General features: G+C 39.7%; 1 protein-coding gene and 2 long non-coding RNA genes across 6 annotated transcripts; 2 read left to right on the top strand and 1 right to left on the bottom strand.

Moving 5' to 3' along the window:
* Positions 1–34062: 34062 nt before the first annotated feature.
* On the bottom strand, positions 34063–35124 carry LOC122821096. The gene is made up of 3 exons (XR_006368905.1): positions 34720–35124; positions 34367–34624; positions 34063–34292 (listed from the first exon to the last, which is right to left on the bottom strand). It is a non-coding gene; the product is annotated as an uncharacterized LOC122821096 (long non-coding RNA).
* Positions 35125–68233: 33109 nt separating this feature from the next.
* On the top strand, positions 68234–121101 carry npy2rl (neuropeptide Y receptor Y2, like). 3 transcript variants are annotated; one of them, XM_044098813.1, is made up of 6 exons: positions 68234–68616; positions 94988–95232; positions 95363–95495; positions 110036–110201; positions 115295–115448; positions 116941–121101. In XM_044098813.1, exons 2-6 carry the CDS (start codon positions 95044–95046, stop codon positions 117514–117516), a joined length of 1218 nt encoding a protein of 405 aa, XP_043954748.1. In that variant the 5' UTR covers positions 68234–68616; positions 94988–95043; the 3' UTR covers positions 117517–121101. The 3 variants fall into 3 exon arrangements, with proteins under 3 accessions (XP_043954748.1, XP_043954749.1, XP_043954750.1); XM_044098814.1 differs by lacking the exon at positions 68234–68616 and adding an exon at positions 84939–85003; XM_044098815.1 differs by lacking the exon at positions 68234–68616 and adding an exon at positions 85988–86314.
* An 8058-nt stretch (positions 121102–129159) lies between these two features.
* LOC122821100 lies at positions 129160–143949 on the top strand. 2 transcript variants are annotated; one of them, XR_006368910.1, is made up of 3 exons: positions 129160–129232; positions 143280–143438; positions 143651–143949. It is a non-coding gene; the product is annotated as an uncharacterized LOC122821100 (long non-coding RNA). The 2 variants fall into 2 exon arrangements; XR_006368909.1 differs by lacking the exon at positions 129160–129232 and adding an exon at positions 142846–142936.
* The last annotated feature ends 230 nt before the right edge of the window (positions 143950–144179 follow it).

Below are 144179 nucleotides of genomic sequence, written 5' to 3'. Positions count from 1 at the left end.
ATGAGCAACAACCAGCCACAAATGACTGGCTTTTTGGGAAAACAGATCAGACAAGAAAGAAACCGAAGAATCAGTGAAGGAAACAACAAACTGAGAGTTTCAGGGTTCAAAACATTTAACAGTTTGTACAAAGGTTACATCAATTTCTCCTCAACCAGGAAGATTTTCTGTAACTAGAGAGAATCAGCTGGTGAACCAGTTGATTAGATTGTTTATTTATTTATTCCAATCTGGTTTTTAAAAACAGGAAAACAGGCAACCAGTAGGACAGAGAAAAGATGTGCACACAGAACCAAGAACAAAATAACTTGTTCTCTGTTTGAGAAGGAAGAAGTGAACATTTATTTAATCCGACATTTTTTTATTTTTAATCTGGTGGACTTTTGTTTTAGTTCCATATTCAGTTTTTTCCCCTGTTTGACTCCAGTTACAGTGAAATCTTTTCATAGTTGTTCAGATGCAGTTTATTGTGAAGTTTAGTGTTAAATTCAAGCATCCGTTTTATATTTCCTGGAGATGTTCAGGTAACAGATTCTAACAGATTTTATTCATAAACAGTTTTTCACAATGTCCTCCGTTTTAATTAAGTTAGACTTGACAAATAAAGGATTTGTAAAACGAGCATGTTGTATTACTCTGATGGCTCTTTCTTGCGTTACGGTTAGTGGTTGTCATGTTGAGCAATGCACAGCTACATATTGACATAACCAGTATAAATAATAAAACCTGCAGTGATAAAGAAATGTCAGGTATTTTAAATAACAATGTAACGCTCCGGACCACTTTTCCTCTGGATTGCTCTCCTCTGGGTATTTACATGCCGTCTTTGAGTCCTGACAGTAATTCTTATGTAAATAGTTCATAAAGTAAAAGGTCACGCTGCTCTGAATGTCAGATTGCGGCTCGTTGTTTGTTCAGGATGACAGTCGGGTTTCACGTCAGCAGGAAGGTGACATGAGGGCAGAACCCTCAACAAGCCGGCGGGTCGCTGGAGGTCAGCGCCGCCTCTTAAGTCTGAAGCATATTAATCAGCTTAATGAATACAGATGAGGCTCTTAAAGCTCGTGTAAATTCATGGCAGTGATTGTAGTCGCTCTCAACAGGTCAAGAGATCTGGTTGTGCAACAATGCTCTGATGAACCTTTCAGCGCTGGAAACAACGGCTGCCAACCCTAAACCAGACAAACAGCGAGAAATTTCAAGGGTTTATTTAATCAAACATGGATTTTATTTGCTCATGTAAAAGACCGACTTTTGTTTGCAGTGGGAGAAAATCTTTAGACACGAAGAAAATAACGGCTAACTGACGTGGAGCTTCAGACCAGAGGCTTAAAAACTCGTATTTGTCAGGTGGGATTTAAAGTGATTCATGGTGAAGCTTTCAATACCAACTGGAGGCGAATCAGGAGAGCAACGATCAATACACTCACAGGCAGCAGACAAGGGTTTAAGGTCCAATGACAGTTTAATTACAATAAGAGATTTGAACAAATTCCTGGATAGAAATACTGAAAACTCAACGGACCGTTTCACATTTCCCTCCAAATATCTTAATGAACTCAAGAGTTTAATGAATTCAAAGCACATCTGAAAGTTTATATCTGAATGACTGAAACAAAAGGTTTTAAAGCTGATCATTCAGGATTTAAACCCCTTCAGAATGATATAATTAAAACAATCCTGCAAAGAAAAGTGGGTGAAATCCTGAAAAAGTCACGTCTCACATCTACACCATGTTCAGCCACTTCTACACAGCAACCCAATAATAAAATTAATCTCATTCTATTTGAATAAAGAGCTTCACTGATGAAGATCCACTCGCCTCTGCATGCTGAATGCTTAAAACTCACAGTGAAACTGACGGCTTGAGATACTTTCTGATGATTTTCTGATTGTCCAGCCTCTAAAAAATGAAACATGTTAAATAAAAACACTGTGAACTGAAAGCTAAATCAGAACAGCAAATAATGAAAAAGAAAAGTGAATTCCACACCCTTGATCCCAGTAACATTCACTATTCAGAAAGTAAGTACATTAAAAATTAAACGCTAAATTAAAGAGACAAACCTTCATGTTTTAAAACATCCAATTATTTTACCAACATTTGGACTTGTGTAACATGTTTAATTTTTCATTACATCCACAAATATTCTTGGAAATGTTTGAAAAAACAATTTTAAAAACGATTTGTTTAAATCCTGACGGTTTGAAGTAACATCTGGGGAACCTGAAGGTCCAGAAACAGGTTTTCTCAGCAGAACTTTCTCACCTTTCCTCCTGGTTTCGTGTTTCTCCACAGTCAGTTTGAAGCGATGTATCAGCACATCTGGGTGGTTCTTATCTTTGTGTTCTAACCTGTGGAAACAGGAATATTACACAATATCTAATGTTTAAGATGAATGCTTATACTCTGGCAGAAGTTGGTCAAGTCGTTATGATTCCCCATTTAACTCGTATAAAACCTGAGATATGAAACTTTTCTCACTTCAGAGCCTGTTATGCTGCCTTTATGGTTATGAGAACAATCAGTAGAGCTGATGTCTTCCTGCTCATGTCTAATGGAAATCAACTTCCAGTGGCTTTAACATCGACGCAGCGTTCCGAAAAACCAAATGAACAGAGAAAACTAACAGCCAGACACAACAGGTGTTTTGTATCATCGCCTGTTTCTCCCTGAGAGGCAGTGAAAAGCTGATCGAGTCTCTAAAAGGAGCATCATAGAGCAGCTCATTGATTTTACTGCTCTTAACCGTCGTTATCAACACCCCGGCGTGGAGTCCATACCTGCGGCCCTCCCTCCAGTAACAGCCGTTAATGAGCGCCGTCGTCAGACCCTTCACTCACGTTGCTGCCATCGACGGAGACGTTGATGGACACTGGAGCAAGCTGACGCCGCGCCTCATCAACGCTTTCTGAATCCTGATTCCTCTTTGTTCCTTCAGGAGACAAACACACTGCAGGAAGTCTCCCCAGCGCTAAGCTGCTTTTAACCCATGGATCAAGTCCAGAACCTCCAAACGCTCCACTGGGCCGACGCATTACAGCCTCTGCTCAATGAGTGAAAACAGACCAGGAGGGGGAAGTTTAAAGAGCTGCCAAGGTGATGGAGTCTCATGTGATAAATCAAGACACGGGCAGATTAAGTGGACTGCTGACTTTGACTTTTCAGTGCAAGTCCCGTTAGCAGAGGCTAATACATCATGTTTATTTCATCATGATCGTCCAGTGGATTTTATCTCATAAAACCTGTAATTAACTGTCAAGAGGTGCTAAAGGCCTCAGCCTTGATCAGCCTGTAATTCATCCCATAAAACATGCATTTATCTGTCACCTCATTAACTTTGGGTCATTACTGATTTTAATCCCTGGTCCTTCATTTAACCATCAGCTGCAACTTTAGCAGTGACCCCTGGATATTTATCACCAGCCTGAATGGGTGCAGAAAATCTCTGCTACACGTCTAACAATAATCACCTGGATGCATTTAAATACGTTCAGGAGACGCCAAACTGGTGCAACACCTGCTAACCCTCTGTACCATTATTCAGACTTTTCTACACTAAAGAAGGGAAACAAAATAAATATTGTTGCCATGTCCAGTTGTACAAACTGTAAGTATTCTTAAAGTTAGCTATAGTGACTGTAACTGGTACTGATATAAATATCTACCTAATAAAAGCAATATTTAAAATTAGACAACCGGTTTCTCTGCCAGCCAAACTCTTCAGACTGTAATGGAGAGACTTTGGTCAGCTTCGTTTGGCTCTTTGAGGTTAAATTCATGGAAAGTTGAAAAGCTGATGAGTGTTTCCGTTTCACACGTTGTGGTTTTGTACATGCAGATCAAATCCAGCTCCGTTACGGCTGGACTGCATTTCTCTCCCTGGAGGATTCCCTCACCGCCTCCATCAACATCCCAGCCTGCAATTCTCCTGTTCCTCCAATATCAGGTTGCTGATCGGGGGCTAATGAACGACCTAATGAGCAGCTAGATGTGTGTGATTACGACCTGCCTGAAGCCAGCCTCCATCATGTCTGAACCAGCTTTTCTTCTGCTGGATATTTATGACTTTAATCATTTAGACTCAATATTTTTCTACCTTCAGGCCTGAAAACAAACTTTTTTTCTCATCATAACCTCGTGATGCTGCCTGTCCCCAGCTCTTACATCTCAAACAGTGATGGCTGTCTACTTATTTTCTTGCATCTTGCAAAACAAATTATTGGTGACATTTACAGGAAAATTACTGTTTTTCTCATTTCTATTCAAATTACATTCTGAAAATGTGAAAATAAGAAATAATTAAAGCTGCAAGCAGCCTCGTGCGGCCCTCGCAGCAAGCGCTGCTCCGGCTCGCCGGCCACCGCGGAGTTACAGCAGCCGCGGAAGCTCTCGCACCGTTTCCAGAGCCGGCGCCCGCTCGCCGCAGCGGGAGCCGTCGCGAACCCTTCCCGCCCGATCGCCCGCCACACGACACACGCGAATGCGTTCGGCAGCGCTTCCCGACGACTCACAAAAAATCTGGCGCAGATCGGTCCATTTACGGCGGAGATATAGCGGATGGATTGACCTAGGGGGCGCAGTGGAGTCAAATTACATTTCAAAACATTTGAGCTCTTTAAAGGTTACCACAGGTCTTACATTTCAAGTTTGGTTCCAATCGGATCATCCATGTGTGATTTAAAGACAATCGTATGAATATGGCGAGGGTCTGACATTCGCCATCTGGCCACGCCCACACTGTTCAGCCAGCATTGACAGATGTCATCACCTTATCATTTTAAGTGGGTTTGCACTGGATTAAATCCATATAAAAAACAGAGAAAAGTTAGACATACTGCAGGAAAAAATGGTGACTTTCTGTGGGTAGTGGGTGGGGCTAATGAACTAATCATTCTATCCAGGCAGCAGCGCACATCTAAAGTCACCAGGTTACTCAGAACCCATCCAAACACAGAACAGATGCTTAGAACAGATAATGTGCCAAACTTTCTCCAGCTGAACAGAAACAAAACTGAAGTTATTATCTTTGGACCTAAAGAGGAACAATCTAGAGTCAGTGCAAAGCTTCAGTTATTACAACTAAAAATCAGCAATCAGGCCCGAATCCTGGGAGTAGTGATGGACACTGACCTGAACATTCATAGCCACATAAAGACTGTCACAAAGATGGCCTACTATAACCTGAAGAACATTTCCAGGATTAAAGGACTAATGTCTCAGCCAGATCTAGAGAAACTCATCCATGCGTTTATCTTCAGCCACATTGATTATTACAACTGCGTCTTCACAGGTCTGTCCAACCAATCAAACAGCTGCAGCTGATCCATAATGCTGCTGCTCGTGTTCTCACTAAAACCAGGAAGATAGAGCACATAACACCAGTTTTAAAGTCCCTCCACTGGCTCCCTGTAGCTCAAACAATAGACTTTAAAATACTGTTGTTAGTTTATAAATCACTGAATGGTTTAGCACCACAATACATTAAAGATTTGCTGCTGTTGTATCAACCTTCCAGACCTCTCAGGTCTTCTGGTTCTGGTCTGCTCTACATCCCCAGAACCAAATGAGGAGAAGCAGCATTTAGCATCTATGCACCACAAATCTGGAACAAACTTCCAGAAAATTGTAAAAGAGCTGAAACACTGACTTCCTTTAAATCTAAATTAAAACCCACTTGTTTAGAGTTGTATTTGAAATGTAATAAATTGCAAATGTATTGACAAAACCTGACTTGATGTTTTGTTTTGATTGTTGATTCTATGTTGCATTGTGTTTTTGTCTTTGATTTGGTGTAAAGCACTTTTAAATGCCTTGCTGCTGAAATGTGCTGTCTTTAACTAGGAAGAAAGTAAACAGATCTCAAAGCAAAAATTAATCCCTTAAAGCTCACATAAATACTGAAGAGCCATGGCATTAAAATTAAAATTAATTTAAACTCTAATTTAAACTCTAAGAATGAGTTTAAAGTTCATTCAAATCATTGATTTTTATTTGATTTGATCAAAATCAAAACAAATTTTGTTTTGATTTCAAACAAAATCCGATTTGAAAAAATAAATTAAAATTCACTGTGAAAATGTCAAATATTTACAAAAATATTTTTATAATTTAGAATTACAATATATACTGTAAATTTCTTAAACTGATGTAAAAATATTGCAAACAACAGTTTTACAACATTATTAGCATGAAAATTAAGGCAATTCTTCATTCGTTTCTATGCAATTTTTGAAAAAAACATCATAAGTCAAAACAAGGGAGCTGCGTTAGCTTGACTGTCAACCGTCATATTCAACCCTTCGAGGGTGGGGGGATGGAGGCGTGCGTGCGTGTGTGCTAAAGATCGAGCCAGAACCGCACACAGTAAAAATCTCTGCTGGGATCCAAACCGCTCTTAGAACTACCGGAGGTTCAAATTCTGCTTATTCATTTTTAGCTTACAGAAAAAGCACCAAATAAACAAAACCGAACTGAGAAATAAGATTTAAGCTTTGGCGTGCGCTACGTACAAGATGTTTTCGCTGGGATGCAAACCGCTCTTAGAAGTACCGGAGGTTCAAATAAAAAAAGCGAACTGAGAAATAAGATTTAAGCTTTGGCGTGCGCTACGTACAACATGTTGACAGAGAATCTTTTTTTCTCCACAATTTTGTTAATTATAAAGATGATTCAATAATAAAAATATCAGAAATTCTTCTTTTCTTACTTCAGGGAAAATTAATAAGCAGAGTGCAGCTGCAGTCGCTGCTCTCTCCGATAAAATCCTGCATGCTTCTGTGCACGTAGATAGCTTAGCTGCGTTAGCTTGACTGTGAACCGTCATATTCATATTCTGTTCTCTAGTGCTAATAAGTGATATAAACGCAAATATAGGAGATGGAAATGTATACTTACATAATAAAAACGCACATGCAGACGGGATTAAGGAAGGATTGATCGTTAATGTTATCCGTGGAGGCTATTTTTATCCCAACGAGCCAGCAGAAGTATCGAAAACAACGTAACTGTGGAACTACAAAATACACAGATGCATCTTTGGGAATTGCAGTGGTAAAAATGTACACATAGTCATGTATGGCGTGATAGTGACACCAAGTGGTTAATATCGCCATTACAGCACCTCTCTCATACTGTGTAATTCTCGCCTTATTCATGTGTGGAGTAACAGTGACACCAAGAGGACTTAATGGGAATAACATTTTTTTTCTAAAAATCTAAAATTACAGAAAATCCGTTGAATTTAGAATATGGCTCCAGAGTCTTTTTTGTTCGTCATTAAATGATACACATATGTACCAAGTTTGGTAATTCTAGGTTAAAGCATGACTTGGGTTGATCATTTAAAATTTTCTAGCCAGCCATAAATACATTAGGCCACGCCCACCAAATTTTATTATGGATTTCTTTCAGGAGGTGGATAAAGATCCATCCTAGAGAGTTTGGAGAAGTTTGGCCCAAAACTGTGGAATTCAGAGCCAAACGAATGACAGCGGCGTTAGAGGTCACTTCGGCACGCCGCCACGCCCACCTGCTCCATCAAAGCCAGTCGGGCTGGAATCCAAAATACACCAGCATGTCTTCTGTTTCTGGAAAAACTTTCAAGTTGATTAGGTCAAAGGTGTAAGATAGCAGCTCCCAGTAAAACATGACACTTCCTGTTCTCAGGGGGCGTGGCTTGAGTGATGTCATCATTTGACCACAGGGTCTTTTATGTCAAACTATGATGATCAATCACTGAAAGTTTGGTTCCTCTGAGAGTTTTAGTGTAGGAGTTATAAGAGTTTTATGTTTCATTAATAGTCAAAGTTTGACACATAGCCACGCCCACATACTTTGAAGTACGACAATTCCTTTGATAACTTTTCACCTTTGATGCCTCAAGTGTGTGCTGAGCGATTTTGAAGTCTGTATCTGAAAAACTGTAGGAGGAGTTCGATCAAATACGAAGGCTGTAAACATCAAAAATGGGGTCAATTTTGGAACTTTATTCCAAAATGGCCGACTTCCTGTTGGGTTGAGACCATGGCTCCAAGAGACTTTTTTGTACGTCCTGACAAGATACAAATGTGTGCCAAGTTTCATAATTCTAGGTTAAACCATAGCTTGGGGCTGATCATTTAAAATTTTCTAGGGGGCGCTATAGAGAAATTAGGCCACGCCCACCAAATTTTATTATGGATTCCTGTCTTGGGGTGGATAAAGATCCATCCTAATGAGTTTGGAGCAGCTCGCCCCAAAATTGTGGAATTCAGAGCCAAACGTATGACAGCGGCGTTAGAGGTCACTTCGCCACGCCGCCACGCCCACCTGCTCCATCAAAGCCGGTCGGGGCTGGAATCTTCAATACAGCAACATGTTTCCTGTCTATTAACACAGTTTCATGTTGATTAGGTCAAAGGTGTAATATAGGGACCGTTCCCAGTAAAATATGACACTTCCTGTTCTCAGGGGGCGTGGCCTTAGTGATGTCATCATTTGACCCCAGGGTATTTTAGGTCAACCCATGATGCTCAATCACTGAAAGTTTGGTTCCTCTGAGACTTTTAGTGTAGGAGTTATAACTGTTTAGAGTTTCGTGGCGAGTTGGTGAACTTTGACCCCTGCTAGCCCCCTTTCAGCATACTCAAAAAGTCACCGTTTTGATAACTTTTAATCGGCCATGCCTTATGATCAGACTGACCGAGTTTGAAGCCGATCAATCGAAATCCCTAGGAGGAGTTCGATCAAATACGAAGGGTGTAAACGGCAAAAATCGGGTCAAAATGTGACCTTCGATCCAAAATGGCTGACTTCCTGTGATACTTGGACTATGACAATAATTGTAAATTCTGAGCGTCTTGGGGAGCTCTACAACTGTACCAAATTTCAAGTCTCTACGACAAAGTAAGTGAATAGCAAAGGGTCTTTTGAAAATTGCTAGGTGGCGCTGTTGAGCCATTTTTGTTGCGATTTTTGCAACGACCTTAAAATACGTAAATTTTAAACAGTCTCTATGCGTCCGCCAAATTTGGTGAGTTTTTGAATATGATAAAGCCTCCAAAAAGGCAATTCATTTGGGTGGAAGAATAATAAAGAATAATAATAAGAAACAGTACAGATACAATAGGCCTTCGCAGCGCTTTGCTGCTCGGGCCTAATGAAGTTGTTGTTGTTTATCTATGTGCAGGAAAAACTCCCTGGCTTCAGTTCAGATGTAGATAAAACAACATAGATGTTCTGAACATGAGTTATGGACTGTCCTGAGTTTAGACCAGGCTGCAATGGGCTCTAGCTCAGGGCGCCAAGTGTTGGGTAAGATTTCGGTTGTTCTTTTAGTTAAAGCATGTTTTGAAAACATTGCACTGTATTTAAAACTTATGTCAGTTGCATTTTATTTCTATGAATTTAAACAATAATCAAGTGTTGATGGGTTATTATTAATATTACTATTACTAATATTATTATTATTAAAAACACCAAGATTTAAGTGTAAACTCCACATTCTGGGCGCTAAAAGAGATTTTACACATAGACGTTTGATTATTTTCACTTTGGGGAACATATTTTATGGAACAACACAGTTTAAAACTCAGATAGGAAAATATGCAGAAAAAAACAATAAGGAGTAAAGATTTACTTTGTTCTCTTCATTAGTCTGTGGTTTATTTGTCTAACATGCTACCAGTTGTCAGATTTGTTTGGCCAGAGGTTTGTGCAGTAAACAATGAATTTATTGTTAAATTTATTTACACATTTTTATCAGAGACTCCATATTTATGACTGTACCAATGGCATAGCTAGCTTCCTGAATGCTAACAGTTCAGTTGTTGGAGTGAAGCAGCCAGATAACCTGACAGATTATTCCTGAATGTTAAATCCCAGTGGTCCCAGTGCTGGGAGCGTGCGCCACAGGCTTTGAACTGGAAACAACAGAGGAAGCTGTAACTCGGGGGAACCAAGGCGAGAAGAGGAAGGAAGTCCTGGAGTTGTTCTGCTGAGGTCACATTTTGACTGCACAATAGAAACCAGTTAAACTTTTCTTCTCTAATTATTTCTTACATTAAGTCAGCGGTAAACATGCAAACAGTTATTTGTACTTGTGGTTAAAACAGGAGGCAGTTTGGTAAAAACGGTCCAGTTCTTCTGTGTTGCTTAGCAGATATTAGCGTCCTGACAACACGGCGTCACGCTCACTGAACTCTGACCCTGTAAATAAAGGTTGGAGAGAAACGAACTCAGCGCTCTGTGTGCAGACGGATCACTGCGCGGCGCTGATATCAGGATCGAGCAGCAGAACCTGGACTCTCTCTCGGACTTCAGCAGGAGGAAGATGACAGGCCTGCAGATCATCCTGACGTGAAACCTGGTTGTAGAGATGAAGGTTAATCCTGCAGAACGTTTTCTGGCTTCCAGCTGGAGGCAAAAAGAAAAACATAAAGCTGCAGTTTGTTTCTGTAAAGGGCATCTAAATACAGACATGAATAATCCATCTTGATAGTCTGCAGGATTTATAGTTTACTGGGGAAACAAAGGAGAAACCAAGGAGCTTCGGAGCAGCAGATGCTCTTACTGATAGCTGCAGAGGCTGGCTCCTTTTATAAGGGTTTGTTTTTACGCCTCTGGTAGATAATCTGGAGCTGGTGTTTTAAACAACCAGCATCTCTGCTGAGAAACACTTCATACAGAAAATACTGTCATTGGTAACCTCAGTACACCTGACTACTGACTGCAGCTGTGCAGAACATTTCAATCAAGTTTGTTTATGTACCACATTTCAGAAACAAGGCAGTTCAAAGAGCTTTATATCAAAAAATACAAAGTCAGAGAAACACAGTCAATATTTAAATCATTGCATTTTGCCTGGTGGTGTCATTAAACATCAGATTATTGATCAATGTTTCATTGAATATTAATCTAACCAGCTGGGTTTTAGTCTGGATTTAAAGGAACTCTGTGTTTCGGCTGTTTTGCTGTTTTCTGGAAGTTTGTTCCAGATTTGTGGTGCATAGAAGCTGAATGCTTCTTCTCCATTTTTGGTTCTGGTTCTGTGTGTAGCTCAGAACCAGAACCAGAACCAGAAAGGTCTGGAAGGTTGATAGAACATCAGCAGATCTTTAATCCGTTCAGTAATTTATGAACTACCAGCAGCATTTAAAGTCTCTTCTCTCAGTGAAGGACTGTAGAACTAGATTGTGTAGAACTAGATGGTGTAGAACTAGATTGTGTAGAACTAGGTGGTGTCTCCATCCTCCTGGTTCTAGTCAGAACTCCAGCAGCAGCGTTCTGGACTGTCGGTTGTCAATCAGACCTGTGAAGACGCTGCTGGAGTCAAAGCCACTAAAGGGAAACTAAAGCCTGGATGAGTTTCTCTGATCTGGTTCTGGAAATGTTCTGCTAACGCACCAATTTCATTTGGTACTTTAGCATTTTAGCTAATTTTGAAAATGTTTAGCCCTAACTTAGCTTTTCTGTAAAATTATAAAGCGCTAATTTACTTGACTGCTTTGTAAACTTTCAGCTAAATAAATTTTGATGTCTGTGTTGAAGTTTTGGTCATCTTGCTTTTATTTTGAAGTGGGAGAAGACTGTTTCCTTTCCTCACATTCTCAATGATGAGACTGAAAATCTGCTAATTTAGCTTTTATAGGTTTGCAGCACTTTTCTTTGCACTTTGTGATTTTCTCTGAAAATACAAAGTACAACATAAATAAAAAGCATTATTTGTAAAAAAGAAAGAAAAGAGGTGATTATAGGCTTTGGGATTTAGGAGCAATGAAAACAAAAGCTGAGTTTTAAAAATATTTTTCAATATTAATGATAAAAAAAACTAACCGGTAGAAAGAAAATTAACTGATCTTTATCCTCCTTTTATGCTTTTGCAGAAACTCGTCCAAGTTCAGAGAAAAATATTTTTATACTCAATAAAAAATGTAAACTAGTTTTTCATAAAATATTCTACAGTATTGTTTAAAAAGCAGAAAGATTCTCTGTAAAGTTGCTGCCATCTTGAAGATAAAACAGTTATTTGAAAGTGTGAAGTCCTAGAAGGTGCACTGACTCCCTCTAAAGATAGCAGCTTTCTAGTTCCTCCAAGCAGCAACACAGAGGGAACGATGTTTAAAAATACAGCTGCTGCCTTTTATTTTGGATAATTATCATAAGAAGAGCGCCGCAGAGCGCCGCGTCCCCGGATCAAAGGGAACATTCCTGATCCGTCAGATGCAGAACTTTGTTTTATACTGACGTTTCCAGCCGAGGACGACGCTGTCAGAGGAGCGTCTCTGTGTGTGTGAGTTCAGTTCGCTCAGATAATGAGTCAAAAGTCACAAACAAGCATAAAGTTCTGACGGGTCCCTCCTTTCTTCTAATTACCCTCTAAAAATCCAAACTTTAATCTTTAAGCTTGTCTTGATCAATTATTCTCCAGGCTTTTTGGCTCTATTTGATCCTAAACTCCAGGTTTAAACCAGGGTCATGTTTACACCATCAAAGAACCAACATCTCTCGCTGCATGCTAATAGTTAGCATAAATGGATATGTATAGAAAAATAATCTATAAAAAATGATCTCTTAAAGTTATCTACTGTCATTCCTCAGAGTTTGTCCCAAGGACAAAGGGAGGCTGGTGTCTCCACATCTACATCAGGTGGGAATAATCTCTTATTCTGCTGATAAGGACGGATGTGGAGGAAAGAGAACTATAAACTGTTTCCTTTCCTCTTAGCGCCAATGAGCTGGTCATCAGGTTAAGCAGAACTTTTGACTCCATTTGTAGCTCAGATTGTCCTTGGAAATAAATAACAGTGCTTTAGTATTTTCTAAATCTATAAATCTTTACATAGAAAATCAAAAGATTTATGTAAGATCAACAAATATGTGACTGATTTATTTATCAGTTCTGCAGTAGCAGGTTGTAATGTGCTGCTAATATCAGCTGTGTGTCTGTGAACCAGAACCAGTGGGTGTAGAAAGTGTCAGAATGGACTGGATAATTATCTACAAACCTTCCAGTCTGTGAGAAAGACACATTTATTGAAGTTGAACCTGAAAAATACCAGAGATAACAGTTTGAAAGTGAAATTAGCTCTGACAAGGTGATTCCCATTTAAAACTCGACACCCAGCAGGTGATCAGATGACAGGCGGAGAACGTTTCTGGATCTGGGTGAGATCTCTGCTGGATTTCATTCCTGATCCTGACAGATGGAAACGAGTTTGAAACTTCAACTCAAGTTGCATTTCAAAAATGAAAGACTTCAGACTCGACTTTGAATTTTGACCTAAAGACTTTTGACTTGAAGTGGATTTGAAGCTCAAAAATTTAAAACTGGACTCTGAATTAGGAAAAAAAACTTGAAACTTTACTTAGATTTCCCTTCAAAGACTTGGACTTGAAAAATAGCTTGTGAACATCTCTGATTCTTGAAGACATCAGATACTGTTTGTGTACTGAAACTCTTTTGTTCGTCTTCCAACTGGCCACATTTTGAAATTTGGGAAGAAATAAGTGAAAAAGTGCCAAACTCAAAAACCCTGAACAGACAGACAGTAGAAAAGATCCTGGTTGCTTGAAATAAAAATATAAACTACTGGTTTGTGACTAAATGCATCATAGAGTACCATATTTGACAAATTGATAAATGTAATGCTGTCCAAAAGGATTTGTCGGAAGTGTTTAAGTAACTCGCAGATGAAACCTTCTGACAATCTAAATATAAAACGACTCAAAGTTTGAGCTTTTGTTCCTAAACTTCTTCTAAATCTAATTTTCTTCCCTCTCCAGTTCGTCTTCATCCTAACTAGTCATCCCGATTATTTTCGTGGTCCTGGCCTGAAATGCCTGATTTACTTCCTCAGTCGGCACGTGTTGAAGACCATCACTCTTGTCACCCTCTCTGCGTTGTCAGAGTGCTGGGGCGATCGATACAAAGGGCTAATCTATTGGATAATCAATAGCAGAGCTCATTATGGAGAGAGGGCTCCTGTCTGTTAATGTGGGCTTTAGTAGAGCGTCAGACAGTAATAGAGGAAAACAGAGCTGCAGTTTTCATGGGAGGTTTGATTAAAGGACGATTAGAGGTTAGAGGTGTCCTGGAAGTGCCACAGGTGCTTGTTGTAAGGATTAATGATGGTGGGGTGTTTTTGCTCCACCTAGCCTGCTAATAAACCAGCTGATGACAGTGTTTCCAGCAGACTCCCTGATCTGTAGTGGTGTCAGACCTCTGAGATCAAACAACAGCCCCTTTCCTCCTCCAGAGATCAATGAGAATATTTGAATCAGTGGCAAACAAACGTGGAGGTTTCTCTTGTTGGCAGGTGCTTTTAATCAAATCTGATCAAACTATGCAGGTTCTTTTTGGACAGAAGAAGATTTTTCCTTCAACCGTTCCAAACAAGCCAGACTAACCGAGGCCCGTAGTTTTCTACGTTTAAGGGAAATGTTTCCTGGGACCCTCACTGTTCAGAAGAAAGCATACTTAATGTTTTCTAACTCTTCTCAGAGGCAGCAACATTTTATCCTATCATGTTACTGATAATGTTTTATCAATGTGGCATTGTAGAGCCATTGCTGTTGAGCCAGTCTGTATCAAGTGGGGGCTCGTCCGGGATAAGCGCAGTTTAAGATTGTTACCTTTTAACTTTAGAGGTGAGATGTGGCTGACTTTTAGAACACGCATTCTTTAAAATGGAAAAAAAACACAACTCACACACACTTTAGCACACAACAGACACACACTTAAGCAAATATATATAGTATTATGGAGGAAAGCAAAGGAGCACACTGGACAAAATGGACATAAAGTGTTCAACTTAAATCTGGGAGAATCTGTCTGAGCAAGATGAGCCAAAAATGGTTGACATAAACAAAACAAAGAAAATCTCAACTGATTATTGTGGAGCTGGATTCATTATAGTTATCAAATCCCTTTTTGATTCTTTGTGGTACAGCTGGTTGGACTGATGCCTTGCAGCAGGAACATCCAGAGTTCATATTCCAGCCTTTGGAGTCAACATGTTCGTCCCCCCTAGACGTGTATTCTAGCTTCCTCCCAAAGCATAAACACACTGTTAAGATAGTTTGTCTCTTTAGGTTGCTTTCAGCCATGAGTGTGATTTTATTATTTGTCCAACCTTTCGTCCAATGGACGCTGAAGGTATAGGCTATGGAGGGATGGAAAATCCCTCTTTTTATTCTCTAAATTAAATAGATGCTGATCTTTGGTGCTGTAGTAAAGGGGCAGTCCAACACACTGCAGTAGTTGTTTGGCTCCTGATTCCATCTGACTTCAGAGTCAGATGGAATAATGAGTCGCCGGGTCGGACTCTGTATCATCAGTTTTCTTATAGAACATCTTTCCGTTGCTCATTACTGAGAAAAATGCACAGGCAGTATGTAAATGAAGTAGTTGGCAATTTTGTAATGTATTCCTGATGTACGGAGTAAATGACTGCATGGAAGTGAACCGCACATCAGAAACATAATGGGCTCAACATTATGATGATGCAAGTGCAAGAAGATGTGAGAAGCATTCCTGTCTTTGCTCTTTTGTCAAACTGCTCAAACTGTGCTTGACCTTCCTTATGGCTGAGAGGACGTTCTGGGTTTCTACTCAAACACTCTCATTTCATCAGTCACTCTCACTTAAAACCCACATTCATGTGTAACTACTTCCCAACATTTCAACCTTAAAGATTGTCTCCATATTACGGATTTATACGGCCAACCGTTCGATCACAAAGACTGAAGAATCGTGGGTCGCCTTGGGGAACACCCAACATGGAGACGTTGATAAAGGGACAGTTAGAGGATGAATGGATGGAAGAATCAATGGAGGCATCGATCGAGGAAGAATGATCTGTCATTGGAGGATGGACAGACCGGTAGAAGGATTGATGGAGGTGTTGACAGATGGACCAACGGACAGGAATCAGTTGCTACTTCCTCTGTTTCATTTATCTGAATTTATTTAGTTGAAAGATTGAAGGAATCATTAAAATCTTGAATTCAGGAAACCGGAGCTCATTGAAATTCTTTGTTTCCTCACAAACAGTCCCTGTTTTCAATTGTTCTATGCATTTATTCACATGAAGATGATCCCAAATATTGGATCTTATTCATGGTTTATGTGAGAAAACACATTTTCCTCCACCTACAGTCTCCTTCCTGAATATTGCCCAAATGCTGTATACATGTAACATTAATCTCAGCGAGTCTGTGTCTGTGTCACTGACAGATGGAGATGAGAGTGGAGGGAACGTAAAAAGCAATCACACACCCTGACAGACGTTTGGTTTCACAGCCGTTGCTCCGGCTTCGTCTCCTCGTCACAGTTTAACAGACAAGATGTTTTGCTGTTCCATCTCCACGTCTCTCTGTTATTCCTTTATTTTCTGCCTCCGTCTTCCAGCGGCGCAGTCATCTTCATCCGTGCTGCGTCTTGTTTCCTCACAGCAGGTTGGAGCCGAAACGCCGGACTCTCGTGTTTCTGTCAATGAGCTTCCATCCATGGAGAATCTGTTGTTCTCAACCGATTCACAACGGGAGTCGGGTTTACCTTCTGACAGTCATCATCATCATCATCATCACCATCATCATCATCATCATCATCATCATCATCATCATCATCACCATCATCATCATCATTATCATCACTGTTATCATCATCATCATCATCATCATCATCACCATCATCATCATCATTATCATCACTGTTATCATCATCATCATCATCATCATCATCATCATCATCACTGTTATCATCATTGTCATCTACTTTGTCTTCTTTTGGAATCTTATCTCATTTAAGACTATCAGGTTAAATTATTTTTTGTTTGGATGCTTTTCAGTTTCTTCGACTAGATTTCTGCCATCCATCCATCCATCCATCCATCCATCCATCCATCCATCCATCCATCCATCCATCCATCCATCCATCCATCCATCCATCCATCCATCCATCCATCCACCCATCCATCCATCCATCCATCCATCCATCCATCCATCCATCATCCATCCATCCATCCATCCATCCATCCATCCATCCATCCATCCATCCATCCATCCATCCATCCATCCATCCATCCATCCATCCATCCATCATCCATCCATCCATCCATCCATCCATCCATCCATCCATCCATCCATCCATCCATCCATCCATCCATCCATCAATTTTTCCACTTTATTATCATATATTTTCATGTGTTTTAAAATAAAACAATGAGACATTAAATCAACCAAAATCAGAGCAGAGTTGTGAAGTGGGACATAAGAGGTAGAACAATCTTAAAAGTGTGGCAGTTATTGAACTCTGTTTACTCTGTAAAGAGGATTAATTGGTCTTCACATGTAAATGTAACAGAGTTTGTGTTCAGTGGAGAACTTCCTCATTAAACTCTGCCAGCTCCATGTGACATTGATGCATAAAACTGATGCAGTGTAAATACATGTAACACAGCTGGTTCTAAACAGAACCGGGCTTTGTTTGTGCAGAATGATGTGAAGAATGGAACCATCAGCGTGAAAGGCTGGACTCTGGATGAATGACGGCGCTAATAAGAGAGGTCAAAGCTCAGAGTGGCTGGAGCCGACTGAAAGGCTTAATTACAGCCACTCACAGCCAACCACACCATCAACCCTGAAGAGCTGCGTAATGACTGCTGGGCGCTGCACCATCAGCTCGCTCCTGTTTACAGTCGGGCAGGGCGAGGGGAAGCCCTGATTGGCTCCCAGTCCAGCTCATTGCAGACACACACGGCTTCGATCTGCCCTGTTTTAGCCTCGCTGGCCTCCTGTCTGCATACGCCGCTCCGCGTTTATCTTGATTGCTGTCATTAGAGAGGACTGAGTGTATCCATTTGCTCTTCAGCAGTTCAGCATGTTCTTAACTGCATCTTCCCTCTGCACACTGGGAGCAAATAAAAACCCGACAAACTGCGACTCGTCCCCTTCCTCCCAACATGACCTCTCCTCTCCTAATTGGGTTTTCTTCTCGGCGCTGCAGCGGGCGTTTTACTTTAGGAGAAATGATGCCAGGCGTTGGGTATGCGCTGATGAATAAATGCTAAACGCTGTCCTCACTGAATGATGTTTATTTTATGGAGATAACTGGAAATCGGTTTAAGCAAATCAGAGTAAACAGAGGCGACCTTTTCAAACGCCGACATGCGGAAGATAAGAAACATAAAAAGGTTTTATTCTGAGGAAAACGCTGACAGTTAAACCACTTTACATGCTCTGCTTTTTCCAAATGGAAATAATTATTTATGCTCAATATTAACTGTGTACTGATTGGATTTATGTATAATTATACCAACAACTCATTATTTTTACTTTATATTCAGGTACACAGGATCCCTGGTATTCACTGGGATTGTGGATTTTACCTGCCTATGAATAAAATTGCTTATAATTTCCTGTTTTAATAGTTTAAACACCAAATATAACTTAATATACATTAATACACACATTGGAAACCATGTTAGCGTTACAGAAGAAGCTAACATCCAAAGTCTTCCTTATCTTTTCTCTACGGCCAATCAGTGCAAAGGAGAAATGAATGCTGCTCCTTGATTGGCTACTTTACAAACACCAGCCAATAGCATGTCGTTGTTCGGTTGTCAGCTTCCGCATTTTTTTGAATATTTTAGATTTGCCCCAAACAACAAGGCAAACTTTACACAAGTAATTTAAAGTTATGTTCCACAGTAAAATCCACAAATATTGAACCATAAATAGGCGTAAATTAAGTTCTTAATTTTAATATGGCACATACGACACAATATTTTGGTATTTAGTATTCAATCTAACCTCTAGAGGGCAGCAAATAGCTTTTAAATTGATCCTTGGTATGTGAAAAATATATCTTCCAGATGTGTTGGTGTAAGTAAGGCTGGACATTGTTTTATGGGGGAGAATTAATTTGGGAAACTGACTTTAAATCAAAATCTAGATTTGGAGAAAATCTTGCTTATAGTTTGTCTAGATTAATTAAAACTAAACTAAACACAAAGCATTGATCCAATAGTTAAAACCTTTAAAAAAAGACCGATTGGGAAAAGGATTTGTTCTGAAAATGTTTTGATCTAAACCACAGATATTTATATGTTTAGTTTTTTTCTTTCTGCTTCAACGCGCCTGAATCAAATAAGTTCAGTATTAAATCTCTGGAGGACTAGCAACATGTTAGTTAGCTGTTTGTCTCAGGTGAGTCGGACCATAGAAACATGGAATTTGACACTCCTGATCAATTTTATTCCAATAAAATGCATTGACATTTGTGGTTCCAGCAGGACAAGATGTGTAAAAGTTTTACAGGTGTTAACAAAGTTACTTTCCTGTCTAATTTTATTGTTATCAAGAAGCTCAATAAATCACAAAAAGCCCAGGAGAAAGAAACGTAACCAAACACAAACTCACGCCTCAGCAATCAGCTTCATGTTTACATCTCGTAGCTGCACTTTATAATAACAGGCAGGAAGCTCAGGGGATCGAACTCTTTAATTTGTGTACATTGTTGTTTTATCTGCAGGAGAGAGAGGTGGATTATGTATATGTATGCATTTTAGAGTGTGTGTGTTTAGATGCTGTATATCCGCTCCAACAGCAGAGTCAACCCTGCTGCAATTTAAAAGGTCATGCACCTTAAAAACGAAGCCGCGCACACACACACACACACACACACACACCCACCCACACACACACACGCAGCGGGAAGCCTGACATTATTACTGCAGACGTGAAGAAAGCCGTCGCCTTCCTGAATGCTAACTAGTCCTAATCCTTTCCCCCTTCGGGACCCATAAGTGAGCGTGTCACAGCTTCAGAAGGAAACATACGTCGCTGTTGGTTTTTTTCCTTAGGATTTAATTTTCCAGACTGTTTCTGTTCCTGAGGAAAGTAAATTAAATTTTAACGCTCTGTGCTGCAGACTTAATGGAATCCTGTGTTTTCAACAGGAGGAGAAATTAACATTTATAGTGTAAGTATTGATTAACTGGCAGCTTTGATTGATTCGTGTTTGCTCTTTAGATTCATGGTGTAATATTAAAAAAAATAATGGAACCAAACAGTCGTCGTACCTCAGGTTCAGAGTTTCTGGGTGAAAATAATTCGATCTCGGCTGGTTGGAGGAGAATCTCCCAGAATCTCTTTCTGTTGCCTTTCCAGGATGTTCTGGTAAATCGGGTCCCAGCAGAACCTTTCAGAGTCCTGATCAGGTAATCAAACTACGGTAGTTTGGTTCAGGACAGCAGCTCTGTTTGGTGCTCTTTACCCAATATCTGGTCACGTCTAGAAGTGATTTTATCTTGTTTGTTTGGTGATAAATTCAAACTGAAACTAAATAAAAAACTTCAAATGGTTTCTGAAACTTGCATTAAAATTCAGAAGTGAAAGATAAATAAAAGCAGAACAGACAGAAAAAGTAGTTCTAGTTTGTTTCTACACAACAAGACACAGCACTTTTATTCTGCATGTAAATTAATTCTGTAGTACAATGTCTCCTTCCTTCCAATTAGCTAAAGATCCACAGTGGCATTATGTGAACTTCCTTCAGGGACTGAGCTCAGATTCCAGCAGAGACAGAGGAGCATCAAACTCCTGATCTAATGCAACATGTGGTTTTCCTCCAGGAAACACAAAGAGAACAAAGATGTGCTGCTTCTCCGCTGGTGGTAAAGCTCTTTATGCAGTGACAGACGAACTCATGAGAGGAGACAGCTGCTGGGTCTCTGACTGTGTGGGCAGGGATAGAAAATACTCCTGCAGCTGATGAAGACGTCGTTTTGTCATGAAAGACCATCTGATCTCTTCAGCTTGGACAGAATGTCTCCGTGTTGTTAATAATCCTGTTTCCTCGGGTTTCCTCCCCTCCACAGACGCCCCATCAGGCTTTTCATCTTCTGCTTATTCATGTTGGGAATCAATAAGACTCAAACAGGAAACAACTGGAGACTTTGTCCTGATTTTCATTTACTAATCTAACTTGGATAAAATTAAATGTTTGTGACACCTTTACATTTTTGTCACATTTGGTTATGTATGTTTCCTTATTTTGGTTGATTTTACACTCCTTTTGTAGATAATAAACTAAATACTTTCAATTTCCCAGTGGGAAACGTAGAACATTAATGGCGGTGTAATACCACTAGAGCCACTAGGGGGCAACACGCCCGTGGGCTTGAAGCCGCCTTCCCTCAAACCGGCAGAGAAGAAGCAGGAAACGCATCACTTTTTGTCGATTTCTTAATTTTATAATTTACAAATTAGCGGATTATTTAACCTGAAAATATTTCATATTCACAGCTGCCGTGTAAACTTAAAGTGCCTACTATCCCATGGTTTGTTTGTAAAATGGCATTTTTCGGGGTTTTGTTGCCCTTGAATGTATAATGAATGCTATTGTTTTGAGTGTGTATGCTAGCGTAGCTAACCACGTGCACTATAGGTGCGTAACGTTTTAGTTCACCTTGATTTCTTTTATCGTTCACCTGATAAGTGGTTTGTTTGTACGGATCACTTTGTGTTTAATCTGCCTCAGGCCTGTCACATCTTCAGAATAAATTAGGAACATTTTTAAAAAAATTTCAGTTATGTGTCGTTTTACCTCCATGACTGAAGAGTTGACCAGATACTGTTAGCACACAGCAGGATTATCTTTTAGGATTTAGAACCATTCCGATAATCTGGGTATCTTTAAGACTGACGGACAGTGATAATCTGGTCAAAAGTTGATAAAATGATCTTGTCATGTGAACCAGGCTTTAGTTTGACCCAAAATAATCAGAGAACCAGGAGGTCCAAGTGCCTCCTGGATCCCAGACATCTGTTCATCTGGTGCAAAGATAATTATCTTAAGTTTAGTCTTTATTTAACAGAAGAAAACTGTCTGTCATCCACCATTAAACAACATCTAAGCATCCTAGATGCTGTAAAATGATGTTTAGACATTTTATTTGGATAAAACCGTATATATGTGAATTAAAATGATTTGATACTCTAAGCAGACAGAGCTGCTTCTGCTCAACGGGAAACATGAAAATCTGACAGCAGATGCATTTATACTGAGTCACAAAGGTAGACTGTTTATTGGTGACATCTTTTTAAAACAAATACGTGGCATAAAATCCCTAAGTTGAAAAATGTATTGACCTACTTAAAGCCTGCTTGTGTTCACATTCCTGCTGCAAATTGAAGATTTAAAATAATCTGCTGGTTTTCTTTGAATAGAAAACTGTTTTCCAGGTTTGAATTTACAGATGGCTGCTGTGACTGGATATTAGGCTGTAGTTGTACCTGCTGTTTTAAAGTGAAGTGCCCTCCATGTGTCCGTTCTGCTGCTCTGGTTCTGTAAACAGAACCGGGCTGAGTTGGATCTATATGATGAAACCTGCAGATGGAATGTAATTGACCTGATAGAAAATGACGTTTGGGTTCATGAATACAGAAATGAAAACCTGAGCTCCCTGTTTGTGGGGAACCTTGTCATCATGTTGGAACCTAATCACCATGTTTACCTGGAGCCTTCGGCCCGGAAACATTCACACACCTTTAATTTCCCTGGAAACTCCCAGAAACTCTGGTTTTCTTCATGTTGATAAACTCACCTCTGCATTCGTTCGGAGAAGTAATGTTCTCTTTTCATGAAAGGAGGCGTTATTTTTTCATCGGAGACGTTGTGGAGCATAAATCAAAGCAGTGTGGGTTTGTTTGGGCCCAACAAAAACAACACAGGAAGGAGAAACACAAAGTAAAGATTGATTCTGGTTTTTGTTTTGGACCCAAGCAGAATTCATTTTTCACTTTCACTGCAAAAACAAAATCCTTACCAAGTATGTTTGGAATGAGACAAAACTAAAACATGTGTTCCATTAAAACACAGGGAAACGTTTTGTTATAATCTGGAACCAGAACCTTTTCATCAATATTAAAGAATTTTTGACTTAAAGCGATAATATTTTATTTTTTGCAGAAAAGTTACTTGTAATTTAATTTAGTCTCTTTTCAAGTGAACTGAGATATTTAGAAACTAAACCAAAATACTTGGTAATATGTTGTTTTTTTGCAGTTTTAACAATAAAACTTTAAACTTTTTAAAAGTTTTATTGTCCTAAATTTGTGATTCACTGAATCTGTGTCCCTTCATCCTGAGGCTTAGTGTTTCCAGTAAAATGGTAAAAACATAATTGTTCTTCAGATCTTTGCTGTTAGTGTAATTTATTGATGAAAACTAGACCTTATTAGTGATGTACGGCCTGTTCTGGTTGGTTCTCTAATGAAGAAGAATGAACTCATCGTGAAAACCACAGACACACACGGACGCTTCCAGGAAGCCGTTGAGTTTTCCCTCTTGGTTTCTGGTTCTGGTCCATTTAAAACGAGCAGAAACTCTTTCAGTTCAGAGCGAATGGATCCATGATGATGATCTTCATGCTCTCTCTGTTTCAGCTCCATGTTTGTTTGGTTTCCACCTGGTTTCATCGCTGCTGTTTCCAGGTAAACTGAAAGCATCACTATTAGTTCTCTACAAAGGGCCCTGTGTATTGTGGTCTCTGTTCAGTGGTTGCCATGTCAACCATCAAGATAGTGGTCTTTTAAAGGAGACCATTAGATTGTGCATTGTCTTGTTGAAGACAGCTAATGTCTCTGAGAGCACAAGTTTCTTTTGGTCTTCTTGGTTTTTGAATGAGGTGTAAACCTGGAAAAGGATCATTAAATCCCTGAATAAAATAAATTACAGGTGAAACATCTTTTGAGGTCCCTACTGGCTCGAAGGTTCCTGCAGAGAAATCTAATAAGATAATAATAAAAACCTTCAGGGTCGTTGTAGGGGAACTATATCTACAGGTTAACTAACCAACCTTACCGGTTGGTAAACCTCAAGTTGCCATAGAGTTTCTGCAGGTTGATACATAAGAGGATCTTTACAGAGGTTTCTCCAGGGTTCTGGTTTCTCCAGGGTTCTGGTATCTCCAGGGTTCTGGTACCTCCAGGGTTCTGGTTTCTCCAGGGTTCTGGTACCTCCAGGGTTCTGGTTTCTCCAGGGTTCTGGTACCTCCAGGGTTCTGGTTTCTCCAGGGTTCTGGTTTCTCCAGGGTTCTGGTACCTCCAGGGTTCTGACAGACCTCCTGTACGGTACCTGCTGGTTTACCATCCCAGAGCTTCATGATGTTCTTTCAGGGTAACGGAGGAAAATCTCCAGAGTTCAGTTAAAGTTTTCCTGGTTCCATCATGTCAGTTTGTTCTGTCTGCTCTGGTTTGATTCCTTTAATTTGATGAACCCATTTCTCTGTAATAGAAATCATCTCTTGTCCTAATTTCTCCTCCTCCCTCCTAGTTATTAAACTCACCTTTGTCCATCCTCTCTTCAGGATTTAAACCGTCACCTCCTCTCCGTTTCCACACTGTCCTCCTCCTTCCCTCTTTCTGATCAACCACTTCTTATCTTCCTATTATCCTCTTCCCCCGCGTCTCCGTCTTCTGCCAACTTCTGCACTCTCCTTCTCCTTCTTTTCCTCCTCCTCCTCCTCCTCCTCCTCATCCTCCTCCTCCTCCTCCTCCTCCTCCTCCTCCTCCTCCTATTCCTCTTCCTCCTCCTCCTCCTCCTCCTCCTCCTCCTCCTCCTCCTCTTCCTCTCGCCTGCCTGCTCTGGATCTGTTACTGAAGTGCTAATGCAGACTGAAGTCATGTTTGAAACAAATGTGTGAATGATTTGAAGGAACAAGAAGCAGCGTCTCTGCAAGACAAGATGCCAAATTCCTGTTGATTGATTGATTGTGTAAAGTGCAGATTTATGTAAATCTGTTCTTCCTGATGGAAAGCAGAGATGGATTTTGTGTTTTTGTTTTCAGCTCTCTGCAGCCGGTTGTCTTGATTTTCCCAGAAACAAATGAAATATTGCAACAGGCTGGTTTCTGGGCACTCAAAGTGCTGGTCCTCCCTCCTACAGACAGAAAAATTAGCTTGTTAAACCCTTTCTTTCTTTCTAACCTTCCTACAAACCATAATTTCCTGCATAATCAAGGTCGTTTGTCTGGAAAAAATGCCGTAAAAGCTTTAAAAAGTGCAAATTTAGTTGCATATTTACAATTTTGGAAATAATGACTCAAAATATGGGTCAAATTAATCAAAAAGAACATACTGAGGATAAATAAATTACATAAACCCTGAACAAATCTACATTCATTTGTGAAAAGCCGAGCAGGGCGAAGAACATCCGATGCAACAAAAGAACATTCCTACAGCAGGATAACAGAGGGTCTCTGCCAGCAGTGTCACAAAATGACTAATATGAATAATGTATGGATTAAACACACCAGCAGGCCAACACTAACTAGAAATGCATTTATCCAAAATCCTTACTGCAGGAAAACAGCAGGAAAAAACAAACATTGACTCAGAGAAGCTTTTTCTCTTTCTGTAATTCTATGAAAACGGTTTAAAAAGAACCGGGCAAAAGTTCAAGACGACCAGCTTTTGTACAAACGGGAATATTGTGTCAAAGTTCCTCAGTGGGAAACAAATCAGGTGATTAACTCAGGAAACCTGGAAACGTTTACATTGCAACAGACACTAGACTGGTAACTGAGTCAGTTCACTCTGAAAGTTGAGTGGAAGGAAAAAGTATGTTTCCAAAAACATCCACTCAGGAATTTGTGGAAGTTTTGCAAGGAATGGATCATCATCTGGGCTGAGGAGAACCAGAACCAGATTATTGTTCAGTGGTTCTCTGTTCAGATTAAATTAAAGATTACCTCTTATTTGGAAATCCCAGAATCTGAAGGATGACGAAGGACGACGTCACGCCTGTTCTGTTAAGGCTGCTTCAGTCCAACTCCGGTCCGTTTGTTTAGAAACTCCAGTCCGTTTGTTTAGAAACTCCGGTCCGTTTGTTTAGAAACTCCGGTTCTTTGGTTTGGTAATATTTCAATACATAATCAACCAAAAAAACAAACCCGAGTCCGTCTACAAACGGTTCTGTTGAAGTGAACTCTGGTGCAGTTCAAATCCATATGTGAACGCTCTAACCGGGATTCATCATTAGCTCAGACGTTTTCCGTTATCCGCTGTGAAATGATGAAATGTCTTAATCCGGAGGAACTCTTCTTCCCCGAAGATCAAGAAAATCTGGAAGTGCAATTTTCACAGCAGGAGTCCGGATTTAAATGAAGTTCTTGTCGGCTGATCTCACAGGGAATCTGTGCAAAGAGCCGTTTTCTCGCCATCAGCCTGCATGCTGGAGCTTTAAATTGATTTTTCCTGAATCATTTCGAGCCGTAAAGCCATTTGAAAACACAGAAGGAAGAAGGATCTCTGTGCTGTTCATGTTTTCTCCTCAGAGGTTGGAAACGTTTCCTCTGATTTCACATCATTACGTTTTGTTTAGATCTGGAGATCTGTCACATGTTTACCACCGGCTGAAGAATCAGTTTTTATAGCCGTTTCATTTCCACAAGTTGTTGGGTTGCATTTGAGAAAATCAATTTTCTCAGTTTTTACTTTGAACTTTGACTAGACCATTCTGAGTGATCAATTAAAGAATATGCGACAGACTGGTGACCTGTCCAGGGTGACCCCGCCTCCCGCCTGGAACGCAGCTGGAGAGGAACCAGCAACCCTCCCGACCCCATTAGGGAAGAAGGGTGAACAGAAAATGGATGGATGGAATTAAAGAATAATATTCCACAACACAACTCAAGTTCAACCAGAGGAACATCAATTTTCAAGTCTTGCCCAAAATTTCTAACTCATTTAATCTCTTCCATAAATTTGCTCCACTTACTGATAAAAACTTTTTGTTGCTCTAATGATTGTTTTTTTTTTTATTTCCTCCTCTCTTCCTAACTCCGCTCTCTGTCTCAAACATCTTTTTGTGTATTGTGTGGAAGTTGATGGTTCCTTAATTTAATCATAAATTGTACAGTTTTATATTTTACAAGGTCCCAGAATTTCAGTGCATTTTATGTAAAATAAGTTTTTCTATGTTACTGAAAAGTTATTTAGGAGTTTTATCTCGTAGATTTAAATTCCTTGGTAGGTTTTTGTTTTGTTTTTTTTGCCGTGTTGGGAAACAAATGCTAACAGCTGCAGTGTAGCTGCGCCTGTTGGGCTGCATTGGAGGATTCTGGAGGAATCAGAAAATCGTCTGAATCAGGACTAGAGGACTGAAGCAGGTTGTTGGTAGAGCAGCGGAGGAAAGGTTCAACATTTCCCGTCTGCATGTTCAGAAAACGAGTAAACATGAAATCACACGTCAGCAGAAGGTCTGATGGCCTGAGGGGACGAAGCTGTCGCTCCTTCTGCTGGTTGTACAACACGAGCCGAAAGGGAGGCCAGAGACGACGAAGGCCGGCGGGAGGAAGAGGAGCGACAGAACAGAGGGATTAACCAGCAGACTGAAACACAAGCAGGAGAAAAAGAGAGAGGAACAAAGAGATCCAACCGACTGAGACAGAGACAGCCGAGTCCCAGTGGAGACGTTAATCCACAGCAGAGAGACAGAGGCTGGGACAACATTCACTTCTAACCGTGTGTGTGTGTGTGTGTGTGTGTGTGTGTGTGTGTGTGTGTGTGTGTGTGTTCAGGCTGATCCACCTCTGGAGGGAAACAAGCAGCTAAACCCAAAAGAAACAATGAGAAGACGTAACGTTTTCACCAACTCTGACTCAGTCTGGCCTCGTTTATCCGTTTGGTTTCCATCATCTGGTCACTGACTTGACAAGATTTCATCACCTGAACTCCAGACTACAACTGGGCATCATGCTGCCTTCAGGAACGGCTGGGAAATTTGCTTGATCTACTGAAAATCTTCACATTTGTAACAGTGACCATTTTCAAGCACAAACCTCTCGTCTGTTCTGCACTTTAAACTAGTTTAACATTTACAACTTAAACATTCATTTCATTCAGAAATCAAACTTTTCTTCAAAAACACAAAATCTGACCAAATATTTCTGGGAGGTGGAATCTATAATTTTATTTAACTCCCTTCTGTTTTGTGCGTCCTGCAGTATTTTTCCCTTCTCCATGTTTTGTCATAATAATGGAGATAAGTGAGATAATCCATTATGTATCTGGAAGCAAAGTGCAGCTCCTGTCATCAGGCCGGCATGCAGCCGTCATTATTACGGCACATTTAGATAAGGGAACGCAGATCAACACGCCGAGACGAGTCCACAGATAAACCACAGATTGGGTTGAAAGTTCACATTAAATATGGAAAACATCGACATGAATATGTTTCTGATCATAATTCAATATGTTAAAGTTTACAGTTCAACAGTAATTCAGTAAAATTGAGATTGAAATGGTTTCTAAAGGTGAACTGGTTCAACTGGTTCATTGAAATGATGTTTGAGAAAAACTTCTTTTATTCAGCAGGTTTAATTTCAGGATGAAAGTCGGCTGCAGTTCAGTTCCTCTGAGGCATGAAGACGGATTTCCTGGAACTGAACGGACATTTTCTCAGCTTGTTTTTCTGCTTTTCCGTTTCTTTCTCTGAAATGTTGTTGTCCTAGAATTGACATTTTGCCTCTGGGTAAAATGCAGGACAACAGTTTACAAGTTACGTCACAAAACTGCAGTTCAGTTTCCTGGAAATTAAAAATGACTTCCTGGAACTTGTAAGCTGTTCAGTTTGAACTGAGAAATATTTGATCAGAGCTTCCCTGAACTTACTGGCTGCTCTCTCAAACATTCAACCACCGTTTCAAACTAAATCATTTACAAACTAAATATTCAGCTGAATGAACTTCAGGTTGATCACAGGTTCCTTCCTGAACTTCTGTGGCGCAAACTGTTTCATGAGGTGACAAACAGTTCCCAAAATTAGCAGATCATGTTTATAAATATTTTACTCTTCTTTATGAAACGTGTTAATCTTTCTATTCAATCTTTGTAAAGACACACTTTCTGTTGTAATTTGTAAATTTATTTGATTTGTATATAAATATTTGACTTCAAACTAAATATTTAGCTAATATTTTCTCCCCAATAAGCAGAAACTTCATCAAATCCTCAATATTTAGTTTTTACACTGTAAAAACTCAAACTCTTCCCCAGTTTCCAGTATACTGACATGTATCTGTTGAATGTGCAGCAGTCGGCGGTGATGCTGATGGTTCCCATGTGAAGCCGTGTTCACATGTTCCAGCCTCGGCTCCGTTCACGTCAACCTGACAACCTTCTGACCTTCCCAGCAGATTAGAGAGCCGTCCGTCTCCTCAGAGCCGTGTTTATCGGGCTGGTTCTGGTGTTGTGGGTCAGGCTTCATACAGAGAGCGGAACATCTTCCACTGAAGGACCGACCGGATCGGATCCAGACTAAAACTCTGCTGCCTTTTTACTTCCAGGGAAAATGTCAGTCTGTCACCGAGGTCGTTCCGCTGAAGTGAGAATTTGAGTCGGGACATTTTGAGCGTGTTGGGAAATTACTTTGTCTCTTTGTGGACAGAAAGTTGTTTTTCAGACCCTCAGAGAGACGAAGCTGCTTGAAACTGAAGGATTTGGGATGTTTTAAAGTCACAATTTGCAGTTTTCTGGTTTCTTTCTTCAGAGCGCCACAGAAAACTCTCAGGACTTCATTTGGTTCTGTTCCACTCGGTCACACACAGTTCAGCCTGAGAGGTCGATTTTAAAATGTTTTCCAAATAACTTGATTCAACATTTTTCCATTATGTTGCTGCATCAGTGGAAAAACTTTTCTAAAGCTGTGAAAGTCTGAGTTTATTCCAGAGTTTGGAAGGTGCAGTAATCCTAAAACCTGGTAGACACGATCTGGTTGACTTTTCTTCGTTGGTATGATGTTTCTCTAGGAGCCCTGCAGTCTTCCTCCCTGCATGCTGCAGATTTAAGTCTCAGATTCTCCAGGACCGGCAGTCGGACCCGGCTGAGCCGCTCTGGGCGTGTGGGTGGGTTCGGCAGCAGCTGGAGCCTAGCTGCATGTTTGCCTCCGTTATCTGTCCCTTTCAGTCGCTAACAGCATCAGAGCCTGATAACAGGCAGATGGACCAGAGATGGACGGAGGAAGAGCAGCTGGATGGAAAACAGGAGGTAATGGAGGGAGGGAAACCCGCCTCCGTCTCTCCTCTCCTGGGTCTCAACAGAGCAAAGAAACAACGGAAACTGCAGAAATATTCATTAAGGAAACAATCTTGGAGCGTCCTAAATGATTTCCACACTTGTTAGCTGTAGATGAAGTCGATCTGAACTACAGACGACACTCTGAGTTTAATAGTTTTCTTCATAATGAAATTGCTGCAGTTCTCTTCCTGTTTGCCTCTGGAACCAATTTCACAGCCTGTTTACCTTAATTAAAACATTAAAATATGACAAAACTAACAACAGATGAACTCATTTGAAAATATTCTGCACTTTTTGGCCTCTTGAAACAGAGAGTTGGCTTTAGATCGGTTTTATTCACACTGATCAGCACGCCCCTGCAGGGCGTGGCGGCGAGGCTGGGCGGCGTGGCGTGGCGGGGCGGCGTGGCGGAAGAGCGACCAACGTTTGGAGGCCTTGAGTCACCGACGCGGGTTCGACTCCCAGACCCGACGATATTTGCTGCATGTCTTCCCCCTTTCCTGTCAGCCTACTTTCAAATAAGGGGCACTAGAGCCCACAGAAAACCCCTGCAGGGGTAAATTAAAAAACTTTCTGCTTCTTTAGTCGGCAGATTGAGAAGATGATGAAACGTCTTCAAACTTCATCTGAAGTCAACATGTCAAACACTTCTGCTTATATTATGTTTTTAGTATTATTTCAAAGTTGTTAGCTCTGTTTAAACCTAAAAGAACCATGAAATAAATTGAACAAAAATGTAATTATCGCTCAGTTTCAAGCCCAGACTCATTTTTAATCCTCCTGCTTCTGTTTTCTCACCTCTTTCTCGGTTATATTCAGATTGACTGGGGATCCAAATTACAACTTTTGTTACATTTCCGGCTGCTGTGGTTTTCTTTCACTGCTCTGAGTCAAAAACCAAACCATTTGATCAAACTGTTCCCCTCCCCGCCTGTAGGGGCGCTGCACCAAGAAACCTCTGAACAGACAGTGAGTGCAGCTTCCTTCTTCAGGAAATGTAAACATATGTCAGATTTTAACAGGGATTTCTCCAAGCTGTTTCTCCTGTTGGCTCCAGACTCGCTTGTGTTTGTTTTGGCTATTTTTACCCAGAATGCCTTGCACTTTGATCCACTTCCTGCTTTAGGAGCGGTTTCTGGTCCGCTTGGCGTTCAGATATGCATTGGAAACAGATTTCATTTCAACAGAATCCAGACTGAGGCTTGTAGTTTGTTTTAGTTTTGGTTTCACGTTCACAGTTCACCAAACAAACCGAACATTTTACACAAACTGGAGGAGGATTATTATCCACCGTCTGGAAAAAACTAACAACAAAACCTTAGCGCAGTTTTGTGTTTATTAGCAAAAAAACAGAAAAGATATAAACTGTTATGTTAGTTGAAAAATCTTCTAGCTAAACTGTTTTTAAAGGAAAACAAACTTCTTTTCAAGAGTTATGAAATTTAAAGTAAATTTATTTTGAGAAAAACTTTGTTTCTTTTCTTCTTTCTTAAGTTTTTGTGTTTTCTTCTTTCGTCTCTTTTCTTTTCATATAAAACATTTTGTGTATTTTCTTCTTTATTTCTGAGCAGGAACTGGTCATAAGTTGAGTGACTCACAGCCATCCCAGCCTCACCTCAGCCTCCATGGTTCAGCTGTCCCAGAACCTGGTACCGGTCCAGAACACCGTCTGTTTGCTGCAGATACGTGAATGTGGGTCAGGAGGCAGCAGCACGTCTTCCTGTCCGTCTTTCCTCCACCTTCTGCTTCCTCTGAACTCCTCCTGCTGTTTGGGTTGATTGTTCCCTGCTGGACGGACCGGAGAATCCAGGATAAAACTCTGATTCTTGCTCTGAAGCCAAATAATCTGCAGCTCCGCAGGTCCAGTCCTGAAGCGACAGGACCGGACCTCCACCTGCTTTTTTAAATCGGTGATTTCTCTTCAGGCCCTCGGCGGACGCCTCAACCCGGAGCCGTTTAACTACAGAAATGTAGCAGGAAAATAATCTGGAATAACTTCAGGGATGATTTCAGGGTTGACAGTAAAACAGGCGATGTGACAAAAATTAACCTTAAAGTTTGGTTTTGATTTTAGGCCTCAGCTGCAGGTTTTATGATAAAATACATATTTTCATGATGATTTAAATGTTTTGGTTCATTATTCTGCTCAGTAATGACCCAGTTTTAGTCCAAGAGTTCTGGTGCCGTAAACTCTAAAAATCAGAACTCAGCCCACAGCATCACAGATCCTCCACCGTACTGAACAGATTCTCTCCTTTATTCACCTGCAGAGTTTTCAGCTGTAAAATTCACCAAACTGACCAAAACTCAGATTTATTCAAATATAAGAAATGTTTCTACATGTTTATGTTTAACCAGGTAGGACACGCCCGTCTCATGGTTGCTATGGAAACTTGTTTTGTCATCCTCTACCAGCCCTGAGCCTGCTGACAAGATGGACGTATTTTTAATGTAACTTTTTAATTAATCCTGCGACCTTTTCCAGATTTATGAACCAAATTCTTCTGCATTGTTTGGTAACTAAAATTAACTGGAATTAATGAATGTTTTTCAGTTAATGTGTTGAGAATCGGTGCTGTATAAATAACCTGAATTAAATTTAAATCTGAATGCCGGATGTTTCTGCAGCTTATGATTGAATTTTATTTCATTTCAACATCAAGAAACTGGAAAAAAAATTATTATTTATAAGAAGAGAGGCTGATTAAACGGTTTCAGTGTGGCAGAAACCAGAGGACTGACAGCAGGGCATTTATTTATTTTATCACCAGGTTTTGAGTGATGCTGCGTAGCGGCCCGCGGCGTTTGGCAGCTGACCGAGTCGCCAGCCTGAGAGGAAATGATGAGCTGCTGGATGGAAACACGTTTCCCTCTGTAAACGTCTGAACCTGATGGATGCATTTATACAAACCTCTGGACTCCAAATCAATGTAATTTATGATCAATGTTACGAAACCTTCAGCGGTTGCTTCGCTCTACGCTGGAGATGTTTGAATCACTGAATAGTAAACATATTTCATTATGTTAAAGATGAACTGTCCAACAGGGAAAACACGTTAATATGAACACAGAGTGGATAAATCGGCAGTAATCGCTCTCTGAGGACAGTCTGCTCTCACATGTCGCCATAACTGTCCAACAGCAGAGAATAAAATGCTAATGTGTTGCTTTTTTGAATAAGTGAAAGTCGCTGGAGAGTCTGAAATGTTGCTAAATGTGGATAAGTTGGTGAAGTGATTCCCCACCAACCAGAACTGAACCGGTTCAGGAATGAACGCTTGTTGAAGATCTGGTTAAAAAAGACTGAATGTAAATTTATTATTTGTGAAAAATCATATTGAAATGCATCATTTTTCCGTTTCTTTCCACTAGAGGGCGACTTAAGTTTTGACGTCGCTTAAAACCCAATAAAATCCGTTTGTGTTTCTGTATTACATTGAGGAAGTTGAAACTTTGATCGTTTTAGTTGCCGTGTTTTATTTTGCATCATACATAGTTTTTGTGTCATTTGGACATTTATTCAGGAAAGTTGCAAGTAGGAACTAATATGTGGGGTGTTTGGTTCCGCCGGGGCGGCTGAGAGAGACGCACCCCCTGGTGGAGCAGGAGCAGAATCGAAAGTAGCAGCAGAACCGTTTAAAACAGTTTAATAAATATTGAAAGTTGATTATAAGGAGCTGATTTCTACCTGCCTACCAGAAGATGTTTATGTTGTAAATTATTTTTATTGTTTTAATTTAAGTTGTTTTCGTTGTAGTAAGAAGGAGAGGTGGAACTGATTCTGCCACATAAACCGACTTTTAAAGCTTTGATCGAGTTTTAAAGCTGTTTTCATCGGCGCCTGCTGGAAACCAATTTCCTCTTTAAATGTCAATAAAACTGAACGAACTGAGCAGAAAATCCCAAGAAGAATCAGAAGAAGAAACTTGAGTTTAATTACCATTATTTATCATTAATTATCATGAATTAGGGAATGAAACAGCCGATCAGGTCGGTGCTGATCTTCTGTTTCTGCTCATTCTACTTTCATAAAAGTTATCTGTTTCTGACTTCACTTCTGTTATTCCTGCTTTTCTTCCCAGTTGATTATTTCACGCCTCTTCAGGTTCATCCGCCAGCGACCCGCCGTCTCGTTGCAACACGGAAGAAACCCAAGCGAATCATTTACCTCCGTTCGTTTTCTGCTCCTCAGCAGCGCCTGTTGTTGTTGTTTTGGACCACACAAACCCTGAACATCATTAAGGCCTCGCTTCAGAGACGTGCAGCTCATAAAACATTGTTAACAATCATCATTTCACTCACCATTCGTTTTCTCCAGAGCCTGAAATGCCTAATTGGAAGTTTTAGTAATATTTCCTTTTCTCTCCGCTTCAAAACCTGTTTGTGTTGCCAGCAGTAACAGGTGGGACACAGCAACACTTTGAAACCCAAACAAAAGCCGTCCAAACGCACACATGCCTGGATGGATGTACCAGCAGAAACATGCAGCTTAACAACAAGCCGCTGGCGTCGCTCCAGCCTGAAGTAATCAGGAGAAGTTGGACTGATTGCAGCTGCAGCCTGCCGATAAATCAAATTAATACATCGCTTCATATGAATATGATGATCTCCAGCGTGGGGCAAAACAGCTCAGGTGCTGCTGGCCGCGTTATTACCTGTGATATTAAGAAGCATCAAACAGTTGCTGTGTGAAAACAGGAATCCAAGGCGTCGTTGTGCAGCGGAGACGTGGCTCTTCAGCTGCTTCCTTCCTGACTGATTGCACCGACTCCCTCCGTTCACATCCACTTCTCCTTTCATTCGTCTTTAGCTCCTCTTTTCTTCTGGAACAAAACCAGAATTTATCACGTTCTCCTTCGCTGAGAAGTCATTAAATCATCCCGACCTGCTCCTGACCTGCAGACAACCCTCTCAAGATGGCGGCTCACACCCAAACGTCAGCAACGAACCATAAACTATGATTTTCAGGGTCGTCCGTTAGAAACTTCAGCAAAAATCATTTGATATGTCATTTGATTCCTGATGTTTTTGTTGAATAATGGAAGGAGAAGCCCACAGCATCACTGTTTACAGACACACTGAGAGGTATTTTAATCACAGATAGTGAATTAATAATCCAGATTAATTTTCACCAGATTTATAAATCTACTTCAGTGCTTTTGCAGGTTGTTTCCACTTGATCAGGTTATTTTTAGTTTTAACATTACATTGTAAGGAAGTAATTAGTGAGAAACATTAATAGAAAGGATGTTTGGTAGTTTTTCTGATCGAGGAATCCCTGCGGTGAATCGAGGCTCCGCTTTGATAAATCAAGTCATCTGGGGACGCTTTTCATTTCCCTTCCATGACGATAAAAAAACGACGCCTGGAAAATATAAACAAATCAAGCTGCAGCACAAAACCTCAGCACTTTATGTGCTTTTCATGTCACGTTCAAAAATAGACACAGAAGACAGAAAATACATGAAAATGTTGCATTTATATTCACATTTATTTCAGTTCAAATTGGTTCTCCTCCAAAGTCACATTTAATTCTCGTCTCTGTCAGAGTTTTTCTAGAAGGCATAAAATCAAATCAAGAAGAAGTTTAGTGACAAAAATCAGAAGAAAGGAAAACGTCAGGCTGGCTTAGACTAACGGTTTTATTTTGAGAACAAAGTCGTCGTGTCAACAGAAACCAGCCTAAAATATCCACAGAATCAGAGAGAAAGCAGAGAACACAACAACAGTTTATTTAAAAACTTTAAATAAACCAGGTTTTCCTGGCTGAATGTTTTATGTGCAGTTGGTTGTTTTGTCTCTTCAGAAATGCTGGTGTGCTGAAGACGGAGCCCTGAGGAACACCAGGAACAGGAAGCTGGATGTGCATCTGATGGAAACAGGAAGACATCAAAATACTTTATTTACTGGATTCTACGGGTTTTAAAACGCATCACTCAAAAAATGTCATTTTGGTTTAGACTTTAATCCCCAGACTTTAGGTTTTTGAAATGATACACATTTTATATCTTGTTATTTTGGGAAGTAAATCCGTTTTCACCCGGTTCTGGGATGTTCTGGCAGCATCAGGACTTGTTGTGAGCGATTACTGATACGTGTTGAGCGAACAGAATGAATGTTTTTATAAAACTTTGTTCCTCCTCCGTGTTGGATGACATTTAAACCCTTTGGGAGGAAACTGAGGGATCGCAGGTAAAGGTTGCCTGGAATGACCCGACCACATCATTTAGACCAGGGGTGTCAAAGTCAAATGGACGGAGGGCCAAATAAAAAATTTAGCTACAAGCCGAGGGCCGGACTGATCGAATGTTCATTGAGATTTTTTTAAATTACGCATTTGGTCTAGTGCAGCGGACCGGCCCAAGCCTTGGGGGGGGTGCGCGCGTTGTGAGGAGGGGGGGGGGGTGCGCGCGTTGTGAGGATCGAACGGGGGGGGAGGGTGCGCGCGTTGTGAGGAGGGGGGGGGGGGGCGCGCGTTGTGAGGATCGAACGGGGGGGGGGGGGGGGTGCATCTCGCATTTTTTCAGACGGGGTGCCGGCTTGCTGCGGGCCGGTTCTAATAATAAATCAAGATCATCCCAGGGGCCGTAGAAAATCTTCTCGCGGGCCGGATGTGGCCCGCGGGCCTTGACTCTGACATATGTGATTTAGACTTTTCCTTTTTTTAAAGAAATTTGTCCAAAACTGTCATTTTCTCAGCTAATGTCTCCATATTTTTCTGAATCTATCTGATCATTAGTCACTTCCTCCAGTCGTCTGCATTAAGTGAAAATTGTACCTGTAAACTGATGAGGACAGTTGAGAACACTAAGAGTTATTGTTCCATATTAAATGTACATTAAATCAGTGATGATGGTTTTTTCTTAAACTTTTTCCCAGTGAATCTGGGAGCGAAGCTGTAATCCATCCTGCTAACTGAGCCGCTTTCCTTCAGCTCATCTAAACATAAGCTGCTCATCTATTATGTCTCTCATTCACATCTAATCCATATTTCTGACGCTTTGCTCTCGCCGCTGCAGATAAATGAGGAACATCAGGTTCATCAGGAGGAAACGGCTGCAGCTGAAATCCCATCAGGTTTAATAGATTTTTGGGAAAACGCAGCGATGGCAGGTCTTCATCTGGAGCTTTGCTCTAGAAATGATGACCCGTTTCCATCGGCCTGCAGGCGGTTGGTGGACGTCTGGTCAGGAATCTGGACCGTTTTCCACCCACACGTCCTCCTTTAGGGAGCGCAGCTTCCTGTCGCTGTTACAGGTTCAGATCTGCTGCTGTTTATAAATCATTTGAATGAGTATGAACTCACAGGGAGTTATTAATATGTCAGTAAATGGAGAGCATGCATCCATCTGAAACCTTTTACACAAAAATCTAACAAGGAAACTAAAAATGGTTTTGTCTCCTTGATGAAAAATACAGACAGTAAATAAGAGTGGTGCAAAAGATAAATAGTATTTTTGGTGTCATTGTTCCTCACAGGGTTTTTCACATCTTGCAGGATTTACATTTTACTTCCTGGTCTATTAAAGCTCCATTTGGAAACTTTTAGGCTGATTTTGTAAATCTCACAAAGGAACACAGAACTTGTCAAAATGTAATTTTTTTTTTCAGACATTAATTTAGTTTACTTTAGCGTGGAGTTTAGTTTTCTGTCCTTCTCTCAAAGTTTCTTTCTTTCCCTGAACGTCTCTGGATGTCAGGAGTTACTTGATGAGAACCTAAAGGTCACGTTTCCTGACCTTACAGGTCATTTTCTGGACCTTTACAGATCCATCTTATCAATCAGTGAAATTATTCACTTTATGTGTTTTTATATATCTGATATTTTCTGCTGCCTTTACACTCAAATATTTCCTCTGTGGGACAATAAAATAATTCCTGTTCTATTGTAAAATCTGTATTTTGTATTTTTTGTCCCACTTTGTCTCTTTGTGGACTTTCAGGATGATTCGTTTTTATTCTAAAATATCCTGGATCTCAACAGTAACAGGACATTTTGAAGGTTTATTATGATCTGGTCTCATTTCATTCAGAGTTCACCTTTCTTACCCTGATTGCATTCCTGTCACACACACACACACACACACGCACACACACATACGGGTTTTGGTGGTTTAGAGGGACAATTTTTTCAAACCAGTTTTTTGCAACACTAAACAGTCACCCCTTTCCACTTGTGCTAGAAAGACGTAGTAAGTTGTCAAAAATCTTGTTTGAGCTACACAACATAGATCTCACTTGAAAACTTCAATACACACATCAGAACTCAAAATACAAGAACCTGATGCAATGCTGTATTAGAAGGACAGACGATAATGAGGTGCTTGGTCTACCATGATACCAACAGTAATTGTCAGGGCCAATTTTATTTATCAGGACCACAGCATACACAAACATGAAATATATATGTATTAAGTCCAAACATGGAAATATGGAATATGGCTACACAGAAAGTGGACTTTATTTACAGCACCTTCACTAAGAACTAGAGCAACAATTCTGTTTGTGAACATAAAGGAAAATCTGTGAATGGCAAAGTTAAATGAATTACGGGTCTATTGTTAAATCAAAAAGATAATGCTGGCATTCTATTATAGTGGCCAGTTGTCCTTTCTTGATGTGTTCGCCAAAGTGCCTCATGACCGCAGCAATCTCCAGGGAGATCATGGATGCTTTTTTGCTCTCCTAGCACTTTCCATAGATGCTAGAAAAAAGAAATAATTCATTAGTGAAAACCAACTCCAATTGTTAATTTTTCTTGGTTATAAATTATGTAATGCCTGTTTTCAAATAAGCATTCATAAAGAACATACATTAGTGGGAGAAGCTACAGAAATGAGCATGTAGGTTGCATCGATGAAAATTAATTTCTGCAAATGCCAAACAGGTTAACACTTGGTATGGTTGCTTGGTATGTATGATTAATTATTTGAGGGAATTCTAGAAATTTTTTTTTTTCATAATTTAAAATTGCATTTGTTTGACAAACAGGCCTCAGCAGCTGGTGAAGAACCATCCAAAGCCAAAAGACTTGTTCCTCCTTCTAATGCTGGTGCCTAGTCTTTGTTCCAGTGAAGGAGATCCCACTCTGAACCATCTCACTGACTCCACCAAAATACAGGTTCTGTACAGGTGCAGCATCAGCAAAGGGCCGTTTATTGAGATCTCTGGTTTCCTAAAACCAGAGATTAATCAAATTTAAGATGTTAATTTGGTTAATATCTTAAAATTAACCAAATTTAAAGATATACTCTGATTACTTTGCTTATTAGTTTTGTGGTGCTTTGATATTTTGAAAAAAATATAAATATGTGAATGTATTTCAGATTAAGATTGGGATAGAGAAAGTAGTATAAACAGTCCCATTACTGATCACCAAATTAGATTTTCTAGCATCTGAACATTGGCTGTGTGAAAGTTTATCATTTTAATACAAGGCACAGTTAAATGGTATGTGTGTGGTAATTTAAGCCAGATGACATATTGGATAATGTCTGCTCAAAATATCATGCATAAAGAAGAACATGGTCACCCTATTGCCTTTCAGTGGTGTAGATCATTACTTTTGACCATGCTTCAGTTGTGCTTTTGAGCTTAACTAGCTTGGTGTTTCAAGACTTGTGTAGGTGTGGTGATTTACCAGAATTTTTATTTGTGTTCCTTTTTCTGCGGGGCTCTATGTCCTTCTGTTTTAGTTTTCTGTTGAGCTCTTTCCCCTTACCATCTGTGTTTACTTTGTGCTGAAAAGAACATATAAAAAATATGGGGTTAATCAACTGAAAAGTAAAGAACACTTGCTTAAGGTGAGTCTCTTCCCAATGTAGAAAACAGTTCTCCATATTCCTGCACATTACATGTTGAATATTACACAAGACCTGTGTGTCTGTGCACTTCTACATGTAACTTTCAATTTTTTGTAACTTCAAAACTCAGTCCTCTATATACCTGCATCTTACATGATGAATATTACACAAGACCTGTTTGTTTGAACAGTAGTTAATACCATTTTAATGACTTCATTTAGAAAATAAGTTGGTCTTTGGAGACCAATAGTACCTCAGGAGGGTTGGTTGAACAGGATCCGCATGTTTCCACATCACCAGCCTGACACAATTCATCTTTGGAAATCTGAAATGTAAAGAACACTCATTGAATGTGAGTTTGTTCCCAATGTAGAAAACAGTCCTCCTTATTCAGGGACCTTACATTTTGAGTATTACACAGGACCTGCGTGTATTGGCGTTTCTACATGTCACTTTCATTCTTTCAAAACTATGTCCTCCTTATTCTGGCACCTTACATGATGAGTATTACACAGGACCTTTGTGTATGGGCGTTTTTACATGTAACTTTCATTCTTTTGTACTTGTAATTTCAAACCTCTGTCCTCCCTTTTAATGCAGCTTTACATATCAAGTTCTAGACAATACCTGTGTGTTTGAACAGTACTTAATAACATTTCAATGACTTAGTTTTAGAAAATATGTTGGTTGTTGGACACCAAAATTACCTCTGGAGGGTTGGTTGAACAGGATCTGCATGTTTCCACATCACCAGCCTGACACAATTCATCTTTGGAAATCTGAAATGTAAAGAACACTCATTGAATGTGAGTTTGTTCCCAATGTAGAAAACAGTCCTCCTTATTCAGGGACCTTACATTTTTAGTACTACACAGGACCTGTGTATATAGGCGTTTCTACATGTCACTTTCATTCTTTCAAAACTATGTCCTCCTTATTCTGGCACCTTACATGATGAGTATTACACAGGACCTTTGTGTATGGGCGTTTTTACATGTAACTTTCATTCTTTTGTACTTGTAATTTCAAACCTCTGTCCTCCCTTTTAATGCAGCTTTACATATCAAGTTCTAGACAATACCTGTGTGTTTGAACAGTACTTAATAACATTTCAATGACTTAGTTTTAGAAAATATGTTGGTTGTTGGACACCAAAATTACCTCTGGAGGGTTGGTTGAACAGGATCCGCATGTTTCCACATCACCAGCCTGACACAATTCATCTTTGGAAATCTGAAATGTAAAGAACACTCATTGAATGTGAGTTTGTTCCCAATGTAGAAAACAGTCCTCCTTATTCAGGGACCTTACATTTTAGTACTACACAGGACCTGTGTGTATAGGCGTTTCTACATGTCACTTTCATTCGTCTGTATTTGTAATTTTAAAGCTATGTCCTCCTTATTCTGGCACCTTACATGATGAGTATTACACAGGACCTTTGTGTATGGGCGTTTTTTGTAACTTTCATTCTTTTGTACTTGTAATTTCAAACCTCTGTCCTCCCTTTTAATGCAGCTTTACATATCAAGTTCTAGACAATACCTGTGTGTTTGAACAGTACTTAATAACATTTCAATGACTTAGTTTTAGAAAATATGTTGGTTGTTGGACACCAAAATTACCTCTGGAGGGTTGGTTGAACAGGATCTGCATGTTTCCACATCACCAGCCTGACACAATTCATCTTTGGAAATCTGAAATGTAAAGAACACTCATTGAATGAGTTTGTTCCCAATGTAGAAAACAGTCCTCCTTATTCAGGGACCTTACATTTTGAGTATTACACAGGACCTGCTGTATTGGCGTTTCTACATGTCACTTTCATTCTTTCAAAACTATGTCCTCCTTATTCTGGCACCTTACATGATGAGTATTACACAGGGCCTTTGTGTATGGGCGTTTTACATGTAACTTTCATTCTTTTGTACTTGTAATTTCAAACCTCTGTCCTCCCTTTTAATGCAGCTTTACATATCAAGTTCTAGACAATACCTGTGTGTTTGAACAGTACTTAATAACATTTCAATGACTTAGTTTTAGAAAATATGTTGGTCGTTGGACACCAAAATTACCTCTGGAGGGTTGGTTGAACAGGATGTGCATGTTTCCACATCACCAGCCTGACACAATTCATCTTTGGAAATCTGAAATGTAAAGAACACTCATTGAATGTGAGTTTGTTCCCAATGTAGAAAACAGTCCTCCTTATTCAGGGACCTTACATTTTAGTACTACACAGGACCTGTGTATATAGGCGTTTCTACATGTCACTTTCATTCGTCTGTATTTGTAATTTTAAAGCTATGTCCTCCTTATTCTGGCACCTTACATGATGAGTATTACACAGGACCTTTGTGTATGGGCGTTTTTACATGTAACTTTCATTCTTTTGTACTTGTAATTTCAAGCCTCTGTCCTCCCTTTTAATGCAGCTTTACATATCAAGTTCTAGACAATACCTGTGTGTTTGAACAGTACTTAATAACATTTCAATGACTTAATTTTAGAAAATATGTTGGTTGTTGGACACCAAAATTACCTCTGGAGGGTTGGTTGAACAGGATCCGCATGTTTCCACATCACCAGCCTGACACAATTCATCTTTGGAAATCTGAAATGTAAAGAACACTCATTGAATGTGAGTTTGTTCCCAATGTAGAAAACAGTCCTCCTTATTCAGGGACCTTACATTTTTAGTACTACACAGGACCTGTGTGTATAGGCGTTTCTACATGTCACTTTCATTCGTCTGTATTTGTAATTTTAAAGCTATGTCCTCCTTATTCTGGCACCTTACATGATGAGTATTACACAGGACCTTTGTGTATGGGCGTTTTTACATGTAACTTTCATTCTTTTGTACTTGTAATTTCAAACCTCTGTCCTCCCTTTTAATGCAGCTTTACATATCAAGTTCTAGACAATACCTGTGTGTTTGAACAGTACTTAATAACATTTCAATGACTTAGTTTTAGAAAATATGTTGGTCGTTGGACACCAAAATTACCTCTGGAGGGTTGGTTGAACAGGATCCGCATGTTTCCACATCACCAGCCTGACACAATTCATCTTTGGAAATCTGAAATGAAGAGATGTATACTGAATGAGTCCATAGAAAATAAAATCCACCTATTTAATGAACCTGTCCAGCTGATTGTTAAACAGACATTTTATGTATTCACACTGCAAAATATGTCTCCTGCTATAAAATGTTCATTAATATAAGGTCAAAATATATTAATTTACATATGACAGTTTCTAGCATTTTGGATAGCGCTGAACAAGTTGAAATAGTGGTCTGGTTAAGTCTTTCTCCAAAATCTGGTTTTTAGGCACTCTGCTAATCACTTCTTGTTTTCAACTATAATGAAACTCTGTACTACAACTTGACATTTCCTTCAAAAATATTTTCAATGCTAGTAGAATGACTTGTGATAGTATTTTCACGCTTACTAGTACCCTTCTTCTCCATAGCCAGTCAGAATCATTACAATTATAAGTCATTTCTTCCCCTGGACCAATATCTTTGAGTGCAAACAAACAGAGATGACGCCTTCCATCCACCCTTGTAACTTTCATTTTGTTGTTTGTGTTCATCTCTTCATCATTTACCAGCCTCCCCAATGATCCATGTTCTCTGGCAGCATCAACACTAAAATATTAAGTATGCTATAAGAATAATTATACCATGCAACGGAAATGATTTTGCATATTTGGTGTTTGCATGTCAGAAGAATATTCCTCCTCCAACTAAAACTACTTTTACTGATGAAGCTGAAAATGTTTACATCACTTTGATTAAATATAAAATAAAAAACAACATTAAAACAGTCACATACCAAAGCTGTTGTCCATTGAACTTGAAATCAAACATAAAAGCCTGGAGTGCATCATGGTAAATTTTCAATCGGTTTTCTTGTTCCTTCCTACTTATGACTTCCTCTGCACTCAATAAGGAAATCTCCTTTTGAAAGCACTGGCAGCTGAACACACCCGACCTGCAGGTAAACATAATGAGTAAGGTTGAATAAACTTTAAACAATGCATATCTTTCAAATAGTAGCAAATGAGATTATTACAATTTTTCAAAATCAGTTAATTGATCTAATTTGAGGTCTTTCTGTGTTACTTGAACATTTGTTTGTCAGCTGAGTGGTGCTTCTAAATGTCACTCATTCTTTTATACTTGGAATTTCAAACACAGGCCTCTTTTATAAATATATATATATATATATATATATATATATATATATATATATATATATATATATATATATATATATATGATCTATGCTAGTGTGCAGTATAAAAATAGTTTAAAAGTCAAAAAGCAAGACAAAAGTAAACAAAACAATCCTTTAATAAACTCTGGAATCCTGTACGTAAAAAGTCACAACTCACCTTTAAATGAATTGATGTATTTTACATCAAATCCTCTTTATCTTCACCCAAGGAGAATAATAGCTGGCATCATGTTTGGGATTTCTTTTTGCTCTCTGAGACCTTGTTGCTGACATCTCCTGCAAAGATCAGAGTAATTTGTTGTTGAGTAACAACATGATGCTGTACATCAGGAGTGTCAAACTCCAGGCATCGAGGGCAGTGTACTGCAACTTTTAGATGTTCCTCTGGTCCAAAACACCTGAATTATATGACTGAATTAGCTTCTAAGGGCAGTCAAGTTGATGACCTGCTGATGACCACCTCATTTGATCCAGCCATGTGGCATCACAGACACATCTAAAAGTTATTGTATACAAGCCCTCAAGACCTTGAGTTTGACACCTCTGCTGTACACAATATGATTTGATTTTATTGTATGCGAAAAACCTGTACTGAAGTACACAGTATTAAATAATTGACTTTCTATTGACAGGTTCTCAAAACCTTCAAATATTAAAACATTATCTTAATAGTAATGATTATTACAAAGGATAATTTGTGCCTGTGAAAGAATATCACTCACTGATGCACAGAAAATGTCCAAATACAGTTTTGTCTAATTCTGGAGTGAGCCACCTTCCCTTTAAACTCTGGTACACTGACTAAGATGGTTGGTGATAACTAGCTAAACTGAAGCAAATCAGATGCTTTGGTGCATCCAAACATCAAGTAACCTACAACATTCTTCAGAATTACAAATCAATATGTACTTAAATGTCTTAAGAGATTCTGTATGAGTCTTACCTCTTCTTCCACGCAAAAGAAGTTCAATTAATACTAATGGCTTGCACCTGGCCTTGATGGACTGTACCATGTTGATAGAGTAGGAGGGGTACAACAAAAGGAGAAATCCATTTTGTTTCTGAAGCACACAAGGTCAGATTTTTTTTCAGAAACAAGAAAACAAATTTATTTGAGTTATATTTTGTAACTTTCATTCAATATTTCAAAGTTAAATAGTTTATCATACATCTTTGTTTAATTAGGAAACAACAGTAAGATGGTATCTCTCACCAGCAATGTTTAATGTTTTATCAGGAAGGTCACTTCTTTTAATCATTTCTGTTCAATCAATTATTTAAGTTTACTTCTATAGCACATTTCAACACATATATATATATATATATATATATATATATATATATATATATATATATATATATATATATATATATATATATAAATATATATATATATATATATATATATATATATATACACTAGATCACTTTATGATATAAAGTGTTCAAAACACTTTAAATCATAAAAACAAAACTGTTGTCTAATGGCAGACAACACCAGCAGAAAAAGGTTGTCTTATGTACCTGCCTACAGACAAATTAGACTACCTAGACAATGTGTAGTGACATTGACATAATGACAAAATATCAATCTAAAGTTTTGTGCTAACAGTAACATAAGTAATCATAATATTTTTGGCACTTTAAATATTTTTAAATAAATGCTTTTTATATTTATATTTGTAATTCTGTATTACTCCATGAGTGGTTATCCTTCTTTCAAATTCAAAATACTTTATTGATCCTAAAAAGGAAATTAAATTTTAAAAAAGCTTGGGTCCTCTACCACAGGCCTTGGAGTGTGAGTGGTCTTCACAGTATATTAACAGTTCCCAAAGGTGTGCTTCTCTGTATCAAGAGGTCTGATGATGTATTGTTTGAGCCACTCTTCCAGTTTAGGGGTCATTACCCCAAGGGTTTCAGTGACCACAGGCACTACTGTTGCCCACACCTTCCACACTCTTTTTAACCTTTTGTATGGCATGCATTATTAATTCATCTTTAATATTGGGGCTGATTGGGCCCTAATGATTCCAAAAACAAAGAGTTATCTTTTTACATGATATGTGGACATAATTCTTCTCAGAAAAATATTTATTCCTTTTAAATCACCATGTTTAGCACCATGGTAAATCTCTACAGTTGCCAACTTTTGTAAACTTACACCACAACAATAAACACTGAACATCTTGGGTCTAGCCTGTAATATGTAATAATCTTCCACTACCACTAAGTCATAAAATAATGACCTAACATATGGACACCCAATCCCATGTTGAGCTAAATTTATTATTGTGGGCTAGACAGCCCAAAATAAGTCATCCACTTATGTGGATTGGCCTCTATTGCTACGGTACTAGGCACCTGCTTGTGTGCCACCATAAATACCACCTCTGTGCTGTGTTTCAGTCTAAGCCTTTGTGTCCATTGGTAGTATTGTTTGCTCGCTATTGTAAAACACCCTGTTGTTATGATTATGCATCATAACAAAATAGCAAAGTATAAAAAATATTTACAAAAATCAGTCCAAATACACAGTATCAAAACAAGAAGGAACTTTTGTCCAAACAAAAGCTATATTTCCCCCAGAAAGGCAGGAATGAAAGTTTAAAAAGTTAAATTCTCAATGAAATAACAGGGCTACTCCAATGTGCTACAACCTTGAGAGGCACAATTTTCCATTCATCATCAGTAGCATTTGAATTCTTATATCAGTGGACTGAGTTTCCTCCCTTTTCCATCTTATCATTCCAGCATGGTATTTGATAACTGTCAATGCATAGCTGTTGATTGCTGGACCTTGTTTCTCTCATTGGACTTGCCTTACTTATTGTAGGTACAGTAGTTTGCAAAAGTATCCATAGCCCTTGAACTTTTCCATATTTTCTGACATTACAACCGCAAACATATTTTTACAGAATTTTATGGGAAAGACAAACACAAAGTGGCATATAGTTGTGGAGTAGAAACAAAACTATACATGATTCAAAACATTTTCTGCAAATAAAAGCTGAAAAATGCAGTGTACAAAATCTTCAGCCCCCTTTCCCTAAGTGCGACCAATTGCCTTCAGAAGTTGCCTGATGACTGCTAATGACTAAATAGTCCACCTGTGTGTAATCTAATCTCAGTATAAGTTCAACTCCTCTAAGACTGCCTCAAAGGTTAGTTAAGAGAATATTGGGAAGCAAACAGCATCACAAAGTCCAAGGGACACACCAGACAACTCAGGGACAAAGTTGTGGAGAAGCTTAAAGCAGGCTTAGGTTATAAACAGGTTCCACGAATCATCTGGAAATGGAAAGAGAATGGCACAGCTGTGAACCTACCAAGACAAGGCCATCCACCTAAACATAAAAAAGTCCCATTTGCAATTTGCCAGAAGCCATGGTGGGATACAGCAAAAACAATAAGACGAGACCAAAATGGAACTTTTTGGCAAAAATGCAAAGCATTACTTGTGGTGGAGAATGGACACTGCACATCACTCTGAACACACCTTCCCCACTGACAAACATTTATTTTCTTCATTCTTGATTGTAAGATGGATTGAGCCAAATACAGGTCAATCTTGGAAGAAAACCTGCCGGAGTCTGCAAACGACTTGAGGCTGGGGCGGAGGTTCACTTTCCAGCAAGACAATGACCCTAAACATTAAGCCAGATCTACAATGGAATGGTTTAAAAAACATTCATGTTAGAGTGGCAAGGTCAAAGTCTAGACATAAATTCAACAAAGAATCTTTGGCAAGATCTGAAAACTGCTGTCAAGTCAAGTTTATTTGTATAGCACATTTCAGCTGGAAGGCAGTTGAAAGTGCTTTACATCAAAGAAACACAGAACTAAGAAGTCATACAAGTAACATACACTGTGTTCCAAATTATTATGTAATTGATATCTTCTCAGATTTTATTAAATGGTCAATGGAAATGATGGTCAGTATGATTGTCAAGTCAAGAACTACTACAGTATAAATAAAATTTTACTGAACAAAGCTCCCAAGGAGAACAGTATTTTTCAAAAGAAACTCAAAATGCACTGTTCCAAATTAATATGCACAGCAGATTTTCTAAACATTTTATGGATTATAAAGAACTGCAAACAGTTCTCTGAACTAATCAATATTTGAATGTGCAGCATCACAAGTACTAAAATCAAAACCTAATTCAATCAAAAACCTCTTAATAGACTGAGTTACGTGTTCACATAGGACCCTTCTTTGATATCACCATCACAATTCTTGCATTCATTGAACTTGTGAGCTTGTGGATAGTTTCTGCTTGAATTTCATTGCAGGATGTCAGAATACCTTCCCAGAGTTGCTGTTTTGATATCAACTGCATCCCACCCTTAGATCTTCTGTTTGAGGAAACTCCAAAGGTTCTCAGTAGGGTTGAGGTCAGAGATCAGAGGAGGATGGTGACCTCACCATGAGTTTTTCCCCTTTCATGCCTATACACAGTGGCCTTGCAGCATAAGATGATGCATTGTCATGCATGGAGATGATTTTGGTATGGAAGGTATGGCTCTTCTTTCTGAACCATGAAAGAAAGTGATCAGTCAGAAAGTCCATATACTTTGCTGAGGTCATTTTCAAGCCTTCAGGGACTCTGAAGGGGCTGACCAGCTCTCCACATGATTTCAGCCTCCACTACCTCCTTGTTGATGTCACAGCTGTTTTGGAATTTGGTGGCCATCCATCATCAATCCACTACTGCGAACATCTGGACTATCCAGGGTTGCACATCAGTCATCAGTGAACTAATCTGTTTGAAAATCAATCTTCATGTACAGTTGGGCCCACTGCGACCGGTTCTGCTTGTGAGCTCTGGTTAGAGCTGCCAAATAGTAGGTTCATGCACTGCAAGCCTCTGGAGGACCCTTCACCTTGTGGTTCCAGCTTCAAGTAACTGCTTGCTGCTATGTAAGGGCATTTTAACAGCTGCTCTCTTAATTTGATGAATTTGTCTAATAGAAACCTTCCTCATTCTGCCTTTATCTATACAAACCCATCTTTGTTCTAAATCAGCCACAAATCTCTTCACAGTACAATAATGCTTCAGTTTCAGTTAAAATATTTGATGTTTTCATATCTTGTCATATAGCACTACACTATCTGATGATTTTGGTCAGCAAAGAGATCCTTTCTCTTTCCCATATTGCTTGAAAGCTGTGGCCTGCTTAATAATGTGGAACATCCTTCTTAAGTAGATTTCCTTTAATTAAGCTCACCAGACAAACTAATCCGAAATTAATTATAGTGATTAAAAGAGCCCTGACACACAATACCATCTATAAATTTAATAGCACAACAAAAAATGTAATCTTTATAACAGTTAAATCCAATTTGCATAATAATTTAGAACATGGTGTGCATTCACCTTAAGAAAGAAAAACAAAATTAAATTCAAATTAAAATCAAAATTAAAATCTTATACATCAAATATAATGATACATGTACCTTTGATTAAGATTCAGAAACAATTGTAAATAGTTGTGTTTTTGCCTTGATTTAAAGGAATTCATTGTTTCAGCTGTTTTCAAGCTTTATTCAAGATTTGTGGTGCATTGAAGCTAAATTCTGCTTCAAAATGCTTGGTTCTGGTTCTATGGATGCAGAGCAAGCCAGAATCAACAAAATGTTAGCAGTGGAGTGTATAAATAGTTTGGTGAAAAATGGCTCTCTTATGGTTTATATTTCTTTTAATCCATGCACTTATGTCACACATTTATTAGTCATAATATTTTAAATAAACAATATTTGACCAAAATATATATTCATTTCTGTATCTTATAGCACAGAATAATCATATTGCCAACTCATCCCCAGTGTAAATTGCAAGACGTGAATTAGAAGGACACTGTAATAATTAGCAGGACCTTCCGGTAAACAACCAATCAGATTAAGACCTTGTGTGAATATTCATGAGGTCCTGCTATTACACAAACCTGCCATAGGGGGCACTGTGGTGATACACAGATTATACACAAAATCAGGTTTATGTGTATTAAGCGGACATCTCGTTTTTTTTGCATTTTTGGGGTTAATAGACCAATAGAAACCTTTCTACGTTTTTAGATTTTTCTCTGTTTTAGCAGGACACCGCTCCTGTCCTGCTAATTCAAAATGTCCTTCTAGTGTGGTGTGTATTCTGACGAAATGTCCTGCTAAATCACATATACCAACGCACACACACACCCACACACACACACACACACACACACACCTCATTATTCAAGCAATTTCAAGGTGTTGGCTCCGTCTGAACGCTTTCGTTCATCGATAACTCAGAACCTTTTGCCGGGTTATTATGCACGACTAACATACAGTATTCATTACTTCAGGCTGTCGTTCCTTATTGCATCTACATATCTGTTGGAAATATAAAATACAACCGGGAGTCAAGTTTGTATGACACGAGCTGTAAATTATTCATAGAAATGAAATCATTTCCAGAAGAGTCGGTGTGTTTTCTAATGTGAGCAAATAGAGAAAAGGCAGCGCTGATTTATTACCTTCAGAGATAAAATTATTCCTTCAGATGAAGCGTTGGACGTATTTCAAACCACATCATGTCAGAGAGTCAAACTAAAGTCAGCAGATCATTTACAACGTGTCAAACTGGAGGCTGGGGGGCCAAATCCGGCCCCCTGGAGCCACTAATGTGGCCATTTGGATCCAAGAGGGACAAATAAAAATGATCGTATCGATCAAATCAAAGCAGTTTTATCTGGAGTTTTATTTATATTCTGCTAAATTCCATCAGTCTCTACAATTTTTCACAATCACAGAAAATCAACCTGCACTTTTTCACAAAACATCATTCTGAGTTTCCTGTAAATTTTCCACCAAAATGGTAAAAAAACCCTTTGAGTTCATGTGATGCTAACGCCCACCTGAAGGTGGCAGTATTTCTGGAGCTCTTTTGGAAATATTTCTAAATTATTTACATCCAGTGATTCTGATTGCTAAGAAAACGATCCTGGAACGACGGATCAGTTTGTAAAAATTAATTCACTTTAAGAATGATTTATTCATATTTACAGTTAGTTAACAGATTTAATCAGTGCATTCTGGGACAACCGGCCCTTTAAGAACAGATTCAGCGGATTATGTTCCAGTAACTATAAAACTAACTATAACAAGACTGAAAACTTTAAAACTTTCATAAACGTTGAAGCTCTTCAGAACCACGGAGGAAACTGCAGCTGACTCAAAACTTTTGCACGTTACTGTAAATGTTTTCTCAAGCAGGAAAGACAAATGATCATCTCCGAAGTGACATGATTTAATATGAAATCACTGTATTACTAATATGGTAATATTGGAGGGGCGAAAATCTGACGGTTTGTGTGATAACAACAGGATGGATACTCAGGAAAGAAAAACTCTGGAAACTGGAGACCAGTTTGAGAAAACTGAGGAAAAATACATTTGAGAGCGAAGAGGAGGAGGAGGAGTGATGGGCTGAGGGATGAAGAGGTGAGTGGCAGGAGGAGCAGAGAGTAACAGGAAGGTTAGAAAGTTTTGATTCTGTCCAGAGGGAAATGAGCCTCAGACACGTTGAATCTTCTGCAGCTCATTAAAACCAGACGCTGCTGCAGGATGGAGCTTTAATTACTGTTTTACATCCATCAGTGCAAACACAGGTTTGTTTATCAGCCTGGTTTCTGTTTAAACACCAACTGGACTCTATATATTTATTAATATTCACAACGTGTTTTTACCTAAAGGGAAGCAAATAAACACATAAACTGGTAAAAATATTAAACACAAGGAGATTCACTGCTGGCTTCAAATAAATCCAGTGATTTATTTATGGGTTATGTGGATTAACTCTGAGAAGTCACTATCTTACTCCACTCACAGCAATCAATGAAAACTACTTAAAGAAACTATTTAAAAGTTACACAGATGAAACAAATATCTAGATAGATTCCAGTAGAGACGTAAATATCCTGGTTCACTTCTTCAGTTTTTATGTCAATGTTTGTTTTTATTTGAGAAACTCAGCAGTGAAACTGTTTTTTTTTCTTTTTGAAGAAAGATGAAAGAAAAACTTGTCTTCATTCTGGCATTTAACAAACAGAAATAACTTGGATAATTATAACCGAACTGAAACAAACAGAAAATGTTTTCATTAATTTAGTGTCAGAAAGTGGAAAAAAAAAATGGTTATTTGTGTTAAGCTCATAATTTCAGCTGCATTTATCTCACTTGTTTTTCCAGATAATAAAAGCAAAAGAGTGAAAACAGGAAGAATCACCATTAATCACCGCTAGCCGTTAGTCACCGTTAGCCTCCGGCAGAGATTTACTCGTTTGTGTGAAAGTATTTTGAAAGCAGACGGAGGTCTTTGGTTCCACCAGCTGTCAGTAAACCTGCTTCAGCAGCTGATTAAAGACCAGCAGCAGCTAATAACACACCCGTCACTAACTTCACTCTACACTTCCTGGTTCCTTCCTCACCTTCATTGTTGTGCATCGACGTTTTTCTCCTGATGAACCGTTTTTGGAAGTTTTCGTTTGTCAACTGAACAGAAACAGTTGGAGTTTGTCATTTTTATTTAATGTCTCATTAAACCGGGCGGCGTGCAGCTGTGTGATGCTGTCGCTGTGATCAGTGGATGCATAAATAAAGTTTGACACACGAGGAACTGAGGATGAAAACTCTAAAAACCAGGTGTGGAGTTCTGACTTTGTTTTCCACGAACAAAGTGATTTGTTAAAACATGTTTAATTTTCTCACGAAAAGCAGCTCAATGTTCTGGTTTCTCCTAGAAATCAGCATCTAGTTTTACATCAACATGAGAGTAACTTGCTTAAAATGTTCATACTTTAGGTTTTATTAATTGTTTTTATTTGTGTCTATTCTTATAAAATTTGGTGACTGGATCAATAATTAGACTTTAAATTTGGGTTATGATGACAAACAAGGAGATGCAGCGATTTGTTAAAACATGTTTAGTTTTCTCACGAAAAGCAGCTCAATGTTCTGGTTTCTCTTAGAGATCAGCATCTAGTTTTACATCAAAATAAGAGTAGATTTTGTTTTTACAGTGTAACAAACTTCCATCTTGCTGGATTTGTGTCTCTTGAGGCAGATTTCCGGTTTGGATTCAGTCGCGTCAACTTTTCTCCAAACTATTTAAATGCTCGGCTCTTTAAGGGAACCGGATCGTTTTGGTTGGAGGGTTGATGTTTCTGTTCCAGGATTATCTCCACACCATTACAAGCCATTAAATCTCCTCCTCTGATTTCACTTTAGTAGGAACATGGTTGATATTTTTAGCTTGTTACTATTCCAAACTTTCTCTCCAGGCTTTATAAGAGCAGTTAAGCCGAGAAGCAGAGTGGTAAAGTGCTGCCCGGTGAGACGTGGCCTCTACAAACACCCACCAGCCCAAAAGCTTTCCAGGATCTGGAGGAAAAGTAGCCAACAAGAGGTCAGTGTGGGTTTTTAGAAAAGCTGCTGGAGCGAAAAGGAAGAAGATTTCTCCTCTTCTTCTTCTTCCGTGGCTTTCAACAAGTTCCAAAAAACAAAATGTCGGGCTGCTGTTTTCATGCAGGCCACTTTTTTAAATCCTAGAGATTTGCAGCGGCTGATGCATCCTGCTGGGAGCTGAAAGAGGAGAGAGGAGAGACTCAGACATGTTCCTGCCTGCAAACATAAAAATCAAACACAATAACCTTCAGGATAAATCTGCTCTGTTTCAGGTTGAAGTTTCTGGTTTCTCAGCAGGTCAGAGTTCACATTTCGACCAGTGACACCACACAACTCCAGACAACAAAATCACTCATAAACCCGAGTGAAAGACGAGTTTGACAAGTTTCTTTATGTCTTTTCTTGGTTTCTGCTCCAGGTTTGTGAAGGTCAGCTGCAGAGTGACCTCATAAAGAGTTTCACGGCTCTCCCTCAGGCTGTAAAACCTCACACCGCAGAATGAAACTCTGATTTCTAAAACATTTTCAACATGGAGGAAATTCAAGCAATAAACTTCAACCTTACAGATTTAATTTTGAGACTCTTTCACTGTTGAAGGGAGAATGAACAACAGAAGAGTCAGAAGTCAGAGGATATTCAAAATGACCAGAGAAATCTTTAAATCTGGATTGGCAGGCGAGTTCATCCTGACAGCAGGATGCAGGATGCAGGAAGAGTCTTCAAAACCTAAAACATCATCATGAGAAACTAAACAGGGAGGGTTTCCTCCTGCTGATGTGAAAGTGTTTGTCTGTTCCTGTCAGGTCAGCAGGGAGGAAAGATTTGATCTAAAAAAACAAAAAACAAAACCAGGAAGGTCAGACTTAGAAAATGAAAACATAAACCAGAAACCAAACATTGTGAAGCACGGAGGTGGATGTGTCATGGTGTGGGAAGGCAGCAGGATTTGGCTTGTTCACCATATAAAAATATAAATAAAAAAAAGTAGAACTGGAGACGAAGCAGAACAAACCTGGGCTGAAACCTGACAAATGGAAAGCTTTTGGCCTAGTCAAAGCCCGGATTTTGGTCTCAATGAGATGAAACAGATTGATTACAGAGCAAGTAGATCTCTGTAATGGAGTTAAATGATGTAGTTATTTCAGCCTGAGGGATAAAGCCGGACTCTACGGAGGGCAGTTAGGGTCAAACATCGTTTCATGTTGTTTCCATGACGAGTGAATCTTGTTTTCTTCCAGTTGACTCTTTCTGTTCATCCACATGAACTCAGCTTGGCTCCAGAGGTTCCTGTGGTCCAACAAGATTCCCTCACAAATGATCCATTTCATCTGAATACAAACGTTTCTCCAGGGTTTCCAGATAAATATTTCATAAAAAGACGAACATTTGACTTCCAGTTCTGGTTGTTTTGATTCATCTTCACCGGCGTCAGAGAAGAAACTCACCGCCTGCTAACTGCGTCTATTTGTAGCTTGTAAAAGCTCTGAGTTGTCAGTGAAAAAGTTTTTATCTCTGCTAGTTTTGCCTAAAGGATTTAATTTGCTCCTTTTTTCTTCTTCTGTTTCTCTAACCAGAGAGAATAAATCCTGCAAGTCAGCGTCTGGTTCTCCATCCAACGGCGAGACGGTTCATTACTCTGAGCCTGAACCGACCCGGTGGCTATTGGACCAGCTTCTGGTACCATCGCGGGTCGGTACCAAGTCCAACTGGAAGATAAATCAGCATCTTGTGTTTTGAGTTAATCAGCTGATTGGAGAGTTTCCAATATTTAAGGTTTTTATTTTTTTATCTTCGTATTTAGAGTTTTAAAGTATTCCCACATTTAAACTTCACATTCTCATAATTTCCAGTTATTTAAACATTTTTAATATCAATAACATTTTTGACTCCCTGCAACATATTTTACAATCAGCTCCTTTAAATCATCGTTTGGGGTTTAATTAGTCGTTAAATGAACCAAAATGAGGCTCAAACTGTTTAACTTTGTAATAAATCTGTCTGGGTTTCACTTTCTGAAATGACTTTTTCACATTTTAATTTCTGAGTTTCACCAGAACATAAAAGTCCGGGCGGGTTGCAGCGTTTAATCTGGACCTGCTCTCAACAGAACCTCCAGCTCAGAACCAATCAGCTCTGCCTGCAGTTTCAGGTTCTGTTGTTGGCAGAACCCCGGCTGCGTCGGGTCGGCTCGGCGGGAAAATCTTTTCTCCTGCAGAATCAAAGCAAACAAACCAAACCTGAAGCGAAACAATGAAGCTGAAACTTCCTGCCGGGTGGTTTTAATGGCTGCAGAGTGAACAAGCCCCCCGGGTCACACCCCCGCCCCCCGCTGTCCTCCGGGGTTATTATCAACCCTTCAACATTCATTTCTTTCACCACGTCAGACGTGACTCTGCGTTCCTCCGCCTCTCCTCTGAGCAGACTTCGCCCTCCTGCCTGCTGTGACAAACGGGAAGCAAATTAGCCTCCTGATTCGGGATCACCATTTTTTTTTTACTTCTGGTGTAATGAGAAAGACATCAGCCGACGTTTTTTGGAGAGCTACCGTGACAAACGACGTTTCTGCTCTGCATTTCTATTCCCTCTTGACATTTGCATCCATTTCTCTTTCATTTCTTCCAAATCGTGTCGGTTCTGCTCTCTGTCAGCCCCGTGGGATGAAATTAAAACGAGACGCATGATGGATGGAGTTCATGTGAGAATTGTGTTTGGAGGTGTTTCTGAATGCAATGAGAGGCCATTTGCCCCCCTGAATGGAGCAAGTAATTTTGATGCAAGTGTCAGAAAGCGTTAGAGCAGAGAAACGTCTCAGCAGGGAGGAGGTCAGAGGTCGCCGCTCCAGCCTCAGACCTGAGGCTGTTTCTGTCTGAGTTTTCTGTGAATCTTGACTCAAAGTCTGAAGTCGTTCCTGGATTATCTCTTCCTACAGCTTCGCTCACGAGGGAGACCTGAACTTCCTGTAGCTTTGGTTTGATGTTTTCAAAGCTTCTGATGTTCTTTGATTCTGATATTGATATGAAATAGATTATAAATCTGACAACTTTACCCAGAGAAACTCTGTCTCTCTCGCTCCATCAAGTTTATTTCCAGGTTTTCACCAGATAGCAACTGAAAAGTTACATGCTAACCTTGAAGCAACATTGCTAACATTAGTTCTGCTAAAGCTAAAGCTAGCACGCTAACGTCAATTCAAGTTAAATCTTCCCCTGAAAGAGTCCGAGACCTGTTATCATGTCAGTAAAGTTTTCTTTTTCTGCTACTGAAGCCATTATTTTGGCACAAGTGTGAGATAAATAATCTAATTGATCTGATCTGAACTTGTTTTTCATTATTGTTACTCATATTTGGTCAGATTTTTTATTTTTCTGATTGTATTCCCATTAAATGGCTCAAAATGTCACATAAAGGCAGAAAACTTTTCCAACGTTTTACTCTAGTTGTCTTTGTTTCATTGATGTTTCTTTCTTCAGTTTCTACTGTAGAATCTCAAACTCATTTTCAGGTTTTTATGCAGCAGAGGAAAAATATTATTACAAGTAAAAATCCCCACAGAGTGAGTGAGATCAATAAATAAACCTTGAATTCACGGCGCTCTGCCTGCTGGACCCTATTGAGCTCATCTCAGGTGAAACTTTGGTAATCAGCTTCAGGGTTTTATGAGGCGAGCCAGACTTCAAACTGGGCGCCAACTGGGAAGTCAGTCAATAAACATCAGAGTTAATGAGGAGATTGGCAGCCAGGAGCAACAAGCTGACGGCTCCTGGCTGAACAAACCGGAACACCTGGAGAGCAGCATCACCTGAAAACCTTCCTGCAGAGGAAACAGAACCCAAACAGTCAGAAACCTCCGCTTGGTGTTTCTCCTCAGTTCTTGGTTTCAAAAGCCGTTTATTGTGGACAAAATGCCGTCAGAACTAAAGACAAAAGTAACACAAACCCAAACAGCTTCACAATAAATGGAGTATTTACACAAATAAACAAACCGTCCCTCATTAGCCGCATTGACTCCAGAGGAATAAAGATTTATTTCTAACAATCAGCTTCTTCAGCTCTACGTGCGCCAGTCAATGTTTCCCTGGGCAACGCGGAACAAAATAAAGGTTCCTCCAGATTTGAATGTAACCGAACCTAATGAGCATCAACACAAATTTACTAAAACTACCACACATTTAAACTCAATGTTTTACATTAAATAAAATTTAACTGCTGCCATTTAAACAACAAAACAACAAACCAGCTACAGTTGGGTCTTAGTGTTCAGTTGGTTGATTTTTAATTTACAATCTGCTCATGTTTGTGATGATTTCCTCTTTTTTCTCTCTTTTGTTGATTCTCATCAGCATTAAAAAAGATTCTCACTCAGATCCACGCAGGTCCAGATGCTGGTTCTGTTCCTTTAAAATGATCCATAAACTCCTGGTGGGGGGTCACTGCACTGCAAAAACACAAAATCTAACCAAGTAGTTTGGTTTAGTTTCTAGTTCAGATAACTTGGTACGCTTAAATTTGGTAAAAATAACTTAAAGGTCCATTAAGATGAGTTTTAAATAAACAATTATTGAATATTCATAAAATAGTTTCAGACATTTTTTCTGTTGAAAGTGAAATAATCTGCTAGAAGAAACATTATTTTAAAGCTAATATTAAAAAATACTCATATCTTGTAGAAAAGTTTCATCTTAATTCCAGTGTAATAACATATTTTTCACTAGAAACTAAAAGGGTTTTGTGTGGAGGATTCAGAAAGATTTCTACACCTTTACATTCATTATAATTTGTTTGAAAAGTTACCTGACAGAAACATGAGATGAGCTTAAAGTCTGGTGAATGTGCTCATCCTTCAGGTTTTATCTTTGTCTAAATTTTTGGAGTAAAAAACGACACCATTTGGAAACGTTTCTCTTATCATCGTTTTTTTTTTTGTGTGTGTTTGCAGAATTGGATTTTCTTAAAGCTTCAGTGAGTTTAATGTTGCTGTGATGCATTACCAGAGGCTTTGAAATGTAATGATGGAGGCTGAAAAGCAAATACTCAAACATGCTGTTGTTGCACAGAATAATTTGAGGGCTTTAATCTTCTGGGACAGTTGTGAGCTGATCAACAGAACCCCCCGTCCCGCTCTCCTGGTTCTGTTGGCCGTAATTAACTGTATGGGCTCCATTTTCTAAATTCACAAATAATCTGGAGAGAAAAGTTGGATTTTTATCTCCACTGCAGAGACACAAAGGCAAACAAGTAAAAGAATGAAACTTTAAAGAAGTTTAGGCAGAAAACTGAACATAAAATTCATATTTGTGAGAATATTGTTGCTGTTTGGACTTCTTGAAGTTGCGTGTTGTGATGTAATCTCTGAGGAGTTTGGAAACTGTTTCCTCCTCACATTAATGGTCAGGTTACTTTGAATAAACTCAGTCCGGATTTCCTCTGACTGAAGCCATGCAATTCTGCGTTCCAGCTTTACTTTAACTGGAAAATTCCAACTTCACAGTTGGAAAAATCAACTGGAATGGCACCAAAGTGAGATTTTCCACTGGGGAACTGGAAACACTCCGACTACCTGTTCACAACATCCAGTTCAGATCCGACTGACTGAACGGTTCAGATAATCTGTTGCTAAAAATACATGAAATGTGACTTAATAGAGATTTTACTCTGTAGTTTTGTGCCTTGAAATTGGGTCTCTGCCTCTTTAAGAAGCTCCTGCTCTTTCTGAAGCCCCGCCTTCAGGAAGTCGTCCCAACATGGCTCCTCTGTTAACCCTTTAAGAGACTCTTTCACTGTCTTTCAACAGTGAAAGAGTCTCAGCACTGCTCTGAGCAGCTGCTAATTACTGCTGCTAGTCTGAAGGAGCTGAGCGGTTGCCATGGAGATTAAAGGATTTCTCTAACAAGCCTGAAAGATTCAACGCAACACTCCTGTTATGTTTTGATGAGAGAGTAACATTGTTATGCTGATAAAAGTAGATTTTATGTGACACTGCCCCTTTAAGAAATGATATTTTGCTGATCATACTTCTTTTTTTTTTGAAGGACATTTTCTTTAAATTGCAAAATTACTGTAATTGCAGTTTGTGTACTTTTGCTCTCTGAAGCATTTTTATTTTCTTTTGAAATAATTGAATCACTTCAAACTTGAGCTCAAAACCCTCATTACATCTTTGAAAGATGAAACGTTTGGAGTGCAGCTCTGCTCCCGGTGATGAAGAGCATCATGAAGACGCAGCAGAGCGCGCTGCGATGGAGGAACATCAGGCCGCTGCCGCTGTTTAACGCTGCAGTTTGGCTGAAGGACACATCACAACACGTTAATTAGAAACGGAGCGACACGCCACTGATGCTGTTTTTATGTGAGCCGTCTTACTGGAAAACAATGTCAACATCTTCGCCTTATTTCGATGGAACAGATGAGCAGGGATTTGTGAAAGCGTGTCCGCCTGCCGGGGGAAGCGAGCTTAAGTCCTTTTATCAGATGTGAGTGAGCGTCATCTCAAGACAGGCGGCTCTTCAGCTTCCCCTGATTTTAGGAGGGAATATTTTCCCTGTGGGCTTCTGCTGCCGCGAAGCTTTGAAGCTAAATGACAGGAGCAGTGAGGGATGGGATGTTTGTGGGCTTAAGTGGACCACTGGGCATTTATTTGATACATTTTAATGCTTTCTGTTCCTAGAAAGGCGGATTTATTTACAGCCAGGCCGTTTTTAAAGCTCCACAATCTAACTACAGCATGTTTATGCACCAAAGTATGATTCAAATGTAGAAAACACACAGAGCTGGACATGTTATCATCGTTTTGAATACTTAGAAAGTGTTTTTCTAGATTTATTTTGAGCGTCTCCTGTCCTGAAAACGTCAGAAACGGCGGTGGGTCTGGGTGCCGTTCGGTGTGAGGACAGATTTGCTCCAGGAAGATTAGCATATTCCTGCTATTGCGTAATGGATTTTAATAAAATAAGGGCAAGATAAACCAAATCTGGATGAGGGATAAAAGAGGAGAAGCCACAGTGGATTGGATTACTAAAGTTTGAAGAAACAAAATATGTTGCTAATTTAGTCGTTTATCTTAGTAGTGGGACTGAATTCAAAGTTTTAATTAAGTTCATTTCTGGCTTTGTAATTAATTTATTGCACTTTATTCTTGAACCTATATCAACAAAATAACCATTTCAATTTAAAATCCCTTTTTGCTGCTAAGTTATCAAATAAATCGACATATGAGGTCGATCACTAATATATTTATTTTTAATTTATGGAAATTCTTTGAACAAACCTTCAGAAATATGGACGTTAGCGTTGGGGACGTCTGAGTGCTGCTACATGGTTAGCATCGAGATGCTACTTCAGGCTAACTCCTTTTAGCTCAGCTTGAACACAAGAGTCTCTCCCAACGTCCAATCAGATCGCTTTCTGAAGCAGAACTTAAACCCAGTTGGTCAAGAAAAGCAGCTCTTTCCTCCATCGCTGTTTGTAAATGTTGTTGGTGCGTCACGTTTACAGGCGTACCAGAAACACAAAACAAAGGTTCCAGTTTGGGACGTGTGATTAGTTGCATTAAAATGTTTCCCATGTGATTAGTTCATTTAAATTGGTTTGTTATAGTTCCAGCTCTGGTTTATTTCACGTGGGATTTATTAAAATCTCTTCTCTCGGCGTTCAGACGACCTCCAGAACCGAAAGCCTTGTTTTTCCAGACGGCCCACTCCATCACACCGTCTCCGCCAAGAGCTGCTCGTCTTTGGCAGAGAAGATTTCTCAACATTTTTATGGATGTAACTCTGCAATTTTCCTCTGACGTGTCGCCAGTGAGGAGAAATATTAAAGTGTTTCCATGGATTTCATGCATAACAGAAGAAAAGCCCCAATAAACTCCTCGTGTTCACGCCGTATAAACCTTGTTTTGAATCCATCTGTCTCCTGCAGGGATCTATAAATCCATCTTGTAGGTTTTAGATGCATATTTTGTTTGCCACACCTGAGTTTAACAAACGGCTCGTTTCCAGAGCTGTGTGACTTTCTGCTGAGGAAACCTGAAGCAGGTTCAGGTCTGATGGAGAAACATTGAACACGCAGAGCTTTTCTGCTGCTGATTGATCAGCAGTTAAGAAAGCTCAAGCTGGATTTATCTTTTCTTTTTTAGCTCTAAGTCGAGACAACGCCTGGATGATCCATCATCATTTGCATCTTTCTGTGTTTTTTCCCTTTTCCTTGATGCTGGATGAAATGCTGAAGCAGCAGTTTTTCTCCATCAACCATCTGCCTGGTACCAGATAAGCTTCTCATTATCTCTGATTGCTTTTAATCTGCGCCATGTGAGAGTCAGAACGTAATCTGAAGTTTATCTCCACGGGGAATGGAAATGTTCTGTTTCAGGAACATACGGCTCTTTGCTCACATTCAGCATTAAGAAGAGAAACAGGTCTGACATTTATATGGAGCATTAGCTGCTGACTAGCTTTGTGTTTGTTGGTGCTCTGCTCCTCGTCTGCGGTTCCTCCTCTTCTCACTCCGACGGAGGAAAAATGTAAATGCTGAGGAAAACATCTGGCAGATGGATGAGAGTTAAACTCCACCTGGCAGCCTGTGGAAAAACATCCATCTGACCTGCAGCAAAAGAAAGCATCCGAACCAACCACAACTTTATCTTTCTGTAAAGAATTATTTTCTTTCCACGAATGCAGCCTGCAGGGAAAACATCGACGTGACAGTAATAAATATAAATACTGAGAAACTCTGCAGGAATGGAGAATAAACCAACAGAGTCAACAGAGCGGGATTAAAATAAATAACACCGGCCACGTTTCCTGGATCCGGAGGAGCAGGAAGTAGGAAGAGTTTAATTAAAATGAACAAAATCTTGAATTTACAAAAGACAGAAGGGAAGTGATGACTGGTCACTTCTCATCAGAACAGACTGACGTTCCATTTGGAGAACCACAAGGATCCATCCTAGGACCTGTCAGGTTTTAACAGGAAATAATATCAGCTGCCATAACTATGCAGACGATACACAGCTCTACGTCACAATGTCACCAGGTGACCTTTGACCCCATCCAATCACTGAACAGATCAATGTGTGGATGTCCCAAAACGTTCTCCAGCTGGACAGAAACTGAAGTTATTATCTTTGGACCTAAATAGGAACGATCTAGAGTTATAGATCTAGAGTCAGTGCACAGCTTCAGTTAGAGATCAGGCTGACCTCTGACCTCTGACCTGAACATTCAGAGCCACATAAAGACGGTTCCAAAGTGGGCCTCATGCCAGCTGCAGAGCATTTCCAGGTTCAGAGGACTAAAGTCTCCGATGAGAGAAACTCATCCAGGCGTTGATTGATTGATTGATTGATTGATTGATTTATGATTGATTCCTGCTGCAGTGTCCAGAACCTGCTGCTGGTCCAGAATGGATTAAACCTGCTGGCCTCTCAGGTTCTGGTTCTGCTCCACATCCAGAACCAGAACCAAACACGGAGAAGCAGCATTCAGCTTCTATGTACCACAAATCTGGAACAAACTTTGAGAAAACTGCAAAACAGACGAAACACTGACTTCCTTTAAAGTAATTCATTCTAGTCTGGAGTAAAACTTTCATTACATTTTATTTTTCATCACAGTTTTTTCTTGTTTGTTTTTTTTCCCTGTTGGTGAAAAGTTCTACACATTTAGACTTTATTTGTTATTTTCTGTTGTCTGTCTCATGACATCCCAGTGAAAATCGTTTAAAGTTGTTGTGCAACATGAAGTTGCTTTTTCAAGGCACCAAAAGTCAAAATTCAACAGTTTTTCATTTCAGGCAACTTCTCAAACGTATTTTCTGTGTTTCAGTGTATTAATATTCAAGTTCTGGAAAAGCGTAGATTCTTTTAATTAGAATGTGGCTCCGTGCAGCAGAACCTGACGAACTGAATCTCAGGAGAATCTAGAAACATCTGAGCAACATTTCCAGGCTCTGAGAACGAAAAGCGAAGAAACTCCAACTGGTCAGACGCTGCAGCATCTCAGAAACGTTTCCCAGCCTGGAGGTAAACGCTGCACATGAAGCAACTTAAAAACATTTTTTTTGTTCTCCAGTTCTCCCTCCTGCTGCCATCCTGTTCTCCTGTTTTCATCCCACCGTCTGTCTGGAGCTGGCAGGGACTTTATATCCAAACCTGATGAGGAAAAGAATCTGCAGTGACAAATAGAGACCCTGAACTCCTCCACTTCTCACATAGTTTCTATATTTCATGCTAACCATGAAAGATGTAATTCTCTCCGACTGAAGTGCCCCAAAATCTTGTGAGCGTGATGGACAGCGAGGCGGTGCCGGACCGGTGTTACGTAACGGAGTGTGTGTTGGGCAGACGAAGCCATAAGTCTGATATTCACACTCGGCTGCTGGCCTGACAGGCCTAATCTGTCTTCTGACGAAACGTCGCGCAGCAGAGGAGGATGGGATTTCCCTACGGACCCGACCCAGACTGATCCACAACAATCCAGAACGATCCAGAACAATCCAGAAAAATCCAGAACGATCCACAACGATCCACAACGATCCAGACCGATCCAGAACAATCCAGAACGATCCAGAACAATCCAGAACAATCCAGAACGATCCAGACCGATCCAGAGGTCGATAAACAGGAAGTAAACGTTAAACAGACCAACAGACCAACGTTAACTTCCTACGTTAAACAGGAAGTTAACGTTAAACAGGAAGTTAGCATTGCTATCTAGCATAAACTGCACCAATCAAGATGGAGGTTTGTACAGGTGTCATGCCTCTGGTAAGGCAGAGACTCATCTCTGGATGGAAAAGTTTTCTGCATCAGAACTTATTCAGTAGAAGTAGAAAGTGCATGAAGAATCATTAATGGAAACATGGAAAATGGTTGACATGTTTTCTGGTTACAACAGTAAATGATGAACTAATTAACACTGTATGAAAACATTGTTTAATGAGGGTCATAAAGTTCAGTTTTATTTTCTTCTTCTATGCTGTCATGCAGTTTGATGTGAATAAAATGTGTTGAATGTTGATGCTGTGTTATCTGCATCTTCAGACTAACAGCCACACTCCAGCAAACTCCACATTTCACTTTAAATTAGCTCCCTGCCTTCTCACACACACACACACACACACACACACACACAAACACACACACACACATGCACACACACACTCTCTCTAACACATATCTGCCACGTCATACACACACTGGGTGAGACATGTTTCTGCTCCAGCAAACCAAACTCACACAGGCAACAAGCAGCATCCCGGTCACATGTGGGCGCAATGGATCAGAACCGGGCCACCCAGCGCCGCTCACGCATGGCTGATTGATCTAAACTGAGACCGGTGGCAGCGGCAATGGCGGTGGCTGGTGGTCGCCACATTCCCACTCCCATCAGAATCATGCTTTTATTGTGAAAAGACTGCATCAGTTTTGCAATGGCTGCTGGGAGAAAAGGAGTTTCCCTGTAAAGGACGATATATTTTTCATGAGACAATAAATAGAATAAAACTATTTCAAAGATTCACCAGATTTTTCTGCATCGCCTGAAAGTTTAAAACCGTTTGAAGTGAAAGTTGATCCGGTTCATTTGGTCAGAAGGAATAAACTGAACTCCTGCGTCGCCCTTCATGCTTTTTCTTAATTTTTTCTTACTTTAAAGTCTTCTTGCCCAAAGCTAAAGAGAAAACTTTATTCCATGACATGAATCAGGAGATTATTGGCTTCTGTTGAGATAGAAAAGCTGAAAACCTTGAGAATGTGACGCGCCACATGAATGATAAACTGGAGTTTTTCCTCTAATTTAAATCTTCCAAACAGGCAAAAAGTTCCTTTGAGTCCAATTATCTCACCAAGAACCCAAAACAGGATGACAATGATGGGGAGAGTCACTCTGTAATAAAACTAACTAACATTTCTCTCTGTTGGAGGTTTGAATAAATGATCAGGTTTAATGAGCTTCAGCAGATTTATTGAACATGACTGACGGTTCTGATTGAACCAGGTTTGAATTTAACACACCTGATAGTCCAGCAGACTCAGTTTGATTCAGGACTAAAGTTGTAACATTTGTTACGTTTCCTGTTGCTGTGCTTTTCTTTCTCACTGCTCTGAGTAAAACAAACCAAACCGTTTGAGCAACCTGTTCCCCTCCTCGCCTGTAGGGGCGCTGCACCGAGAACCACTGAAGAAAACAACATTAAAACCTCAGAAAAAGACACTGAGCGCCATTTTCTTCTTCATGAGACGTAAACAAAAATGGAGTAACATCAGATTTTAGTAATTGGATGAATTTTCTTTTGTCTCTGGTGAAAAAACAACAACAACAACAACAACAACAACAACAGCAAAAACAACACGAGAAACTTCTCCTGCTGGCGCTAGACTTTTGTTTTGGTTGTATTTACCCAGAATGCCCTGTTTTGTAGTTCACTTCCTGCTTTTGGAGCGACCTCATGTCAGTTTGGTGTTTACACATTCGTAAGCGCCAGAGTTCAACAGAAACGAGATCGAGGTTTGTTGACGCTTTTTTGGTTTGGTTTGAATACGTGTTCTCACCTCCCAAACCGGAACCGGACTTTCTATCAAGACGGACTGGAGTTGGATTAAAGGGCACTAAACAGATCTGATGTGAATTAATACCAAAAGATTCCGACTTTCTTTACCTGCTGGGACGTCCTGATGGACGCCAGCAGTGAATCTCAAACCTGCTAAGGACATTTACCACCAGCTGTGTTTCCACTGACTTTATTAAAGCACAAAATAGAATTATGAAAATAAATGAGCTTATTAGAAACACAGCAGGATCAGATGTTTTTTCGGCTGTATTGAAATTTGCGTATTTCACGAAACTGCAATAGAAACAATTTATGCATAACACACTCCAGTGATCAACAAGCGGATGTTACCACTGACGGAAAAGACGAAGAAGACGACAGGAAGTGGCTGGAGGATGATGGGAGCAGCAATGATTTATCAGGTGCACAAACTTATTCATGTGTGATTTCAGTTGTGAAATAGTGTAGCTAGTGCTTTTAGCCATCTAGATCTTTTTCAGACATATTTGCTCCACTGATTTGAAAGAATACAGAGCTTTCAAATTAAAACTCAAAGGACTTACTGAAGTATTAACCACAACAGAGACTTGAAAGCTTTTCCTCTGGATTTATTCCCCTGATCTGAACACAGATTCCCTGCAGTGGTTAAAGTGTTTATTCTTTCAGATTTTTATCTTTGTTGTTTGCATGAACTCAGTATTGCATTGAAGTGGCTGAAGTTTCTCTCTGGCTCGATTGGATCAGATCTCAAAGACATGGGGTCATTTATTTTTCTGTTTAGTTGGGCAGAGCATGAAAACCTTCAGAGCTTTTATCTTCACATTAAGACGATCACTGAAGACTGAACCACATGTAAGTCTACTGCTTCATTTTCCTCAGGAAATATTGGATTTTTAAATCGGTTTTATTCATCTTTAAAGGTAATCTCTGCACAGAGCGCGGATTAAACGGCTAATTAAACGGCTAATTAAACGGCTCTACAGCAAAGTATTGATCGATCTTAAACCAAATCCCCAGGAATTTCCTTTAAAATTCTCCCTTATTTCTCAAATAATCTGAGTTTAAAAATCTACCAGGACCAAAACAGAAGGCAGATTAACGTGATTTCACAAAACAATGACAAAACCTAAAACCTTCAATTCATGTGCAACTATTCTGCAACGTTGGTCACAATTTAAAACATAAATAGACATTTTTATTTTCTTTTAACATGTAAATAAAATGAAGGGAGTTTAACCTGATCAGTTTGAGCTTTGGGCTCATTTCTGCAGAGGCCTGATGAGCTCCGCAGGACGGACGGACGGACGGAGCTCCTCCGAGCCGCCAACATCAGAAAAACTGATTCTGATTCAGACGGACGCTTTCAGGAGGAGCAGCGTTTTATTTGTTGGTGTTTATTTTTTCTGAAAGGTAAAAATTATGAAGAGAAGTGAAGTTCTTATAGGAATCAGAGTTGAAGTTTCTGTCGTTTGGTTTTTGGAAAGCAGCTCAAAGTTTGGATTGGATGGAGAACATCTGAAGATCATCAAGTTTTTCTACAGATTATCAGTTGGAATCAGGTCTGAACTTTGACTGGACCATTCTAAACCATTCCATAGCAGCTCTTTGTCCTAAAATTAGCAGCATTTTAGCTCCATCCATCTTCTCATTGACCTGAAGAAAAGCCTCTCCACAGCATAACACTGCCACCACCGTGTGTCACTGTGGGGATGGTGAGTTGTGTTAACCAGGTAGAAACACAGGAGCTTGATATTAGTAAAGATTAGGCCAGATTTGTGGATTTCACCACCAATAGTTTCAATAAATCATAATCCATGGCAGAAGAATCTGCTCTGAGCATCACCTGAACGCACCATTGATCAGCCTGACACGGTGGTTGCTGCGTCATGCTGAGGGAAATACTGACCTTCAAACGAAGATGGATGGAGCTACAAGGAAGCTGGACAACAAGTCCACACACGTTCTGAGTTCTGTTCTGTTCCGGGTTTCATTTGGAACCAGATGAAACTCAAATTTTATCTTAATATTTAGACTTATTCTGTGTAAATATTTTCACCCAGAACAGTTCTCCTTTTTATTCTCCTTCATCCCTCCGTTCATTTAGTAAAATATCTCACTTCTTCCTCTCCTCTCTCTCTCGTCCCTCCCCCTCCCCCCTCGGCTCTGACGCGCTGTGCGTAAAAGCGCTTCAGTTGCGTTTGTGTGTCCAGAGCTGACAGAGTCAAATCCGTGGCAGCAGCAGCGGCAGCAGCAGCAGCGGGGATGGTTTAACTCCACAACTTCAGCCTGTCTGCGGCCGGTTCCCCCCCGCGTGGGTCGGTGGGTGAGTCCGCGCGCCCTGAGGTCCGGGACTAGGAGCCGGTGACGGACAATGAAGGAGGAAACGCGCGGCGGAAGTCACACTGTCTCGGACTGAGTGGGAGACTCCGGCGGCGCGTGGATTTTAACTCCTCCTGTCCTGTGATTTCTGATGGCAGCGCGGCGTGGCGTGGCTGCCCCCGGAGACACGCGGAGGTCAGTGTGCCGCGCGCGCACCACAACACGGGCTTTATGTGTTCACACACACACACGCGCACACACACACACGCACGCACGCACGGACAAAGCGCTGAAACATACACGCGTGCTCAAATTTGGGGGCGCGCGCGTGCGCTTTCCAAGTATTTGACCGCACGCGCGTACACGGCATGAAAAGAACGCACGTGCGTAACGCAACTACAGGAAAAACATAAATGTTTCCTGAAAGCTTCTGATGATTTTTCTTTAAATTAAATAATATACTTCCCTTATTGGATAAACATTAAAGAAAAAAAAATTCTTAATTTTTTTTTTTTAATATAATTTAGTTGCTGCCAACATGACAAAATCTCAGTTTTTAACAATTAGGAATTTTTTTGTTTTGAAACATTTAATCATAAGTTTTTATTTTATTTAAATGTGAAATTTGAACCAAGTCAAAAACTTCCTTTAGTTTCTAATTTTTCTTGAATTTGTTTTGTAATATTTTACTTAAACATTGACTTTGGAGAGGTCGTAACCACGGCGACTGCATCTGATGCAGTTCATTAAGTAAATAATGAAATACTTTTTTTATTATCTAATTGAAAAAAGCCGCAAAATATTTTGCAGCTGATACAAGATGGTGAAATATTTTTCGTACAAAAATCAAGAAAACCTAATGAATTGTCTGATGCTCTTTTTCAGTTACGTCATCAAATGAGGAGGTTTATTACCACTGTATTTTCTATGTTTTGTATTTTATTTAAACTTGGAAACAAGAAGTTGAGGAAGTGAAACTGTTCAATGACTGGTAGAAACTCCCAGTTTTCCTGGTTTAATTGAGTAATTCATGTTGGTTTTTTAGGAGTTGTGTGCGTTTGTGCTGCAGGTTTCCTGCCTGTTGGTGTCAAAGCTGCGGTTTGTGTTCAGACTCTGGGTTCTGGGCAAACAGTGAGCAGGGCTGGAGCTGCTGGACTGGACCCAGGGAGGATTTGCTGTTAAATGAGAGAGAAACAACAGGCTGCGATTGCCAGAGATGTTTGCTGCTGTTCTTATCCGCTCCCAGATAAGAAGAGCTGCGGTTTAATTATTAATCCATCACTTCCAGCTGGAGCGTCGCCTCTGCTGCGCGGCTGGAGACAGAGCGGTCCAGCGCGTCCGAGGGGCTGCGCTCCGCTCCGTCCTGCAGCTCCTTATCTCACCAGGCATCACGTCAGCGCTTGCGTAATGAGGCGCGGCGCTGATACGGTCACACCTGGATCAGCGGCTCACTGCAGGGAGGACGAACTGCTGGGTTATTTTACAGCAGCTCCAGCTCACTCTGGGTTTGGGTTGTAATCCCGCTGCTTGATCTGTGTGACCTAATCTGATTTAGAAATTAATCTAATAATTATAAACAACAAATCTGAGGTAATCCAGATTGGAAAGCTGCTGGTTTCTGTGCAGGAGGCCATTTTTCTTTCCAGCTCTTTCTGCAGCAGCATCTGTTTTGTTGAGGCTGGGTTTGCTTTGTGGAACCATTAATCTCTCAAATTTCTCATTCATTAAGTTTATTATCAGGGATTTATGCTGATGTCCTCCTGCGTTGCTGTTGGTTCAGTCAGGAAAGAAATATGGAGTTTCCGTTTCTTCCAGTCGGTTTGCAGTAATTTACATCCCCTGCACTTGAACTTGCAGTCGTCTTGTGTCGTCTCATGAAAAATGCCTTTAATCCCAGTTGCACTGACCTCCTGAGGCGCCGGAGGGAAGAAAAAAATCCTTGGCGCTTCTTAGCGGGCTGCGTTATTTCCCCCGACGCCCCGAGCCAACAGGGCCTCTGTCGACAGATCCACATTACCTGGAAATTATTCTTCAACGGGTTTGAAATGCCAAGGTCTCCAGTTCACACCTTTTTACGTTAGCAGTGTTTACAGGTTTGAATTTCAGAGTGAGTTGATTTGGACGTCACATATTCCTGTGATTCAGATGAGAGACGCTGCAGGTTGAGCTCTGATTGCTCAAACCAGGCAACATGCAGGCGGAGGCAACCTTCTGATCGACATCTTCACTGGAAACAGACAGAACATGCAGCTCTTTTGTCTTTTTGTTGCTTTGTGCGGCTGAGAGGTGAAAATGATTTTCACAGAAAAACCCTCTTGTTGAGAATGTCTCTAAATAAAAACGTGTTGATGTTTTGTTGTGGTTTATAGATAAAGTCAAGAAAAAAACATCTCACGTCTCCACTGTAATGATTTTTGTGAACTTCTGGTACAATGATGGCAGCTTCGCTAAAGATGTTGGTACAGAGATGTAATTTTGAAGTTAAGCTAGTTGTTTGAAACAGAAACACGTCCATCTTTTAACCAGACCAAGCTTCTCCTGTTGGTGTGTTTTAAACGGGAAGTGTTATTCATTTTATAACACGATCAAGTTACTGTTACCTTTAGTTGTTGTGAAAATGCTAATACAACTTGAAACAAAATGTAATTTCACAAATTGACGCCTTGAAATTGGGTCTCTGTCTCTTTAAGAAGCTCCTGCTCTTTCATTTTGCCATTTAAAAAACTGTTTTCAGGAAAACGGTTCAGTCCAAGTCTGATTCAGATGATGAGCTCAGCAGTTGCTGCTGCCGCTAGTCTATAGGAGCTGTAAAATGGGCTTATTCTGCAAAATGTGGATTATTTCCCATTAGTTACCTATAAGTGATCAATCAAGACAACTGTGGCTGAAAAATCCAAAATTTAAAGCAGCCATAGAAGTGATTTCGTGATTTTAGATACAAACAGTTGAATCGTTTCAGATCAGAAACGTCTTAATGCATGAAGTCCTTGTCTTTCTATTTTTTGGCCTACAGTACTTTTCAGCTACATTACATTATTGTCTGCAGCAATGCAGGTTTATGGAGTCAGAGTCCATTTCTTCTGGTCGTCATCTGAGATAAAATGAAATTAATTCATTCAGTTCAGTTTATTTATGAATTTACAGCAAATGTCGTTTCTAGTTTTAAATTGAACAATAAACTTTTCATCAACAGAAATAATTCAATCCCATCAAGCATACAGACTCACCGTTGATCCAGTTTGATCCAGTTTGATCCTCAGCTGATGGAGGGCGGAGCGGGTTGGTGGCTGTAGAGCTGAATGGTGCGGCAGGTCAGGGAGATGGAAGGAGGAGCTTGTAATGTCTGGGACTCCAGTGGAGATGTGCTCATGTTTACGCTGCGTTGAAACACGACCCGCCACAGGACGGTAATCCAGCCGAGTCGTAGTGAAGATGGGTTAACACCGCTCAGAAAATAAAAATATTAAACCTATAAAACCTGAGGTTTTTAATCCTGACTTCTTATATTTGTCCAGATAATCCATATCTAATGAAAAATCTTCTCTTCAGTCTGAGTCTGGTTGAGTTTTAGAAAGTTGGTTTGTTTACCATCCAGTCCAGAGAAGATATCTTTATTTATGGATGGATTTTAAAGAGTAACTTCCTGTCCACAGAACTTGTCGTCCTAGGAAAGGCGGGAATCGTCATAGCAACCAGTGACTCAGCAAATTCTTTTGTTCTGGTGGATAAATTCCATCATGGCCGCTTAGGCGACTGTTTATAAATGTTCTGCTGTGTTTTCTTTTTATTAAAACACAGTAAAGAGCTGAGGGACATGATTTATTTTTGATTTTTTTAGACGCTGCAGCTTCGTCTCCTTTAAACTGATCTGAGTTTCTGCTGTTAGTTAAACTAAAACGAAGCGTGACAAACAAGTGGCGGCTTCCTGCATCCAGGTGTTCTCCCGCCCAGAGGCCCGACATGTGACGGATCAGAGAGTGACTGGTGACCGGCGCCGTCTCGGCCTGCCGGACCGCCGTCCCCCTCCGGCGCGGCGCCCAGCGGCCACCGCTGCATCTGTTCACACGGTTACATAATCAGGAGAAAGCCTGCAGCGCTCCTGCTGCGCCGGGGTCCCGCAGCCGCCCCACCGTCCGCCCACCCTCCTTCTGTTACCGCGCGTCGTCAGATACCAACACACATCCACATCCGAACGCCTGGCAAGCTGAGGCCAGGCTGCAGAGATTTATTTACTTACATTCTGTTCTTTCACCGCGTAACGACTGAATCTGGGATACAGATGTCAGGGAGTTAAAGTCACAGGGATCAGTGTGAGCGGTTTGTCACCACACACACACACACACGCAAGGGCACGCACACACTCACACACACACACACACACACACACACACACAGCAACACTGACACAAACAGAGCGAAAGTGATCTGATGACTGCTGGCAGCTGAGCTTCATCCCCACGCTTCCCCTCGCGGCGGCTAGCGTTCTGCTTTAGCCCCGCCCGTCTGTCAGTGGGAGGCTCCGCCCCCTGCTCCGGAGGGCGTGTAACCCCGCGGACCCTGTCACCACCCCGTCACCACGCACGTGATCCGATGGCTGCCTCCGGGCGACAGCGGCACATATTGCCATCAAAGTCGCCGTCTAAAAGATTCTCTGGATTTTTTTTGTTTTTGTCTCATCATATGTTGAAGGCCGCGGCGCGTTTGGACGATCTGAATATTTATCCTCTCAGGCTCACAACCAGCACAACAAAAGACGACAACAACAGAGAAAGATCAGATATGAGGATTAGTTCTCTGTAGCTGCTAGCCTGTTAGCATGGTGATGAAGAGGAGGGAGCCAGATCTTCATCTCCCTCTTTCCTCTGGCTGTCTTCTTCTTCTTCCTGTTTCAGTGTCCTCCAACTGTCAACACCGACTACTGGCGTCACAGGACACAATTCTCTATTTCCTTAAAGGAGACGTTGACACGCCGTCCGCAGGTCTCAGGGAATCGACAGAAACACAAAAAGATTCCAGTTTCTGCTGGTTCCAACCAGAGCGGCTCGTCTCCACGTTTCTCCTCAGAGCAACAGAGAAACCCAACGGCTGTCACCTGCAGTCTGACACACAATAGATCGATTAATTGATTAATCCTTTAATGCTTTAATGGATTAACAATCACTACCAATATGCACAAATCCTTCAGTATCCTACAAATGTTAAAAATACCTCAAACAATTTCACAATCGCCTTGTTTTTATTAATTAAAACATTTTCAAACATGTTTTAACCAAAAATTTGCAGTTTTTGATTCATAAGTTTTACTGATTTAGAAAAAAATATTTTACCTGATTTTGTTATTTTTTTGTTACTTATATTAATTATTGTCATTTAAATTTCCACGTAACATAATATTTTAATCTGATTATGTAATTCTTAAATATTAAGTGACTATTAGTCTGATCAGTTGCCCAGTACTTTAGTATACTTTTTACAAAATACATTTTACTTTTGCTTGAGTCCAATCTTTGGGTTCTCTGCCCACCTCTGCAGTTACCTGACATATATATTAATAATTCAGCCAATAATAAGACGTCGGCGTCTTATTTAGGCGTTGGATCGACAAGCCCCGCCTACTTGGGAGCGTTTCTGTTTGTGACGTTTTGGGGCAAATGTAGTTGGTGTTTTTACAGAGGAGCTTTCAAAAGTCAAACTCAACTTTTTCTATGTACAAAAATAAAAACAAACCATCATCCTAATACTACTTCCTGTTTGCTTCTTCGTAGTTTTTGTCAGTAGTAACATCCGGCTGTTGATCATGTGACTTGTGTGACTTGGAAAAATGTTGAAGCTTTGCAAAATACATCAAATTTAATTTGTCTGAAAATCCACTTCATTCTAGCACAAAACTTTTTATTAGGAAATGTTTTTTTTAGAACTTTAAGCAAATTAGTGCAGTTTTGTGTTTCCCGTTCCGGTCCTTGGATGGTTTGGTTCTGCGCTGCAGAGAACGCATCATTTATTTTCCTTTAAAAGCTCCACTCTGAGAAACAACATGGCCTCAGTAATCTTCCTCTGCTGCTGTAAAGGGAGTTTGTGCTGCTTTTCATGGCGGCATCAGTGATGCTAACGCCGTCACACAGCAGGCGGCCGCATGAAGCTCTGCTGCTCCTGCATCTCATCCAGCCGCTGCGTCGCTGCAACATGACAAAATGTCTCACAGTTCTGCTGCCTTCATGTCTTTCCTGCTGCTTTCCCGTCAGAGTTTTCTTATTTCTCACCGTTTTACCGTTTACTTACAGAAAACACAAAAGCAACAGGCACCGAAGTTCTGCTGGAAAAGGGTCAGAGCTTGAAAATGACAGGCCGAATTTAATTAAAGGTGGATGTTCTTACTGGGAATTTAGAATATCCAACTTAAGAAACACAACACAAAATCTAGGACCAGCAGGGGGCGCCAATGCAACAAACTGTCAAGTGTAAACATGAACAAGGAAGAATGAACCTTTAATGAAATTATTCGTGCGGCGCTAACGCATCTGAAATATGAATATTTATTAACTAATTAGAAGTAAAACCTCCAGGAATTTATTGTTTAGGTTTCAATAAACAAATGTTGGTCTATTTTCTAGAGCAAATATCTTGCTACATTTAAAATAAGACAAAACTGATAAGTAATTATATGTCAGTATGTAGGAATATTTCATTAATATTTTTTAATATTAATGAAAAAGTTCTGCTTCTCTTGGCAGATTATTTTTATTTATAACATGGGAAAAATATCTTGTTTTAAGTGAAATAATTTTCCAATGGAACTTTTTCATCAATATTAAGGAATCACTGACTTAAAAAAAATCATCTAAAAATGACTGAAATGTTATTTGTAAGTTAGTTTAGTTTTATTTCAAGTGTCCTAAGATGTTTGCACTAGAAATGAGACCAAAATTAGTTGGTAACATTTTTTCATTTTGCAGTGCAGATGGCTCACAGAGTTCACAACAGGAACGTTTTGAGTAAAAATCTCCATGTTTTGATGTTATTATTATTGGCAGGAGCTTTAATAACATCAGTAAGGCTGAGAACGGAGCAGGCCGTCTTCACATTGGGGGAAATGCGGAGCAGCCATCCAGTGAGGCGGATTAAGTAAAAGCAGGAGCGACAGTAATGCTGCGTGAGTCTGAAGTCGGAGCGCTGATTTGGGAATTATGTTTAAACTAGGAGTTAGGAAACTGCTGAGATTGTGGAAGTGCTAAATATATCCAATTTTTTTCTTTAAATACTTAAAGATGTTGGCTAATTTTAATTCTTTGTATTTTACTGGTTTAATGGGATTCACACTTAGAGAAAGGAAACTATTTCTGACTTTACTGGGTGAAATCCCACTTTCTGAGTGGGAAAACCATCTTTAGTGGATCTTCTAGGACCAGCAGGGGGCGCTAATGCAACAAGCTGTCAAGTGCAAACATGAACAAGGAAGAGTGAATTATTAATTAAACAGCAGAAAACGAGGATTGAAAGGAAAGTTTAACAAAAGCAGGGAAAGATTTGAAACTAAATCATAAGATTTTCTCAGTTTTCAGAGTTTATTTCTGCAGCTGGACAGAAAACCAAAGTACTGGAGGAAACCGGAGAACGTTCTGGTTTCAGTGGAGAGTTGGAGGCTGAAGCTTTTCTTCAGGTCGTTTCATTTGAACATTTCCCAGGCGTGTCACACCTTCCTCCTCGCTGTCTCAGGTGTTAGTGGTGAGAAAGAGTTTTTCACAGAAAGAGTTTCAACGTTCCACCAGCACATCGGAAAACATCCAGATCTCCAGTTACATAGTAAGTTTATGTAACTGGAGCTACTTTTTGTCTCAAAATAAAGACTTGTATATAATATGCCTTTAATTTTGGAAAATTATAATTTTTCTTGCAGATTTGCAGCTTGTAGAGCCACAGAATATTCAAGTTTTTTCCTGTGAATATGGGAACCATTTTAGAATTTTTAATTTAAATTTACTTTGGCTTTTTATTTGATATTCAACGACCCAAATCCTCCGTTGTACCTGGAATCAATTTTGCTTTCAAAGTTAGCAACAAAAACCTGGATTTGTTATTAGCATATTAGCATTAGCATCCCCGTCCTGAGTGGAACTATTTCCTTTCTGTACAGATGATGAGAAGTTTGACCGTAAAGTTTTGCGTAACACAAACTATCGATGGTAGCCTCTGCCCGAATCAAACACCGGATCACTTTAAATGTTCTCCATAAAGTTTCACACCACGTGTTGCGTAATCAGCTTACATAATGTCTGCTGCATTAGGCGCTGGGCGGTTGATTCTGCTCTGCGTTTAAATGGGACCAACATGTTTGTGTTCATTGACGTGCGGCGCGGCGCAGCGCGGCGCCCGTTGGAGCGTGTCGTCAGTCAGAGCGAAACCAGAGCTGGAAACGAGGTGGACGGGTTAATTAAGGTCGTGCTTAATATCCGCCATGTCCACCGACACAAAGAGCCAGATTTATTCAGGCTGTGCAGCTTTACCTTCACTTCTGCTTCAGCCTGTTCTCATTAGTTGCTCTCGGTAATCTTTCCTCGTCTCTTTAGACGTGTAAAGAGCAACAAATGCTGTCAGTAAATGGTTTCCAGCCGCAGAGAGGTCAAACATCTAGCAGGGAACTGGGATGACTCACCGGCTCAACATTTCCACTTCATCTAAATTCTCTCCCTTTCTCATTTATGACCCACCTATCTGTTATCTTGTCCTCTCCTCCATTAATCCTTGCTGCGCCAATCTTCCCGCTCCTCCTGGATCTATCAGGGGAATTAATTAAAGCAGATTTTGCGATGGAGGTTACAGACAATTTGATCGGAGCGTAAAGCCATAAAATGCCTTGTTTGTCTCCTTATCAACAACCTATTACCACCCAGGTTCACAGATGTTATGAGTGCTCTATTAGCCAGATGGCCGATGGCTCTGTGGTTCCGCTGCCTTGCCTGGTAAATGTAGGTTAAAGATGTTTTCCTTTTTTATTGACACTATTAGTCCATTTGTTCAGTTCTTCCTCCCTCAGGGTTCTTGGTTTTCATGTTTTTCCTCACATGACACCAGTTCGCAGTGCGTTACTGGGACAGTTCTTACCCCATCAATTCGCTGCATAATTGAATTTGGAGAAAATAATTTGCAGTCTGGGCCTGCAGTCGGCGGATCTTCCACCGCCAGAGTGTCTGAATGTTTCAACATGATCTACTGGATGCTTTATGATTGTGATAAACTGGGAAATTACAAACACATGGCAAGAAGGGAAGGATCTGATGCAATAAACACCTGATGCAATAAGCAATAAATCAATTGATTACATGATAAATTAAAACAAACTCGAAAATTTCCATTTGCATGATTTATTCTTTTTTTTTTTTTAACCAAAAACTGGATGATAAAATTCTCCAGTTTATTGTTTACAGAGACTTTATTCTTCATATTATCTGTTGTTTCTGTTGTTTGTTTGTTTATATTTGGATAAAATGTCCAATATTTGGTTTATAAAATGTCTTCCAGCTCCACACTGGAAAAACTGAAATCTTAGTAAGATTCTTAAATGAAGGTTTTTTCTTGTTTTCTTTCTGACAAGATCATTTTTCTCACCAAGATGTTTTTATGTTAGAATATTTTCCTTATTTTAAATGTTTTTGTACTTTATTATCTCAGTAAGATATAAACGCTTGATGCTAGGAAAATATAACTTATTATGAGTAAATATGTTGTAGAAACTAGAATATTAATATGCAGTGTTAAATGTTCATTAGAATTTAAAGTTTAATGATCTTAGAGAAAAACTTCTGTCATTATTTTTACCATATGTTACTTGAAAATGATCCCAAAACGGCAATATTATCTTTAATCACAACTTCTGGGACGACTAGTTGTCCAGCTGTAATTATGACGGGTTTTTTTTTACAGTGTATGAGGAACCAGGTGGGATCCTGGACGGTTGGAGGGTTTCTGATTGAGGCTCTGGGTTTGATACAGATTGGTTTTGATGTGTAGATCTGCTCCTGTCTTTGCGTCTCTTCATACATGTTGTATAAAATCTGAGCCGCGGCGCTTGTTGATCCGTTTGGACCCGGCTGAGCAGAACTCCAGGCCGTTTACCTGCCGGCCTGCATTGACATTTACAGTGAGCAGGCTGAGTCACGGCTCCTCTCCCTCCTTCCTCCAATTAATTTCACTTCAGTCCAGCTCAGCTTTGATGCAGCGCAGCAACACGGACCGTCAGCCAGGTGGCCAGCAGGGGGAGCCGCTGCTGAGGGCCAGTAGAAAACTTCATCATCTTATATCACCTAGTTCAGTCCAGATCATTTTCCTTTCCACTCTGACCCTATGGGTGAGTCTAACTCTCTGCAGAAGAAGCTAATTTTATCCTCTTGTGTTCACTTTCTGCCTGGATCTTGTGCTCAGTAAATCCCCTGAGACATCAACTTAGGACAGAAATGATCCCTAATGACCTGCTTTTCTATCACAAATGTCTGGAAAACTTTATAAATGTTCTGATAATGTTGAAAAAAACAAACAACACAATTTTGTAATTGTGGCGTTTCCATTAAATTATAAACACAATAAAAGTCACACAGGAATAAGTTATTTAAAAACATGCGACGTCATCTTCTTCCTGTCTTCTTTGTCGTTTCTGCCAGTAGTAACATACTGTTGTTCATCATGTGACTCCTGTGATGTGAAAAAGTGTTTCCATTTCATTTTCTTTAAAGAAACCCATTTAGATGCAACTGAAAAAAAACACTTCAATCTGGCGTAAAAACTTAATATTGAAAAACTCAGAATTTTGATGTTTCCATTAAGCAAATAAATATTTTGTAATTCCAACTTGTGGAGTTTTCCAGCTCTTTGGAAATAGAGTCCATAACTCAACCTTCGGTGTTGCACCTGATTATTATTTTTTCGGTTTTCATTAAGGCAGTCAGAGTTCAGACCTCTGAGAATGAGCCGCTCCAGTAAAATATTCACCTGTTAGTTTGGATGTGAGTTGAATAATTTCCTCTGTTATCCATGAACTTCCTGTGGTTTCATGGAAGTGACTTCCTGTCTGCGCTGTGCGCCGCGTTCTGCCGTCTGACTGATCATCCTGGGTCTTAAATCTCCGCTCTGCTCCTGCTTAGGAAGATAAACTTTGACAATCAGTTCACTCTGTGGTGTCAGACTACATTTATGTTCGATAAATTCAACATGAGCTCCACAATGAGGTTTGATCTGAGCTTTTTAATGGAAACGTGTCGTGCAGCTATCAGTCTGGACCTTTCACTGTCCAGCCTGTCGTCTGTCTGTCCGTCCTGTAGAAGCAGGGAAAACATGAAGCAGTAAATCTGCTGCTTTACCGCTGACAGTAAGTCTGACAGAAGGAAGATTACTCTCCTTTTAACCTCTGAATATTTCAGCTTCTCTTTTCATACCTTTAGAGCTAAAAAACCCTCAGCTGATTAATGTTCAACATGCTCCTTTTATTTACTCCTCTCCCCTGCATCGGCTCTGTCTCTCTCTAATGCATTCTCTTTCTGTCTTCATTTAAATCTGCATCTCTGTCCGCTGATTTATTCATCTCTCCATTTTTTCTCTCTCCTGTAACTTTCAGCACCTCTATTTTAGTCCCAGAGAGCAGAGAGAGGCCTGGCTGCGGCGTGTCGCTGAGCTGAGCGTTTGAAGCTCCAGCTGTGAGATTTAAGATGTTTTTGCTGCTTTCGCTGCTCCTCAGAGCCTGGAGGTGAAACCCTCCTCATTAAGAAGCTAAACAACCTCAAGCAGAGTCACTTATTTGTTCTGTACTCCTGATGTCTGGGATCTTATTACATGGAGCTTAATTAGCTTTTGGACCAAACTTTGAAATCTTTCATCCAATCACATGATTTGTGCATTAACCAACCCAAGTCTCCCGTTTTGGCCTGGAAACGAAACATATTTTATTTCTGCTTCCTGCCTTCCTCCTGTTTTAGTACTGCACAGTTTTTGTAATATAATAATTTCTATGACATGGTAACTATCTGAAAGGACATGCAGCATTGAGGCGGTTTGAATAAAATGGAGCTGAACACTTATCAGATGATGCACTGCTGATAAACCTTAAATCCTGATGAGTGCAGATGATTGGAGGAGTCGTTTCACCTGCAGCAGCTGCTCGTTTGTCACCTGTGTGCAGAAAATCTTAAAAAGCAAAACTCTTGATGAAGGTCTGCCTGAGTGAAAACCCGCCAGGCTTCTTTTACTGTTTCTGCAGAAATCAGTTATGATGGGTAAAACGTTACAATTAAATCAAACTCCAAGTGTAGAAAGATGAAGAAACAGGAAACAGCATGAAAAGGATCCATCTGATGAAGTGAAGTAGAATAAAGGATCCCATAAACCAAACTGCAGAAAACTGAGGAACTGTGGCGATTCTTCCCAGAAATGACGGCAACAAAATGAGTCCAACTCACCCAGGACGTCCGTCAGAACGAAGCCCAGAGGAAAAATGAGTGTCCAGAATGAGAGACTCTTGATAAAAACAATGACTTTTGTGAAAATATTCTGTGGACTGATGTTTTTTTGAAGGAGAGCATCTTTTTAAATCTGTTTTAGAAGTGAAGGCAGAAAGACACCAGATCTGATTTATCCAACAGATTTGGTTCTGTTATTTCCATTTTCTATAGTTTTATTAAATATTAAATTGGTTTTCTGTTTATAAAAATGCTTAAAATTCATAGAGGATCAAAGCTGAAGCATAAAATGCATGAGTAGAAAAAACCCACTGAAATAATGAAAAATTAAATGTTTTATTATAAGAAGAGTTTCCAGAACATTTTAGAGATAAATGAAAACATTCAGAACTCTGATGGCCTCCAGGTGATCCGTGTTCTGGCCGCCATCTTTGTGAGGTCACTGTCATCAGTCCAGGATGAAAAATGCTTTGGATACTTCACTAACATGAGAATAAACCACCATTTTTTAAATTTATTTACTCTTTTAGGAAAAGCATCCATTTACTAAATGCCTGGAACTTCAAGCTGTGCCAATAAAATGTAAAAGAAGAAAACCGGAGTCATTTACTCAGTGGCATTAAAATGTCAGCGATCATTTCTCATCCTGCAGCTGTTTCCTGACATTTGAATAAATTTGGCATTTGAAATCACAGATCCTGAGAAGCAGACGCCATCTGGAGCAGGACGCCATGCGTCCAGAACCTTTTCTTGGTTTCACCTGCTTGTTTTTAATTGGCCGTTCATTTAGCAGAAACAGCAGGAGGCGCTGCTGCTCCTGTTGGGCAGATAGATTTATTGATCGATCGTTCCTTCTGGTGTTTCTGTCGGATTGATCTTTGTTTTCATTTTCTGTGACTTTGTGTTCACCGTCACCCTGAAAGGAACAAAGTTATTTTTAAAAAGCAGCCTGGAGGCTGAAATATTCTGTTAAAGAAGCCATGGAGGATCTTGTGAGCAGGAAAGTGATGCGTGTTGAAGGCTGGAGCCGTCGTGGAATCCAGAGGTCATTTCCAGTCCTGTGCAGCTGGTTCCCAGTATGACCCTCCAACCCGTCTGTGGGCCGGTGGGCTGCTGGCTGTGGAGGAAACTGATGTTTTGTTGCCTGCTGACGTCACAGAGACGCTTCTTCTTCTGGCATCGAGGCTTTTAGGACGCCTGCATGAAAAGTTCAAACCAGATATTGACAGATTTTACTCTCTGACATCAGACTGAAATTAAATGTTTGTTAAATATATCTTTATTTTCCTAAAGCAATTATTTTTATTATTTTTCTAAAGATATAATTTCTTTTTTTAAAACCAATTTTATCATTATTCTTTTAAAGCTTTTGCCAGGTTGGCAAATTTTGGGCTCCACAAATATTTTAGTTTTATTATTAAAAAGCATAACTTTACATATTATAACTTTATTATATACCTTAGTAAATTGTATTTTAGTACATTTAAATTTAAATTTTAGTAAATGCACACATATTGTGATGTGTGTTTAGGTTTTGTTGAATTTTCATTTTGATGAAAAAAAAAACACTCAAGTATTTTAAAAATATTTTTGACTCCACAGTTTCTTGGCTTCTGGTGTCTTTAAGAGATCGAACAGAACCGACCCAAACAGAACCGACCCAAACAGAACCCACCCAAACAGAACCCACCCAAACAGAACCCATCCAAACAGAACCCATCCAAACAGAACCCACCCAGGAATTGTTGCTAAAACAAACATTTTTTTTTCCATTTCTGATATTTCAATAAAATGTGCTGGTCAGTCCTCTGGTCCGTTTTGGAGGAACTTTGAGTCGTCGGTTGGATGTTTTAAACCAAACCTGAATCTGTTGTTACCTTCTGATGCGGTTAGGAGTCCAGAAACGGCCCAACAACCGACCCAGACTGACCCTGTTCCTCTATCATGACGTCATTTGACACTTTGAACTCCAGCTTGTTGTGCTGCTATCATTTCCTTATTTCCTTTGCTGGAGAAGTTTCCAGCTCTTCTTGCAGAGCGTTGGTTCCTCCGGACTGATCTGAGCTGAAGTGGACCTGTGGCGTCTGGACCGGCGGCTCTGAATGATGCACACTGATGCGATTTCGTTAAATCCTCCTAATGAGCCGCTCTCGGAGGGGATCGGTCCCGTTTCGCTGCTGCGGCTGTGATTACGCTCGGCCCACAGAGATGGAGCAGGCTGCAGACGATGATCCGCTCCCGGTTGGCCCGTTCAGATATTCCTCCCAGAGAGGCTTTTCCCTGTCAGATTTAACAGGAGCTGACCTCTGTGGTTCTGGATGCTGCGTTCGTTCTGCGTTAGTTCGATGCTGATGGTGAGACTTCCTGCGTGAGAGCAGCGTGGGGCCGCGGATCTGCTGTCACCTCCGTCCGACCCGGTTCTCCTTGCTCCAGCATCTGATGGCGCTGTGATGGTGGAGGACGATGCTGCTGGACGCGGTTATCGTTTCAGGAAACAATAGCAGATCTGACCTTCCATGTTTACGTTCATCCACAGAGATTTCTACTGACATACAGGAGAAATGATGGAAAACCTGGAGAACGGTTTGTTAGGACAAGTGGACCAACAGGTGTGCAAACATGAGATTTGATCCACCATTGATCCACCATTGATCCACCATTGATCCACCATTGATCCACCATTGATCCACCACCCCGGGGCCATTTGTGGCCCCCATGCAGACTGATTTTGTGCAGCCACCAACTGCAGTTAAAAAATTATGCAAATGTGGCCCATAGATGCAGATGGAGACTTTTAATTTGTAATCAGGGTAAAAATAATTACCAGCAACACAGGAAAATATGGTGGAGAAACTTTTTGTTTGGAAAATGTCTCATTGTTTTTTTTTCCTTTTTGAACTTGAAACATTAAATAATAATTATTACTACTTTAGTTTTCAACTCAGAAGTAAGAGATTTTTATTTACATTTATATTTCTTTAAACAATTAAGTCGGTACTGCATGAACCAACCACCTGACGGCCTTTATTAGACTTTATTGGCTTCATAAACGTAGAAGGTTTGGTTTTAAAAAATGTTGAGACTGAATGACAAGTTGGTAGGAAAATATATCTGAAATATATTTAATATTGGTAAATATTGACTATAGCAATAATATGGATATCGAATATCAATATTGGGCCAAATTTTCATTTTGGTGCGACTCGAGTTCAAAGGTCAAAGTCTTTTCGACTCAAACTCCAGAGACGTGGGGCGGAGGGCGAATCACAAGAGACTAATTAGCCGGTCAGAGAGTTTGGGAAACGTGAAAACTAACAGAGTTTCTGTAAGAGACAAAGTCATCTTGGCTTCCAAAATAGTTGCCATAGTAACTATCGAATGACTCAGGGTGTTTTCACAACAACGTTTTTCTAAGATGAAGAGCAGATTTACATTTAAGGTGTAAACTAAATCATTGTCTGTTATTGTTGCTTCATCAGAGAGAGAGAAAAAAAACAATCAGTAATAAGTGATCTGGAAAAACCCTGCAGATTAACTTTTTGAAAAAAGACCAAAAATTAAAAACCAGCACAAACCAAACAAGTTCTTAATTACAGGAGAAAATAATCCAAACGAACACAAACCAAACAAAATGTTCTGACAACACAAAACTCGTCATGACAACCAGAAGAGTTTGGCATGAAGGAACCAAAACAAACACAATAAATCCTGATTCATTTCACAGATTGGTGTAAATTTGAATGAACGTTGAGTTCTGAGTGGAAAACCTCTCAGCAGCTTGTTGTTGTTTGGCTGACAGGACTGCTGCTGTTCGGTGGCCCGTCTCAAATCCCGTTACTGCATCATTACCACTCCACAGGAGTCCCTCTGCACCATCGACCGGGATCATCGCTGGACCATTCTGGGCTCCAAACATCCTGCGTTAAATAACCGTTTCTCATATTTAACAGCCAACATGTCTGGAAAACGAGTCAAAACTGGGTCAGCTGGGAATTATCTCCCATACTGATTAGAATCCAAATGAACCTTTTGGACTGGGCCAACCAGGCTCTCATTAGGACAATCGATTATCCCGATTCGGAGTTAGAGCTGGAATGAGCCGCTGTAGTTTGGTTTGAAGTTAGAAGAGTGATGACTGGGAGGTAAAGGATTTAATTTATGAGTTTAGGTAAATGTGGTTTTCAGACCCCAGTCCTAAAAGTTAGTCATGGTTTTATTAACCATTTAGGATAATAAATGAATCTCTCTTTATCAGTCTCTCTACGACATTTGATTCAGTTAATCATGAAGTTGTAATACAAAGGCTTCACAATACTGGATGGTCTGAACAATGTTGGTTTAAAAACTGTCTGACCACCAGGTGGCAGTGTGTTCAAGCAACTTCCTCTTCTGTTTATATATTCTATGGTGGCCCTCAGGGGTCAGTTCTGGGGTCGCTTTTGTTGACTCTATATAGACAGTCTCAATTTAAATTTGTTTGCTGATGATGTCTTTTCACATTGTTCTGGTCTCTCGCCTGACGGTACAATTCCAGCAGACAAATCGTTTTCACCTTAACTTTGTTTTCAGTGCAGATAAACTAAAGGTGATTGATAATGTTTAATAATCAGAATCATTACTACAGCTGGAGGTCTGAAAATGGAAAGTGTCACTTTATAATTATTAAGAATTTTTAGTTGATTCTAGAGCTGCTGAAAAAGCGACTTGTTGATGCCACTTTTATGTCTGGAATATGATGACATTTTCTTTAAAGGTTTAAAATGTTTTACACCTTATAGCCCATAATATATGTGCAACGGTTTTATTTGAACAATATTATAGATCTAAAGTTCCTTAAATTTGTTTAATTTAGTCTAATAGTTGTTTCTGCAGACATTTATTGGCATGTTAAGTTATGTTACTTTTCTCGGGACAGTTGGTGGTTACCGTAGCAACCAGTAACAGACAGTCCACCCCCCCTTTTCCTGTTGCCTTGGTAACTGTGGTATTTACTAGGATCAGCTCTGTTATTATATTTGAACACTAGACACATTTAATCATATCCAGTTCTGCTCTGTTTTGTATGTTTTTAACCGTTATCATGCTGCTAGCTGCTGCTAGCTGCTGTTAGCTGCTGTTAGCTGCTGCTAGCTGCAGCTAGCTGCTCATTAGTAGCTATCACTTGTAGCTTAGAAATATTTATTGTATTTTATGTAACGTATAGAGACAGAAGCTGCTGGACTGATGTTAACTAACTTGATTTCCTCTGAGTGTCATGAATTCGTCCTACTGGACCTGAGTGAACGATGAGACATGTGAACGCCGCGGCGTCTGTAGACTCCATCATTGGGATATTTTTATTTATAAGGCCGTACTTTGACTTCTTCCTTCGTATTTATTTTGCTGTGTAAAGACTTTTTCTAGTGAAAACTTATTTTTCCTCCTGGTACCTAAAAGAACTTGGACTGAACTTGGTAAGAATTGTTTTAGTTTTCTGCTTTCGTCTTGTTACATAAAAACATGAACTTGAAGTTTCTGTCGTCATAAAGTATATTTAGGGATATTCTTGCTGGTTTTGAAAAGGAATCATTTGTCAGTTTTTTAAATTGAAGAATCTTTTTGCTAACTTCTTTATGATGTTTTTCCTGTGAATTAAAGGTAAATAATAATAATAATAATAATAATAATAATAATAATAATAATAATAATAATAATAATAATAAATTCCTAGGTGGAGCTTACAGATCAGCTCTGTGTGTTGGATCTTCTATAACTGCTGACTCACATATACAATGCAGTTAAATGTTATTTAACATTTCAGTGTAAATAAAGTGCATGTTGAGTTTGTTGAAACCAATCTTTGATGGAAATAGTTGTGACTGTTTTCAGAAGTTAAAGTTTGGACTGAATCTGGTTGAAATCATTTATTTCCTTCCTGATTTTTTCTGTTTTTATTCAGTCAGTGGAGATGAAATGTCTAACCAGGCTTTTCTGCCCTTCTTTAATTGGCTTATTAGCAGTGACTCCATACTTCATCCAGTGGTAATTACGCTCATAAGTCTCTGCCGGTTTTATTTTCAGGAGCTGAAAAAGTTCGTTAATGTATTTTGGCTCATTGATTTTTCCCAAACTACCAACAGAATCCTCAGAACCGTTTCAAAGTGAAACCATTTGGAATCGGCCAGCAGGAGCATGAAAAGAGCGTCTTTAATTTGTTTAATGCTTCAGTCGTTACTGGTTTAGTTCAGGGAAAACTGGACCAGCCTTTATGGAACCAGCATCAGTCAAAATGACTTCCTAGGATTTGTTAAGGATAAAATGTGTGTGGGTGGAAACACTGAAAACAACACTGTTTTCATTCTTGAATAATTCGTCTTCAGAATAAAACCCTTTGAGATTAGAAGCAGGAAAAGAATCAGTTTGAACTTTGTAAAGCTTTTTGTTTTACCTGCTGCCGTTTTTGTAAAGCTTTCAGTTTTACCTGCTGCCGTTTTTGTAAAGCTTTTGTTTTACCTGGTTGTTCTTCACCGATCAGAACCGATCCACCAGACGTTTAATTCCAGGAAAGGCATTTTGATTTTCAGCTTCTAATCAAACCGTTTCTGGTCTGAGGAATGCTGGAAGAGTGTTTTTCATGTTCAGTCTGTTTCCAGTCCCTGCACAGGATCTCATGAGGTCAAGGTCTGACCTCTGACCTTTGATTCTGCTGAGGATGTCCCTCATCTTCATTTTTAGCTTTTTGTAATCAGTTTGTTTTGGGTCATTTCCAGTGATCCCAGCTCTGCTTCAGTTTTAATTTTAAAAACTGAAGACTTCCTGGTGGATTTTCTGATGCCGCTGATACAGCAAAACATTCCCAGAGCATGACACCTCCACCTCCATGCTTTGTACTAGAATGCTGTTTGGTTTTACCAAACTTTCCTCTGTTCTGGTCCAGATAATTCAGTTTTTGACTCATCTGTTCAGAAGAATCTTCTTTTTCTAAAGCAAAACCTCTTTCATTTTGTTCTTTGTCAGATTTCGGTGATTCCAGTGAGAACATTTTAGGATTTGGATTCTTCCTTCAGCGTCTTGCAGGCGAGGCAAAACGAGCCGCAAACACTTGAATGATGCGAAACAAAACACAGAAAACATCACATCTTTTACAACATTAAGAAACAGCAGCGTGTTCACATCAGTAGTCTTTCCTACTCCAGACTCCCCCTGGTGGCCTGGAGGACTTCCATTTTGTGGAATTTCATTTATTCCTGCTGTTTTACTATTTGTGGCATTTTCCCTTTTGCTTTTGTTTCCATTGGCATTTTTTCTGCAGGATCATTTACTGTGTTTTTATCTGTCAGCTGCTGCATTTAAATATGGGAGGTTATAATTTCACCCCATATTGCACAATCCCACAGTGGTTGATGGTTGATTTATTTTGACTAAGTTTTTCTTCTTTCTTTCTAATCAACACGCTGATTCTCCTTTTTAACTTACATTTTTTTCCTATTATTTGGGTGAAAATTAAACATGTTTCCCATGCTTACAGTAATGTAGAGCAGAGTCCAAGCCTAAATAGAAAGCAGGATTTACTGAAGCTGATTTAAGTTTTGGTATTTTGTTAAAATTTTTTTGTTCTGAGCCGTAAAAACCGAAGCGATTGTTGGAGCCTCTTTCTTCCATGCAGAATCCAAGTCATGTTGTCTGCAGAAGCGGGTGCAGACTGTTTGGCTCTGAATCGCTACATGGTCCTGGTCATGATGAGTCTCAATGAGTTCATCTCTGCGGTTTGACCCCGTAAAGCTCGAGCGAAGAAATAACCGTCTGCAGCAAATCACCAGATCCACCATCTGCTGAGTGTCTGTGGAGCCACTTGAGTAAAACTAATGAAACCGACCGTCTGTGTGCTCTGTGAGAATTAGAAAAAATGCGTATTGGTTTCAGGAGATAACTTGAAATGTGAAATTTGAGTCAAAGTCAACAAGTGTACAAGGTGAGAGGAGAGGATTAGCAGGAGAAAACCATTAAGAGGATTTGTTCTGGAGGAAACTTTAAGGTGAGAAGAGACGGAGCCGCCGTGAAGCGAAGTCACATTAGTTTATATTAAAGACTTTTATCCAGAGGAAACATTAGCAGCAGCGGTTCTGGTTTGAGGGATTATGTTTGCAGCCTGTAGCTCCAGCGCCGACTCTTTAAAAGAGGCTTAAAACTCACCAGGCTTTTGTTGGGAAATGAATCCTCTGAAGTTAGAAACTGTTTCTTCTTTTTGTGCAGACTTTGTTCCTGCAGCAGCTTTCCTCCTGAATGGATAAAATGTCATTTCCTGTTATCACTGAAGACTCAGGAGCTCAGAATGACAATGAATTAGTTTAAGAAGAGGGATTCATGGCCTCACTTTACACCCTTTATTATTTTTTTATTCCTCATCTTCAGTCCAACAGTTAAAATGGAAACTTGGATCAAAAGCCAGAAAATCCTTCTGTAATTAATCCGTGTTCTTTCACAATAAAACAACTAATCTGTGTCCAAAACTAGACGCAGGAGAAGATACAACAAATTAAGAGATAATCTTATACATTTTAGTGTTAAAACGTATGAAAATGAGACTTTTTCACACCAGTTTAAGTTTCAAAGTGAAAAGAAAAATGAAAATTTGTGCAGGGTTTTCATTTTAGACCAGATGTTGGTTTTTTACTCACCTGAATGTTTTTAAATTAGTTCTAGCTTCAGTTTGAAATTGAACTGTAAAAATGTAATTTATAAAGTCTGTTTTATAATCTGAGCAGCTGTTTGACCCAAATGTACTTTTGAGTTAAAGTTCCTGAACATTTTTGATTCTATTAACTATGAAATTAAAGTGAATACAGAAACTTTGCTAATAAATGAGAAATAATTTCTCATCAGATTTTCCTCATTGTTGATCGGCCGTTACGTTCATGTGTAGCGGATCTTTTCTGCTGATCTTTTCTGCTGATCTTTTCTGCTGATCTTTTCTGCTGATCTTTTCTGCTGATCTTTTCTGCTGATCTTTTCTGCTGATCTTTTCCAGCGGTTTTATCTCCACAATCAGCCGGTGTCCCCGTTTGATCTGCTGGTGTTTTGTTGCTACATTCAGTGATTTTCAGATCCGTCTTTGACGTTTTTTAAAGCAACTAGTGACAAATCTCACACATTGTTTCACAGATATTGTTAAACGTTTTTCAATAAAATAAAATTGGGATATTGAAGGTGCATTGTGACATAAAACAAATCTATTTTTTAAAGACCAATAATCATCCAGAAAACTGTAATCACTTCACTTCTTGTTTTTTTTTCTTCTATTTTGAATAAATTTTGTTAATCTGTAAAAATGTCACCCTAAAACAAAAAAAGACAAACGTTCATCTGCATCAACCTCAGATTTGCTCCACAAAATCATTTAGGGGCCCTGAAATGACCCTTGACCTGTGCTTTGAAAACACCTGCTATAAAACATTGATGCGTCTTCAGAACACAGATTTGTGCATCACTGCTAACAGCACACTGACCGCATGACTTCTAATAGAAAATAATGAAGACTAACACTTTGAATTATGAATTTTCTAGTTGATGCTTGTCAGAAATTGGAAAAAAACAGAATTTTAAAGACAAAACAGCCTGAAGTAAATCCACTTTAAATGTATTCTGCTTTAACTAGGTCAAAATAATTCATACTTTGAGTCCACAAAGCAGTGAAACTCTTTTATTCTGAGACGTAGGAATGTCAGGTTGACTTCAACCCCCCTGTCTCTCTGCGACAGACAGACTGGGAGGACTGGGAGGACTGGGAGGACTGGGAGGACTGGGCTCTTCTGGTGGCCTGAAGAAGCAGCTGATGGCTCATATTTTTAGAACAGAGTGGAGAAAATATCAGTTTGTTAAGAGAAAACAAACAGTTTGAACATGAAGAGAAAAGCTGGCGGTCTGACGGCTGCTTAATGTCGGCTCTTTAAAGATCAACGTTTCTGCATCTAATTATAGGTTTTATTCTCACACCTGAACGACTGATTCATATTTTTACAAACTTTTATTCATTATTGGATAATCTAAACACCAGTAGCAACATAATTAGGCTTAGTGGGATTGATTTTACATCATAAGGATTAGAGGTGAACGAAACGTTGAAGTGATTAAAAATAATCACAAAAACTATTGATTACTTTTATTTCTCCTAATCGTATAGCTACATAGAATAACATTTATAGACCCATAAATACTTTTTAGTACTTTTTAAAAAACATGTCATCACAACCCAGAAAACCCAGAAAACCCCGTCGCAGAGCGAATGGTTTTAATTCTGTTTAAACTCAAACGTCTTGATGAGAGCAAACAGATTTACACAACGGAAATCCAGCCAATAAACCTGCAGGATGTTTGTGATGTCATCACTTCAGCCTCTGGAGGTTTACCACACCTTGATGAGCAGAAGGCAGTTTAACAAAGAAGCCTTTAAAATATCATTTCCTGTATTAAATTATGTTTTAATTAATTAAAATTAAAACCCAGTAAAACCTGAGAAGGAGCCTGAAGATGACGCCATGCATAGGAGGACATTTTTATTTTGTCTGTTTCTATTTAAAGAGCTGAGACCTTTCATGATGTGAGCCTGTAAAAGTGTCTTTGCTGCTTTTTGTGGCGATTTGGGCGCCGCCACTGATCCCGTCAGCCGAGCGCGAGCTGAACGCCCTCGGACAACTTGCTCAGTGAAGCGGCTCGATGGGAGGGTTTAATCCCACGTGGGTTCGTCTGACAGCGCGGCCGCATTCATTTTAATGATGCCCTGCGTGTGTGCGTGTGTGTGTGTGTGTGTCTTATCTGGCCTACATTGTGCAGCAGCCAATCACAGAGGTCACATCTGTACGTGTAACGGTTGTTAAAAGCTTTCCCAGCTGGTGAGACGTCGTCCCACCTGTAACCTGCAGATTAACTTTCAGTTTCTGCGTTTGAGGCAACAAACTGTCCAAAGAGGCGAGTTAGATCTGAAGGCAACGTAGTGCCACTTCACAAAGACTAATAAACTTTAATTTAGTAAAAAAAATATTCCACACCGGACCTGGAAGACATTTAAAATACCCAAAATAAGAAAAACAATAAATAGAAGAAAAATAAAATCCATACACAACTGAAACCATGAACAAAATGAATTTTGACGTCGCTGTAAAGAAACTTAGCCTTCAAAAATGATGAATAATCAGGAGGGAAATTATGTGATCAATTGATTAATTGCTTAAAGCGACAGGTTTTCTGTGAAAACTTTGTTTTATTCTTAACATTTGGTTGAATTAGCATTTAAACGACTTTAGATTTCTAACTCTTCCAAACACATTTTGACATGAACTGGAGCAACAGAATCAGGTTTGTAGGCCGTTTTTTTACATTTTAGCTCCGCCCACAAATGTTCTGTCACACTGAGGTCAAGACAAATCGAAAACTTTGACTTCCTTAAACTGTTTTCTGCCCAACTTGTTGTCTGTTTCCAGATTGATGGAGGGCAGTTTCTCCTTCCAGTCTTAGCAGATGTATTCCTGTCTTTCCGTGTTTGAGCAATCCAGATCTGCTTTTGTCACTTGGCTCTTAAATCCTCTGAGCATCAGATCTTCACTTTGAGCTGTAATGACAGACACACAGGAGTTTCTCTTCTTACTCCATGATTCATTGGAAGTTAATCTTCAGCTGCAGATTCACTTTTTAACGGTTTCTGTGTTTGTTGAGTAAATACACCAAATCTTTGAGGTATCTTTCCCTCTGCCCACAGGCTGTTAGTCAGTAGAAGCTCATTTAACGCCTAGTTTGTGTTTTCTTTGTAGATATTAGCAGCCTGAGGGTGGGGGGGCCCAGTATGGCCGCCATCTGCTGTCGCTCTGCCTCATCGAGTCTCAAAGATCCGCTGAGACGCCTCAGGGTGGCATCAAACTGGAGAGTTTAGAGCCAGTTTCCAGCGTTTGCAGTCACTTAAAGAAGATGTGTAACTGCTGCAGGATGCACAGAGGGAGGGAGGATGCCGCTCCGCTTTTCAATATCAGACTGATCAATCAATAACAGAGCGACTCCACCAGAAGAAAACTGAATGCTGTTTTCTCCAAAGCTTTGACTTTGTTGCTCTTGAGATAATTTGGAGTGAATTTGGCCGTGTGCTTCGTGTCATTGACTTTGCAGCTGATGCATTTATCCTCAAGTTTTAAGGAAAAATTCACATTTTGCTTGTTTCTGCTTCCATTAAAATCTCTACTGCTCCTAAAAACAACCCAAGAGCTTGAAAAAGTAAAACCACCCAGCCGGTTTTTGGCAATAACTTTATATTTTCTGGGGTCTTGAAAATGAAATGCCACAAATCAGGAGGCACTTCCCTGTTACCTAGCAACCCCAGCTGAGCACATCGTCACCTAGCAACCCAAGCTGAGCTCCAGCACATTTGGTCAGCTGCTTTTACAGTTAAATTCTTTGTACAATGGCTGCTGGAAAAGACTAAGTGTTTTGTTGTTGGCTTACCGTCCAGAAACCGCTTTCTGCATTCTGGTTGGTTGTGCAGGAGGCTCCACTTCTGCTTTTCAAAATGTACAGTTGTATATTTGTGGACGCGTTTCCGGCCATTTTCACGTGCGAGTGTAAGCGTTGAATTGGGGGGAGTGGCCAGCAGAAGTTTATTGGGATTTAAAGTGACAGTTTATCCCAGAATAATGAAGTTTTATGTTTCAAAGAAAAAACGGCTGAACTTTGTTCTGAAGCTTCAGCTCAATAATCCCTGTTTGATTCGGCAGCAACAGATTATTGACTGAAATGTCAGACCAGTTCTATTGCTGGTTTTTAAAGATGAAACCCATTTCTTTTTTTAAATTATTTCCAATGCATGTGAACAGGGAAACAGGTCGAGTCTACCTGTTCTGTTCTTAATCCGTTGACCTAGAAAGCAACATGGAATGTCAGATTATGGCTCACACAACCCCATCAGATAATCTGGGAACTGGACGTGTAGATGAGACGGAGAAGCTAACATTCACTCTGATTTAGGATTTCTCATTTTCATCACTGAAATTAAACATCCTGCTCTGCTGACCGAGAGGAACAACCTGCACATAATCTGATCAGATTACTGATAATCCATAACCATCCAACTAATTTGTAGCAAAGAGTTATCCATGGTAATTAAGACTCTGTTTTCATGCAGTAAAAAACAGAGTGGATGCCGGTACATTATTTTTCTACCACACTTTCTCCTTCCACTCACCTTTCTATATTTTTCACAATATTCACATTTTGTGAGACACAAATTTTGAATTTTATTAAAAATTCAAATTGACAATATTTAATTCTGTGTCTGATCAGTTTATATTATAAAAATGTTTCACATCCTGGAATGAGTTATAAACAAAAAACATAACTTTATTTTATGAAATAAAAATTTTTTTTGAGCTTGTACCTGAATAGTTTTAGAAAACAATGCAAAAAATGATGGAAATTATTTGTAAAAGGAAATTTAAAAAAATAAAGAAAAAAAAGCATATTTTTCAGTTTATTTGTTTAAAGGAGTTAATAAGAGCAGTGAAATGTTTCCTAAAAAGATTTTTACTCTTACCTGAACTGGCTGCATGGTGACCTTATGTTTCCCATCGTGCAGGTCAGAGTTCATTTATTAGTATTTATTTAACGTTTTGAGTCGCATGGTGGCTGCTGACGCTTTTACAGAGATGAATAGAGTTCCAGACAAAGATATGAATCTAAAAACAGACAGTAATAATCACAGCCTGGACTGAAAGGACAAATTAATCTAATAAAAAGTAAAGTGCAGTGATGTTTCATTAACGATTCTTTGTGTGACGTGTGAACCGGTTGGTAATTTAGTAGATTATTTAATCCAGGAAGAGGCTCCTGTCACCTGACTCGGCCGTCATTAGTTCTGATCCACTTCAGACCAGAATCATCTGCATGCAGGAGTGTTGTGTGCTTTGCCTCTTCAGGTGCAACAAGCATCAGCGGCTACTGAGTTTTTTTGATAACAACAGCCACAATGCAGCCGAGCTGAACACATTTTCCCAAGTGCCTCTTGAAACCCCAGAGAGCATCCTTCGTCAGTAATTACCCCGATCAGAGCCTGGCCCGTAAATGGAGCCGTTTACTCGTCATTTATCTTCTTCTTCTTCTCCTCCGTGCAGCAGGCGCAGCGAGCTGGAGTGAAATGGAGCTGCTGGCCGGACGCGTGTGACCGGACATGGAGGCTTTCGGTGAAGTCAACGCCACGCAGGAGGAGCTCCACTTCCTGCCCCCGCCTGACAGCGACCCCAACAACCTGGGTTACCATGACTACCCCCCAAACATCGGCATCCTGCCCCCGGTTCTGCCAGCCGGATTCGAGGGAGTGAATTTTCCAGAAGACCCCATCCGACTGCTGAGCGTTCAGGTGCGGGTCGCGTTTCTATTCCCAGAACAGCCTCTGTCTTTTATTGGAGCGAAGGAAAGGTTAAAGGTTACATTTCACTTCACATTAGCGTGGAAACGTCTGACAGCTGTTTGCTCTGGTTTGTTTGAAGGTGGTGTTGATCTTGGCCTACAGCACCATCATCGGGCTGGGGGTTCTGGGTAACTCGCTGGTCATCTACGTCATCTATCGCTTCAAGACTCTGAGGACCGTCACCAACTTCTTCATCGCTAATTTGGCCGTTGGTATGTTTAGACACACACACAGCTCAGCGCTAAATTAGCTGCTTGTCAGTCATCGTTTAAACACTTCCATGTGTTTTATTTCCATCTGGACGTAAACAAGACAGAAATATATCAGGAAATCTGACAGGAAGTGCAGACAGGAGCTCAGTCAACACACCAATAGCAGCAGGATGGGGTTTTTAGGAACGAGGCGTCTCTTAACGTCTGTTTTTATTGGGTTTGACGTAATGGGTCATGACATGGAACTGGGTTAGCATCACAGTTAATAGCTTGTTAAGGTCACGTTTGGTTTAGAGGAATAATTTAGTTGTTCATGCAATGTTGATGGACAGCAGTCAAATTGGTAAATAATCTGCATGAGGAAGCTAAAAGCTAATAAACTTAAAAATGTGAACAACCTGCCAATCATGGCGAGGTTGCTATGAGCGCTTGTATTTATTATAAATAAGGGCAAAATGCCTCAAAACTTTGACAAATCCCAAAAAACAATGTGATCTGTCAGCAGTCAGGCTCAAGGTTGGATTAAGTTTATTGTGTTTTTAAGTAAAGGTGCGTCTACATTAAGTTTAAGTTGGGAAAGGCTTTAGAAACACGAAAGTTTCTGTTCAAGATTTGAAGATTTTCTTTGATCATTTCCGTGTTTTCTCCCTCTAAAAGGGAAAGTTGAAGTAAAATCCCATCAGAAGTGGGTTTTTATGCGGCATGCCTGGGATTGCATGTTAAATTTTCTGTTTGTGGAGACTTTTCATTTCCTCCTGGGACAAAAGGTCCCCATGTTCATTAATTATATATGTGTGTAGTGAGATGGTTTAAAGGAAACTGATGTAAGTGTGTGTAAAGAGCTCTGGGCTAATCTAAAACATGTTGGATTGATTAAGTCGTGGTTTGGTGACAGAAATCTAAATGAATCTTTGCTCTCTTGTGTTTGAAAGAATAAAACCTTTGAGCCGTTTGACTGACTGATCTGCTGATTTTAAATAAAACTGTCAGCAGTGATGAACCAGATTTCTGCTCTGTTGGTGACGAAGGTATTAAAACAAATGAAGATGAGTTTTACTGAAGGCAACGCTGCATGATGACACAGTTTGACTTATTAAACACAAAGGAGACGAGACGTAGAAAAAGATCTTTCACTTGAATTTCAATAGATATATGTAAGCCCCACTTTCTGATTTTTTTTAATGAGTCACATTCAGTTTTAATCTAAACAAAAAAAAAACAAAGGTCAGACAAAGATAAAAAGTGACTCACTGTGGTCTTTAAAATGATAATCAGATGCATTTTATGAGGAAAATAAATCATATATTTCAGCGTTTTATCATGGATTAACATTAATATCTGCCTCCATGTATCAGGACTCTAATGCTTTCACGTATGGTGACGTTTTCTGACATTTACTTTCCCTTTGGGATAAATAAAGTATTCATGAATTTGAATTTTATCGTTTGTTGTTTCCAAATCTTTTAATATGCAGATTTCAGTCGGACTGTGGGTTGAGGTTTCTTGGGGAACGGGAAGCTGTTGGTCCGCTGACTCCTGCTGGCCACTGCCACTAAAACACAGTCTTTGTATTGATTATAATTGCGCTTCGTTTCTCGCTTTGAACTTCAAAGTCGGATCATGATGGCATCAGATCAGATGTGATTAAAGAAAAAGCCACCAAAGAAGTGAAGCAGGAGCTGACAAAAGGCGACAGAAATGTGTGTTTAATAGGTTTTCTGTCCAGCTGCATTCATTCTCCGTGCCATCCGGACCCTTAAAGGTTAAACCAACTGAAAATGTTTTTTATACAGTAAATAGGATTAAAATAAAAACTCCATTAGGGGTGTAACAATACACCAACGTGTTGGTTGGGTGCATGGGCTTAGATTCAAATACGATGCAGGAAATTTCAAGTAATTTGATCTGATTTTCAAATTTAAGAGGTAATATAGAGGCACAAAGCGTCACTGTTACAAAGGCTGGCTGAACACTGAGCGCTCAATCTGAACGCATGAACAGAGAGCAGAGAGGAGGGAAGAACTGTTAGAGGAAAACCTCATAATGGAGGGATGCTGAGTTAATTTTCCAGGAGGGCTTGGTACTGGACCGCACTACCAAACGTAACCAAAGCTGGTTCACTGACCGCTCCGTTACTGTGGCTGATTGGTCAGAAAACCAGAACATACAGAGAACATATAGAGAACATACGGAGAACATATAGAGAACATATAGAGAACATGTAGAGAACATATAGAGAACATGTAGAGAACATATAGAGAACATACAGAGAACATACAGAGAACATATAGAGAACATACAGAGAACATACGGAGAACATATAGAGAAAATACGGAGAACATATAGAGAACATACGGAGAACATATATAGAACATATAGAGAACATATAGAGAACATACAGAGAACATACAAAGAACATATGGAGAACATATGGAGAACATACAGAGAACATACGGAGAACATACAGAGAACATACGGAGAACATATAGAGAACATATAGAGAACATATAGAGAACATATAGAGAACATATAGAGAACATATGGAGAACATATAGAGAACATACGGAGAACATATAGAGAACATACGGAGAACATATATAGAACATACGGAGAACATATATAGAACATACAGAGAACATACGGAGAACATACAGAGAACATACGGAGAACATATAGAGAACATATAGAGAACATATAGAGAACATATAGAGAACATATAGAGAACATACAGAGAACATATAGAGAACATATAGAGAACATATAGAGAACATACGGAGAACATATAGAGAACATACAGAGAACATACAGAGAACATATAGAGAACATACGGAGAACATACAGAGAACATATAGAGAACATACAGAGAACATATAGAGAACATACAGAGAACATACAGAGAACATACAGAGAACATATAGAGAACATATAGAGAACATATAGAGAACATATGGAGAACATATAGAGAACATATGGAGAACATATAGAGAACATACGGAGAACATATAGAGAACATATAGAGATGAGAGAGCAATGCAGGTTGCCTGAAGGTTGCCATAAAAGCAACCTGGGCTTTCATTGCCATTCACCAGCCCTTAAAGGATCCAGGATTAGTTGAACATGTTGGCCAAATATGTTGTTTTTTTCCTATCAACTAAAAATTTGGTGCTTGTGATACGCCAAAACTCATAATTACTTTAAAAGCTTTATTTTGTTTTGTTATATTTTCCACCCATGGAGGTCGGCACTTTTAAACCTACTGGGTTTTAGTCCATTTTGTACTGGAATGCACAGAGTAAACACAGGAAACTTTACCTCAGTAGCTGTGTATCACATTGATTTGACTGGTGTAGTTTTAGATGCTGCCACACTGTGTCACTGTTGGCTGTAATTAAAAACAAAAAAACAGTGAGGTGAATCCGGATAATTTCCCAAATAAAAGAAAGAAGAGCGCAGTGGGAGAAAACTGAACACAACTTCCGAAGGAAGTGCCCTCAATATTTCTCTCCAGAAGACTGTCATTTGCATGAGTAAAACTGACAAAGGCTCTAACAGGTGATCATTACCTTAACGAGCTAAAAATAAATGCCATGTTGACAGTTTTTATCCACAAAGCGCCTAAACCCCGCTGCCGCCAGAGTGCTGGAAGCTCTTTAAATGCTAGCGGAGCTCTGTGGTTGTACTTCTGGTGGCACTACTGCTGCCCCGTTTACCTCGCTACAATGTTTCTGATTAATCCATGAGAATGGCACTAAAATGACATGATGGAGTCAGAAGAGCCCAATAAACCAAGACAATGCTGGATGAAACTTATTTGGGTCTCAGAGGCAATTATTAGAGTTTCAGTGTCATCGTTCACATGCAAGTGGTTTTCACAAAGCCACTGAACTGTAACTATTTTGATGCATTTTATCAAGAACAACTTTAAATATTCCTAAAATTTGAGAAGAGCTGAATATCATCAGCATAGAGGTGAAAAGACGCATCAGAAAAAGTGCCTGATTATTTGGTCAAAGGGGGAAATGTGCCAAAGACTGAGCCCTGTGGTACAGCACATGTCATTTTCTTCCTTTGCTTCCTGACTCACCTGATGCCTCCTTTCCTCTTTTGTAATTACTAATAATTGCTGCTCTTAGTCACTCCAAGGACTTAGAAAAGAATAGTTAATATTCTGTTTAGGAGAGAAATCACCTAGTAGGTAATTGTAATCAGTTGTGTAACTATTTCATTTTAAACAAAGTGTCTTTAAATTCAAAGTGATCAGCCTACACTGCCTACGACCGGCTCCGAATCCGTGAAAGGGCAGAGAAGTGAAGTCACCACTGAATCTTCAGGCTGCAAACCTTTAAATATTCAGAAAACGCCACCAGAACTTCAGAGCTGCAAACACTTTCCCAGTCATCTGCTCCAGCACATGGTGGCTGATCTCACCTCCACTTTATTTATCTGAGTGTGGACAGGCGTGATTCACACATCCCACACCTCTACATCTGATGCTCGCATCCACCCGCCTAATCAACCCAATTTAGAGTCTCTTGAGTCTAAAGACCCAAATATTTAGGCGACACAAGGATCGCCTGTAGCCTCACTTATCTGAAGACAATTCAAAACTGTGTTTGAACAATAAACATGACGGCAGTTTATAAAATTAGATTTTGGAGGTGAGACAAATTGATTAAAACCTAACAAACTAAATCCCAGTACTCGGTAATTAGCGCCTAAACAATCAAAAACTGTAAGACAAATCATAAATATGCACCAGGAGATGGTCGATGTAGCACAGATAACGAGTTGTAATGAGGTGCAGAGTAATTGGTATGTGAGCTTTTAATCTGGAAGTTTAATTATTCATTGCTAACGATGTGATTAGAAATAAGAAAAACTGCAGGAGATAAGTCAGTAAACAGACCTCCAACAGAGCAGGAAGGAACAGCAACAAGTTTCTAAATGTTGTTCAGAGTTAAAAGGATTCATTCCACGTCTTTGTGCAACACAAAGATCAACTTAGATTGTTTCATCCAGGAGAAATCAGGGTGATCTTTTCACCAAACTGGAGGGAAACAAAAAGAAAGCAGGCGACCGGATCGCTGCGGTTCGACCGGCCGGCCGGATCCTGATGAACCGCAGAAACAAATAATCACAGGGAGTTTCCACTGTTTTAGTTCTTCATGTGGTGCTGAAGCGGGCGGCTAAAACATTTTGTGGTGGGTTGTGTTTTTATCCTGTTCTGTGTTCACGAATGGTGTCAGGATGCTGTCAGGGCAGCGTTTTATCAACCTCTTCTTCTCATTATCAGGATCTCTGAAGATGCTTCATCTCAGAAAATAAACGTACTCAGTTCTCTGCAGTCCGATCCGTGTAGTGCTTCCTCAGGAACAATGGGTTTTTTGTGTTTTCCTCTTTGTTTTCTGTCCCGACATCGGGCCGTTATCCCTGCCTCTTTGACCTGCTGACATTTTTATCAAGCTCTTTACTGGTGGCTCCCAAACCTTCAGCTGAACTTCATTTGTGTCCTTGATTTTTTTCCTGACTTGCAGCAGTATTCTTGGCTTTCTGATGCAGAGTGACATTGACAGGACGTGTTTTCTTGAAGGAAACTACGTTTGACAGAAGAATGATTTCAGGAACCAGCGCTGTTGAAAGTTGCCTTTCAGATTTGTGTGATATGAAGTGCAGATCAACACCGATCTAAAGATAAGATCGCTGAAATGATGCCAGCAGGCCACTTTGTGTTCTGGTTTTTGGTTAGTTTTCGCTGCTTTTCATTTAAAATTCCTCCTTCCAGTGAGATTTACCTGGAAAACCCAAAAAGAGACAAAATCAGGAGGATCCTGAGTTTTAACGAGGGGGAGCAGGCAGGCGCTCCCAACCCCCAGATTAAAACACAAAATCTTACCAAGTGTGTTTTGATTTGTTTCTAGTGCAAATATCTTAGTACACTTGAAATAAGATGAAACTAAGAAGTAAGGATGAATGAAACAGAAACAATACTCCATGTTGTCAGTGCAGAAAAAGAACATATTCAATTCACTGGACTTGTTTCGTTAGATACTTTACAATCAGTTAATGCAAAAAAAAAGGTTTATAATGTTTTATAGATGTTCCATATCTGGGCATTTAGTTGAATTTATTGATGATAATACTCCATTGGGCACAACATTAGCACTTCATGATCAAAGTCAATATCGTTAGTGAAGATAAAACCCCAGGAAGCCGTGATCTGATCTCCTGTGGCTGTCATCTGTTTTCTTTAAGCATTAGAGGACGTGGATGTGCACTTGGTTCATCCCTCAGGTGTTGGAGCTTTTCTCTCCCCTCAGTGATTCGTAGGTCAGATTAAGGTTGGTCAGCAAAGAAAACATGCCTCTGTAAATCACCAGCCGGTGTGAAAAATGTTTTCACCGTATCAAATGTTTTTGTCATCATCATCTTGACCAGCCGGTCTTTGTTTGGGCCTCTTGCAGATGAAGCCCCTGCAGCGGACACGTCGGTGGATTCACAGGTTGGCAGCTTCTGCCCGAAGGACCAGCTTGGTTTTTGCCTTCACTTTGTTCACGTTTCCTCCTTCGCTTTGTCTGATTCATGTGGCATTTCTTCACAGATGTTTAATTTCACACCAATCCCCAACCTGCATCTGTTGACAGAAGGTGTTTGAGTCGGTTCACTCGAGGGTCAAAGCACAAACTCAGGATTATTCCACGTCCAAGTTGTCAAATTTAGAAACTCTTTATGTTTACTGTGCATTTTCTGGCCAAGTGGGATTTATGCCACTTTATTCAAAATTGACGGATCCGTGATAACTATAAACAACTCAGCAATGCGATGACCCATTTACAGTTTGGGTTTAATCCGTCTCTGCACAGAGTGCATGAAAGCTGCAAGGCAAGGATTCACTAAAGAGGAACTTAATCCATGTCCTGTTGATATCTCAGCACATTTGGGATGAATCTGGGTTTTACAAAAAGCCTCAGGATTTATCTACATTGTGATCATCTGGGGACAAAAGCTGGCTTTTTTTGGAAGGTGTACTTCCCCGTTCATGTGGCGTAAGTCAGACCAAAACGCCTACAGGTCCTCTGTAGTGTCGACATGCCTGTGATTTCCTGCAGGGCTCTGAGCCGCCGGGGGTCTGCTGCTTCAGATTTGACCCCCAGCTGTGGGTTGATGGTGCAGGTCAGGGCTGTCGAACTCACTTTCATTTTGGGCCGTATCAGAAATGTGAATGTTCTTAAAGGGCCGGTTGTGCCAGATTATATTCATAAAACCAATTATGCAGTTAAAATATCAATAAATATGATTGCTTTAGTGGGCTTTGCAATCAAAATGACAGATTTTGTGGTGCCAATTTGGGAATGTTTGCAAGGAATTTTTATATTTGTGCTAATGTATGATGTTAACGGACTTTTTATTACCCGCCGTATCAATTATGGACTAGGGCTGCAGCAGCAGTCTCTTTAACTCAGTATTTTTTAACAATTTTGAGAAAATTTGCAGTAAAATCAGGAAAAAAATGTGGAGATTTGTTGACTGTGTGAATTTTTCAGATTTGTGAAAAACTGGAGGGACGTATAGATTTGATCTGGAGTCTAGAGGGCCACATAACAAACGATAACAGGCCAAATTTATAGTTTTATGGAGGTTTGTTCCAGATTTATGCAGCATAGAAGCTGAATGCTGCTTCTCCATGATTGGTTCTGGTTCTGGGGATGCAGAGCAGAACCAGAACCTGAGAGGTCTACAGGCCCAGCAGCAGCAGATCTTTAAGCCGTTTGGTGATTTATAAGCTAACAGCCGGATTTTAAAGTCCGTTCTCTCAGTGAAGGAACCTGGTGATGTAAAACCAGGTGATGTAGAACTGGGTGATGTAGAACCAGGTGGTGTCTCCATCCTCCTGGTTCTAGTCAGAACTCCAGCAGCAGCGTTCTGGACCGTCGGGTTGTCAATCAGACCTGTGAAGACGCTGCTGCTGGAGTCAAAGCCACTAAAGAGAAACTAAAGCCTGGAGTAGTTTCTCTGATCTGAGACTTTAGTCTCTGGTTCTGGAAATGTTCTGAAGCTGGGAGAAGGCCGTCCTGAAGGTTCAGGTCAGAGGTCATCAGGTCAGGTTCTGCTGGTATCTAAAGAGGTGAGGGTGAAACGGATCACCTCAGGGAAGCAGAAACAACCGATAAACATGTTGGCACTAAGCTGAGGAAATGTAGGTTTTCTGTTCCCTCACTGTGAATGTCAGATGAACTCCAACCTGTCTGTGTAACCATGGAAACGTTCAGTAATCTTTAATATCTTTCACCACTTCACCTGATCCTGAGGGGAATGTTGCATTGCCTCCTATGTTTGACATGTATTGAGTCATTGTGCAGCTGAAAGTTTCTGTGTTTGTTAAACTTCTTCCTCACGATGCTTTAGGTCACATTCCAGCTGAATTGCAGAAAACTGTAATGTGACTTTTTTAAAACATTGTTGCTTCCAGCTGTTTTAAACCGAGACATGAGACGAATGGCTCGTCATGTTCGGTTTGTGTCTCAGTCCCCCCCGTCCCGTCCCGCTGCGTAGCGCAGCTTCTCCCCGTTGGAAGTGTTTTCCCCATGTCTGCGCTGAGCGTGCTGCTCTCTCTCCCCCTCAGAGTCGTCTGAGGAAACCAGAATGTCATCTTTTCTGGCCGAATGAACAAACCGTAATGGAGAAGAAATGGCAGACGTCCATTTTGTACTTTTTCAGCACTTCTCGCATAATGAGAAAAGGCAACAATGCTGCTGAAAGGTACATAATGTGAAGGAGGCCGAGAGCCTTTTGTGCCAGAAAGGCCCAGTTTGAGAGGAGAACCGTCCCAGAAGAGGAGCTGAGGCCAACAACCGCAGGGTGGAGGCTGAAATGGAAATTAGACCAGTGAGAGGCTGTCGGACGAACCTGAATAAATGATGCCATTTTATCTGAGGTATTAGAAACAGCTGACACGTTTTGCCTTTCATTTTTCTTCTGAGAACTGAATAGGAAGGAGGAAAAAGGAGACGTTTGAAAAGCAGCAGCAGAGGCAACCTCTGAAGGAATGAAGAGAGAAATATGCCTCAGTGGAAATCCAGAACTGCTTTACAGACCGGAATAATCTGAAACTCTACACTGGAGGTCCACAGAAAACACTTCATTTAGAGATCATCCATCCGTCCAAAGGCCTGTTTTTGTAAAACGGCTGAAAACTCTGGAAATGTGAGTTTGAACCGATCTGGAAACGCCGCTGACTCTTCAGGAGAACTCACTTGTTTTTTAACCTGTGAGAATCTGCTTAGTTTGAAAAGTTTAACCTGAAACTTAAATAAAAGAATCCACAGATTTGAATATTTCTGTTTATCTATGTGGCGTATATCTAGCAGCCAGATAAATAAATAAATAAACCCACCAGTTTGTTTCTGATGATGCATTAATTCAGACTCCATCTGCTTCTCCTTAAAACAAGGATCAACTTCTGCAGTAAATGTATTCAGTCCAGCATTTGGTATTTGAAACAAATTATATGACTGATGGAGGATAACGCAGATAGTTTCAGGTAGATGAAACTTTCTCTTCCTGTGTCGTCTGCTGGGACTCTGATTTCAGCTCTGCTTGTATATTTTTTTGTTGTTTATTTGGTGGCAGGTTGGTTTCTTTTTGAAATGCTGCCGTTTGATGTTGCTGGTTCTGTTTTGGTCCCAAATATTCATCTGATTTGTTTGTTTAGTTGCAGCTTCTGCAGAAATTGACATGAAAAGAATCCCTTCCTGCCTTCCTCTGTGGAAGTAAACACGCTGTTAAAGGAGCGTTTTGTCAGGAAGACACACAACTTGATTTGTTGTTGCTACTAAAAGTTTCTGGATGTTCAGGATGAAGCTAAAGGAACAACATGATCTCCTTTTATTTGAGAGTCTTGGTGTTTCTTTTCTGCTGAAGGTTTAATAAGGAGCATGAAACAGAGAGAGAAACAGAGAAAGATTCATGATTTTAAACATCAGAAGTTCAGGAGGTTAAATGTTTTGAGGACTGTTGGTCATTTGAGTCCAAATCTTAAAAACTTGTAGTGTAACTTTTTCCATCCTGATAAAAAATGTTTCTATATGTTTTCACATGGGATCAGGTTAGTTTGGATCTCCTTGTTTCTTTAAAAAAGTTTTTTTCTGATACTACAATTGATTTAGTTTGAAAAAAAAAAAAAAAAAAGCAAAACCAGAGAATACCTTTCAGTTGCTTGATATAAATCTAGAATGTATTTCTTCAATAAGGTGTTTGTGTTATTAGGCTGGTTTGTCTTTTCTAATGTCTCCCTCTCTCTCTTCGCCCCGAGGCGCCACATTAAAACCCGGAGCATCCAAACTGCAGCCGACTCGGTCCAAAGCTTCGGTTCTGGTCTGATCCGCCCATATGCATTTTTCTCATGTTCTGCAAATCAATTCCTCTTTACTCTGGTTTATTATCTTAGTTTTGCTGCATAAGAAAACACACGAGCCTTTTTTCTTATTATCTGACTAAAACATATTCTGCCTTTTTCTGCCAGGATCAAAATTCTTGTTATTTTTTTGTTGAATTTATTCCATTTGTTCATTTGATCATTTATTATTTGGAAATTTAATTGACTTTTACAAATTTTTCTTAAATTCTGGAGGTTGCATTCATCTGGTGATTTGGAACTTCCTCTTGGTTTGGGATTCAGTTTCAATGTCTTTTGTTTTTTCCGTCTCAGTTTTGTTACATAATTACGTAGATTGTAACGCATTAAGAATTTCAAACAATGCTTTTTTTTTTTTTACATACAAAGGTTCCAACCCAAACTTGTGTATTTGTATTTTTCATAAGCCCATAAAAGCAGCGATGGACGATGAAGCAGGTACATTTTTGCTTCTTTTGAAAAACTCCTGTTGTGTTCAGAAGTTTTTCTGTGCTGACAGGAGTTAGAAAATCAGTGAAGCTGTTAGAGCCTAAAGTTACATCTAAACGTGTAGCAGCACAAGATGAATGAATGAATGAATGAATGAATTGCATTTAGCATCAATCTGATGGTTTAATAACCTAAAAAACAGACAAAATTATTTCTGTGTTGCTTTTCAGATTGAAAATGTTTATTTTGTCGATTATATGATTTTAGATTAAAATGTGATCAATTCAACTACAGAGTCCAGTCTCACTGTATCCAATGCTGGACAAAGACCCGGAGACAAATGGACTGGATGGACTTCAGGACTTGGACCAGTCTCTGTCTCAGCTGCTGTTTCCATAGCAACACTGATTTAGACTCAAATGAGTTTTTGTCTTGTTCGCTTTCGTCTTCCAGCTAATCTTTTTGCTTCCCAGTATTGGGATTATTTTAAAACATGTCCAAGAGGATTAACCTTCATGGCTTAAAAAATAACCAGAACAGCGTCCAGACTGGACGGCTGGACTGGGTTTCACTCAGTTACAGGAACTGAGGTAAAGTCTAAAGTTTGCATCATGGTCTGATTGCTGGTTTGGCTGGAGATGATGTTTGGCTTCATGGTGGCTGCAGAGGTCATGTGACCTGCTGTCTCCGGGCAGATGGTGTCACGGTTCCCCAAGCTGAGTTGGGTTGGACTCTGAGGCCCGGTTCTGCCTCTGCGCTCGTCCTCAGCTGACTCAACAATAATCTCTGGATCGTGACATAAGAGCAGGCCTGAAGGAGCGTCATGATAAATAAAGATCAGGGGGAAAATAATTTAGGATTTAAAAGCACAACAGACAAATTAAACCTGATGGGGAATAAAAACCACATCAGCTTAAAGGATTTGACTGGTTTAACTTTGGCTGTTTGAAAATAACATGGAGCTGCTTTATTTGTGGTGATTTAAAGTTCTGCTGAGACTTACTGTATTCTCATTAAAATGAAACATGTTGTGTAGCGTAGATGATTCTGCGTTGTTGTTGTTGTTGTTGTTGTTGTTGTTGTTGTTGTTGTTGTTGTATCAGACAACAGCTGATCTGAAGACACTTTTAATGCTCCTGCATTCAAACAGCAGAAAATATTCATTCAGAACAGGCTTTTTCTCCACAGCGCCTGTTTAACTATTTGCAGCACATGGATGCAGCGTTTTCATTAGCAATGTCTCATTAGCATAGAGCATCTAAACAGCTGCTAACGCAGTTCTATCACTGTTTAACAGAGTTTAAGTCTCCAAAGCACATTATTCTACAAGAACAATAATCAAACTGTCACTTATTATGCTTAAAAACACTTAACAAAAACAGAAAGCAAAACTTCAAACCTTTTCCCAGGGAATCCGAACAGAAACGGAGCGCGTGGGAAAATATTTAACATCTGTTAATTTGTCTTTTAAAATGCTGAACTGACACTCAAAACAACAATCCATGAACTCGATGTGTCCAACAGTAAAGATGATCATTTGCATTTTCCTATGTAACACATTAAATTTTGATAAAAATGATAATTTTGAAACAGGAAGTTACCCGCTGTTTGGCAACGGATCTGTCGACTTTTCAAAATAAAAGCTGCCAGTGCTCATATAATTTCCTGCCGGAATAGTTTCTCACTGTACAGTCTGGTGTAATGACGTCACACTGTTACAGTTGCATCATCCGACTCCCAGCTGCAGCTTCTGTCTCTTCATGGAGGCTCATAAATCTTTAGTGAGTTTCTATTTATCTAAAAGACGATTTTGCGTCTCGGATATAAACGCTTGAAAAAATAATTTGTTTGGTTTGTTGAGCTGTGTTGGCCTCCTCCTCCTCTGGTTGTTAGCAGGATGGATGCAGTTTGTGTAACGTTTAGAGCAATCATCCTCCACCAGCTGAAACCATCAGAGTGATTAATTATCCGTCATGAAGGGAAAGATGCAAATCCCAGAGAGGTCTGGTGGAGGATTGATGCTCAGCGACTTCTGCTGCTCATTCACAAAACATTAACTGGAGGAGGATGAGAGACGTTTCTAATGACAGCAAGACGAGCTACTTCAAAGCAGAATATGTGATTATTCTTTGTAAAATATTTAAATAAGCATTTTAATCTGATCCTTCCCAAATCAGACAGAATTAGACTAATGGTTGTTAGCTGGCGTGTTTGTCCACTGAGCTTTGCTCGGTTAGGAGAGATCAGATCCATGAAGGCAGAAGTACCAGTCAGAGGGTAATAAAGATATTTTGAGGCCATTTGAAATCATACATCCTGTAGTATTCCCACGTGGAAAACATTTTTTTGTCCAGACCTCAGCAAGCATCCTAAAAGTTAAACTTCATGACAATAGAAACATAGTGAACCAGTAGCCCTGCTGTTTGGAAGGGTTAAAGGTGAAAGTAATACCTGAAAAAAGCAGGATGTTTCATGAACATAAAACCAAACACAGCATATCAGAGAAAACAGCTCAGACTTTCCAGCACGGCAGTGGAGGAGTGATGATCTGGGCGCCTTGCACTCACTGAGTTCATCCTCATTGTAGACCAGTTTCCTCCTGCTTTAGTTTCACTTCTGAAACTGCAAATCGGAAAATTACCTGCCACCAACAGTAGAGATGTTTGGATTAGAGGCAGATTGATAAATCTGAAGGAATAAATCTGACTGAGCTGCTTTTCTGCTGCTCTGATGTTTCATCAGACTGGAGCAGTGCAGTTGGCTCGGATTTGGTTTTGATGGCTCACATATTTCAGGTTTGGACTCTTATCCTCTCTGGTTTTGGATGCTGTGGAGCTGGAAGATTTTTTCCTCTTACATCCTTACTTTTCAACGGTTGTTGTGATGTGTAACCATGGCAACAGGGTAATGTTTTTACAACTGGGAGCAGCTAATTAGGTTCTGTACAGTTCAGATAATATCCAAACTACAGCCCTGGATCTCAGAGGAGATAAAACGAGGCTTCAGCAGGACAAAAGAACATTTCCCCTACTCCAGCGTCTCTCTGCCAGGTTTTCCAGCCCTTCAACCAAGAAGAGATTTAAAGAGGAGCTGCAAAAGCAAAAGAGGTGGATTAGCAGAGAACAAATGATGGTGGCATCCAGGACTATTGTCTCTGCTGCCTGGATATTGAGCTGTTAACATGTCAAAAGTTAGAGACTGTCACACAGCCAGTCTTCAGTCAGAGGTTTCTTCAGATTCACTGCAGGACTGACTGCTACTGGAGAGCTTTCCTGCATCCCCACCAGAACGACTGAAGGGAGATACTTGGATGATATGAGATATTTTTGAACCAAAAATAGGTCAGAATTAAATTTTTTGACAAAAACCATCAGTGTTATCCAAATCTAAATAATCTTTTCTTCCGATTATTTCATCAGCGTTAAGATCAGAGCCGACTCGTTGAGCCGGAGTGATGATCTGAGCTGCTTCAGCAGCAGCAGTGAACTCCTCTGAAGTACTGTGGAGTTTAATCTGAGTCTGACCAACTGGGTCAGCAGAACTACCATCCTGAACACAGCAGCAGATCCACAGCAGACTGACTGAAAGAGAAAAGAGCCAAGATGCCATGTTGACCTAGTCAAAGTCCAGATCCTGTGATTCCGTGCTGTTTTTGTGACTGAAATGAGTAACAGTGGACCTGTGTGTTCTGGTCCTGCAGCCGACCTGCTGGTCAACACGCTGTGCCTCCCCTTCACGCTGGTCTACACGCTGCAGGGGGAGTGGAAGTTCGGCGGCACGCTCTGCTTCCTGCTGCCCTACGCCCAGGTCCTCGCCGTGCACGTCTCCACGGTGACGCTCAACGTCATCGCCCTGGACCGCCACAGGTGGGTGGAGCTTAAAGCATCAGACTGTCGTCATCTGCTTTGTTTGAGTCTTTAAACCTTTATGGCTAAAAACCTCGTCAGGTTCAATAAACCTGTTGATTGATTTTTGATCAATTAAAATAATTAATTCTCCATCGTCTCACAGAGCAGATGATTGGAATAAAATCCACTTTTTGATACATTATGTGTTTTGCAGTTTCTTTTGTAGAAAACAAAAAGAGAAATGTTTTAAAAACCTAGAAAAAACTTTATTAAAACAAATATAGATACATTAATTTTCAAGATTTTACTTTTAAAAATACTCATTTTATTTAAGTTATTTTTCATTTTAAAAATAGGAAAAGGATTTTCATAGAGGTGAAAAATAAATAAATATTTTGAATTTGATGGTTTGTCCTGGACTCAGAGAGACGATCGTTTCCTGGTTTCCTGGTTGTCGTCTGCATTCCTCCGTCTGATTGGCTGGATGTTGGTCACTGTAATCAATTATTCAGAACAGCAGGAAACCTGGAAACATATTTTACTCATTTTTGACTTAAAAAAAAAAAAAAACAAGATCTGATTTTCATAATTTAAATGTGTTCTACCTTTTGGAGGATTTCAGACCTGCCGGACGCCTGGAGCACCGCAGGCTGCAAGATTTGCATCCAGAATAAAATTTTAATCCTGGAAACAGTAAAGGATTAAATTTTAAACACCGTTATATTACATTTAGTCCGTTGAGATTCTCCTGAGGGCCTCTGCAGTGTCATGATGAGTTTTCTTCTCTTTCTGTCTGCTGGGGAGAAATCCCTGGTGTTTCTGTTTCTGAGTCAAGCCTTACTTACATTTTTATGAGATATATGCATATTATTCTTTGTGTTGTTTTGTTTTTTCACACATTTATTCTTTTCATCTCTACTTCCACCTTATTTGATTTACGAGTTTTAATTATTTCTATTTCCCTGCTGTAATTCCAGTTCAGTGTTTTGAACAGAACCACAAAGAAAAGTTGTATTAATAAGCATGTAGTGTGAGAAAATGGAAAATCAACAAATATTGGCAAAGATTCAGTCCAGAAAATATAAATCATGCTAGATGTAACCTGAAGTTTACTCAAATTAGGATTTATAACTTCATATTTTGTTGAATTTCTCTTATATCCCTTCAGATTTTCAGTTCTGCTCAGTAAAACTTTTCCAAGGGTTCAGCCTCAGATCCACTACATTTCTTATGTTTTTTTGTTTTAGTTTTTTTAATTTCAGTTAAAAACAACAGATTCACATGCATTGATTTAAAACACAAGTTCTCATAGTTTGCTTTTGTAGGAAATTAACAAAATTATTTGTATTCTGAGTAACGTGAGACATAATTTTGTTTTAGATTTTACTTTGTTCATTTGGCAGAATTGCCTTTGAAGTGGCATAATGGGTAACAAAAAGTAATTTAACTTAATTATGTTGGTTTGGCTTCATTTAACACAAAGCTATTGAGTTCTGTTTTATTGGACTGAGATCATGAAAAATAAAAACATTCTAGTTATATTTAATTTGAGCCTCTGTTCAATGTTGCTGCTTGTTTGGAAGAAAAAAAGCCTTGAACTGAATAAAGTGGACTGGGTTTGTTGACAAGGACTTTGTTTGTTGCCAGCATTCCTGCAGAAAATTCACCAGCTAGCCAAGAAACGCTTCTTCAGTCCCTGCAGGAAAACATAAAAATGTTGCTGATGCACAGCCCTTTAACTTTCTCTAAGTCTTAATCAAAACATTTTTAAAATGATTTGCGTTCAGAATGATTTAAAGGAGTTCCCTGCTTAAAAGAATGAAAGCTTTTCCTTTGGGTGACCATATGCTGCTGATGTCCAGCACCTGCTCAAAGCAACTCGAATCGTTTCTGTTGAGCTTTAAACACTTTCCAGCTCCGGAGGCCAGAGGAAACTTTTAATCTCACCTTTGCACAGGTTAAACTCTGGCCTCTGCTCAGGTGTTCTCACGCGTTTGTGCTTCAGCTTTGGCACCAAAGGGAGCGACGTTAGCTTTTAATCCACAGCAAACAGATGGCTGCCAGAAGACCGCAGAGGTACAGCAGGCTGACGAACGGCGCATTCACCGAATATAAATAAAAAGAAAGACAGGAAGAAGAGCGGTGGAGACGATAACGACTCCGGGCGTTAAACTTTACTGCTCACTGGAGGCAACAGCTAAAAATCAGGACAACAAAGTCAGAGTTTGTCTTTGTTTCACCTCCAAAATAAATGTTCATGCTTTGATTTTATTGCCTTTAGATCCAGTCCAACAGTTTAATCATTTCACAACTTTGGAAATTCTTCAGCATTTTCACAAAGTAAGACTTGGTCACCTCGGATTAAAGACTTTCTGATGGCAGAAAGTGTGTGAATGGATCCAGTTAGGCTGTTAATCAGGCAGATTAAATGAGTTTTCTCAGCGTTTCAGTCAGGCGGTTAATTAGGAGCTGTCATATTGTCTCCAGTTTACCTGCTGCGTTTTCTCACTGGCCTCAACCCGGGTGACGGCATGACCAGGGATGTTGATGCTTCCCAAATTACGGACACAGAAAGCTCAAACTGGGACACAGAAGAAATGTTTTGTTTTCTCACCTTGTGGGTTTTTAAATGATTGTGTCAGCAGTTGGTTCTCAATAATATGACAAAGAGGCTGATTGAGTGAAATGACCTGAAATGTTAAATGAATATTTTTGACATTAGTTTGTCAAAACAGAAAGTATTTTAAAGTTGTAAATGTGGAGGTTTCTTATTCGTGGTTTACCCTTCTGCAGCTTTGTAATGAAGTTCTCTGGTGGCTTTAATCTGTAATCTTCTGTCCCATTTCAATATGATTCATAACCTGAAAAAGCAGACAAATTAAACAATTATGATTTAAACATGAACAAGATTTTATTTAAAATTGCCAGTTGGTATTTGAGTGGTTTTTTTCTCTCCTGCCGGTTCATGTTTATGTCACTGCCGTGTTTTACCAGTTTCCTCCAGTTCAACCCATTACTGGATTTCCTGTTGGTTCTCTGGAGTCACAGTTCCAGCTCTGAGTGGAATTGAGTTGCATTAAAGTCCTTCATTAGCTTTTCACCTGCACCTCTTCATCTGCTCTTCATGTGTGCATCAGAGAACCAACCTTTCTCAGAAACGGTGGCAGTGAATGAATTGTCATTCCTAATGAGACTGCATCTGGAATCACAACATCAAGCTGCAGGGCTGCAGCTCTGGCTCAATATAATGATATAGTAATATTTTTATCATAGTTAAGCTTCATTAGTTTTCCTAAGTTGGTGATAATTGGAGAGTAATTTACAGTCTGCAGGAAGAAGCTTAAAACTAGATGATGTTTCGGCTGAATGAGGAAAAATTTAATTTAGAGGTTAAATTTAACATAACATGTGAGAACCTTGTTATAGATGTGATTGTTACTTTTGGTTATCATATAAAGTACCTTCTAACCAGACTAGTAATCTTTTCACAAAATGAAAGTTTCAATAAGTCACAAAAAGTTGATTAACTGGCTGAGCACTAACTATCCCCAAAAAACGCTACCAACTAGACTTACCTCTGCAAACATGTCCAAGTCTCCTGACTGGATGATTACCTTTTAATGAGTAAAATGATATTGATTCATTGAGTAGCTTCTCATTTATTGGCCATCGATGTTAGAAGACACATTCAATAGTCGTGGAAAAGATGTTAGTCTAAGAAGGGTCAAATTATTAGCAGAGAAAACATCTAAGGAGATTTCAGAAACTGCTAAAATTAGGTTGAGAACTGTCCAACACATAACTAAAAACTGTAAGGAAAGAGGGGAACCATTGTCTTATGAGAAACTCTGTGATCAATAATTGATTTCCTCCTCCTGTATCTGCTGGATGGAAGTCTGTAAAGATGTAAAAATTCATATTTTTAGCCACCAGATATTTCTAATACTCATGATCGGAGTTACGGTTTTGTACACTGTGACTGAGGTTCGAACTTTAAAAACAACTGCGCTAGAAAAAGCAGGAATCTCCATGGCAACCAGTGACCGGAATCTGTAGTTCTTCTGGAACAGTCTTGCTGGTGGCCCGCGGGCGCCCCTAGTGGTCCGCACGGTACTGCATGTTAACGACCGTTTATTTGCCGCCATGACGTCAGCTTAAAGCGCGAGGCTACAGCTAGCTTACCAAAGGATTGTGTTTAAAAATATTAATGGATAAATGGCTTAAACCGAGTCACTCAGAAGAAACCCTGAAGATACCGGTGGAAAGAAACCAACATCAGGAATATTTATTTGATCAGAGGAAGCGGAGTCATTCCTGCTGTATTGAAACTAGTTTCAGTTGGTGAGACTTTTCTGTTTTTAATAATCTGCTGACTAATGATGCTCTGCTCGCACGTCAACAGCTACTGTTATTTTTATTTAATTAAAAATTATTTAATTGGCAAATAAACACCTTAGGTAAACAAATTGGTAGAAATTGGTGGATAATTTTCATATTTAATAGTTCAGAAGAGGATTTTTATTTCTGCTAAATCAAGTCAAGTCTATTTTTCTTTAATTGTGTTTCTAAATTACAAATAGCCCTAAAATGCTATTAATGCACAAAACCATTGGAAATAAAGAACAACTTATTTTTTGTTTTATTGTACTTGACATCATTTGAAATCTTAGAATCCATATTTTTAATTTAAAGTTTGTTGAATGGGTTAAGTTTGTGGAACATGAAGAAAGCTGATGTTCCATCATTTTGATCTGACATCTTCTGGTCTTTGTTGTGCTTTAAATAAAACCACACAGTGAGTTCTCAAGATGTTTTCTGACTGAAGTTCCTGGGCTGTGCTCTGGATTATAAAACCGCTGGGATGCATTATAAATAACAAGCTGCTCCCACAGAGACATCAGCCTGAATAATCCATACAGCTTTTGTTGCTGCTCTCCCAGCACGGCTCCAGGTTAAGTGGCAACATTACAAGGGTGGAGTGCTTTCCTGCTGCTTGTTCATGAAATTCCTACCTGCTCCAGCATCCCTTAATCAACTGAGGCCATCGTTAGAGTCAGTGTGTGTTTAACAAGCTGGACTCAGCCCTATGTGTGTGTGTGTGTGTGTTTCAGGTGCATCGTGTACCACCTGGAGACCAGGATGAGGAAGGATGTGTGCTTTGGGGTGATAGCGCTGACCTGGGTGCTGAGTGCCGTCCTGGCCAGCCCCATGGCCATCTTCAGAGAGTACGGCTCGTTTGTGCTGGACCCTGGCCACACTTTACAGGTAGCTTAACCTTACAGGTAGCTTAACCTTACAGGTAGCTTTACCTTACAGGTAGCTTAACCTTACAGGTAGCTTAACCTTACAGGTAGCTTAACCTTACAGGTAGCTTAACCTTACAGGTAGCTTTACCTTACAGGTAGCTTAACCTTACAGGTAGCTTTACCTTACAGGTAGCCACCAGCTCAGGAGCAAAAGGTTTTTACTCAGGGACAGTAAAAAGTAGCCGTCCCAGAAATGACTCAAGCACTGAGTAAGTGATCAAATCATTTAAAATTTAAAATTACATCATGAGACAGACCAGAATGTAAAGATAAGTGAAAATTAATGACAATAGTTCATGTAAGTAACAACAACAAAGAATCAGTAAAAAAAAATTTTCCAAATCAATTTCTTTGAATAAAAAAACTTAAGAAACTTGAACAAAAACTGCAGCTGTGTGTGTGTGTGTGTGTGTGTGTGTATGTGTGTGTGTGTGTGTGTGTGTATGTTTTTGGTTAAAACATGTTTGTTCTTCATTCAGAGGATAAAAAAATTCAGAAATTTTACTCAAGTAAGAGAAGAAATACTTCTTAAGAAAATGAGTCAAGTAAAAGAAAAAGGTTCAGTGTAGTAAAAATACTTCTAAAAGTTTATTTTTTCCAAAAAGTTACTGAAGTAAATGTAACTAGTTACCAACCAACTCTGCCAGTGATTCCTCTCACACACACACACACACACCCACACACACACACACACACACACACACATGCTTAAGCAGCAAACATTTCCCCTCCATCCTGTGCTTTGATCCTGCTGCTCCTTTTCTTCCTCCATCTCTCCTTTTCTGACTTTTCTCCTCCCAGATTCTTCTCTTCTCCCAGCTGCTGCCTCCTTCATTCTCGCTTTTATCTCTTTTACAGAGGATTTCTGCACTTAGTGTAATTCTTCAACCTGGATGCTGCAGAGCTTGACTTTTTCACGTTTTTCTTTCATCTTTCTTAAAAAAGGAACTGATGCTGATGTGTGTCACTTTCCTCATGAAAGAGTGAAATTTTTAACGATCTTAGCCGACGTACAGAACATCTGGATCAGGAGTAAGAATCATTTTGATGGTCTTTATCAAGCCTTTGTTTCTGTATGTTCTCCTGCCGAACAGACGGACATTCCTGCTGTCTTTGGTTTTCATCTACAGTTTTTAACACTTTTTGAAGATCTTTTATGCTTTTAATACTCAGTTATTTGTCAAAAATGTCTCTGCTGGTTTTCCCTGACACAAAGTGACAAACATCAGGGACACAAGTCTGTTAACCTTACAAGGAACTTTAAAACGTCTGTCATGTTTTTAAGTAAGCATGTTTTTACCACAACTATACAAAAGTTCACCAAAGATTTTAAAAATCTAGAACGTCCAAATGATCTCAAATCAAGCGTCTTCTTCTCCAGACTTTCCTGCAGATGATTGGTGTTTTCCTGAAACCTTCTGGACTGATGGTGTGGTTCTGTTTCCTCACAGTTCTGTCGGGAGAAGTGGCCCGGTAAAGGAACGGACGGTACGCTCTACAGCATCTCCATGCTGATCCTGCAGTACTTCCTGCCGCTGTCCATCATCTCCTTCGCCTACGCCCGCATCTGGTCCAAGCTGCGCGGCCACGTCAGCCCGGCGGAGAGCGGCGTCAACAGCAGCGCCAGCTCCGAGCGACACCGCCGCCGCCGCAAAACCACCAAGATGCTGGTGACCATGGTGGTGGTGTTCGCCGTCTGCTGGCTGCCCATCCACGCCTTCCAGCTGGCCACCGACATCGACAGCTCCGTGCTGGACATGCGCGACTACCGCCTGCTCTACACCATCTTCCATGTCATCGCCATGTGCTCCACCTTCGCCAACCCGCTGCTGTACGGCTGGATGAACCGGAACTACCGCGCCGCCTTCCTCGCCGTCTTCAAGTGTCGCAAAGACCGCGGGCGGGGCGGCCGGTTGGACAGCATCCACCCCGTCGGCGGAGGGGCAGCCGGCGCAGCCAGGGCGAAGATGATCGTCCTGGAGACGCAAGACCCCGTCTCCACGCACCTGAACGCCACCGACGTGTGACGACTGGAAGACGGAGGAAAAACGGACGGAGATGATGGAGGGAGTTCCTCAAGCCGGAGAGAACGAGGATCAAAAGATTTTATTAGCCGGAAACAGAGGAGGAGATGGAAATGATGGAGGATCAGAGGGAGAGTCACAGAAGAACAGCCAGTGAATGAATGACTCAGAGTTGAGGAACAACTGAAGCGGCGTCTCTTTGAAGACGTGACCTCGACATGATGGAGAGCTCCCAAAGGATGAAGAGGAGGAAGAGGAAGAGGAAGAGGAGGAGGAAGAGGTGTCCTCTGGGGCGTCGGTTCAAGTCAAATTCATCTCCATCAGAGAAGTTCATGAGTGAAACGGTTCAGCTCGGTGATGCATTCTGGGAGCTGGGCTGAACTCTGCATGTGAAGCATTCATTAACCTCCAGTGGCTTATTAAAGTCCCGCTGCAGTCAGGCTGAGAAAACATGCAGCCTCTGCGTTTGATACGTGGAAGCTGGTCAAATTTAGACGGATTACGTTGAGAGAGAGAGAGAAGGGTTTTGTTTTGTAGACGGAGGAGGAGAAACAAAAGGTTTAAGAAAAATGTGTTTAAAATAAAATGAGCTGAAAGGATCCCTGCTTTCTGCCAACACATGAATGTTCAACCAGACTGACGCCGACCCGGCTGATCCAGTCACAACTTCATCATTTTTGATAAAATGTTCTGATCATTTCTGCTGTAAATTTGTGATTCGGTCCGGCTTGTTAAAGAAACGTGAATGTTGGAGAGCTTTTGATTATTTCCAGGGTTTGAAAATGTTTGTGTTTTAGTGCAGAGCTGATTGGACCCTTACGCTACCGAGACACCGGCAGCTTGAAGAGCAACAGGAAATAATAAAACTTCTCTTGATCTTTCAGGATCATTCCTGTTATTTGTTCCACTTCCTGTTCTGATCCTGTTGTTAACACATTCAGGTGAAGCAGAGGAACAACATTCCTTGATTTTTTATTTTTTTTCCTAAAAGATCCAGATGGTTGGACAATATTATCCTCATGCATTTTCTGCAGCTTATTGAGATTTTTCCGGTTTGTATCGATCAGAAACTCCTGATTTGTAACATTTCAAAATAATGTCATCAGTTTTCTATTTATTCCAAAAATATATTAGTATCAGGATGTGTAAGACGTCTTAAAATAGATCAGTGTTTTTCCATGTAGTGACACATTCTAGCACTGAAAAATTCAAAAATGTCCCTTTAAAAGAGAACCAGGCCCGCAGCATTACCCGTCCTCCACCCTGTAAACCAGTGGGAATGAATACCAGTTAAATCAAATTTGTTTTGTTTCAAACCTGACGTGTTTGTTCCAAATATTTCACCAAAGTTTCTAAGTTGGCAGAAATTACACCCACAAGATCAGGTGAAATAAATTATTTCAGAAAATAATGACACAAATATGTAAATAATTTCCCATACATCTATATTTTTAGAAACAGCACAAAGTATTAAAATAAAAGTCAAAATATTTTTCTTGATCTCGACCATCATAATACCTACAAGCCCAAATAAATTATTGCAAAAAATAAAATAAAAATACTTAATATCAAGATAAGTGATTGTGAAATCTAAATATTAACGAATGTGACCTTCAGACATCAGGAGGATTTGAACGGGTTTGAATCGGACCTGCTGTGTGATGATGAGGATGGTGATGATGATGATGTTTTCCTTAATAATCTTCATCATTGCTGTACACAGAACCACGGCTCCCTGCCTGACTTTTAATTTCTAAACGGCTCTCGCTCCATCCATGGATTTAATTATGAGTTGAAACATTAATTGCTTCATTCATCATGAATGGATAAAAAAATTAAAACATGAAGGAGTGAAATCAGCGTTTCAGAAACACAAGAGGGAAATAAAAGAAAAGTTCAGGTGACCAGAAGAAAAATAATAAATCTGAATCGCCGGATTTTCCTGAACTCATCTTTTCATTTTCACTCCTTTGTGTTTTACAAATTATTCTTATGGAAATTAAAGAGTCTTCTTGGCTGAAATAATTATATTGTACCACAAAGTGCTTTGGTTTAAAATTTACTTTAAAAAAAATTATTTAATAAAAGAAAAAGTTTTAAATGTTTTGCTCATTTTTAGTTCCTTGAGCCTTTGATGTTGAACCATTATCTTTTTTAAGACATTATATTGTTTTCATTGAATCCTTTAAAGCACAATGTCACTAAAACAGGAGGAAACTGTGAGTACATGAATATTTACTATGAATATTATAAACAAAAATAATTTCAAAAGACTGCTAAAGCATTTATTTATACTCTGTAATGTTGAGATGATTTATTACTGCAAAAAATAATATTTCCAAGATCTAAAGTAAAACCGTTTATAGAAATGATGATGTTTGAATATTTTGTTTCATTTGTCTCCAAAATGTCAACAGTTAAAGAAAACAGCAACTAGAAGTTGACGATATTGATCATGATTATGATAAAAACTATTTATTATGTATTTTTAGTCTTTTTTTAAGTGACTGCATGGCTGTGACTGCATGACACGGCAAGTTCAAATAAAACATTTTAAACACAAAATTTTAAACAAAAAAACTCAAAATGAATGCATCTAACATATTTTCAAATTTATTGATAACATTATCAGACAAATATTGTAGAAAATATTGAAAATAACAGTCTTTTACCATAATAGTAAAAGATACAATAAATACCCATTTAGTGTTGAAACTCAACAGAAATAAAATTTTAACTGAATGTGAAAAATAAAATCTGTAAACTTTATTAATTAGAGACTGATAAAAGGTTTACATCCTGAAATCTGTTTTCTCAGATTTTCTCAGAATCTTCTTTATTTATGTTTACATTTTTAATTTACTGGAGTTAAAATAAAAATCCTTTTAAAACTGTAAAACTGACCTGGTGCAGATTATTTGTTGGCTCCATTCTAACATGTTAACCACGTTTCTCTTCTTTCTTTTATGCTTTTTGTATAAAAACCTTTACGGTGGCTCAGAAGGGTCAAGAAAACCCAAGAGCTGCAACAGAAGTGATGCGAAAACAAAAGTTACATCTACTTGATCGTGACTTTTGGCTGTTGTTTTTTCATTGTGGCTTTTGTATTTTGTTGACCCTTCTGGGCCACCGTAAATAAAGCAGTACATTTAATTATTGTAGTTTTATTTCATGTTGCTATTATAAATATTCTCTCCTTTTTGTTGTTCATAAAAAGACTTATGAACCTTCTTTTGGATCAGTGTGAAGGACTGGAAGTCAAACTTTTATAATTTCTTTTTTACTCCTGTTTTTGCTCGTTTTTAAAGTGAAACGTTTCATCTTGTCTCTGCAGATGTGAAATATTCTGAGGTTTGTGGCAGGATGACCACAGATGCTGCTTGACCTTCTACCAGATGTGAATGTAAACCGCTTTGTAACATGGCTGTAATGTTGTAGAGTTCATTATTGTAAAGTTGTGTGTAACTATGAACTGTGTGAGCGACTGTAATCAAGCACAACCTGTTGTCCAACAACAGATGTACTATTGTCAAGCACACCATCGTCTCCTGGCTCTTTCTTACCCGGTTTTATTCACTTTTTCTGGAGTTATTGTAACCAAAGCTTGATTTATATCACATCTTCCAAGACAGAAAAATCAAAAAGAAAATTTTAAAAAAGCAGATATTTTACCAAAGAGTCCACCAACCTGAAGATTCGGAGTCGTTGGATGCTGGATCTGATTACAATACGCTGTTTTTATTGATCTTATGGAAGATTTTAATTTTTCTAAAACACTTCGTTACCTCATCCGTGAGCCATAATCATTAAAAGAAACAACGTCTTGAAATATTAACAAACGAGTATCGCTTTCTGAAAATAGTAACAAAAATTGATGATTTTTATCAGCAGGACTGGAATTTTTAATATTAATTTTGACCTTAGAAAGATTTTAAAGTACTAAAAATTGAAATGCAATTAAATGCATTTTTCATACATTAAAAAAACTCCAGAGGGAACCTTTGTATTTACATGTTTCTGGTACGACGGTAAATCTGACGCACGTGTAACTTCCATAATGGATGACAAAGCTGCTTTTCTCGGCACACTGAGGGTTAATTTCTGCTTCAATCTGATTGGACGCTTCGAAACGTTATTATTGTGTTCAAGTTATGCTAAAATGAGTTAGCATCTTAATGCTAATCATGTTGCAGCTAACGCTAATGTGAGCGTCTCAGTCAGCATTTCTAATGGGTCGACTAACTGCACCAATCTGATGGTTGAAGGACCTAAATAATAAACAACATCTTTGTCATTGAGCTCAGATGTTCATTTATTCAGTAATTTAGCAGAAAAAAGTGATTTGAATTAAAATTGTTGCTTGTTTTGTCACTATCTAGTTTTACAGTTAGAGGTTTAAAACAGCATCATTAAGGGTCACATCTAAGAACTGGAGTTCAAACTAACCATCAAGACAGGAAGCTTGGTGTCCAACCATTAAGAACCATTAATGTTTCTTTCTTTAGGAATAAAAACCTTAAAATATTCTCCGTTTTTTTAGTTCTTGGCCTTCTTAAGCCATTATTAAAGTCTTCACTCTGTAATAACTCAACCTTCACAGAGGGACACAAATCCTTCCACTTTTCTCCTCACTTTCTGTCAGAAGCTGAAAGTCATTCATGGAAATCAAAAACAGAAAACTGGACTGACTTTGATGAAGTGCAGCTGCATGTGGCCTGAATAATTCTGGTCATTAATCATAAAAAATGGATAAAAATCATTCATCGGGGTGGAAAATATTTAATTAAAATTCATCTAAAGGACACTTTTTTGAATGACTTGGAAGTTTAAGGATGAATACCCACAATGCACTGCTTCTTTTAATGCTCTCCGTGTAAATATGTACACCTGAAAAAGTTCGAATGCATCTGTTGTGACAACCTGCTGGTTTAGTTTCTGATATTTTCCTCAAAGCAAAACTTTTGTCCTTCGAGAAAAACATGAAGCATAAATGTTTTATTCACAAAAACAAACGTTAGAAAGAAAAAAACAGGTATTGATCTACAGAATAAATAACTGAATAATAATGGAAAAGTAAAATAACCAAATGAACAAGAAGGAATACATTAAAGAGTTTAACATTAAGAAAGACAGTAGAATACAACAGAAATATTTATTTTATCAGTAAATGACAAATGAACCAGGATTTCTGGAGAAATGAGTCAGAAGAGTTTAATTTGGACACCAGGAGAGAGAAGATATTTAACATTCCTGATATTCTCATTTTACCACAGTAATAATAATAATAGTTAATAATAATAATAAATAATTAATAATAGAAGTTAATGGTTTTTTTTTTTAGCATTCTTAGAGTTCAGAAACCAAAATGTACAGAATCGGTCTGGATTGTGGTTCAGAGGTGAATCAAACTGAGTGTATTTTCAGTTTTTTCTTCATGGTGATCACTCTGAAGGATCATTTTTAAATGTTTTTTTTTTCTAGCAATAGAAGATCCTGGTTGAGTTAGCAGTTAGCAGTTAGCATGTCTCCTCGTCTTTTCTCCTGGTTCCTAACCTTCATGTCAGCTTGTGTGAGTTGCTCTTTGGTGTGAGAGTTGATGTCAACTAGAATAAGAAAAATGGACTCAACATTAAGTTTCAATCTTTTGCAGCTGTGAAAACGTAAAAAGCCCAAACCTCACTGAGTGTGTGAGAGAGATTTGGTTTCCGGTTGTTTTTCTGATCTCAGCAGATCTTAATTAGGACGGATACGTCCTCAGGCTTGGAGAACAAACTCTCTGCAGAACCTTTCATGCAAACAGAACCTGAGATCCAGTTCAGTTTGTTTCCCACGTCGTGATGAAGGCAGATCCCAGAGCCTGTTTACATTTTAAACCCAGCAGAACCGGCTGGTTTCAGTACATTCTCATCGTTTAGCACCGGGGCGTTAACGGGTCTGGTTCTCTACACTTTCACACACTAACATTTATAATTGGTGTCTTAAATCTGGTTCATGAACTCACAGGATTCATTTTAACTCTGAGCTGTTGAGTGGAGGAGTGAGAATAAAAGCTGCAGATGTTCATTAAATCAGATAAAATGTCTCCTGTTTTTGTCTGTGATGATCAAATTCATTTGTATTTGCTAAATGCCAGTAGAAATGTGTTTTGTTGAATATTTATGTTTTGTTCTTGGGATTCAGAAGCAGACTTTATTGTCTTCATGCTAATGGGAATCCTGATGATGCCATTGATTTTGTGAAGTGCACCAGTCCCTCCTGCAGCAAAACACACACAACCCGTGATGTCATTTACATTTTGAAGGTGTTCTGATAAACTTTAGACGGCCTCATAAAAAGTTACGGCGGGTCAGATTTGGCCCCAGAGCCTTCAGTTTGACACATGGTTTAAATGTATCATAATATTTAGTTTTAATACTAAAAATAATAATAATAAATCTGTTATTGTTAAATTATTAAATGAAAATCATTTGTCAATCCTAATTATCCAAACAGCAAAAACACAAAATCCTACCAAGTTTCTTTGGTTTAGTTTCTAATGTAAATATTTTACTGCACTTCAAATGAGACAAAACTAATTAAGTAACTTTTCAGAAACATTCAGTTTTCAGTCAATACTTCACTAATATTGATTTTATAAACGTTTTGGTTCCACGGGCAGATTATTGTTTCTCTCTTGTTGTAAATTCATTAATCTGCCAGTGAAATAAATACTTTTTAAATGAATAGTAAGGAATTATTCACTTAAAACAAGTTTCATCTGGTTCCAACTGGTTCCAACTGGTTCCAACTGGTTTCATCTGGTTTCATCTGGTTCCAACTGGTTCCAACTGGTTTTATCTGGTTCCAACTGGTTTCATCTGGTTCCAACTGGTTTAATCTGGTTTCATCTGGTTCCAACTGGTTTCATCTGGTTCCAACTGGTTCCAACTGGTTTAATCTGGTTTCATCTGGTTCCAACTGGTTCCAAGTGGTTTTATCTGGTTCCAACTGGTTTCATCTGGTTCCAACTGGTTTAATCTGGTTTCATCTGGTTCCAACTGGTTTCATCTGGTTCCAACTGGTTCCAACTGGTTTAATCTGGTTTCATCTGGTTCCAACTGGTTTCATCTGGTTCCAACTGGTTCCAACTGGTTTAATCTGGTTTCATCTGGTTCCAACTGGTTTCATCTGGTTCCAACTGGTTCCAACTGGTTTAATCTGGTTTCATCTGGTTCCAACTGGTTTCAACTGGTTTAATCTGGTTTCATCTGGTTCCAACTGGTTTCATCTGGTTCCAACTGGTTCCAACTGGTTTAATCTGGTTCCAACTGGTTCCATCTGGTTCCAACTGATTCCATCTGGTTTCATCTGGTTTCATCTGGTTCCAACTGGTTTCAACTGGTTTCAACTGGTTCCAACTGGTTTCAACTGGTTTCATCTGGTATAATCTGGTTTAATCTAACTCTGTGTTTTTGTCCCCATTAAGAGCCTGTTGATCTAAGTGGGAACACTGGTGAACACCCAGTGACTGTAACACATGATATTTGCTGTGATTGGACAGAATTGAAGTTCATACTCTGCTGTATTAAAATTACATTTTACATTGAGAAAAGACCCTCTGCATTTCCTGGAAACGATTTAGTTCTGTCTAAATGTACCGGTGGAATGAAACCACGTGGGTGAACAGCGATCCTCTGAAAATAACCGATCAGGCGGTTTCCTGATCACCAGTTTGGTTTGTTTGAGGACTTTACATTCTGCAGTGATTGCTGTTTGTCTGGTGACTCATCCTGTTATATATTCACTGCTCTCACACTGGAGCTAACAATAAACCTTTAAGTCTCCTTTATCCACATGGAAATGTTCCTTGGACTCTCCCTCTCCAAACGTTTCCATTATCGCTTCACCCTCAGTCTGTCCGGGTGTTGGAGAACTAAACAGACAGACGGCGCTGAACTCAACAGGTGTGAAGCAGCAGCAGTGAGGCATCGATTAAAACCTGCTGGAGGTGGAAGAAGAGAAACAGACGTCTTATTTCAGTCCAAACACGCCGGGTTGTTTTCAGCTGACGGGGTTAATGGAGGAACAGAGACCTGCATGACCAAACACCAAAATCCAATTTCATTCTCTACTATAATGACTGAAGCAGGTGGGAGTCAATTATAAGCCGCAGCGTTAGCTCTGCTGGTGTTAAGGTTCAGAATATGATAACGCTGAGCTCATTTTCAAGGGTCCTTGTTTAAGCAGAAGCTGGTGAAGAAATGGAGGCCGGAGAAGAAACAGCTCAATCAATCTGGAGGAACGAAGGGAAAACTTTGACTTGGATGTTTTTAAACGGCTGGAAACAAACAGGAGATGTTATTAAACCATCTGTGGAGGATGAAACCACGTTTGAGTTTGAAACTGGACAGACAGACAGATACATGCATAGACCAATTTTCTGTTGATTTTATGCAATCTACCGACACAATGTGGAGCAAAACTGTACAGTAAAACCACAATGATGCATCACTTTTAAGTCTTACAGAGCAGCTGAGTCCAAACTTCACACCTTTTCCCGCAATTAAAACTCCAAATCTTTTATTTTCTTTCTGCCATTTTAAACTGGAAAAATAATTTTTTTATAATCCATTCAACTTCCATCTGTCCTCCTCCAACTTCAGGCTCTCCTGTCGTCATCTGAAGTGTCTAACTTGGCTTGAAGATTTAGACAAAAATAAGTAAATAAAAACTTAAAATGTTTTGGTAAATCTCATTTTCATCGTATCACATTAGAAACAGATACTGAAACATTTGGCTGTACTTCGCAGCTCATCTCAACCTCAATCAGTTTGAATAAAGAGATGTGGTTAATTTTCACATGCAAGACTTCGGTCTAGACTTTGACTAGACCATTCTACTCCAGACAAACTTCCAAGCAGATTCCCTGGTTCTGCTGGGGAAAGAAACATCCTCACAGCTTGATGCTCACCAGGCTTAAAGCAGAAAGTCACTCCTGACTCCGAGGGAGGAAGCCATGAACTCTTTAGGGATGTTGGTTGAAAATCCAGGAACTCTCTGAGGTTCTTTGCTCCAACACAGACCAACATTTACAGCAGTAAGTCATGAAGAACATCTGGATCAACAAGGGAATTTTGGAGGAACAAGTTCAGTTCAGACAGGAAGGCTGATGAAAGCAACAGAAACACATCGTTGGAAAGAATCCCAACCTAGACAAACCCAAACCTTAACCCCCAAACCCAAACCCAAACCCTAACCCAAACCCACCAGGGTTTCACATTCCACCCATAAACCCAACAATTTCCTTCACTAATTATCTGCCACATAAATAAGACGTTGTTTTACCACAAAATCTACACAATCCTCCCTGGACAATCAAACTCCCAATCTGAACTAAAAAGGAAACTCAACTTGAGATCCACCAGCAATGGGTGGAAAAAAGAACCAAAAATCCTTACAGACAAGGTCGAAACTAAGACAGAAACACACTGAAATGTGATCTTAAGATGAATTCACATGTTTTAAGTTGTTCCAGAAGAACAACTGTGTGTGTCAGAATGTAATTAACTCATGAGTTGTAAATGCGTTCTCCCTGAGCTGAAGCTTAGCATTTAATTTGTTGCTGTGACAACAAATGTCACTGTGGGAGCAATCATGGAGCTCCTGCTTGGCAGAAACATCCTCCAAGTCCAAACCGTCCAGAAACCTGCTGCAGCGTTTCTCCTTTTTTAAAACCCGGCTGTGTAATCGGCTTCACCTCCACCGAAACACCAAAGACTCGATGAATAACTCAGCAGCCACAGCCAGGCATGCAAGAGCAAACAGTGACCACAGCCAAATCCAAATCCTGTGTCAATCTCTGAAAAAGCTCCAGATCCAGGGATTCAGACCCAAACTGAAGGAAACGGGCTGAGAGGCTGAAGGTGAAGAATGAAACACCTGTTTGTGCTGCTCGGCTCTCATCCAGCACAAACAGAGATGCCGCTCCGCTGCTGTTTACCAGCCTGCAGGGACTCCCACGGCGAGGCGGCCCATCACTGCTGCGATCTCCTCTTCTCTCTGTGGGGAAGCATTAATTGCTCTGTTAAAGTGGGACGAACTCCTCCTGTGACGGCTTCATCCATCAACACTGACTGTTTATCAGGCCTCATCTTTATGCAACCTGCTCCTGCTGCTCCGCCATCAGTGTTTTACTGCTTCTGTCACAGACAGCCCTTCATTTAGGCAGGAAAAACATTAATTATCAGGATGTTTGTAGCAACTTTTACAGCTCTAACCTGCTTAATATCTTAAAACAAATAATGGACAAGAATTCATCCAGTTTGGCCAAAGGAACAAGAATAATATCTTTGCAATAAATAGTTGTGGCTCTGCAGAAATAACCAGACATGAACGAATGTTTTCAGCTTTCTTTGTTCCTTTAACAAACTCTTCATTCATTTTCTACCTGAAATCAAAGTTACTTCTTGGGTTTTGGTCAGGATCTTTCATCAGACATCAGGTTGTATCTGATCAGCCTCTAGCGGCCCAGTCGATGTGGTTCGTTATCTAATTAATTAAATGTGTTGCTGTGGTTGGCTGGGATGAGTGAAGCAGAGGACTGAGCACACAGCCCTGTGGGACACCGTAGTTGAGTGAATATGGGAGAGGAAAAGTGGAGACTGGAGAGTTTGTAGGAAAGTCTTTGGTCCAAAGGCAGATGGTGGAAAACGTCACACAGGAAGTACCATGATGGTGAGAATATCCTGGAAGATGGAGCTAAATGCTAAGCTAAAACAAAACTTCAACCTTTTCCATGGTTGGAGCAAAATAAATGTCAGATATCAACAGATTCTTTTCTGATCTAAATAAAGGTGAAGTCTGGAAAACTTGTATTTTTCTAGACTTCATTGTTCTGGAGTCATTAAAGTTTAAAATGATGTGGATTCAAACAAAACATCCAATCAATTTAACTGAAAACCATAAAACATGCAGGACATCATGTTTTTGATGCGTTTGAACTGCTGGGTTTTGGTTCTTCAAAACAAGAATAAAAGGTCAGAATCAATCCTGTGATGGAGAGAGAGGAGCTGCAGAAGATTTATCAATCAACTGCAATAATCATTACCTCTGAGAAGCAGGTGGCAGGAGAAAGTTTAATCTGACAGCAGAAGAGCAGTTTGATCTGATCATTACATTTAGAGAGAACAAAAATAAACCAACATTTTAAACAAAACAACCACTGCAGGATGTAGCAGCATCAAAGTGTTTTTATCTCCCATAAAGGCATCAAATACTCAGTAGATTTTACATTATATATTTTATCTCTGCCACTCTGTCACTTCTTAACATGTCCTCCTTAATTAAAAGGAGAGTTTTTTTTATAAAGAAGATGATATTAAACTCCCTCTGGAGGGAAATGTGTCCAAATAGCCTCATAAACATATTTATGGTTTCAGGCCTGAGTGAGAAATAATTAAACTTTAGAGTCTTTTCTTTGATGTTTCAGTCCTCTGTTTGTTTTCTACTCTGTTTATTATTATTTTCATGTATTTTAAGATTCCTTAGATGTTCCAGATTCAGATTTGGGATCTTCCTCTGCCTGGTTCTCCCTCAGCTGCTTCCACTTCCTCCTGATTAGCCTCTTCGGTTCCCTGATCATTTCCAGTATTTAATCCTGTTTGTCCTCGTTGCTCTTCACTGGTTTCTTCTGTTTCTTTCTCCTGGTCTCCAGATCTCATGTCTCCTGTTGATCTTTGCTGTAAGTCATTTCTTTACTTTTTCATTAAACCTCCTGCTTTGGATTCTCTTTAATCATGACATGTGGTTGGATTTATGGTGACTAGACTAAACTAAAACCTTCTTTAATGCCAGCCTCACTCCTGTCATTATCATGACAAACTGAGCAGTAAAACACTAAAAATGCAGTAAAAATTTGTATTTTTCAAGATTTTTGTTGTGCAAATGTATAGAACTTCCATATCCATTTAATATATAAATCTACCAAATGTTTTCAAAGGCTTTTAAGTAACAAATTATTTCTATTTTTAATCTCCTGGGGAAAAAAAAACATGTTTAGAAAAATCAGGCAGTAAAAGCTTGAATATCTTCTGAAGCTAAATAACAGGACAGTATAATCAGACAGTCCTGCCTCCTCAGTACAGATGATGGGACTCCAGTGTTTCAGAAAATTGATTGACTAAATGGTGCATAAACATTTGGGTCAGCCCATCTTGTCACGTAGAAGCAGTGGCTGCTGGAGCCATCAGATAAAACACCAATTTAGCTCAAAGTGCTGATGCTCCAATAAATCTCTGACTGCCAGGCCCCCTGGGCTGCAGCCGGGTCATTTCCATATTTCAGCCTCAGGATCCATCCGTCACTCTGCTGGGCGATGAAGAGGAAACCTGAGAGAAGTGAAGGGATTCTCGGTTTTCTGCTGATTTCTTTTGAGCAGCAAAGAAATCTGAATAACTGGAACTTCCTGTTTCGTTTACCTGTGAAGTCAGAATATCCAAGTTAGCAGCAAAATATTTTTCTGTTTCCAGCCAACAATCCATGTCAAAACCATTGACTTTGACGTCTTATTGACGATTTGCAGCAGCTCTGCCTCCAGTCAACGACTTCCACAGCTTCTTCTTCTTCTCCTGCTGCTATTAGACTCACTTTCCCTCAGTAGCACTTTCCTACAATCAGTCCTGTCTGTTACCGCTGGCGACGGCTTTTCTGCTGCTGTGAGTCTGTCAGATTTGAGGCCTCACGCCCGTTCCCTCTGGCGCAGCTTCGTGGGAAACTTGTCAGTCAATGTGACGCACGGCTGGCCAAGGGAGCATTAATAATTTGGTTCTGCGCACATAATCATGCCTGAACTCACACACAGACGGTGAGCACGGGGCGGCACAGACCCAGTCAGTTCAGCGGCTCCGTGGGGAGCCTTGGAGATAACTTAGCATTGTCTGATGTCTAATTAAGAGTCTGACCACTTCCAGCAACAACTGAACGCTAGTGATGAACAAACTGGGAATCCGCTAACGAGATACCAGAGTGACTGATGAAAATCTGTAAAGATTTTAACTGCTAACTTCCAGTCTGGATGGATGACCCAGAGCTGCTTTGATCAGCTGTTAGCATTGCTGAAGCAGGAACGTCAAATTTACATTTTGGGCCAAATCAAGATCATGAATGTCCTCCAGGCCCGGCTGAATATGAACCCACTAACAAACTGATAAAATATGAATACGTAGCGATTTGTTCAGGAAGTATTTTTTAAAGTTAACTCATTGAACATCTTCTCACATTGATGTAATTTTGCAGTTTACACACAAAAACTGGTTCAGTGTGAAGGTTTTATTTAGATGTCCTGCTACAACTTAGAGGGCCACATAAAAACATTATGGCGTACCAGATTTGGCCTCTGGGCCTTGAGTTTGACATAATAGATTCCAGGCTGGAACCAGCACACCTGGTTAAAGGTAAAGTTTTGAAATGAAAGGTTCAGGGAAATGTTTTTCATTTCCGTTAGAGTAAAGCTTAAACTCTCATGTAATTCAAAAATCATGAAACGTTTGGCGTCCTGAGCTGGACGTGTCGTAACACAAAAATGTCAAGATGAAAAACTGCAGGGGCCACACATATTTTTAGTATTTTTCTCTTTAAATATGTTTCCAAAAACTATTTTCAAATGTAAACCAAACTCACAATAATGATTAATGAAATAAGTAAAGCAGTCAGATTGTTGTTGATTTTAAACATTAAAAATGTTTTGCCAGATATAAAAATAAGAAACCATTTTCTAAATTTGTATCCATTTATGCTTCATGACTTGCTCTTCCTTTATTAGACGGCCTCTTCCAGGCATCAGGCGTCTCCCAGCTTCTCTGTTGTCCCATTTACTATTAAAATAAAGAAAAAACCTGGATGGACACCTTGTGTTGCTCTGTAAGACGTAAAATTATCTGCAAGGTTTTGAAAGCCTTCGATCAGTGAGAACTGCAGCCTGACATGATCGGAGGTCTGAATGGTGTCCAGTCTGTCCTGACTCTGACTGTCTGGTCAGGAAGCCTCGTTGAACCACAGCAGCTTCCATCTTGGATTGGTCCTTACATGTGAGCCTCCATCAGAGGCTAGCATGAAGCTAACACCTTAAAGCCCCTGGGAACTGCAGCCTTTCAGTGGGAAGAAGTGTGCAGAGCGTTAAGGCTGTCGGATCATGTTGTAATTAGTTATTTGCATTTGATTGGCCTCCTCCTTGGGGAAACTTTGATTACACAACCTGAACCAGTCATTCAGAGATCATTGTGTTGATGATTGTAATCTGTGTGACTTGCGGCACTTTACTGAAGATACTGAAAGCTGCAATCAGCCTCATCTCGCCTCCTGCAGCCTCTCAGGCGTCGGACACACTCTGGCAGGAATCAGGAGAGGAGATAAAGACTGCTTTCCTTCACACACATCCAAAACCTGAGGTCTTCCTACTTGAAAACTGGCACACTTTAATCGTTGACTCATAAGGAAACATGTTCCTTCAACCCACACTTTTTAACACTTTGGTGTTTGATATTTTTACCTGTGGATTATAATGAATACATTCTTTTATAACATGTTTGTGTCTCAGCAGCTTTTTCTTTCAAGATCTGGGCAACATTTCAGGTGTTCATGCCAGGAAGTAGTGATTTATGTCGAGGTACCAGAAACTGTCGGTGCTTTTCAGGGGGAAACATCAGTCAGCTGCTCAGACGAGTTTTTACTTTAGGTTTCAAAAAGCTGCCAGACTGAACACCTCTCCTTCTCCGTAAGTAGTTGAAACTCGTCTTCTTTATCCTCTTCCTCCTCCTGGATCTGGTGGATCTCCACCTTAACTGCAGGAGTTCAAAGGTCTCTGTTTACTGGAGATGAAGGGATGAGGCAACATATGGATGGATGAGTGGTCGACCATGTGTTTGTGAGATGAGAATCTGAGATTCAGAGCAGAAGAGGCCGAACTGAGATTCATCTGCTGTGATGGGAAATAAAGTCTGAAAACAGTTTTCTATCTTTGTTTTCATGCAGACCTTTAAACCGTTAACTTCCAGGTTTGCCTGAATATTTCAGAATATTCCAGATGTTTTCCAGAATATTTCAAAGCATTCTTGTCATTTCCAGATGTTTCCAGATGTCTGATCAAACTGAGTTGGTTTTTTTAAATTTCTTGGCATTGTTAGCAGAGTGGAGAGCGTTAATCCTCAGAGGGACTCGTTCAGAGCTTCTCTGTGTTTTATCAGACAATAAAACTTCCTCCAAATATTCAGTCATCATAGCAGTATTATTGTTATCATCTGGTTCTTGTTATTTTTGCTCCGTTGGGAGGTTTTTGTTGAAACGAATACAACAATGCTGGTGAATTTCTGAGGAAATGATGGAGTGGAGTCCATTCCCTGTTTGGTTCTCCTAAAGCCTCTCGCTCTGCTCTGCTGTTTGTTTTCATGAGTTTAGATTGAGCTGCTGAGATTTGTTTCCTGTCTGTAGGGCATATTTGCATTTTAACGCACAGCCCTTTACATCCCAGCCAAGATGCACAAACACTGAAACACAAAGCAGGTTGGATCCCAGTGGACCCTGGGGATGAAGCCCCTCCAGCCAATCAGAGGTGAGCCGAGCTGCTGCATTACTAATGAGAGAGAGGGGGAAAAACAATCAGCAGAAATAAATAAATGAAAGCAGCAGCTCATGTTTTATTAATAAAATACCTTTGGGACAAATAGAGCAACAAAAGAGAGTTCAGCTTAAACTATGAATAATAATGATCAGCACCAGAGAAACGGTTTACATTCACACCAGAAGTGTTTCAGTTCTTTAATTTAGAAACAAGACATGTGGTTTATCATCACTACCACCAGAGTAAATACCTGATCTGATACTTTTAGAGGAGAACCAATCAGGGGACATCGCCGTGGGTGAGAATCAGTGATGGCATACTTACTTTGAAAAAGTAACTTTAATCGGACTACTGATTACTCCTTGAAAAAGTAACTTAGTTATATTACTGACTACTTCATTTGGAAAGTAACTAAGTTACATTAAAAGTAACTTTTTAGTTACTTTCAGCAGCTGCTAACAACAACGCTCCGCCTCTTGTGAAAATCACATTGAGCTTTGCCAATTCTTAATTGTAAGTTATTTTATAATGGTAACATCAACAATGTGTCTCCACTGATAAGGTTGATCTGAAGAGGAGATTGTACAAAAAAAATAAAAAACGTGAATAATTTGTGTGGTCCACTGTTGTGTGGAAAACTCTAAGAAGGATTTTAAAGCCCCCCCAAACCCCCAGACTCCAGATTCTGCGTTACGGCCCTGCATTTGGTGTCACTGCGCACAGAGTTCCTCCTGCAGCTCCACAGCTCAGATGGCTGCACAGATTTGTGACATGTATCTTAATATTAATAATTATAGTGGCGTTAAGTTGCCATTATAACTATTGCCAACTACGGACACGTTTATTCGTGGTTGTTTTCACGTTTATTGTTCATATTGGTCTCGATGTTTGCAGTTTTCTGGAGCACAACGTGAAGCTCGACGTCATTCAGAGGTAATATATTAACTTGACATTAACAAAGACACAGCGGGACGGATCATCCTGGAAATGATGGACAAGGAGAGACTGAGTAAAACTACCTTAATGACGGACAAATTCTGGGATTTATTATGAGTCTCTGCTTATTTCAAACCCAAATGAGCAACTTCACGTTCAAAAACGAGCCCAAAAAGCGCAACCCGCCGCTCATTAAATCTGCAAGCGACTTTAAAAAAAATGAAGCCCAAAGCCGTTTATAATAATCGGACTTGGCGGCAGAAACTGAAAATAGTTCCAGTTTTTCCACCAACAAAATGCGCATCTCCCTCCATTTTTAACATTTCTGTCGCATAGAGACGTCGGTCACTCGACAAGACGAGTAGAGGAAATACGATTAAATTACAAAAGAAGATAGTAACGCACAATGATTTTGATAAGTAACTGTAGTCTGACTACTCGATTTGAAATAGCAACGCGTTAGATTACTCGTTACTGAAAAAAAGTGGTCCGACGTCAGTAACGCGTTACAAATTAAGGCGTTACTGACATCACTGGTGAGAACCAATCAGAAGACATCGCCGTAGAGAAGAACCAATCAGAGGACATGTAGGTGTTATCCATGAATACTGAGCAGCTGGTCTCTGAGCTAAAAGTGTAAAATCTCTTCCATAACATTAATCTTTTGATCAATACTGTGATTTTATTTCTGTTTTGATCATTAATCTGTTTATCTTCCTTCTGACTGCCGGCTCAGTTCGCCTCTGGCTGCTCTCTTCAACAGCTGCATCCACTCACCTATGATTAGCTCTTCTGCTCCCTTTGCTACTCTTCTTCTGTATTTAAGACCTTCATTGATCAGTGGTTACCACCAGCTCCATATCAACCCAAAAATATTGAAAAAATATCTGTATTTTAAAATACACACTCTGCAGGAAACGACCTTTGACCTGAAAGAAAGAGAAAATGTTTCTATGGTTTTTTATAGAGTGAAACGAAAAACAAAACATACATTCTTATAAATCTACTCTGCTGCATATTTTAATACCTTCGGTGTATTCTTTGTATTAAGTTGTTTTATTTCTACAATTATTTCTGTTTATTAATCTGAGAAATCAATCAGAAAACAGAAATATAGAGATTTTCTAGTTTTTTATTTTAGTTTTAGTCGTTCTCAGTTCCTCTGTCTTTAAAATCACTAAAGCTTTAACAACAGAAACATTTGTATTTTTTCCAAGCATCCAGAGTCGATAGAAGAAACTTGGATTTGCACATCTAATGTCACCTTTTGCCTTTTCAACCGTATTAAAGTTGAAAATCCCCAGTAGTCATTCAAAAAGTACTTACCTGTCAAATGAATCCTTCATCCACTGTGAGTGGAAACGTATTTTCTTATTGTGCCGACAAGAAAATGAAACTTTTTCTAAGCTGCTTTCAGGCCATCGGGTTTTTATTAAGAGCAGAGCGGCACAGAATGAGAAGCAGGCCGTGTGTTTCTTTTATCTGGCCTTTTGGGGCACTGAAGAAAACATCTTTAGAAAAACATAAATGTGCCTTTTGGGTTTTTCAAACATTGCTGGTTAATTAACTTTCAGAGAAAACAGCTCTGACTTCAGGCCAGTTGTCTGATTCGTGTGTTAAACTCAGGTTTCTCTCCAGCTTTCAGGATGTTTTAAAAGCTCAGTTTCAGTTTGCAATTAAAACACAAGCAGCTCCTCTGGATAATTGTTTGAATTATGGCTGAAAGATGTGTGATGAAAGCTCTGACTCTGCGCCTCGACCCGGAGGCCTGAGCTCTGTTACATCATGGCTCATAAAGCAGAGCCCCGATAAATTCATTGGACGTGTTTAAAAGGTCTCACAGTCCTCTGGATAAAGGTTAAGAGATGTTTTTATTTCACTGTAAAAACCACAAGAGAGAGAGAAGAGACAAGTTTGTCTTTAAATATAAAACAGCTGCAGGAAACAGAAGGTTAGGATCCACCAGAAAATGTTTCTGTGGTTTATTATAGAGTCAAACTAAACAAATCCCTCAATAAATCACGTCTTTAGTTGAGACTTGAGCTTTTCTCCCTGGAAAACAATTCTTTCACTAAGTAAGCTGATAAAATTCTGGTTCCTGTTTGTCTCTAAATCAGTCACCTCTGGTGTTGTTGGTTCAGCGCGTCGCCCCCTGCTGTTCGGAGGATGCAGCCAGCCCGCAGCGTTTTCCTGCAGCAGCTCTGTGAGCGCCGTCTCCCTCTCCTGTTTCCACCACTTCGCCTGCAAAGTGTTAGTGTGGCAGTAAAAGCCGATCTGTTGAATGAAGGCATTGCTCCATTTGCGTCAGGTTGATGGAAATGATCTGGTCAATGACTGGAGGGATTCAGCAGCGTTCTGGCTGAGAGCAGAATGCCTCGGTTCAGAGGTGTGGGCGGTTTGGATCAGGACAGCAGAATAAAAAAGGCTCTCTGTTCATCGTGAGTCAGCCTGCTGTAAAGGATTTATTCATCAGCTCTGCAGCCAAAAACCAGATTTTAAAATAAAGAGCAGACAGAGGGATGGAGGGATGGAAGGATGGAGGGATGGAGGGATGGAGGGATGGAGGGATGGAGGGATGGAGGGATGGAGGGATGCAGGGTCTTCACCGGGTTGTCAGCGGTGTTGAAGACGCTTCATGAGGAATGAAGGATGAAAACAAAGACAGATTTCAGGTTTTGTCTCATGTCATCATTTGATCCAAATCTCAGAACCTGTGATCAGTGGTGGTAGATTTATTTTTACTCAGACTCCTTTAAGCCACCCTGGGTTTCATTTTAAGATTGAAGTATATAGATGTAGATGCATCTTCCACACACCAGAAGGAAGCTCGTGTGCTTTCTGTCACGTTACGGTTGACTGAGACCCTGCAGGAGGAAACGATTCCTGACAAGAACTGAAAGTCTGAAAACGTTTATTGGACAGAAAACTTTCTGGGTCAGGAGGGGAAACCAGGAGGTGATAAGAGGAGCAGAGTTCTGATTGTTAGATGAGCTGCAGGAGTTTGGGAGAGAACATCATCTGCAGTAATCAGAGCCTGGTTCTGGTTCTGGTTCTGGTCCACTGGAAGTAGAACCCCCTGAACCGACGGGCTGCAGCTCCTCCACACTGAAAGGAGTCGGTTGGTCTGGACACAAATCAGAACCTGAACGGGATATTTACCCGTTTTGGACTGGGAAGCTGATCAGAACCTCTGGGTCATTTTCAGCCTGTTGCTGGTTGTGATGGAGGGATGTGGAACCAAACGGGCCAAAACTGAGGAGTCAGAAAGAAACCTGAGCGTCAGGCTCCACCGACCCGCCGACCCGCCGACCCGGTGACCCGCCGACCCGCCGACCCGCCGACCCGGTGACCCGCCGACCCGCCGACCCGCCGACCCGGTGACCCGCTGCCGTTCCCAAACATTTCCATTTGTCTGAGGACATTTCCAGACTGGATTTGTTGGACAGTTAAACTCTGGAATCACTGAGATCCTGAGGGTGAAACTTTCTTTCACTGTTTGTGAAAACAGCCTTCATGTCTCAGGGATTCATTTTATTCACCTGCAGGAACACCTGAGTCTGATCACTTGGATGGGCAACAAAAAGCTTTTGGAATATAATGCATGTATTTATCAAACTGAATGAGCATTCAGGAGTAACATATAGTTAAATATTTTGGTGGTTGTTGCACAAAATTCAAATAAGTTGAGTTTATCAAACATTAATTCATAAATATCCCCTCTGACTCTTCTGATAACTAGTCCAGTGCTTAATAAGATTGATTGAGTTTAGCACACTTTATCTAAACCATAACATACTGGATTTGATTTTCTTTAAGATTTCAGAGGTTTTTGAACAGAAACAGGTTTTCAGTGCAGAACATCTCTCTGCTCTACAAACAGTTAAATCCGTCTTCAGTTTTCCTGTGTTGGTTTTTCACAGCCAGGACACTTTTTACACTCCACAAAATGAAAACATTTTCATTTTTCCATCTTAGTGGCTTCACTAAAAGAGATGTTACTTTAGCCGACCTCGCAGTCTTCACGCTCCAGGAGCCAATTTGCTCCCACACCTCCGATAATCCCTGGCTCCTACTCAGAGCTGAAAAACTGAAAACTGCCCTCTATGATCTGCTCATTACTTGTTTCTACACGTCCTCACTGAAAAGCAAAGTTGTTGAAGCGTGAGGCTGGTGTTCTCCACAGCCTCTTGTTGGTTCTGAGTCAAATAATCACACCTTCACACCGAAAGCGCTGCCATTTTAATTACTTTCCATCCACAAAGAGCCTTCTGCAGTAAACAGAACAAATCTCCCGTCTGAGTTAATCCTCCAGACCCGCCGAGGAGCTGACAGCGCACAGTTTTAGATCATTGCAAACATCTCAAGATAAAGAGAAAAGAGAGTCAATTACACTGGACAAGTTTTTCTTTTTCTGAAAAATAGGTAAAGGTTTTATTTTACGTCAGTCAGTATGAGAAAATACTTGTATTTGCTAAATGCAGAATAAAATGATCCTGTTGAACAAGATATTAAAACATCAGTTTATATTTGGTTAAACAGACATCATGGCTTCACTGAAGGACGTTGTAACACCAGATTCCTCTTTTATTCTTAAATCAGTTGTTGGGAGGATTTTTGTTCTCCAGTAAGATTCAATAAAGAACAACAGAAACAGAGAAACCCTGCAGGTTGATCACACACTGAGCAGCAACTGGGAACCGTTAAATATTTTACTGCAGACGTTGATTAGTTGATTAATGAGAAAAAGAAACACGTCAGTTTTATGACTTTATGATAAAATCTAAATAAAATCTTTTTATCTTTGTAATATTAAAATCTCGTCGCCTTGGTAACTCAACATCCTCTCATCTCCTGAGTTTTTGTTTCATCCTTATGAGCCAAATTATTTTAGCAACATTTCATATTTTTCAGATGTTGACGTAAATTTCCTTTTCATATTTATTAGACCTGAGATGTTGGTTCCCTCTCCCAGTTTGCGCGGTGCACCAGTCCCTCCTGATGCTGCCGTCCCAGTACTTCACAGCACTGATGGTGACAGACGTGTTTGCAAACATTAAGGTCTTTGTCCTTAATTTGCAAACTGTAATCTGTCTTTTCCTGTTGGTTTCAGATTAAAGGCTTCTTCCAGTCAGAACTGGTTTCACTGGGAAAGTGACTCTTTTTCCAGCTCATCTCTCAGTTACTGTCTGATGGCTGGACTTTTTATCCTGGTTATAGTTCTGTAAAACTGAGCCTGAAACCTCCAGGCGTCTGGAAATGTAACCCAGACTACTTTAGGTTGACATTTACCTTCCTGATATCTTGGCTGATTAATTTTGGTTTCACACAATAAAGTGTTTGAGGTGTTGCATTGAAATATCTCTAAAGTTGGGCCTCTAACCTTTCAGACTCTTGAAAAGGTCAAACATAATCATCTCTTCTATTAATTTGTTTAAAGGCACAGTGATCTAAATCTGTGTGAACCTCAAAGCCTGAAAATTCAATAATAAAAACCGCAGATAAATTCCTGCGTTAAGGTAAGAAACAGTTTGATACGAGGTGAATAAATCTCTGGTTTGATCCACATTATTGTCTTTTTAATGACTTAGTTCATTCCTGCTGAATAACTTTCTTAAAATAAAGTTTCAGCTGCGACTGTTTCAACAACCACTTGACACCTACAATTATCCTGCAGACATTCGCAGCAAAGCAACAGTCAAGCTGCTTTCACAAGTGAGTCAGGAAACTCTGCAGGATCTCGCAGTGAGAAAATCAAATCCACGGCGGGAACCTGAGAGAGATTATGCTAACATGATTAACTGGTTCCTCTGGAGAACAAACTCCAGTCTGGGAAACCAAACCAACCACTGATTGACTGAAAACAAGTTTTCTGTAGCTTCACTACATGACCTACTTGAGTTTTACTGAAGCCGAGTCAACAAAAGAGTTGATTTGCTTCAAAAAAGAAAAGAAAAACAAGATGTGGGAGAGAAGCAGAATCAGAAAGCCACAGATCACAACAAATTGTTGCTCCTTGTTGACTTTGAAGCTTTGGTCTCCAGTCATGTTAGGAAAATGTTTGAAAAAGTCGCCTGGAGCCACAAACCGAATCATGAAACAACGCCTGGCTGATTAAAGTCTGAGAGCGAAGACTAAAGTGCAGCAGAGAGCTGCAGCTTCTGCAACTTCTGCCGTGGAGGAGTTTCAAACTTTCAAACTGTGGAGGTAAAATGCATTCTGGGAAAGCAGCCTGTTGTCAGAACGCGTCAGACGCATTCAACCGGAGTCGGACTGTCAGCGCGCTCTCCATCGATCCGCCGCTTGCCAGAGGAGCTGCGATTATTTCTGCATTCAGGATCCCCAAAAAGGTCGCCAGTCAGAGGGAGCTTCTCCCAACAGAAATGGATTTTCAGAGCTGGAATCGATTTCCTCGACAGAATGGGCCTGTCTGCATCTCTGTTTTCCATGTTAGGTTTCCTCCCAGCTTCTCTTTTGACTTTTGTCCATGTTGGTTATTGAGCTTGTTTATTTATACAACAAGAGTTTTGTTGTATAAATAAATGAGCAGAGTGTTATCGGCTCAGGAGCGGGTTTGAGGAAACGTGTTTTCATGAACCCATCACTCAGGAGTCACTCTGGATCAGGTAGTTCACACCTTCAGGGAGGAAGAAACAAGCGATGAGGAACCGCAGGGATGAAGGTGGAATGGAAACCAGATCAACAATCTGTTGGTGTTTGTTTGTGATAAAAACTAATTTCATGGCTGCCAGACGGATGTTTGAATGACTGGACTAATAAACACAATTAATGTTTTTTAAAGGGCAAACAGATGAATGAAGTTCATCCGTTCTCCATGTAAAAAGCTTTCAGTGAGTCTCTCATGTCATGGTGGAGAGACGTTGTTTTGCTTTTTCACATTTTTTAGCCACACTGATCAGATTTCAAACCTGCAGGTTTAATAAAGTTTAAAATATGAACATCAAAAGGTTCATTTTTGTTCTGTGATCTGGATCTTTATCCTGCTGCAGCCCCTGATCATCACTCTGCCACCACCGTGTTTCACCAGACAGAATATTTTCCTTTAAGTCTCAGGATCTTTAAGATGTTTCATTTTGTTTGCTTTTTAACGTCAGCAGTGGTTCTTTACTGGGAACTTCCCAATTTGCCCCGTTTGTCTTTCTTAATATTGGCTCATGACCTCTGACCTTTACTGAGGCAGTGGGGGCTGCAGATGTTCCCACTGTGGTTCTCTGGACTCCCACAACCTTAAAATCATCTTTCATGTTCTGTCATCTCTTCCAGCCTGATGGGTGTCAGGGAATTTGTTTCTTGTTGAATTTCTTCAGGTCAGAGAACGATGTCTTGTTGTTTTAGATCTTTTACAATTCTGCACTTTTTTAGACGGGTTTTGTTTGGTTCAGAAGATCCAGGCTGGGAATCTGATTCATAACAGTTCATTGACAAGTTAAGGAAATCTATTTTCACTTAGTTCCAGCTTCCTTTGTCACACAAAACAGTTACGTAACATTTTAAAGAGTCAGAGAGGAGCAGATTTGGGAGACATGTTGAATAAAAAGGGATTCTTATGAGCTGGTGAGGAAGTCATTCTGGACAGACGGTTCTGGTTCTGCAGCACTTCCTCCTGAGAAAGACGTGACCTGAAAATGACCCCAGATTCTCCGGTCCTTCATCCTCAACGTTTCCATCTCCGTCCTTCGTTCTCCACGTCTTTGATTTTCAAATTATTCCTCTGTTTCTACCCTTTCCGCCCATCTCCTTTTTATCTCTGGGGATCCCTCACTCCCCCAGCTACGAGTTGAAAAGTTCAGCCGTTCATCCAGAGCAAACTGGAGCTTCAGTGGAAAACAAACCCACAGCCACGGAGCCAGGAGGCGCTCTGCTGGTCGTCAGATTCACTCCCAGAGCCCACCGTCCGTCCGTCTGTCTGTTTCTGGCTCTTTAGCTGAAATGTACAGCTGATTTTCTGCTTTGGGTTTTAACTAGGACAATTACAAGGAGGCTGGACAAGCAATAAATAGATGCAAAGAAAAAAAGAATGTATCAGTTTAAAAACTCAAAGTAAAAGGTAATTATCAACTAGAAAAGTCATTAAGTTTGAAAAGAGGTCTGCCTGTGTGTGTATTAGTTAAACCCAAATCAACGGTTCATGAAACTTTTCAATTTAAACCAACTTCAGATATTTTACAGTTTAGAAAGCTGAGCAGAAACAGGAAGTGATTAAACTTTGTGTTAAATATCTGTTAAAGTCAGAGCAGTAAAAAGTTCAGAAATAATTTATTCTTGGAAGAAGAAAATAAAAATATTTTGACATTAATCTCTCTTTAAGACTGAAAATAATAATTATTATTATCCTTTAATTCTCATCACATTTCACTGAAAAAAGAAAAATTACCTGGAAACAGATTACACAATATTTTTATCAGACTCTGGATACATTTGGTTTCACTTTTATGTAATTTCTAGGAAGATGGAAGTCATCATAAGTTTTCCCAAGGAGGTTGAAGGTCTGGTTTAATTATTTCTATAAATACATGCACAGTAACAGCTGGTCTTTGTCTCCAGCAGCATAAACCATAGAAACAAAACAAATCACTTTGTGCACCAGGATTCAACAAAAAACACTTTTATTTTCAGTTCATTTCTGAACTTTCTGAATTTAGTAACTCATATTAAGATTGGCTGATCAGCTGTAATTATTAACCAAGTTAGCACAACACTTTTCCAGGTAAACTCTTATCCATTTTCAGTATTTTTCTTTTTTTACCCTCCTTGTCTCCATGGAAACGCTGGTCCCTCGTCTCTGGATCCTTTATAAACGGGTCCTCAGCTCGTCTTGCTCAGACATTAATTGTGCTCCTGAATCTGGTTTTGATTGTTGGAAGAGGATCAGCAGCTGTAAGTTACTGAGGATATGAAACAACCTGAAGCTGTTTTTACATGAGGAATCAGGAAAATAAAAGTTATTATCACTGGAAGATACGACTTTTACTGCTGCATTTGAATCATCTGAACGTTCCTCGCTGACAACAAAATTTGATTTCCTGAAAGATTTTTCTGCTACAACAGATAAGAACCTGTCCTTACGGTGGGACGAGTGTCTAAAACCAAATGTATTGATCTATAATTGATTTAGTTCTGATCACTGGTTCCTGGTGAATTTCCTGTCTAAACCATGTCATGATAGTTTGATTTTGCCCTTGAATCATTTCAGGTTGATCTTGTTCTCTTCCTCGTTTAGCTCCAGACTGCAGCCATGCCGTCCTGTTTGGACTCAGGGTTTCTCCTCTCAGCCTCCTGCTGCAGATCGGGACCGACGCTGCTCCTCTGGAACCGGGTCATGACCTGGTGGACGACGTCAGCGCCAGCGCACCATGTTGGGGACTCTGTCTGAACGGAGGTCAAATCAGAGCTGCTGAATCCTGGGTTGATGCACAGCTCACAGTCTGAGATCAGTTTGGATCACCTGATGAACAACAGCATCAATTTGTCCTTTTTCTCTCCTGTTGAGAGTTTTGTCTGGGCTGTGTGAATTTTTTATAGATTAGTTTTAACAGATTAGCATTACAACTTAAAGAACTTCCTGTTTTTAATTTTTATTTTCTTTTGAAGGTGGAAACACATCTCCCCCTGAAGGTTGAGGTTTGGGACCAGGACCGTCTCATCTCCTGGACTCATTATCCGACCCAGGGAACCCGGACAGCTGGAGGTGAAACATTCCCTGACCTCTGACCCCGGCCTTACTGGAAGCAAATGTGAGCTGTACCAGTAAAATGCTTAGAGGACAGACCTCAGTCACAGTGAGGTTTAAATAAATGACTCAAAGGGTTTTTATGGTGATGAATGTGCCGTTTTCTGATCTGTTAATCAGAGTGCATGCTAGCATTGTGAACACCTGTTTTAAACAATCACATTTTGACAACAGAGGAGCAACTGTTGACATGTACTGACAGTAATTCAAGCTGTGCTCTGATATTGTATTTTATTACTTTCAAAATCCTTTGCATCAATAAAATATTACTGCATTTATTTGGGTTTTCATTGGTTGAATGTTGTCACCTTTTCAGAAATGAAAATAGAAACAGGTGAACTATTTTTTGCTCAATGCAATGCTCTCTTTAAATTACATTAGAAGCCCTAA

The sequence above is a fragment of the Gambusia affinis genome, linkage group LG18 (genome assembly GCF_019740435.1).
Source record: "Gambusia affinis linkage group LG18, SWU_Gaff_1.0, whole genome shotgun sequence".
NCBI lineage: Eukaryota > Metazoa > Chordata > Actinopteri > Cyprinodontiformes > Poeciliidae > Gambusia > Gambusia affinis.
Note: the sequence above shows the minus strand (reverse complement) of the source record. Positions and strands in the feature narration are given on the sequence as shown.

What these genes read in the sequence shown, in the direction of transcription:
- npy2rl (XM_044098813.1), top strand. Translation starts at nt 95,044, where the DNA reads ATGGAGGCTTTCGGTGAAGTCAACGCCACGCAGGAGGAGCTCCACTTC. An exon ending in CATCGCTAATTTGGCCGTTG is followed by an intron (nt 95,496 to 110,035) that starts GTATGTTTAGAC and finishes CTGGTCCTGCAG; the next exon opens with CCGACCTGCTGGTCAACACG. An exon ending in ACCCTGGCCACACTTTACAG is followed by an intron (nt 115,449 to 116,940) that starts GTAGCTTAACCT and finishes GTTTCCTCACAG; the next exon opens with TTCTGTCGGGAGAAGTGGCC.